This window comes from Cyprinus carpio, chromosome B21 (genome assembly GCF_018340385.1).
Source record: "Cyprinus carpio isolate SPL01 chromosome B21, ASM1834038v1, whole genome shotgun sequence".
NCBI lineage: Eukaryota > Metazoa > Chordata > Actinopteri > Cypriniformes > Cyprinidae > Cyprinus > Cyprinus carpio.
The window spans coordinates 6582930-6704825 of record NC_056617.1 but is presented as its reverse complement, the minus strand read 5'-3'; the positions used below and the strand labels follow the sequence as shown (position 1 = coordinate 6704825).

The following is a 121896-nucleotide window of genomic DNA, read 5'->3' as shown; positions in this document are numbered from 1 at the left end:
CACATGGTGGTCTCGAGCTATCAGAATCCTGGCTCATTCTTCTATATGTCATGCTGATCATTCCATCTGTCAGAATTGGTTCTGGCTCTGTGCACGGAATTCCCTGTGGAATCTGTTCATTAAACTGTTCAATAAAAGAAGATAGAATCTGATTTAAACATACCACCGTTGCACCTGTGTTCAACATCACTGGAGATTCACCACAAACTCTTTTGTTTCTGAGTCAAATGTTTTCTTTTTATCATGTGCTTGATTGTGAAGGTTATTTAGAGGTAACGGAATCATTTTGTCACTCTTTCAGAATCCCCATCAGGACCATCTGCCAGTGTTTGGACACATGTCAAAGGTGATATTAAAGCAGATGTTCAGCTTATTTATTGCCAGATCAGCAGTCTCAAGGTCAGAAGCTGCACTCAGAGGCGCTCTAAAAAAACTTGTCCCACTTCTAAAGTGTATGTGATTCGAAGCAACATCACAGACACTGCCTGAAGTTAAAAACCTCTTTTAAGTTGTGCAATGCACCTGAGATATCCTCATGTAGTCTATAAAGAAAGAAAAAGTGACATTGTATTACTGCTGGTCGGTTGTATGCGAAAACTCCCTGAGCTGTGCAGTCCAAAAAAAAAAAAAGCAAATTAATATGTATGAAACAGATCTGAGACCCAAACAAAGTAGTCTTGTATAGTTTATTGTAAAATCTATGAATATAAGATCTCTAGCTAATGCAATTATAAAAATAATGTGCATAATCAGTTCTCAGGAAACACATATCATGTCTGATTTACATTTCATTTGCCTAATGACTTCCAAATTGTCACTTTCAATTTTGGACATGGTATGATACAATATGCATTTTATTCATTCACATTCAGGAACTTCATATGCATTTTTTCACATGGTCAGGCTAATACAAACGAAAAGGCAATAAACAGTATATGTGTGTTTAAATTACAAGGTAGATATATATATATATATATATATCTATAATTTTTTTTCTGTTATGGCAAAGTTTTCAGCAGATATTACTTCAGTTTTCAGTGTCACATGATCCTTCAGAAATCATTCTAATAAACTATATTTTATATAAATAAATAAATATAAATATATTAGTAAATATATTTTATATAAGTAAAAGCTGTTGTAATTCAATAATTATATAATATATTCTGACATTATATAGCAGTGATTAATTTTTCCCTGAACCAAACAATGGTTATTTGATTCAATAAAAGAATTCTTCTACAATCATAGATCATCTCTTTCAGAGTGCCTAGGGCTGTCACAGGGTCTGTCATAATTTTCCTCCCCTTGTTTTGCACCAGCCAGCACAGAAAGACTCAGCAGAGGAACAGTCTGTACAACCGTTGCATGCTCTTTGAACACAGACACACAAAACACACAAGACACTGCAGGCGCGACAGGAGAGCTGTTCAGAAGGCTTAATTAACGAGGGTGAAACATCTGCACACCAGCATATGTTTAGGGCAATCACCCAGCATGATGATCGCTCCATCTCACTAGATGACAATCAGGATGTATTAACCGGGCAAGACCTAACATATGGTGTATGTCATATACACATCCTGTCAGCATGGTCAAACATATTCATTAATGCCACTTAGCGTTATAAGACAGACAGTGGATGGAAACAGATGAACTGCAATGGAACTGCACTGCACTGCAGCAGTGGCCCTTTTGAGAGGATAACTATCATTGATGGTAATTGATAGCAACATGTCCGGTAATTGCACTTGCATCTACTTGGCAGCTATTTGGTGGACACTAATTTCCACATTGTGTTTTGGTCTACTGGATAATGGCGGGCACCTTTATTAACAAGCTTGGAGAATAAACAATTAATCAGGGTGAAACCTGAAACCTGAAGAAGGGCTTTCAGCCAAGCCTTGTCACAGTACAAGAATCAAAGATCAATACTAATTGGATCAATAAATATTTTATTTAATTAAATGCATTTTTGTCTTATTGTAAGGAATATACAGCATATCATATTTTAGAATATATGTGTGTGTGTGTTCATGTGTAACATTTTTAGTACAATTTTAATTTTTGAAAAAGATAGAAAATCTAAAAAAATAGAATTGGTATGAAAAAACACCCCTATGCAATGCAAATATCTATAATAATCTCTGTTCCTCAGAATAAGATATGAAATTAAAACTATAATAAACTGTGTATATAAATAATGTTTTATTAAAGTTTTAATATACTTTTTAATTTTATGTAACATTTTAATATTTTTAACTTTTAAATGTAATTATTTAATTAAATGTTTTTTTTATTGTAAGGAATATATATATATATATATATATATATATATATATATATATTATATATATATATATATATATATATATATATACATATACATATATATTGTATTTTAGATTATGTATATGTGTGTTTGTATAACATTTTTAGTGTAATATCAATTTTAGAAAAGATGGATAAATAGAAATAGATAAAACAACCCCTATGCTATGTGAATAAGATGAAAATAATTAAAATGATATTAAATAAAATGTGTTTATATAAAAACATTAGATATTATTCCATTTTAGTATTAGAAACTTTTATTCATTCTAATGAACAAATCTATCTATATGAATTTCTATTTTATTTAAACATAGAAAATGAAAATTTAAAATAGATTAAAAACAAAACTATGCTGCCTCAAGTTAAAAGAGCCCTCATTGTAAGTCTGTGGGATGTTTTTTTTTGGTCAATTTATCATTCACCAGGCAAACATCCTAAGTGTACTTACATATGAAAGTAAAAGCACACCTCTTTTTTTCGGTATCCTGACTGTAGCACAGTGTGGGGTGAATTATGTGCCAAAGTTTAATATGAAAAGTTATATCTGTCTGAGGGTAGAACAACATGCTTGCATTATTTAAGGCACGTTGATAAATACATATTTTTTTGTACTTACATTCTAAATTTCATTCGTAGGACAAAATATAGAACCTTTTTTACACACTCTTGATAAATGAGGGCCCTGGAACTTCTGCAAGAACAAAGGCAGTTCTGGGCTTTGGCTTGTTCCTTGCTGAAGATTAGAGGACTCTCAGACAGTCCAATCCCAACTGCAGCAGACTGCAGTAGCTGTAGTGTGTTATTCTGCAATCAGTTCAGCAGCACACTAGATAGAAATGTACAACTGTTATTTACTGACAGATGATTGTCTGAAGCACTTAAACAAGGACAGACTGTTCTTAAAATGGAATAGAAAATAAGTCACCTACTTTTAAACTACTGTTTTGCAAACAAATAATATCCAGATTTTGACTTGTAATATCCAAATGCAAGTGCATGTTGTTTGTTGAAACAATGAACTGCTTAAGAAATGCATTGTGTTTATTTTTGCATAATAAGCATTTTTTTTTTGCATAATTATTCTTAAAAAAAATTCCAACAAAATATCAGCTTTGGTTAAAAAAATATCGATATTGGGCTTTAAGCAACCCATATGGGCTGAAGCATAGCTGATGTTCAGAAGTGTCGTGCTGGTAGCACAGTCGCGGCCTGTTCTTACTGTAGAACTGACTGAACCAGTGTCGGTGTTTCTGAATGGTTGAGTCTTCTTTCACAAGCATAGGTTTGGAGATGTATGTCTTGTTGTTCCAGATCATCACATCTTGTTCGAACTTTAACAGCAAACCCATCAGTTAAGATGTATTCACCTAGGATTCCTTTAGGGTAAGTAATCATGGGCTGGTTTTCACTTTTGGGTGAACTAACCCTTTAAGGAAAAGCAGTAGTGTATGGATGCAACATGTAACAAAGTTGCCAATTAATATAGAATTCCAAATGTCAACTCTGTTACCTGAATGCATTCTGCTCGAAGAATGAATTTTGGTACCAGGGGAGGGATGGTGCTCTGGTAGAAGATGGTGTGTGATACACACTGCAGTAGTGGCTCAACTGGGGTAACGCAGTGCATGATCACACCCTGACCCAGAAAACTGTGTTCAAAAAGCAGGAAAACCACACCTGGACCCACCTACAAACAAAAGATATCATTCATATCACCAGGGAGTAAAATCAAAGCCATTTATGCTGCATTCTACTGTGTGAGACTAAATAAAATAGATTAATTCACATAAATCATAACACAATTTAGATTCTGCCTCTCAAGGATAGATAGACATTTTTTTGCAAATTCATTAAAAAAGTGAAAAGCTAAGCATTTTTTTTTTTTTGCAGCACAGAATCCAACACACACACACACACACACACACACACACACACACACACACACACACACACACACACACACACACACACACACACACACACACACACACACACACACATTTAATTTACATAAAGCATGATCTGTATGCACTCGACTAGCTGCTTAAAATACAGCGAACAACCCTTAGAACACAGAGATCATGACACGCGGTTGTGTGCGATATCATTCTTGACTTGTTTTCCATTCTGCTGATCACAGTCAGTCTCCAGGCGTTTCTCTCAGTCTGCACGGCTCACTCACGCCCTCTAGCAGACGGTCCAGTCATTACCTGTCTGGCCAGGACGTCCAAATCAAGAAGAGGCCAGTGGCGTCCGAACACAGTGAGAGCGAACAGTGCTTGTTCGGCTCAGGCTCAGGCTTCCACTCCACCTGGAATCACATCAGGTCATATGGGTTTTGAACAACATAATGACAGAATTTAAATTTTTGGGTGAACTATCCTATTTAATAATAAACAGAATATTTTTTAAACACTTAAGTCCACTCTGACATTTACAGTACTTATTTCACATGCAAAAGTTTGCCAATCATAACAATTAATTTACATAATCATATTTTTTTCTTAAAGATACTGTGACAAAAGTGTTTTGGACCATTTTTGGAAGTAAATTAGGCCAGTTATTGATAAAAGAAATATTGAATAACAATATAAATGGTATATAAATTGCTACAAATATGTAGTTACGAGGCTCTAAAGCCAATTCAACACAAATAGACAGTCACATACGGAAGTGATATGTTTTTACAGTAGCTAATGCTAAATTTTTTATGATAGTGTTATCCATTTTAATTCTACTATGTATCCTAGTTTTCTGTGACATAAAGACATAAAATCTGTTGACCAGGATTATTAATGTTAACCGAAACTAAAATTAAAACCATTTTCTTTACTTGAAACAAAATAAACATGAACTGAATTAAAAAATAAATAAATAAATAAAAACAGAAAATTTTAGTTTCTTTTTTTTTTTTATTCCAGCTAATTGCCAAGACAACATTTTTCATTTTCATGAGGGCCTAACTGGATTTCTTCTTTATGAGCGTTTCCATAGAAATTATCATTTTCTGAGTCCATGATTGTGAACAGTGTAAACATAGCATAGGAAGTACTAAAATAACTAAAACTATGTAAACTAAAACTACTAAATACTATATAGAACTAAAAATTGAAAATAAAAATGACAAAAACAACAAAATTGCTAAAAGCTTAACAAAACTTAAAAATGAAAATGTAAAAATATAATCTAATTTAAAATATTACTAAAAACTATAATAATATGTCAGTAAAACACTGCTGTTGACATTTCTCTTTAATGAATGTCTGTGTGAGGAATCGAGCCTTCCAGTCATGCCGTATAAACTCCCAGGTCTTGCTGTTAGTATAGCGCAGATCAACTCCACTGACGATACCTGGAGTGTGCAAATGAGCCAAGTGTGCGATGTCTGCTGCGTTCTCTGGAATCTCCTGAGAAAAGACAGAGACAAAAGTGTGAATTAAAATGACTGCTAGATACCAACAACATATTCACTGAGAAATATAAAATGCATCGCTCACATACGAGCTGAGTTACAGATATTCTGTCTAAACTCCATGTGTGCATTAATGAAATGTTCGGTACGGCTGTGGTACACCCATTCCCCGTGGGTGATCTCTCTCTGTTCTGGAACCCTCCAGGTGGGCTCCGGCCCGTCACAGTGAAACCACACCAGAACCTGCCCGTTGATCTCACAGCTGGGCCAGCACCGCACCTTGGCAAACTCAGGCACTAAAAACATTTAAAAAAAAGTCATATACTTAAAATAATGATTAAAAATTTGAGGTCTTAGTGCTTGTCTGATCTCTCACTTTTATCTGCATATGGAATCTTGACACATTTCCCATCAGCCCCACGGAACTGCCACCCGTGGAAGGGGCATTCAATACATCCCCCTACAACTCGCCAACCCACAGCTAGGTTGGCGCCTAAGTGGGGGCAGTAAGCATCCACCACATAGGCCTTGCCATCCCGCCCACGGAACACTGCCACCTGCTGTCCTGGAGGAAAATACAAATAAGTTAAATTTTTTATTTCGCTTTAAAGGGGTCATCAGATACAAAAATCACTTTTACATGGTGTTTGAACATAAATATGTGTTGGCAATGTGTGTACACAACCTCCCTATAATGATAAAAATCCACGCAGTGCTTTTTTTAATCCCCAAAAATAATAACCCCTTTCTCAGATCAAGCCATTCACAGATTCTGGCCTGATGTACAACTTCACGCAGGTCAAGGCCACTCCCACGATCATTGACTAACACTGGCGTTTTAGCACAGACCCGCCCTGAGTGAGCTGTTAACAAAAGTTTTTAAAAGTAAAAGTTTTTTTTTTATGAATCTTTGCAAATTGCCGTTCTTAATAATGTGCTAGTTAACAAGTTCCGTGGCTAAAGTTTACAGTCTCTTGAGAACTGAGAGGGGCGGGGTGAGCAGAGCTCATTAGCATTTAAAGGTACATGCACCGAAATGGTTTGCTGTGAACAGAGCTGTTTTTGACAAGGTAAAAAGAGTTTTATTTTACACTACCATTGAGAGATTTTAACCAAGAATCATACCAACTTGTGGAAAATGGGCATCTGATGTCCCCTTTTACAATAAAATAACTCTAAAAAAAGTATGCCGCAATTGGTTACAATAACCTGAAAAAAAAACAAGGGACCCCTCAGGTTAATTAGGTAACTGCCACAGACTGTCATTCTGGATGAATTTTCTTTTAGAAAAAGCCTGGGATTGCTTATTCCCCAAATCCCCGAAGTTCCCACATCTGCTGTTATATCATATACTCTCGCTAGTAGTGTAGTTATATGTAGTGCATTGAAAATAATTGGTTTTCAATTCATATGCAGACATGAGGTAAGAGCTGAGAATGACGTTTTATGTCACATCATTGAGCATGCGTGACACTGTTTGCTATCACGTCTCAACCTATATCATCAGCCAAATTGAAAAGTTAATAATTATTTAAAAACAAACAGTAAAGTACTGTATGTCAGTTAATAATTAGGCTTATTGTATTATATAACTGGGAATAGGCGTAGCACATTCAAGACTGTAAAGTCCTGATTTGCACACTCATTCTCTCTCCCTCCCCTCGGGTCTACAGCTACAAACTACCTTTCTGTTATGCTGACCTGAGGGGGTTTATTTGCCTGCAAAGCAGAGCCCCTGGAAAAAAACTACTAGACTCAAATGACAGAGAAAAAGCAGTGGAATCCAACAAACATTAAGGCAATAGCGAACAGTATGAAAGTACTCTGTCATTTATTCGACACAACAAGTACAAACAACAAGAAATAGCCATGAAGTGGTCATATACAGTATATTTCAGATTATGTATAAATAGGGAAAGAGAGGAATGTGTTTCAGCTGCATAAGCATATCAGGTATCATGTCTGTTATCTGATATGATTCCTTTGAGGCATCTAGTCGATAGCCCATTTAACTTAGGGCTTTATGAAGTGCACATCAATACGCTGTAGCAGTAACTGCATGCAATTAAATACTGTGCTCTTTGAGATCACTAAAGAAAACTCCATTTAGCTGTCTCACTGCTTAAATATGCTGCTCTTTAGTCTCTGGGTTTGTGATGGAGAAGCGTCTAGATGACATCTAAGCAGATCTTTTGAACATGTATTATGGTTTAAATTTATGTTAAATGCAAATCGTTGAATTTAAGAGTCATTTTGACTAACTTAAGTAGGACTCAAGGATAGTTCACCCAAAAATACTGTCATAATTTTCTCAACCCCAAGCTGTTCCAAACCAGTATGAGTTTCTTTCTTCTGCTGAACTTAAATGAAGATATTTTTTTAAGAATGTATGTAGGTAACCAGATCCCCATTGAGATAATGGAAACTGTAAATAAAATTACATTAAAGATTTGTTTCAGCCTAAAATCAAATCAAATGTTTTTTTTTTTTTTCAATAGCAACCTAAAATTTGGAAAACAACTTGTTTAGATTTACATTATAAAATTTAAATAGTATTTTTTTTTCACATTAATAAACTGAAACTTTTATTATAGGCCTACTTAATTAATTTTTAAATTGTAAATTATTGTGTTTTTAAATTATACACTTAAAATTTTAAACTATAAGATATATTTTAAAAAATGCACTTGTAGATAATATAATATTAATAAAATAAATGACCACTTCAGTATACTTAAAAAGAGTACTCTTTCATGACTGACTCTGAGCACACCTCATAATTATTCAAGTTAAAAGTTTTCCTTTAAAATACATTTTAAAACATTATGTTTTAATAACATATGTAAAGTACTTTATTATCATTTATAAAATAACTGTAGTGTTATTTGATATTACATTTAAAGTTAATATATTTTAAACGTACTAAACTGTAACTTCATTTAAATGATACAGTTGCAAACAGTTGTTGGTCCCCATTGACTTCCAATGTCTGAAATCAATAAGAGCCTCGAGCATGTCTCAGAATAACTATGCTGATTTTCCATAACAAGCTGATCGAAGATATTAATATAGCTGCATATCTTGCAGCTGCATACGCAACATAGTGCCTGGGAGAAATCACCCAAATGAGTTCAAGCTGGTCTCAGCAACCTGTATTTTTGTCATAATGGTATTAATTATGTTAGCATAGATACTTATGGCATACATTTATGGCAAAAAAATAAAATAAAAAATGCTTACCATTACATCAGCTAATATTCAGTTAATATTTATATACATGTATAAGGCACATATTTTAGGTCCTGAGCTTTCATCTTTTAAATGACTTTTTCTCTTTTTAACAACTCATTTAAATAATCAGGCAGTGTGAAAATTAACTAAATTAAATTAAAAACTGCATGTTGTTTTTGATGAAGTATAGGCAAGTATTTACATTTATACTTGCAGTGCATGCAAAACACAGTTTATTATTATGTGTGTAATCAAATTTAATTTCAATTTACCCCTTTAGGAAAAATATTGGGTCATAAGCTCCTTCTCTGTAACAGACATGGGGATGTAACATATGCAACAAAAGATCTGCATTTTTGATTCCAAACTGGGAATGTCAGGATGTACAGAAGATTACGGTTTCTGTTCTTGAAATGACCTGAAAACCCATCTGGCTCCAAAACAGTCAATGAAAAGCTATTTCAGACTCAGATTTGTGTCTGCGCAGCACAGAAGGGACTGAAAATGTGCGGGGTCTCATAGGGAAATGTAACTCAATAATAATTTTAACTGTTAAGTGTCTAAGGGGTGGCATTCTTTCCTGCGTTCAAAACCGTTTATCGGGGTTTAGATTCATGCAGGAACGCAGTATACACACATGCGTATACACTCTGCTTCTAAACACGCGTCTCCGTTCGATCTCGCTCTTTTACGCATGCATACGTAAACCAATTTAAGCGTTCCGTGTTGCTTTATGATGTTCTTCCCCCAAATTCTGATTTGATCTTTTGTTTTATACACAGCTTCTGTGTTATTATTTGATCAATGAGGGATCCTATGACACTTTTGACTGCTGAAAAAATTATAAATAACTTACTTTTTTTTCTAGGAACATATGGTTTAGTTTTGTTATTATTCATTTTATTCTGCTGATGTAATTCTTTTTTGACTGATGCTAGCAGCCAACTATGCCAGGGGTCAAGAAGGTTAATTATGTGTCCACCAACACGTAATACACATAAGCATTTGTAACTTTTAAGGGTTAACAGCTGCGTGATCTACTTTAGATGTTCAATATCAGCTCAGGTTTGCTGTCCTTGTAGATGTATTATATATTCTACAGTATATCCATGTTTTGCTCTTTAAGGGGACCGATAGCACTAGGAGTTATTGTTTAGGGTTATGTGACCATGCCAAGGAACAGTCTCCACATTTATCCACAATATCGCTACATCTGTATTAATGCTGTGGAGTTATCTTAGCTTACAAGAATTATAGACTGATAAGTGATTACTGATAAGAAAATGTTATTTTCAGTAAACATTCTCTCAGCTTATTGGAGCACAAAACAGCATTGCATTTTTTTGATGTCATTGCAAGTTAATACAGAAAACAGGACAGCTTGTTTTGATCATTGTATATTTTGTTTATTGCATGAATCTTATCTCACTGCTAAAATGGCTACATCGTGTTGATAGTGCTCAGTTCTTCTTGACACCAGGGAAGCTGGCAAAGACATTGGTCCAGTAGTAAACCAAACGTGTTCTCAACATCTGCTTCACGCTGTCCCTGTTCATCTTGTTGTTGATAACCAGGTACTGATGGCCATTGCTGGCAAACTCGGGCCAGGTCACAGGAACACTGGACTCACCTTTGTTAGGGTCACTGTGAGGGAGAAAAGAAGACATAGAGTTAGAAATGACATATAGGGTCATTATAGTTACCTAAAACTAAAACTAAAAAAAAAGTGTTCCTTGCAATAAAATGAATGTTAAAGGAATAGTTCACCCAAAAACCATCCAAGATGTAGATGAGTTTGTTTCTTCATCAGAACAGATTTGGAGAAATTTAGCACCACATCACATGCTCACCAATGGATACTTCTGACCAACATACCAGTCAGCAATCTATAATAACACTTTCTCCAGTGAAAAAGGTATTGTCATTTTTTTATCGCTTATTTCTCTCCTCATTCAGACAAGCATTATGGATAGAGGACTTAGCCTGAAGCAACGATTTGAAGTTAAAAATGTCCTAATGATGAATTTGTTTCTTATAAACACGTAGCTTTTCTCTACAGAAGACATTAATTGATGGACTGGAGTCATATGGATTACTTCTGATATTTTTATCAGCCGTTTGGACTCTCATTCTGACGGCACCCATTCACTGCAGAGGATCCATTGGTGAGCAAGTGAAACAAACTCATCTACATATTGAATGGCCTGTGTGTGAGTAAATGTAAATTTTTGGGTTAACTATTCCTTTGATTGATATATATAGATATATATATATATATATATATATATATATATATATATATATATATATATATATATATATATATATATATATATATATATATATAAAAGCAAATATAAAATATAAAAGCAAATATAAAATATAAAAGCAATAACTAATAAAGATGACACAAATACACAACAAAATAACAAAAAACATGAACTGAAATTAAAATAAAAACAGAAAATAAAAAATAAACAACCTCAAAATATATATAAAAAACCCCCAAAAACAAATGTAATTGCACAAAAATAGAGGCCTAGTACCATGGTACTCTAATATATAATTTCATTATTACAGTTGTTCCTACACATTAAACTAGAATAGGGTGAAGCATTATAATATTGTAAGTATTTAAATTTTTTAATACCCAGTTTGAGCAAAATTGGTCCAGTAGGAAATCATGTATTTGGCAACATCACGATGGCGAGGAAAGTAGCCCAGAGGAGTGGTGAAAGGCTTCCCAAACACATACTGAAGGTCATCAGCGTGATCAGCACCCATCCAGAGTGGGAAGACAGGTATGCGAGAGGGCTCATTAAACAGGTAGGAGTAGGTTCGCCCAGATCTAATGGGGAAAGAAAGGTTGTTTTTAAGGTTTATACTATTCAGTTTCACTTTAGTGGTTAGTAAATAAGAAGATGAGGTCAGCTTACTTGGCATGGTCAGAGTGGAGGTACAGGGTCGCTTGGGTTGGCACCAGGAATATGTAGTCCGTCTCCATGTCCACAACCGTTTTCTTAATGTCCGTATCACTAGGTTTGCTTCCCCAGTTGGCTGTGTACTCCTCATAAGTTGCGATACCAGCATCTGTTCCTCTAGATTCAGACAGGGCAATCGAGAGCTTCTTGACCTCCTCCCTGTTGGAAATCAATAGCAGTTTTTTTTTAAATCATGACTATAAAGAACAAATACTGTTCTTTTGAACTCTCTATACTTTTATTCAGCAAGGATGCATTAATTATAATTTAACACTGAAAAAAAATGTATAATAAATTCCATAAAATATAAATCAATATTCAAATAAACAAAAAAAAAAGCACATCCATGTTTCCACAATAATAATACAAAAAATATTAATTTATTTGATCAAATATAGGCGGCCTTAGTGAGTATAAAAGACTTCTTTCAAAAACAAAAAAGTGATTTACCAATGACAAACGTTTGATTGTAGTGTATTTTAAAAAGATGTTTTGAAAAAATAGGCAAAAAAATGAAGGCCTTCTAAAGCAAAGATATGCATTTGTGTAAGACAAATATTCATATTTTTATACACTGTAATCTCTAGCTTCCACTAACTGTCACACAAACGTTCACTAGAGTCAGGCGTTTCAGCTTCAGAAGGCCTTTATTAATAACTCCTTGAGCTGTGTGGAGTGCTTTTAATGATGGATGGATGCACTTTTTTGATCTTCAGAATCCAGACCCTCATTCATTGCCATTATAAAGCTTGGAAGAGCCAGGACATTTTTTTTAATACTACTCTGATTGTATTCATCTGAAAGAAGAAAGTCATATGCACCTAGGATGGCTTGAGGGTGAGTAAATCATTGGGTTGTTTTCATTTTTGGGTGACTATCCCTTTAAATATTTTTTTCCCCTCATTAGAAAAATGAAAGTCGCTGTTTACAGACATAAAGCATATGTTTAAAAAAAATACTGAGTAAATATATTATGGCCAGAAAAAACTGTCTGTATAGGTCTGCTTAAACTTTTCATGTTAATAGTACACTAGCATATAGATTCTTCAATGCTAGCAGACATAAACAAAAGCCATAAAACCCTCTGGCTGATTAAATGGGGTCTTTAAAAATTCAGAAAATGATTCCAGATGACTCTTTTAATGTAGCACACTTACACAGGGGTGGACACCAGTGCGTTGTTGATAGAGGGGATGTCAAGGGTGGCAAAGATGTGGCCGTCCATGTCATTGACTCCAGCGATGTAATCAATGTCAGCAGCATTCCCGAAAAGGGTATCAGGCTCGGCAGGGAGGAAATCACCATCAATCACCGGGGACAGAGCCAGATTGTGTACAATTGGATCTGGGAAAAAATTTCGACTTTGCATTGCATTTACTGTAGTTTTGTGTCAGTTATTGTTGATAACTAAAGCAATAAAATGAGTTTCATTACTTGAAATAAAATAAACGTTAACTGAAATAAAATAATGTGATCAGACATTCAGCCATATTGAAGAGATAGTTCACCCAAAAATGAAAATTGTATCATCGTTTACTCATCTTCAGTGAGTAAATGAATTTTCATTTTCCTTGAACTATTGGTTTAAAAAGCATGTAATGGACAAAAAAGGCACATGCAGCCACTCTAAATCTTCTTACGAGAAGCAGATGTACTGAATTTAACATTCCCAGCAAGAGTTACAGCCTTTGGATCTGTCCTCCTCAAACAAGCCACCATCCCGCTATCAGTAGGACATCCTACCTTTCTTGCAATCTAAATGTGCACAAAAAAAAATTGATATAGTTTTAAAGAAATAATTGTATGAATTATAGATGCAAACCAAGTTGTGATACAGTATATATACATTAATTATTAATCAACAAAAAAGTTCAATTATAAGTCTGTATGTGAAACAGAACAGGTGACTTAGTGTAAACACTAGCAAGTGTACACTAAAGTATTTTGCAAAAGGCTGGGAATGAGAGTAAACAAATTCCACTTTATATGCTAGTACTGTACGCAATGTCTGTTTTTGTACTTGGCAGTGTGGGACATTCATGAAGGTGAAGCTCACCTCTTCAGCATACTGGCGTGGATTTCTATTGACAGCCCAGGGACAGAGAGCAACACCACTCTGTGAGATAGCTCTGCGGATCAGGCCCTTGTTTTTAGGGGAAAGAATCTGTGCAGGATGGGACACACACACAGAGATTAGAACTATATTACTGAGAACATGCTCACTCTGCAGCCATAACAACACACAAAGACTCAGTCATTAAAATGTAATACATAAGCATGCAAGTAAAAAAAAATCTTTCATGCAGAACCTGGAAGTTGACGCTGGCTGCCCCTGCTGACTCTCCAAAGATGGTGATGTTGCCTGGATTGCCACCAAAATTCCTGATGTTTCTGTGTACCCAAGCGATAGCGGTGTGCTGATCCCACAGACCATAATTTCCTATCAAGCAGGACATGCTCAGGTCATCATTTAAATAATACAGTCAATGAATTCAAACAGTAAATACAATGAATACAGCTGGGTCCAAAAGTTTGAGCTTCTATCCAGCTAACGGGGAACATTCTCAGAACTTCAGTCACATTCTGGCAAGGTTCTCTCAAAGTTGTGAATAAAAAAAGTTCTTCCAGTAAGGTTAATTCTTTCAAAACATTCATTTAAAGTTCTCTGATCTTTAATCATGTTCTCAAAATGTTAGCACAAATCATAATTTATAGATTCTTAAAAGTTAAATGGTTTTAAACTTGTTCCAGAATCTTCAGAAAACTTTCAAAAGTAATGTTCCCATGAATTTTTGTTTTTGTTTACACATTTAAAAAACTAGATGTTTTGAACATTCAGAGAACATTTTTATAATTTAATGGGAAGGTTAGCTTGTGTGATGGAATTCAGTGCTTTTGTTAAGATTTTCCGTAAAATGCAATTCCTGAAAAATTAGATTGGAGGAAAAATTGTATTTCAATGTTTTTGCATTCTCTAGCAAAACTATTGTGTTCCCTTGAGAAACTTAAGCTATATTATCAAGCATTTAAATATTTGCCATCACCATATGTGCCTTGTTTTACACCCTTTTTTTTTTTTTTTTTTGTATGTTGGGACGAAAAATTACTTTTTTTTCCTGAGTTCCCCTAGGAACTCGCAGAGTTCTTTGTGAGTCAATGCAAAGTTTCTCCTGTGAATGTAAAAGTTTTTAAGAGTAAGAGTGAATTAAAACATTTCAACTGTGTTCGCTCGCATAATGTTTGAGTTCTTTGTGAGCCAATGCAAAGTTTCTCCTGGAAATGTAATAGTTTTTAAGAGTAAGAGTGAATTCAAACGTTTCTTAGGGAACACAAAAGCATTAAAAAAAATTTCCCCCTTCATCTCATACTTTTCCCCAGTGTTATGTGTGCTTGGGGGCTGCTATTTTTCCCTCCTGTGATGCATTATATTCGTAGGACTCTTATTCAAATGAAATCTTTTACACAGTTTTTTACCAGGTGCTTCAGCATTTCCGCTGCTGAGGAATCCGAGAGATCCGACACGGTAGTTGAATGTCACCACGATGACATTTCCTCTGTCTGCGATCTCCTGTCCGTCATACAGGTAGTTGTCCAAGAAGTTTGCACCCTGTCCACCACCAAGCAAGAAGCCACCACCATAGATGAACACCATAACAGGCAGATTTGTAGACACTGCAAAGGAGAAGGTGTCAAGCCACAGGGTAATATTTGTAAATAAATTAGGCCTAGTTCACCCATCAAACTCCAAAATTCTCCCATCAAACACAACACTATCAAACAACATTGGACCCAATTGACTTTTTTGTTCCTCAGAAATTTGGAATGGCATAAACTTAAATAAATAATAACACAATTAAAATATACTATTTAACTACCCAACTAACTTACTTTTAATGTTGTCTTGTGATTTAGAACAAGTTTGGATTACCAGTGTTGCCCTGAGGAACCCAGATGTTCAGGTAGAGACAGTCCTCACTGCCCACGACATCAGTAGCGAGAAGATTGAGCTGCATGCACCTCATTCTGTAGTCGGTGGCTTTCAGAACACCTGTGCAGGTAGAGTCAGCAGCAAGGCACTGTCAATACACTACAAATACATGTATTTTAGACCCTAGTTGTGCCTGAAAACATCTTAACAGTCAGATGTACACACCGTCCCAGCCTGGGTGAGGAACGGGCTTCTCTAATCTGCCAGGTGGAGCGGCGAAGGGGATTCCCTTGAACACGTCCATATAGCGGAAGAGTCCAACACTGTGACTCTTTCCCTGTACCATCCCTCCCTCGGTGTACACAGATCCCAACTGCAACACGGTCACAGTTCAGTTTTGGTAGAAATTGCATTACAGCATGTTTAGCATTCTAGACACATTCTCCAAAAAACCCACATCTACACCTCTTTTTTACAATACAAAAAAAAATATTTATATCAAGTTAAAGTAAATATAATGGGGGGAAAAATTGACATGGGAGGAAAAATTATATTTCAGTGCTTTTACATTCTCTCCTAAAAATCCATAAGAAACCATATAAATAATAAAATCAATAATAAATAAAAAAAATAAAAAAAACATCTCTAATACATAAAAAATGTGAAAGTGAAAGTGAAAGTGAAAGTGACGTGACATCCACACAGAGCAGTGAACACACACACACACTGTGAACACACACCCACACACACAGAGCAGTGAACACACACACACACTGTGAACACACACCGGAGCAGTGGGCAAATTTTATGCCGGCGCCCGGGGATTTCGGTGCCTTGCTCAGGGGCACCTAAGTCATATTGAATGGAGAGAGCGCTTACATGCACTCCCCCACCCACATAATAATAACATCTCTAATACATAAATGTAATGAACTGTTAAGCATAATTACTATGTTATGCATTTACTTTGAACATTAAATAATGAACTGTTAAGCATAATTACTATGTTATGCATTTACTTTGAACTGTTAAGCGTAATATAACAAAGTGACATTATTAATTATTAAAAAATTTTAAAAATATATATTATAAATATAGGAAATACAATTGATAAAAGATTTATATCACAAACAAAAAACATTATCTAAAGGCCATTCTGTAATTACAATTTCCCAGTCAAATTTTTAGGTAAAATATGCTTAATACGCTTTAGGCTTTGGCTACATTACTTTACAGTGAGTGATATTTTACACTGATTCATAATATGTATATTATTGTACTGCATAGGATAAAAAAAATCCGATTTTTTAAAAGTCATGGATATGGAGTCTTTCCATCCCAAAGTCTTAATAATAAAACTTCATAAGATCATAATCGACTATGAAACTGTTAAATACAATGTTTTTTCCTCCCTACAAATACACATCCAAGTGGTTATTAAAAATCAATTTGAATGAATTCATATCATGACTTACAGAAGCTGCATTTGCTGTGCCCAGGATGAGGGCAACAGAAATAAAAACTCCCAGCATCGGCATCATCATCAGGCAGTTGCTGCAAGTGTGGCTCTGAAGGGAGTTCTGCCGCTTTTATAAAACTGGCCAGATCATATCTCTCTTTCAAGGTGCGCCAAAGCCGTATCTTAAAAGTACACAGTCCCGGTATTAATGTATTAACTGGGCAACATGTGTTAAACTCTCATGGAATATTTGTGTGGAGTTTATTAATAGTTTTTGTAATCTCAACATCACACATTTTTCCATTACAAAGACATATTTATGAATGCTAAAAATATTTGTGCTATCTTGCAGGATAATTCCACAAAGATTTTTGTTAACCAAAGCAATTTTGAAGAAATTAAGTCCATTTACCATCTGACTACATTTAAGTAAATAAATAAAATAAGATAATAAGATAAAATAAAAGGATGATGAATAGAAAGTTCATTAGAACAGAATTTATTTGAAATAAAAAAAAATTGTAAGTCTCTGCTGACACTGTTTTTACTGATCAATTTAATGCATCCTTGCTGAATAGAAGTAATAATTTCATAAAAAAACAACAACAAACAAATGTACTGATCCCTTTTTAACAGTAGTGAATATATAAACGCTTAAATACATACTATATACATATATATACATACATATATATACATATACATATACATATATATATATATATATATATATATATATATATATATATATATATATATATATATATATATATATATATATATATACACACACAAAGTCATAACATCTCTCTTATTACTGTACGTTGGGTGCCTTTTTTTTTTTTTTTTTTTTAAGAATTTACTCATTCAGTTCCTTAAAAAAAAATACATTTATTTTGCCAACAGGAAAAAACATTAAAAAATTAACTTCTATCAGTATACAAAGTAGCTTTTTACATGAACATAAAACTAAAGGCGAATTACATGTAATCTGCGATCTCAGTTTCCATTTCATTGTCGCTCCCATCAGAGGGCTTGTACTCTTCATCATCATCATCATCTTCATCATCATCATCTTCCTCCTCTCCGCTGTCAACAGTTTTGGATCTAGTTCTTACAGGCTTTTTGGTGGACGAAGCTGCAACAATAAAAATGTCACAATATAAAAAAAAAAAAACAATTGCAAGATTGCTATTATTAGATTTAGTAAATAACTATGCATTATTTATTGTGTTTTACCTGGCCGGTTGGCCTGGACTTGTTGTTGGATCATTCCAGAGATGATATTCCTGAGCTCGTCGGCTGTATGAGGCACACACCAGCCATCTCTCTCATCACACACTTCCTCTTTCCCATCATTCTTATGGATGATATTCTTTATTCTGAAAAGAGGGAAAAAGAAGTGCTGCAAAGTCAGGAGCAGTGGGATGATGGGTCTTGTAGTGAATGCATGAATATGACAAGACGAGTTCTTACTTTTCTACATTTAGATCACACAACTGGTAGAACATCTGGCGGTATGGAGGAAGCATTCCCTCCTGGAAGATGTAGACCGAGTCCTGGAGAGAACATCCCACAAAATTGGTTTAAAACTCTTCCAAGACATCAGCTGTTGCTCAAGGCAAAATCCACGGTGATAAAACACTTGAAATAACTGTGAATACCTTCAGTAAGTACTTGGCAGTGGCAGGTTTGGGTCCTGAAGATGAAGCACTTTCCTGGGTGATGTCAGACACACTAGCAGGTTGAGGAACTAAAGAAATCAAACATACGCTACCATGAACATCTTTTTGATTTTTTGCAATTAAATTGTTTCATTTATTATACAAGCATTCAACATTTTGGGGTTAGCTTTTAAGAAATGCATTCTTTTAATCATCAATGATGCATTAAATTGATCAAAACTGACACTTATGGACATTTATGATAGTAAGAAATGTTTCTTAAGCAGCGATTCAGCATATTAGAATGATTACTGAAGGATCACTGAAGACAAATTCAGCTTTGCCATCACAGGATTAACATATTTAAATATATTACAACAGAAAACACTTGTTTAAATATTGGAATAACATTTCACATTATTACGTTTTTTACTGTATTTTTGATTAAATAAATGCAGGCTTTGGGAGCATCCTTCAAAAACACTTTTTTAAATCGTACTGACCCCAAACCTTTGAAGGATGAAGTCCTATTGGATTCTAAAGGTCAGAGATTGGGCGGCAAATGTGAAAAACTAAATTAAAAAGATCTAATGAAGACTTTAAGGGAACATTTGCGTCTGTGTACCTGCCCTGTTGATAGTGGTTGGGTGGCTGTAATGGTAAGCACTTCTCTTGGGTTTCACTGGCATTTCATTGACACCAAATCCTAGTGAGACAGAAAAATCACTGGAATTAGTTGTATTGTCATTTATACACACTGCAGATTCTGTGCACTCATGGACAGTTCTTCACAGCATTCTGGGAATATTTGTGTCCAGGAATGAATCACTTTTGGGGTTTTTATGAATGTGTTTGTGTTGATCGCTCACCATGTTTCATTCCATAGCGGATCCTGAAGTCTAGAACCTGGTAGATTTTTGCCTCAGCAGTTTTTCGAGGATCGTATCCAAACCTGACCCACAAACTCCTCCATGGCCCTGTTAACTACACATAAAAATATATTTTCATGTAAGACTGTGAGATATCCCTTATGGACATTTTCGTCTTTTCATTGTTGTTTTTGTGATCTTTATTTATATTCATTTGCCATGTAAATGCAACCAGCAGGATTTTTGTATTTTTAAAATTTCACCCTCATTTACTTTCATAAATCTATTTTACACTAGGTACAAAAAATAATTAGGACAAAAATGTCCCCATGGAAACACATTCAAACTGTAATATTTAATCCCAGTGCCTTTTAGGCATAAAATCACGCATTCTTTGTTAATAGATTTTCATTCTACTGCCAAGGCCTCAACATTTTTACTGTTTTTAATTTTTTACAATGTTTCACCTTGATGGCACCATTTTCCTCAGGATTTGCCTATACAGCAAATACATGTTATTTCCGTTTTTCTGCTTCTTCAATTCAACTGAATTGAAATGATGGAATTATAATTGTGTGGGTATATTGTTGTGCATACTGTATAAGAGTATGATTTGTATGCATGTGGTAGTTTTTTTTTTTAATCTGATTAAATTGTTTTTCTAATCATTGACATATCCAAGACTGTAATAAAAAAAAGGATTACGTAGTATTTAGTATATGTAAAATAAGAAAAAAATCATAAAAATAAGTTATGAGGTAGTTATGATCAGGAGTGATGATGGTTAACAAAAAAAAAAAATCCCTGTCAGTAAAAGTGGAAAGAAAATTTTAATTCTATAATATTTTGACATGGATATGTTTGTCCATTTTTTGTCCATTGACGCACAAGGGATATACAGTATCCATATATTATACAGTATTGTATTTATAGTATATACACATTGGAAATCTAGGAATTAAAAATGAATTAAAGCTTAATAAACCTTTTAAAAGATTATAGGTCACTAATCAAATAAACTACTCTGTGAAGATTTTATGCCAACCATGGTATTAATGGCCATCAATGAAGTCGGACGCTTTTTGGCAACATAAAAGTGTAGTTACATAATCTACCAGCAGGGGTTAACCAGCCTATATTTAGCAGCCAAACCTTGACCTTTAGTCCAGACAAACAGGCAGTCCACGCTAATAGCACACCTTTGGTTGAGCCAATGTTACTACAACAGACCACACTAACAAACCCAGAAAAGCTGATACTAGTGTTTGCACCATTATGCAATAAGCTGGGATATGAGACCTCATATTTAAGTTTATGAAACTTTTAATCTACTCACCATGTAGTACGCCACATACGGGAGGAGGTGCTTCATTTTCTCAGGGTGAATGTTAATGTTGGCCTTGACTGCATTGCGAGACCATATGGGCCTTTTCTCGAAAAGCTGAAATCAAATTAATCAGTATTTCCAAATGAAATAGCTTTGGAACACAGGTGGGATTAGGATAAGATAAAGACATTTTCCCATAACATTACACCATGTTTGTCCAATAGTTGCTCAAGCTGATTGTGAGGTCACTAAGGCTTAAGGTCACTAGGGCTTAAGGTCACAAAGGCTGCATATATTTGTATGTGTAAACACTGTGAAATATTATTGCAGTTTAACATAACTCTTTTTTTATTATTTGAATTTATTTTCTAAAATATAATTTATCCATGTGATGCAAAGCTGAGTTTTCAGCAGCCATTATACTAGTTTTCAGTGTCACATGATCCTTCAGAAATCATTTTAATGTGCAGATTTGCTGCTTAAGAAACATTTCTTATTATTATCAATGTTGCAAACAGTCGTGCTGCTTAATAGTTTTGTGGAATATGAAATATAAAGTTCAAAAGAACAGATTTTATTTGAAATGGAAAACACGTATATCCATTTTACTGACCTGTCTGAGTTGCTGCTCTGCCTTTGCATCATTAGGATGGACGCAGAACTTCTTCCAGCTGGTCACTGCAGCTTCCAGAGGTCCTGATGGTATGGTCTTGTCATCGAAGTTGACAAAAATGGCATTGTTTGGCCGGCGAGCTCGATTCGGGGCAATAAGATGATCTTTTAGGAGAACAGATTGCATTGCAGTCTCCCTGCTGTTTATTGGGAAGCCAACAAATGTTATCAACAAATTAAACCACTAAAACACACAGGTCTTTCTGAATCATTTGAGATGACAGCCAGTCAGCTCATGTGAGAATTCAGGTCTTTGTCCAGCTTACCTGTGCAATACATCTGGACGGTAGTAATAATCCACAGCCGTGTCCAGACGAGAGAAAATAGGAGGAGGAAGGAAAAGAGGCACGGGATTGTCGTAGAATTCTTTCTTCTCGGGTTTGCGCAAAATGATCTTGTCGTACAAAGACATCTGGTTTCCATCTGGATCGTTGTGAGTCGCTAGGTACTGGAAGTCAGCCATTCCTGAAGGTGAGAATGTGTGAGAATGTGTAATTGTTAAAGAGACTGCCCACCAATAAATTGAAACCCTTATGTAATTCCAAACCTGAATGACTTTCTTTACAGAATTATCCATTTAAGACCCCATGAAACAGTAAAAACTGTATTCATGTAGCACATAATAAAATATGTTTTTCTGTTGTGGTACCCTGTAAAAATGATTCTTTAAAAGTTTTAAATAAAGATTATTGAAGAATGCTTCACAAAATAATAATCTTAAAAAAAGCAAATAAATAAAAATACTACTTCATGTTTAATCCATTGAGTTACTTCCTGTTTTTTTGTAATTATTTGTTAGATTTATCAGCATTTTCTGAGTGAAATGTTTTAAATCCTACACCAAAATGTAAAAATAGTACTAAAATTAGTTTAAAAATACTAGTAGGTGAACTTGGACTATCTATACCTTGAAATTTATACGTGGTCCCAATAAGTCCCACTATCTCCATGCTGATTTGGGTTTCTGCACTGTTTCCTTTGCGGGTTCTGCGGCGCACTCTGAGCAGCAGGTTGGTGGAGGAGAAGCGGTTCCCATAAGCAGGATGGCAGAACTGATCCTTCGGCCGAAAACGGAGTTCGAGTCTTTTAGAAGAATCTGCATAGGTCTGTTCAGGAAAATCTCAAGTTAAAATCACACACATACACATGTATACACACAAATTTACATTTCTGTTCAATAGTTTAAGGTCAGTGAGATTTTCTTTTAAAGAAACTATTTTTATTCAGCCAGGGAGCATTAAATTAATTCAATTAAAGACAATCTTACCAGACATTCATATAGAAAAGAAATGCTGTTCTTGTGAACTTCAAAGATTGATAAAAAAAAAGGGTTTCCACAAAAATGTTAAGCTATACAACTTTTTCTCAGCATTGATAATAATAAATGTGTCTTGAGCAGCGAATCAGCATATCATAATTTGTGTGAATAATTTGACTGAACTCATCTACAAATCTACATTGTAACTGTTAGATAACAACAGTCTAAATGAACACAGTATTAACCATGTATCTATTTAATTTAAAGTAGAATGTGATCACCTTGGATACTCCCTCTTCGCCTCCAATGCTTTCCAGCATTGTGTCCACATTGTTGACGACTGCTGGGTATTCAACACACACTAGACTAGTGTCAGACAGGGCCAGTGTTGCTGTGGTGCCTGACACTACAGCTGCATCCTGGCTTTCACCTTTGTTTCTCACATCTGTGCTTGACGAAGCCGGATTGCTTGCGATCACCGGATCCATATTTAAACGACTGTTGTTCTACGCCTATGCATAAGGAAAAAACACCTTTTGATTGGTGTATTTCTATGACAGAGTGCCTTGGTAAACAGCATGTACAGGAACGTGTCCGCTTGTGAAAAGCACCCGGGTGGAACTGCATTAGGTTAGAAGAAGAAACCTTTGTTCCGGGCCTCACCTCACAGTGCGCACTACGCATGCCCAGTAACAGACAGCAAGCATGGAGGACGTGAGCCGCTGAAGATTTTACTACAAAATCACCCTGGAATACCAAATAAAGTAAGTTTATGATATTTCCACAGCTTTATACTCATTTTAGTTTTGTAAAAAGCAACGTCGCTCTAATAAACCGTCCAGCATACGAGGATAATGGACATTGTTGGACAGGGCACTCTCAATGGACAGTCGAATGAAAAAAAAAACATTAAAAAATTTGACGAAAAGCGAAATACTTTTTTAAAAGAGCAATTTGTTGCGAGTAGCTGTAAACTAAATATTTGTGCTTTGAAGTGAGAAATGAAAATTCGATTGAAAGAGTTGATGCAATAAACAGAAATGTTGTAAACGTCACTGTAGTTGTCACGTGTTTCTGTTTTGTTATTGTTCATTTAAGAAACATATATATTTCTATATAGTCCCATATATACGAATTTGGGACTGGGACTAAGACTAAGGCCACCTAAGCTTGCTTGTTATTGCAAATTATATATATATATATATATATATATATATATATATATATATATATATATATATATATATATTTGCAATAACAAGCAAGCTTAGGTGGCTTATATGTGTGTGTGTGTGTGTGCGTGTGCATGCATGCATTTTTCCCTTTAAATATGTATATAGTCTATATATTTATCCTCTATGCTTTTCCCTCAGAGAAAGATGATACGCAGATCGAGAATTAGTGTTCGGCCCAATGTAAAGCCCACAGGCCGAGCTCAGACAACCTCTCGAGATGCGTCTGTAGAAAATATTCAGCCTCCCCAGGCTTCTGCCGACTCCGCTCCATCTGAGGGGTCAGAGGTCACGGTTGATGAGTTGAAGACTGACCAACCTATAGCAGCTTTGGAGAGGACCAATGAGGAAGCGTCTCAGAGCAGCTCCCTGAGTGACCAGTTGGAGGCCACTAAACATGGAGAGTGAGTCTGACACTTTCCATTTAATAAACATCTGACTTTGTGTGTTTATTATTTAGAATCATGCAATTTGAATAAAGACAACTTTTTTCATACATATATGCATATATAATATATAACATGTTATGTATTATTAAATTATATAAGTAATGAATACAAATTCATATTTCACCTTTTTTAATGACTTTGTTTACTTTTTTTCTTTTTTAATGGGTACTTCGGTGTGACAAATTCATTTTTAAAAGTTCAAATGTTCCATCAAGTTGTTAATATTAGTTTATAAAAATTGCATGTCTAATAATTACTGATTACAGAAGATGAATTTTAGTTGTTGCAAATTCTAGCATCTCACATCATAGGATAAAGCTGCTTGAAGTTTAACATAAATAAAAAAAAAAAAGTCAGGTGAAATATTATGTTATGCATGAGAGTATGGCCATTTTATCACTGATTCTTTGCTTCACAACAGGGACGCAGCATCTAAAAGTTCTGATGCCCAGGATTCAACAAGCACCTCTGCAACTTCTGGCCCTCAGAGGAGGAAACGCTTCACAGCTTTGCCCAACCTGGCCAAACCACGAGCCTCTCCAGCCTCTTCCAGGACTCCTAAATCCCCATCCAGGTCCCCTGTAAAACCAGTAACACCCAGTGAACCTGAAACCTCAACTCCCACTGAAGAGTCTTCCCTTCAGATACCTGCGCCTGTCCATAACCCCAGGCTTCCTGGAAGACGGAGACCTTCTGGAGGAGGCAGACAGGCCAAAGTTCAGCCCATCGCTGCAGCCCCACTACAGAATGACCAAGAGATGCAAAAAGATGGGGGATTGGAGGACACTCTTGTGCCGTTGACCATTCAGCAAGGGGAGTCCCAACATCCTCTAATAACTTCCCAACCTGATTCCGTTTTTGTCAGTGAAAACCCTCCGGCTCGTTCTGCTGTGGAAGATGTGGTTGTACAACAGGAGAGTGATTCTGGGCCGTCTCCGGGCCAGAGCCAAATGGATCTGTTAAGAGAAAGACTTCATAAACTTAAGACACCATCGAAGATTCTCAAGTCCTTGAAATCTCTGAACAACCCAGCAGACATGGTCAGGTTAGCTCAGGCACGGAAACTTCGGGAGCTTCTTAAAAAAGAAATTAACAAACAAAAGGTTTGTATGTGTTTTATATTAGTTTACTTTCTGATTTGTATTTCAGTATTTAGGGGTGCTCTAATTTTTTTTTTAACATCAGAAAAGCGGTATTTTGCTGCAAACATTGGCAGCTAGTTCCAAATATTTAAACCAAAAAATAAAATCTGGCTAAAGAATAAACAATAAAATCCTTCTCATAAATAATCAAGGCATGTTTGGGTCAAGTGTGGGGTTAGTAAGATGTAGTAAGTTATGTTTTTAAATAGCGGACCAAAGTCTCTTATGTTCACCAAGGCTGCATTTATTAAATCAAAAATACAGCAAAACAGTAATATTGTGAAATATTATTACAATTTAAAATAACCCTTTCTGTTTTATAAATATTTGAAAATGTAATTTATTTCTGTGATTATAAAGCTGAATTTTCAGCAGCCATTACTTTAGTCTTCAGTGTGGCATAATCCTCTTATAATTATCAATTTTAAAATCGGTTACTTAATATTTTTGTTGAAGCCATGATAGATTTTTTATCAGGATTCAATTAATAGAAAATACAACAGAACAGCATTTATTTGGAAAATAATTTTTAGTAACGTTATAAAATTCTCTACTGTCACCTTTGAGCAACTTAATGCTAAATAAAAGTATTATTATATATGTACTATTGTATGTATTATATGTATTATTATTATTATATGTACACACACACACACACACACACACACACACACATATATCTCTATATATATATATATATATATATATATATATATATATATATAGATATATAGATATATAGATAGATCTCTCTCTCTCTCTCTATATATATATATGTATAGGTAAATATTAGTTTAGTCCCAAATAGGATTTTCATTTAATCACAGTTTAATAAGTGCTGTTTGATCCTTACATATGTTAGGACACTTCATGGAGAATTTGTAAGGGAATTATTTAAATACTTTTAATATGAAACCCTGACCTCTTCATTGATGCATACATTTAGGAAGACAAGAAGAAACCCAAGATGGGAATCAAAGAACGCGAAGCACCCAAAGACCACACTAAAATGACCATGAGAGAGCTGATCTATTACCTGCCTGTTTCCAACCCAATGAAGTATGTGCCTTTCTTAATTTCTCTGTGTTTTTTAGAAGTGCATGTAGATGGAAATGCTGTAATTTTATTTGCAATGCTGTACAGCGATTACAACAATCCTCTAGTTGATAGTATTTTGTAGTTTCCTATGCCTCGATTTATATCAAACCCTGTCTTGTTTTTCTGGACAGGTCTTTCACAGAAGAGGAGCAGAAAGCATCAGAGACCGTATTAGATGATTCTCCTACACCAACGTAAGCCTGATCACTCTGTCTATCACCTTGATGCCACTATGAGATATTGTTTTCTCATTTATGATTTAGAATTGTGATTTTTCTCTTCAGGTCTTCTAAGACTCCAGCTGCTCCATCAGTTCAGGAGACAGTTGTAGAAGATGTTGATAATGAAGAAGATGAGGAAATAATGCAAGAAACGCAGCCAGAGGAGGAAGAGCCTCTTCTAGTGCCCAGGGTGAAGGTGGCAGAGGATGGCTCTCTGATTATAGATGAGGAGAGGTCAGTGACACTTTCCCCCCTGAGCTGCTGAGAAATGTATTCCAGAACCAGAATTGAAGGTAAACTTCCTACGTTTATTTTTGCTGTGTGTGTGTGTAGTTTAACAGTCCAGGTGTCAAGGGCAAAAGGACCCAATCCGGCAGAAGACAGAGATCCTATATTTGAACGTGGCTCTACCACCACCTACTCCAGCTTTAGGAAGGGCACCTACACCAAACCCTGGTCCAATGAAGGTCGGACGTCAGTCAAAATGCACCTCTTAATCCAACATGTGTTATACATTTCATTTATATAGGATCCTTTCTTTGACTATTCCAGAGACTGAAATGTTTTACTTGGCCATCGGCATGGTGGGGACAGACTTCTCCATGATTGCTCAGCTGTTTCCACACCGAGCTCGAATAGAGATTAAGGTGGTCACAATATCTTTGTTTTGTTCTCTAAACTACAGGTCCTTCTCAAAAAATTAGCATATTGTGATAAAAGTTCATTATTTTCCATAATGTAATGATAAAAATTAAACTTTCATATATTTTAGATTCATTGCACACCAACTGAAATATTTCAGGTCTTTTATTGTTTTAATACTGATGATTTTGGCATGCAGCTCATGAAAACCTAAAATCTCAAAAAAATTAGCATATTTCATCCGACCAATAAAAGAAAAGTGTTTTTAATACAAAAAAAAGTCAAACCTTCAAATAATTATGTTCAGTTATGCACTCAATACTTGGTCGGGAATCCTTTTGCAGAAATGACTGCTTCAATGCGGCATGGCATGGAGGCAATCAGCCTGTGGCACTGCTGAGGTGTTATGGAGGCCCAGGATGCTTCGATAGCGGCCTTAAGCTCATCCAGAGTGTTGGGTCTTGCGTCTCTCAACTTTCTCTTCACAATATCCCACAGATTCTCTATGGGGTTCAGGGTCAGGCGAGTTGGCAGGCCAGTTGAGCTCAGTAATACCATGGTCAGTAAACCATTTACCAGTGGTTTTGGCACTGTGAGCAGGTGCCAGGTCGTGCTGAAAAGACGAAATCTTCATCTCCATAAAGCTTTTCAGCAGATGGAAGCATGAAGTGCTCCAAAATCTCCTGATAGCTAGCTGCATTGACCCTGACATGGCACCCCAGACCATCACTGACTGTGGGTACTTGACACTGGACTTCAGGCATTTTGGCATTTCCTTCTCCCCAGTCTTCCTCCAGACTCTGGGACCTTGATTTCCGAATGACATGCAAAATTTGCTTTCATCCGAAAAAAAGTACTTTGGACCACTGAGCACAGTCCAGTGCTGCTTCTCTGTAGCCCAGGTCAGGCGCTTCTGCCGCTGTTTCTGGTTCAAAAGCACACGTCTGTGCACGGTGGCTCTGGATGTTTCTACTCCAGACTCAGTCCACTGCTTCCGCAGGTCCCCCAAGGTCTGGAATCGGTCCTTCTCCACAATCTTCCTCAGGGTCCGGTCACCTCTTCTCGTTGTGCAGCGTTTTTTGCCACACTTTTTCCTTCCCACAGACTTCCCACTGAGGTGCCTTGATACAGCACTCTGGGAACAGCCTATATCGTTCAGAAATTTCTTTCTGTGTCTTACCCTCTCGCTTGAGGGTGTCAATGTTGGCCTTCTGGACAGCAGTCAGGTTGGCAGTCTTACCCATGATTGCGGTTTTGAGTAATGAACCAGGCTGGGAGTTTTTGAAAGCCTCAGGAATCTTTTGCAGGTGTTTAGAGTTAATAAGTTGATTCAGATGATTAGGTTAATAGCTCGTTTAGAGAACCTTTTCATGATATGCTAATTTTTTGAGATAGGAATTTTGGGTTTTCATGAGCTGTATGCCAAAATCATCAGTATTAAAACAATAAAAGACCTGAAATATTTCAGTTGGTGTGCAATGAATCTAAAATATATGAAAGTTTAATTTTATCATTACATTATGGAAAATAATGAACTTTTATCACAATATGCTAATTTTTTGAGAAGGACCTGTATATATAGTACTTGATTTCACCATCTACACTATTGTTTAAAAATTTGGAGTTTGTATATTTTTTTAAATGTTTTTGAACTAAGTCTCTTATGCTCACCATGGCTGTACAGTAAATACAGTAATATTGTAAAATATTACAATTCAAAATTTTCTATCTTAATATGTTAGAATGAAATTAATTCCTGTAATGCAAAGCTGAATTTTCAGCATCATTACTCCAGTCTTCAGTGTCACATGATCCTTCAGAAATCATTCAAATATGCAGACTTGGTGGTGTAAAATACAAGCTCACTTTATTACCATCTTCTTTGCTGTTTTCTTATTCCTCTAGAACAAGTTCAAGAAAGAGGAGAGGAATAACTCATGGAGAATAGATAAAGCTTTCAGTAAGTGACCTTTTACTTCTTTAAATTAACTTTTAAAAATGAAATTGGTTCCTTATTAAATTGCGTTTTAAGACATTCGGTTGAAAATGAAGTAAACTGAAGTGCATTTTCAGAGGAGAAGAGGCGTTTGGATCTAGATTTCTTCAAAAAATTAATGGAGCAGATCCTAAAAAACGAGGAAATTAAGAAAAACAAAAACAAAGAGCTCATCAAGTTGGCTAAAGCACAGAGGAGAGTCCAAAGGAAAGCCAGAGGTCAGTTTTTTTTTTTTTTTTTTTTATGTCAAGTCTTTCCATTTGTTTATGATTCTCATAAACAAGTTATCATGCACAATTGCACTATTTTCTGATGCAGCAGCCAAAAGAAAGGAAATGGACACTTTATCGGATTCGGACAGTGATGTGGTGGCTGGAGAAAAGGAGAATGAGGACCTCTCAAATGATGGAGGAAGTGATACCACTCCAAAGAAACGCAGAGGAAGAGGGACGAATACTCCAGACAGGAGAATCAAGAGGACAAATGGAGAGGGTATGCAAGGAACAATTGAAAAAGAAAAAAACATTTTCATTGTCTTGTAAAAGTCCAGATGAATTGTAAGTAACATCCAATGCCTAATGAAACTTTAGTGTGTTTTTATTGTAATTTTTTTTTTTCCATTTTATTTTATTATTAATTTAAAAAAAAATGTTCATGTTTTGTAGCTGAAATAGATGAACCTGAGGACTGTGAAAATCTTACTTCTGATGTCCAGTCACAAGATGACAGGTAAGAATGAACCCAAATATATTATTAAAAGGTTACAGATATCTCACATTATTCAGTTTAAAGGTGCATTTACATGTACACTTCCATTCAAATTTAAAATAACTATTTTCTATTTGAATATATTTTAAAATGGCATATAGTCCTGTGATGGCAAAACTAAATTATTATTCAGTTTAAAGGTGCATTTACATGTACACTTCCATTCAAATTTAAAATAACTATTTTCTTTTTTAATATAATTTAAAATGACATATAGTCCTGTGATGGCAAAACTAAATTTTTATCAGCAAAAAGCACTCTTGAGCACTGTTGTGCTGCTCTTTTGTGAAAACCATGATAAATTTTCTTTCATTATTCTTTGTTGAATAAAAAAGATCAAAAGAACAGCATTTATTTAAAATATTTTTTCTTTGCCCATTAAAAGTAAGTATTAATTAACTTTTTTCAAACTTTTGAACTGTAATGTAATTTCTGCACTACTTGTGCAGTTATAATTTATAATGTAATCAGATGATTTGGCGACTGAAAATGTAACTTTTTCTAGTAGATACAAGAGTCCTGCTATTAAATCAGCTCAGCTCAAAGGTCGACTGCAGAGACCGATCCCAGACCTCAGCCGCAGATGGGGGAACAGGCACCCTGTGCCCAAAGGCAAAGAGAACGGGACCTCAGCCGGAGAGGAGAGTAACATGGACAAGTCCCCCAAGGTGATGTTTTCAGCTGTTTGATGTGATAGTTTTGTGTGTATTATTGTATTACTGTACAAAGTCATTTTTATCTGTCTGTTTATAATTTGCTCTCTTCTAGGTGCCTTCAGCCTCTGTAAAAGAGAAGAAGCAGTCTGTAGTTCTCCTTGAATTGGAAGATTTAGAGGAAGAACCTGACCTGAGTGCTGTACAAGAACAGATATTCAATAAACCAACCAGGTAAGTGTGAGAATCTTTAGATCACTTTAATAACCGTTTAAGGATCTCAATGCAACTGTGCATTTTTTAATATTATTTATATACTATTACAGTATTTATTAATAATTTGAGTTGACTTTTATATTTTATTTTTAAGGTTTATTTTTATTTAATGTTTGTTTTAGTTTTAGTAATTTTATGTGATTGTCTTTTTTTTTAAAACAATGCTATTTAGCTTTATATTTTATTTCAGATTAGTTTTTAGTAATTTTAGTACTTAAACTCTGCTTATTTCAGAATTTCTCATTTCATTTAAGTTGTTCTTTTAATCTCTATATTTTATTTTGTTGCAGCTTTACTTCTATTAATGCAAATTATTTTAAATAATTTTTTACATGCAATGCAGATGTAATTGTGTTTAGATCCGGAATCATGTGATAAATAAGTATGATTGATGTTTGAATCAATTTATTTGATTTTTGATGATCATTATATTTTTTGGCATTATTCTGTGGTGTTGTTTTCAGTTTTGGTTGTCATGCTAATTATTATTTCTCTTTTATTTAGGTCAGGAAGGATCCCTAAGCTCTCTCAGCATGTAATACAGGCAGCGGAAGATGAGGAAGAGCTCTCTGATCTTCCTGTGTCTTTCAAAGTTCGTGGTGAGGACATTAAGGCACCTGGCCGGAGAGCTAAATTAAAACCAGGTCCCAGATTGAAACAGGGCATGCCTAGGAGGGGGAAATCTAGACTGGTGACCTTACTGGCCTCTGGAACTGAGGAGGAAGAAGAGGAAGTAGAAGAATCTGTCCTGAGCCGGGAAGACTTTCCTTCAAATCCTGAAGAGGAAAACCAGGCGTTTGTGCCAATGAGTCTACGTCCTCAAGCGCCTGTTAATTCAGAGGTGGTAGAAACCATGGAAGAGGTATGTTTATGTATTATCATAAGAAAAAGGAACCCTAGTGGGACCATCTTTATCACATATTATTGCCATCAGTGTTTTTTTTTTTTTTTCATAAATTATGTTATGGTTTTCAAAAAGTGAGTTTATTTTTGTTTTTGACATTTTGTTCATATTAATTTCTGCATGTCATATCATAAACTCACAACCTTCCTACCTTTCATTGTCCTTCTCCCCCATTGTGATTGATTGCCATTGTCTCCCAGCTGGACATTTCTGTGAATGTGCCTGATATCCTGGGCACATCCCAGAATGCTTTGTACCCTGAGTTGTCATGTGATCAGGACACGGTGCCTGCTGGTCCTGTCCCTTGTGAACACCAGCTGGACCTGCTTGTTGTAAGTCTCACCAATACCATCTATGTCTCTGGTCACATCTGACACTTCCTCTGTTTACTCGTTTGTAATGTTGCAGTGTTCATCATAAATGCACATACATTTTCCTTTTTTTGTTATCTGCAGTGAAATTGAATTTAGTTTCTTCACTTTGGAATTGGAACGTTTTTGTAGTGTTTGATGAGATGGTACTAATTTGTGTTTGATTTGTTTTGGATGTCATGGAGTTTCTTGACCCAGACCACATGGAGGGTAAGACGAAACTCTCTCTCGTGGAAAAATTCTATGATGAACTGAAAGAACTGCCAAATGAATTGTTATTATATGGATTATAATACCATGCATTTGTGTCTAGTTATCATATGTAGTCAAAAAGGTCTCAGTATGCACTGTAATGTTATATCACAATATTTAATCGGGCAAAAATACACAGATCCAGAAGGCAGTTTTCGGAGAGAAAAAAAAAGGCAAAAACAATTTTTTTTAAAAATTTAATTTCCATGTACATCATTTGTTATACCAATAATAATATATGTTTGGATTTAAAAATATTTATGATCATTTTAATTTAAATTTACATCAATGTTCAATTGATGGAAAAAAAGCTTTTATGAAATAAAAATGGGCAAAAATGCATTGATAGAAGTCTAATGTTCTGATTCAATAAAACTGTTTATTCATAATTTTTTATTGCATTATAAATTATTTGTTTTATTTAATTTCAATTGACATCAATGTTCAGTTGATGAAAAAATAAGCTTTTATGAAATAAAAATGGGCAAAAATGCATTGATAGAAGTCTAATTTTCTGATCTATTTATTCATAATTTTTTTGTATTATATATTATTTGTTTTATTACAATGTACATGATTGTTTAAATAAAAAAGATATATATTTGTGTTGGTTCTACTATAAATTATATATAATTATTTATTTTTCCAGTCATTTTAAATTAATTTTCCATAAGAATATGTATATTATGTTATCATCCAGACTTTAAAAAATATTGTGTGATTTACCTTTTGCTTAAATTACCCAGCACTACATGCAATGCAATTATTTTACTCAAAAGCTTTGAAATTCTGGTAGTTAATTTTTATACATCTATCTTTCAGTATGTAATGAGATCAACAATGAAGCGGCCCAGACACTTCTCACCATTGGGAACTCAGCTCAGATGATCCACACATCAGAAATGCCCTGTACAAGTAAGAATAACTTAATAGTTCAACCCTCTTATTTCTTTCAGTCCAAATCAACTTTTTTCCTTTCAATCAAATCAAGATGATTGACTGAGCAAAATCTTTTTCAGGTGGAAATGATATTGTTGTCCATGAGGAAGATATGACAGAAACAGTTGTCTTGTCTGGTTCTTCTGTAAATTGCGAGTCACAGACCAAAGGTGATGTTGAATTTCCGAGCTGTGAAACTCCTATTCCAGAACCTTCTTCTGAAGAAACCTCCACCCAGAATGAAGAACCAATCAAATCGCAGACAACTGATGCTCATCCTGCTCCCATTCAACATGAGACACAGTTTCCACCAAGCAAAAGAGGTCGGTTCTCCAAACCCAAACCCAATATTGGTCAAGGTTTGAGAACCAGACGTGCGCCACAGCAGCAAATCTCTCCAGAACTTGTCACAGGTTCTTTGGGGACCTCTAAGGGTCCGTCTTCCACAGAACAGGATAAAAGTGCAATGCAAGAAGACTGTTTTCCTGTGAATCACCTGCCAGACTCCTTTACCATCCGCCCTGAGGGACTACAGCTGGATACATCATCTGAAACAAGAGAAGACAGTCCCAAAGTCATTCTTGAAAGAGTGACTAAAGAAGATAATGGATCTGTTTCATCTTTGAAGAGAAAGAATGATGATATAATCACAGAAGAAAATATAAACGAACAAGAAGGGGCAAGATCAGAACCACAGCTGACTAAAAGGTATTAAAAGTGTTATATATGGCCCATTTATTTAGTTTTTTAAATTATGTATTTATAAGTTTTTCACTGATAATGTTAGTCAGTGTTCTCTCTTTTGTGATGTAACTTTTTCAATTTGTTTAATTAATTTTTTTTAAATTGATCAATACAATAAATAGAATCATTTGCATATTAACATGGTTCCTTGAATATCTAAAACCAGATTCAGATTCCATAATACTGTATGAGACTGATATTTATATGCATTTGTCTAAAAAATGTCTGTATGTTGTTTCAGTGTGAACGAGTCTCAGAGCACATCACTTGAGTCCTCTAAACCTGTCAGGAGGTACCGCGGACTCAGACCTCAACCAAACCTGACTCAGACATCCAGACGCGGCAGCATGACATCAACCACAGCAGGTAACAGCCACAATTATGTTTTATTTATTATCTCTCTGTAACTTTTTTATATTTACATTTTGCATATATATTTTTTGTATTCATAATTTTTATATTCTCATTTTCATTACTGTGATATGATTGTAAAAAAACAAAAAAAAACAAGCAGAAATAAACATAATACCATGTATAAATTATTTTAACTTTTTAATAATATGTATTTTTTATGATTACAGCAGATTTTTATAAACAGTTAATTTTCTAAATGTGCTTAACTGTTGAAAATTTCATTAAAACCAGGTTCCATTTTATTATGAAACATAAGATTGAATAAAACTATTTATTTATTCATTCATTCATTTAATTATTGTAATATATATGATTTTTAAATGAGAATTTACATGATTGTTTAAATAATAACAATAATAATAAAAACTTTAAATCTGTGTTAGTCCTAATATAAATTATATTTAGTCCAGTATTTTAAAATTATTTATAAGAATGTTTGTTATCATCCAATCTTCTAAGAATATTGTGTAATATTGTGTGTAAATGTGCTTTGTTGTCGCAAAAATAATGATTGAAAATTGAATTAAAATCAAATCCAAATTATTATGCAACATATAAGTTATTAATTTATCAAAATCATTTAAAAACAAAAGCAAATATCTATTTTTATGTTTGCATATGATTTCTTGCAGTATTAAATGAGAAGCCATCTGCTGCTCAGCCTTCCATGAACACTTTCACTAAATGTCCTGAAGAGGGTGCTGTATTTTCCACAGAACTTGATGCATCCAAAAGTGCAGCTCAACAACAAGGAGCATCGAGCATTGAATCAGTAGAGGTAAAATATCTGTTAAAAACTATTAAACCTCATCAGGTAGAATTATTACAATAATAAATATCATGTTATGTGTCTGTAATTCAGACGGTCAAAGATGTCACCCTGCCAGTTGTTTCTGAAAACGAGTCCAGACAGAAAACTGTGGTCATGCTGGACGAGAACAATAGAACTAATCCTGCGGAAGTCAGCAAAGGCAGCATTGTGGAACATCCTGGATGTGAATCAGAAGACACATCTGCTGAGTCCACGCCTGGGGAACCTGTGTTTGTACTCTCTCTCATAGAAATCCCGCCTACTTTAGATGAGGGGGCGGGGTTTCGGACAGAGCTCCTCCCACCTGAGGCAGTGTCTGAGTCACATTCTCATGGTCAAAGGTACCTTATTTTAAAACTGTTATCTGATGCCATAAACACTTGGAGAGAGCTAAATAAACATTAGGAGGATGTTGAGAATCCTGGTTGAGAATTTGTTAGCCAAATGAATGTGGATTTAAGTCTTATTTGCAAATGTTTCCATGTTCTACCTATTGTGCTTTATTATTTTTTCCCATTCTTCTTATTTTCAGTGCTAGTGAGAGTAGGGAGGTATCTCACCTTCTGATCACAGACGCTTTAGTTCCTGTGTCAGAGGATGAGGAAAAGAAATGTGAACAGGGAGACATGGGCAAATCTAGGAAAGGAGAATTGAAACGCAAGACACCAGCCTCCACCTCTCAGGGGGTAAAGCATGCATCTTGACTTTTTTAAAACTATAAATGCTTGATAAATGCTGATTAAAACTGAGGCAATTTCCTTCCTAGAATACCAAAGGTGAGAGTCAGGCAGAACATCATGGTAAGAACATTTCCAGCCCATCTTTATACTCTAAAAATGAGCATATATGGTACAGATTTAACATCTGTTAATGCATTGCATTGCCCTATAACCCAGTTTCTTTATGTGTTAGTGGAAGGATTGGAAAGCTTTGTGGCAGAGGGGACTGATGATGAGAAGGAACATCTGGAAAAGAAAAGAAAAATTCCTGAGAGAACCAGGAGAGGTAAGGGAGCTTTCAAAAGTTTGTTATCTGGAAGATTTTTTCATGTTTTTGAAAGAAGTCTCATTATGCTTACCAAGGTTGCATTTATTTGATTAAAAAAATACAGTAAAAAACAAAATATTATTATCATTTAAAATAAATGTTTTCTATTTGAAATTATTTTAAAACGTAATTTATTCCTGTGATGCAAAGCTGAGTTTCCAGCATCTTTACTCCAGTCTTTATTGTTCTTCAGAAATCATTCTAATATGCTGATTTGCTGCTCAAGAAACATTTCTGATTATTATCGATGCTGAAAACAGTTGTCCAGTTGTGTGTGGAAACCATCATGCATTTTCTTTCAGGATTCTTTGATGAATTGGAGTTAAGAAAAACATTTTTTTAATAAGAGAATTTTTTGTAACTTAAAGCATGTCTTTAATTTAATGCACTTTCTTCTGTTTAGCAAAGCTGCAAGTTAAACCCATCCCAGTTTCGCGGAGAAACGCTCGAGGTGGTGATGCTAAAGAGGACACAGCAGCTCTCTCTTTTAAACAGACTACCTCATTACCTGTTTCAACACAAGAGACGAGATCAGTGCCAGAGCAAACTGTACCTGCTGTCATTTCATCAACGGATGACTCAATATCAACCACCATCTCTGACAGAGAAGCAACTACAGACCTTTCTGAGACTAGTGATAATACTCGATCACCTGTCTCTGAAGATTCTGTCCAGGAGGGTTCTTCCCAAGGCATCATGGGAAAAGTGGACCTCTCAGGCAAAGAGACCGTTGAGTTGGCTAGTAGATCAGACTCACAAAGTGTCAGTCAAATCACGCCTATTACCACAAGTGGGCCGCTTACAAGGTGGGTGGCTCTACATTTTGTTAGTTTTTAAAGCAAAATGGCTTTGATATTGCTCTAGATGTTATGATCCATTTTTGTTCATTTGGATGTCTTCCAGTAGACCAGGCAGAAGACCCAAAGGGTTCCTGTCCTTCATTTCATCAAAGAGTACACAAGGACCCCCAGCAGCCCATCGAGGGGCCAAACCAGGCCCCCAAAAACCAGCAGTCAACACCGCACGTCCTGAGAGAAAACGGACAGCAGTCGGGCCTGTTACCACTGCAACCAGCCCTGTAGTAAAGCGACCCCCACCGACCCCTGCATCTGTCATTGAGGTATCATATGTTCAGATATTTCAGTGCTTTTATGGTCACTTTGCATATTTGTATTAGTAAACCCAGATTTGATTTTTCTCTATCTATTCAGCAGAACTTAGATGAAGAACCCACAAGTGTCTCCAAGTACTTCTTCAGTGACATCTTTACTGAAGTTGATGAACTAGAAGACATGGATTAAGGCCAAAGCAGTCACAACTAACTAAACAATCAGGAATATAGTTTGACATAAGTCCGGTGTATGACGTGTGAATATTTGAAGTTTTCCCAGGACACTTTTACCAAGAGGAGCCGCAACTGAAGATGCAGCGAAAACATACCTCAGTAACAGCTGACATAATGTCTTTTATGTTATTATAATTTTATTTAAGGATAAATAAGTATTAATTCAGTTATGTTTTTGTTACTGTTGCACTCTTTTGTTATTTAAAGGTGTATTATAATTCATGTCTGATCTGAGCTTAACTTAATTTTTTTATTAATTTTTTGGTCTCGACTTGCATTTTATTTCCAGTTATGAGTAAGCAACACGTTCATTTCTCTCACAGTAATTTCTCTTACATCATTTGCTAATATATATTTATTTTAAATAAAAAAATGACATTTTGTATGTTTTTTTTTTATTTTTTGAAAGTGACTTTTCTTTCTTTATAATTTTTTTAAGAGCAGCTTTGAAACAAACCTCCATTATAAATAAGCACTGTCCTGTTTTCAGCTCCATGCTGTCTGTGTTGTATTTTAGCATTGCTCCACATTATTTGTAGCATTTTTATATTCAACTTTTACCTTTGTTCAGTTTTATGCTCTTCATATTTGTTTTTCATAGTTGTATGCAAATGTTCTCAACCAAATGTTTTACTTATATGTCTTTGTAAATATGTTAATAAAAATTGACAGTGTGTTTGTAAAGGTTGAATTTCACACAATTTTCCATCTGTCTGAATATATGAGAAATAATTTATATTTATAAATGACAAATCTGATGATTAGATTCATAAAATAACATATAATAATTTTAATACAGTCACTTATTTTTTATTTACCTTGTATGCATAAGTGAATGAATAACGTGTTTTAATTGCACAGAAATGTTACATAGGATAGCAATTAAAGGGATAGTTCACCCAAATTGAAAATTCTGTCATTAATTACTCACCCTTATGTTTACAAGCAGAGGAATGCACACTGATGGATTATTTACACACATGGACTATTTTAACTATGTCTTTACCTTTCTGGGCATTGAACGGGGTAGTTGCGTTTCTGTCTATGCAGGGTCAGAAAGCTCTCCGATTTCATCAAAAATACATTTATTTGTGTTTCGATGACTAACGATGATCTAACAGGTTTGGAACACCATGAGGGTGCTTGATTAATGACACTATTTTCATTTTTAGGTGAACTGTCCCTTTAAATGTAACAAAATGGGCGTTGTTTATCAACCGGACCTACTTTTTAGTAGTCTAAATAATTGTTTTGTATTTAGATTTGTAACTTTGTAGTTTAAAGACAATGTCCATGAAAGTTTCTCAATGTTTTTCAAGTGAAAAGTTTTGCAAGTAACCTGCTGTTAAGCCGCTGCTCGTTTACGTCATTCATGAACATGTGATGCCTGTTACTTTTGTCAGCGCAGATCAGAATAAACCAATCACGTTCATCTGTATTTACAGCGTGAGGATTTTTAAAAATGCTTTTATTGAGATTAGTGGTGCGAAGTTTGATTTGTAGAGTTCAGCTATTAATACTCAAAATGATTAGAATCAAAAGATTATACGGTTTAGGTTGCAGATGTTTCCAGTGACTTGAAAAATGTTCTGAAATTTGGATACGTCTGAAGGGAGGATTCGTTTTTTAAACCAATATACGCGCCCTGATGGAATCAAACCTTTTGTGCAATGGGAAAACATTTAACAGCCTACTGAGCCTACCAAAGTTATGTTAACTAAATCACAATAATGGTGTCGCTGTTTCAGCGAGTGTTCAAAACTTGAAGCGCCACCCATACCACGAACAGGGGGAAACACACCCTATATATCCATAGTTGTTGCAACATGTCCAGTAGGATTTTATACTAATGGCGCTTTTAAGATATATATTTAAGCATTTAGGACGGGGTTTATGTTTATTTTGATGCAGTAGTTATCCGCTTCGGTTGGTCGCTTGAGTTGGGATTTTCAACCTACAGCAATCATGTTCTGCAGAAACCAGACTTCCAGAGCCACTGTGGCCCGTGGATCCGCGATGGAGATGGAGGTGAAGAGAGGAAGGTTCCGCCTGAGCGTGCTGGAGGATTCCGCACAGGTGAGCAGCCGCAGCACCACACCTGCGCAGGCGCACATCCATCACAATCCCACCTCAACAAGACTATACTGAAACATATACATTCTATTGCTCACTGTGGCTCATTCATGTCCTAGGATACAGAATTGAGTTATTTCTTAGTTATGGTTTGTATATATGTGAACTCGTAAATTGCTTTAAAAGAAGACAAATTACATAAATGAGACTGTTTTCGTACAGTAGGCGTATAACGTGAACATGCATGGCCAAAGTTTCCATTAGATCTCCATCTCATTGATAAGATCTGAGTCCAGTGTCTGCTGAATAGTGTTCTTGAGTTTAGATTTATTGTCGTATTATGTAATCATTGATTGCATGAACTCACCTCTGTTGTGATCTGACTGCATTACATCAATTTGTTTGAAATAAATAATGTATTAACAGACATTATTCTACATTCAGTAAACTTCCTTTTGCAAAGCATACAGTTGAGTTTCAGTTAAAAAAAAGCACACTCATCCTGTAGCAAATTCTCTTATTTGTATGTTTTTATTTCTCCAAAGTAATTTGTATACAAATGATCCATAATAACTGAGCACACAGAGCAATAAAACTTTGCTTTGGGTTATGTTCTTAACATTACATCGAACATCTTTTATGACTAGACAATGGCAAAGACAGTTTTTTAGAGTTATAAAAATTAGCCAATTTGCCATCTTAATGTTAGAAACAGACAAAAGCCTGTTTGAAATCGTTCTCAGACATAGACATGACCCTGAGGGAATTTCAACTCAATACACAATGCTTGCTGTCATCAGAGGAAAAAGGCATTGAGCAAGCGCCATCACGCTTTAACCTACTATAATAGTTTAAGAGCGAATGTCTGCGTCCTATTCTCTGGAAGTGTGCCGAGATCAATCTTTAGAGAGAGCTTTTGTTTAACTGAACATTTATAGGGATAGTTCACCATTCATTTACTAGCTCTCATGTCACTCTAAACCTGTATGTAACCTTTCTTTATTCTGTGGAGCACAAAAGGAAAATTTCAAAATATTGTGGGCTCTTTTGTTAATATAATGAATGTGAAGTACTGCGCTGCTCTAAAATGACAAAAAGCATCATAAAAGCAGTCAATTATTAACTTATGCAATATCTTTCAAGCCTTCAAAAGCCTGCAGTAAAAAGAAGAAATTGTTTTATTTAGTCAAATCTCAGAATTTTCTTTTGTTTTCAGTATTGATGAACTCTTTCTTTAGTTGCACAATACGCCGATGTTCTGTCAAATGCATCATAAATTACACTGTAGGGAAAGACAGTTAAGAAATTAAACATAAACGATTCATTGTTCCCAAATCAAAATACACAATTGTATGAACTACTTATGAACCCAAAGCACAAACATTATCAGTCTACAGTCTGAATCAGCTTTTAAACTGTCCACATTATCTGTTCTTTTGGTTAGATTGATTCTTTGATATATTTAATTGCAGCTTGAGGACAGTGTAAATCGAGAAATACATTGGTAAATTCCTTTCATTCATTTGATTTTTATAAGTATTCCATTCGTATCTGATGGCTAAACCCTTAGATTGCTTATTTATTAACATCAGTGTGCACTTATTTGTGTTAATCTTCAAAATTACACTTAGATTACTCCCTCTTACATAACTGTGGTTGTTAACGTCACAGTTGAGAGGATGTAAACAGATTACAGAGATATTTTACTGACTGGATACATGCTGACAATAAATGGCGAATGAATTCAGAAATAGAAAACAAACAGAGGGTTTTGTTGTAGTGCTGTTTAGCTCTTTGTGTTCGACTTTGTTTCTCTTGCTGGCTAAATGTTATCAAAGCTCTCCTCTGCTTTTGCATGGTGTTTGGTTGTGTGAGACCAGACATGAGTCTGTGGTTTGTATGAATGCAAATTTTGTGGCATATTGGGATGAATCTCAAAAGAATATCATTTTTGTTAATGATACAACACTGCTATAGACAGTCAAATTGTCAATTTATTGAAATGCACATTTTTGCTCAATTCCATAAGCGAGTTAATTCAAGCCAGCTGAGCATGTGACAAAATTAACCCTATGTAACAGCACGTCTCATGTTAATATATACAAACGGCTTAACATACTTACAAAAAAAATATCCTGAATGATGTAGCACGTGCCGGAGCTAAACCTTTTTCTTACATGGAACAAAAGACATGCTTTTGAGGTTCAGGCCAGGGCTTATCCTGTACGCTTTTGACAAAGTCATAAGATGTGAGTCATGAACAAACTCTAACCCACTGAAAGCGTTGCTAGTATGTGTGTAGGTCAGGGAAGTGATTTTCTGGAGATAAAGAGAGTTCTTAAAGGGATAGTTCACCCAAAAAATAAAATTTGATGTTTATCTGCTTAACCCTAGGGCATCCAAGAGGTAGGTGACTTTGTTTCTTCAGAAGAACACAAACAAAGATTTTTTAACTCAAACCGTTGCAGTCTGTCAGTCATATAATGGAAGTGAATGGAAATCATGGCTTTGAGAGTCAAAAAAATATACACAAACAAAACCAAATGAAATCCTGCGGCTCATGACGATACATTGATGTGTAAAGACATTAAACGATCAGTCTGTGCAAGAAATTGAGCAGTATTTATATAGTTTTTTACCTCTTGATTCACTGCAATGTCCAAACTGTCCTGAGCGCGTTCACGTCTTCTTCGTCAGCTGGCGCGTGACGCTTCATCTTCTTCTTGCTTTATGGCAGATCACAGATTTATAAGTGCATTACCATCTCTCAAACTGACCATTGACACTCTATCTATAATCAAAATAAGGAGTGTCAATGGTCCATTTGAGAGATAGGTGATAGTAAATTATAACTTATAAGTCTGCGATCCGCCATAAAGCAAGAAGAAGAAGAAGACCCATCACGCGCTGGCTGTTGAGAACGCGCTCAGGACTATTCGGACATTGCAGTGAAACATCGGTAAAAAACAATATAAATGCTGTTCAGTTTCTTGTACAGACAGATTGTTTTGTATCTTTACACATTAATGTATAGTCACGAGCCGCAGGGTTTAAATTTGGTTTTGTTTGTGTATGTTTTTTTGACTCTCAAATCCGTGATTCCCATTCACTTCCATTATATGACTCACAGACTGCAACGGTTTGAGTTAAAAATCTTCATTTTTGTTCTACTGAAGAAACAAAGTCACCTACTGTACATCTTGAATGCCCTGGGGCTAAGCAGATAAATATACATTTTTTATTTTTGGGTGAACTATCCCTTTAAGTAGGTCATAAGTAGCTTTCTTAAGTAGGTCTTTTGTGTGTTTTTATATATATATATATATATAAAATATATTTTGTTTTAATATATATTGGATGGTCGGTGAATGGTTCTGGGTGTATCGTCTGAGGATATGACTGCTCTTTCTTCATCTCTCTGCAGGACTGTGAGGTTCAGAGACTGATCGAGAGAGAGGTGAGGATTAGAGAAGGGGCCTGTAAGCTTTTAGCTGCGTGTTCTCAGAGAGACCAGGCTCTGGAAGCTTCCAAGACTCTCCTCACATCCAACAGCCGCATACTGGCCCTCATGACCCAGCTGCAGCGCATGAAGGAAGCCCAGGCCATGCTGAGAGCAGGACGGAGGTAGATCATCGAGTCACTGGGTTGGGGTATAGATGTATAATGAAGTGGACTGAAAAGATAGCATAGAGTTCTGTAAAAAGCAACTTGGTGTCTCATTAAAACAAACTTTCTCAACTCACCAATGATTTCCATATTTTATGGTATTATTACTGAAGCTCATTTCCACCATGGGATTACATTTTTTTTAAATTCTGACTCTTTTTCTCTGAATTCCGAGTTTACATCTCACAATTAGGCCTAACTCTTAAAGTTGTTTTGTTGTAAGTGCACTTAAATGTTGCCTTTGTAGGCAGCTTACTCACTGTGTCTGGAACAAAAACCCCTGATCAATTGATTGAATGTTTTTAGATCATCTGATGGTGCGTCTGCTGATGAGCGATTACCTTGTGCTGGAAAAGTAGCCATTTCAGGTGAGGTTACACTCACAGAGACTAATGCAACAACTTACTATATCACTATACTGTATCTCATTTATTTGTTTTGATTTGTTACTGTTTTTATCCTCAGATATTCGCATTCCTCTCATGTGGAAAGATTCAGAGTATTTTAAAAACAAAGGAGGTGAGTTTGACTAATCTGTATGACCACAAAATCAGTCAGATTTTCATTGATTTTCTCCTTTTCTGTCCCTCTTTTCTCTGTTCAGAGCTGCACCAGTGTGCTGTGTTCTGTTTGCTGCAGCTGGGGACAGAGATTCACGATACGGATCTCGTAATAGTGGACAGGACACTCACAGACATCTGTTTCGATGAACCAGTGATATTGTAAGATATTCTTCATTTACTTTCTTTTATCCCTCTGATATTCATGGACAAAATGCAAATGGTCCTCTCCAAAATCGTCTTTATTACAAATTCAGGGCTTAAAGTTGTCCGGCACCGTGCCGGATCTCCAGCGTGCAGCATTTGGCTGCGAAAAAAAAAAAAAAAGGTTTCTGCATGTGGCCAAATATTAAAATTAAATGGATTTAAACATTGTTTAATCACGCTGTAAAGTTAAATGTCACCAGGCCGTTGGTGCCCTCTGCAGGTATTTGTTATAATACATAATGTACTTAAGTTGGTTATGTTCATATTATGTATAGGCATATTACATTATGTATTATAACAGTGTTGTTCAATACAGTTATGTAATTTCTTGGTTTTGATATTTTATTTGAGCCATTTATTATTGTTTCATCGTTAGTTTATATATAAATATTCATACTTAAGCCTGGTTTTTACTTAGGTCTGTTTGTTACTAAAAGATATCAGATTACTCAGTTGTCAAAATAATCAGTAAATTACTTGATTACCAAAATAATGATTAGTTACAGCCCTAGATTAGTTAAAATATTTCTAAATACAACTGCATTGTTTTACGTTTTGTAATTAAAAGACAAATATTTTGTCATTGAAAATTTCTTTTGAAACTCGTGAGCTACTCGTGAGCTAAGCTTATTGTCATACCCCTAATGTCGATAAGGGGTGATATAGCTCATTATTTTCTAAGTGTATGATACAACTTTCATTTTTTTAGGTCAACCATATACAGCTGCATCTCAATAAATTAGAATGTCGTGGTAAAGTTCATTTATTTCAGTAATTCAACTCAAATTGTGAAACTTGTGTATTAAATAAATTCAGTGCACACAGACTGAAGTAGTTGTAGTCTTTGGTTCTTTTAATTGTGATGATTCTGGCTCACATTTAAAAAAAAAACCCCACCAATTCACTATCACAACAAATAAGAATACTTAATACATAAGACCAATAAAAAATAAATTTTTAGTGTACTGTTGGCCTTCTGGAAAGTATGTTCATTTACTGTACATGTACTCAATACTTGGTAGGGGCTCCTTTTGCTTTAATTACTGGCTCAGTTCGGTGTGGCATGGAGGTGATCAGTTTGTGGCACTGCTCAGGTGGTATGGAAGCCCAGGTTTCTTTGACAGTGGCCTTCAGCTCATCTGCATTTTTTGTTCTCTTGTTTCTCATTTTCCTTTTGACAATACCCCATAGATTCTCTCTGGGTTTCAGGTCTGGTGAGTTTGCTGGCCAGTCAAGCACACATACTGTACACCATGGTCATTTAACCAACTTTTGGTGCTTTTGGCAGTGTGGGCAGGTGCCAGATCCTGCTGGAAAATGAAATCAGCGTCTTCAAAAAGCTGGTCAGCAGAAGGAAGCATGAAGTGCTCCAAAATTTCTTGGTAAACAGGTGCAGTGACTTTGGTTTTCCAAAAACACAATGGACCAACACCAGCAGATGACCAGCAGGAGTGGCTTAACAAGAGGAATACGACAACTGTAGCCAAATTCCTTGACACGTCTGTGTGTGGTGGCTCTTGTGAACTTGTGAAGTTCACTCAAATTCTTGAATCGATTTTTCTTGACAATCCTCATAAGGCTGCGGTTCTCTCAATTGGTTGCACATCTTTTTCTTCCACACTTTTTCCTTCCACTCAACTTTCTGTTAACATGCTTGGATACAGCACTCTGTGAACAGCCAGCTTCTTTGGCAATGAATGTTTGTGGCTTATTCTCCTTGTGAAGGGTGTCAGTGATTGTCTTGTGGACAACTGTCAGATCAGCAGTCTTCCCCATGATTGTGTAGCCTAGTGAACCAAACTGAGAGACCATTTTGAAGGCTCAGGAAACCTCTGCAGCTGTTTTGAGTTGATTAGCTGAGTGGCATGTCACCATATTCTAATTCGTTGAGATGGTGAATTGGTGGGTTTTTGTTAAATGTGAGCTAAAATCATCACAATTAAAAGAACCAAAGACTTAAACTACTTCAGTCTGTGTGCACTGAATTTATTTAATACACAGGTTTCACAATTTGAGTTGAATTACTGAAATAAATGAACTTTTCCATGACATTCTAATTTAATGAGATGCACCTGTATTCATGAGAAAAAATCTGCCACGCCCCCGGAAAAAGGTTCAGGCTCAGGATTTAGATTTTTTTTGCTTTAACCCCTGCAAATTAGACTTTTTAAAATTGACAATTTAAAATTTAGTCAATAAATTTTGATTTGATGAGATTTGATTTTAGTCAAATCTCATCGTGTCATATTCATTAGTTATAGTGGTTGATTACTTAAATTTTGTTTTAAATATTTTGTAAAATATACATTATCATTCAAAGGTTTGGGGTCATGAAGGTACAATACCTTTATTAAGCAAAAATGCATTAAAATGGACAAAAGTGACATAAAAGACTCTTACTATTTTTTTATTTGATTTCAAAGCTGAATTTTTTTGCATCGTTACTCCAGTCACATCATCCTTCAGAAATCATTCTGATATTCTTTTTTTTTTGCTGCTCAAAAACATTTATTATTATTATGTTGAAAACAGCAGAGTTGGATTTTTTTTAGGTTTCTTTAATGAATAGAAAGTTGAGAAGAACAGCATTTATCTGAAATAGAAATCTTTTGTAACGTTATAAATGTCCTTATTAATTAGTCAATTATAATTATAAATAATTGACTAAATGACATAATTATAAATGACTTTTGATCAATTTAAAGCATCCTTGCTAAATAATAATAAAAAATGTTTCTCGAACAGCAAATCAGCATATTAGAATGATTTCTGAAGGATCATGTGACACTGAAGGCTGGAGTAATGATGCTGAAAATGTAGCTTAGATCACAGGAATAAATTACATTTTAAAATATATTCAAATAGAAAGCAGTTATTTTAAATAGTAAAAATATTTCACAATATTACTGATTTTCTGTATTTTTAATAAAATAAATGCAAGGCTTGGTGAGCAAAAGAGCATTTAATGTTTAAAAAACAAAACAACTTACTGTTCAAAAACTTTTGACTGGTAGTGTGTGTCACACCCCTGGACTCATGTTGTGTTTTCCCTGCATGTGTTCCATTCCCCATGTTCTGTGTGACCCAGTTTCTGTCCCTCCTTAATTGATTAGTTCCCAGGTGTGTCTCCTTAGTCCCTTGTTAGCCTGTCTTTAAAACCCATGTCTGTTCAGTCTGTGTTTGTCGGGTCTACCGGTTACATACGTGTCTTCCTCCTGTGTTCCATGTTGGCTTTACCCCCTGTGTTGGATTAATAAAGACTCTCTCGATTACTCTCGACTCTGTGTTCCTTCCGGCAGCGTAGCGCGACTGTGTGTGTATATATATATATATATATATATATATATATATATATATATATATATATATATACACACACAGTGTACACACACAATATAGTTTTTTGATCAAATAAAGGCAGCCTTGATGAGCATGAGAGACCTTTTTTAGAAACATTAAAAAAACATACTTTTTAACAGTAGTGTATACATTTAAAATATTTTATTTGTAAAATCTCTGCAACTAATGTAAAATAATAAAGCTCTTTTTTAAGCCCACTTTCTATAAATCCTGTTTTCATAGCACTGACGTACCGCCAGGCTTTGACCTGCGGGTGGAGCTCTACAGCTCCTGTATGGAGGAGGAATTCAGCATGGGCTTCTCCACTCGGAGGCTGAGCCGGCTGGGAAGTGCCTCCAGTAAGAAGTTCATGGCAACATTAGAGACAGCAGCTTCCTGCAGTTCCCACAGCAGCGGAACTGGATCACCTGGAGGAGAATCACCGGTTCTACTGCCTGCTCTATCAGTACGGTGAGGGGGCAGTACATATGTCATTACATAAAATAATACTTTTTCACATACCAAAGAGGTGTACAAACAGATACATGACACTAGGAGAGTGTCATGTTGAAATGTTGAAATGGTCTCACACTTCGGCTATGTTTGCCGAAACTAGTTCACAAACAGGAACAAATGCATCCATAGTGACTGTCAGTACAGACAGACACACCTTGACTGTTTGTTTTCTTAACATTCGGTCCGTCTGAGAAAAGGGCCAGAAAAGCACATCAGAGAAAATTAAAGAGATGGATGGCGAAACAAATTACATATTTTTAGGGTGAATCTCATGAAGTCTGGGTCATTTTTCATAGTTAAAAACATGTTTCATATTTCAAGGGGATTTTTTCCCCCATTATTTATCTTTAAGAATTGTATGCTGTGTCATTATGTTCATGAGAATAAAGCACCATTTATAATAATTTATCTTTTCATTATTATTATTTAATTATTTTAAATTGTAAAGCAATTATACATCATTATAGTTTCATTAATTTTACTGCCTGTATTCTTTGTCGATTTGTTATTTGTTATTCACAAAACATCTATTGAGAGAGCATAGTTTTCACTATTACAGTACATTACAGAATCATTACTGACCATTAAATAAATTACAAACAAACATCTAAATCCAGTAAGAATTTAGGTGGACGGATGTGCTTAACCATCATAATTTTTTTTAAAAATATAGTATTTTCTTGTAAAATATTAGAATTTTGCGATGAAATATGACCTGAGCATTTTTTCTCCATTGTAAGTTTTCATTCTTGCCATTTTTTTATTATTTAATTTTTTTTGTACTTCAACTCAAAAAAAAAAAAAAGCATTAATGTAAAGTTCTATAAGCAGTATCATCAAAACTTTTTTGTACAATGTAAATGTGCTCACAGAGGCCCTCAATATCACCTCTTTTCCTTAGGGGCCCTAAATATCACCTCCTGGCCCACGCATCTCTGACCCTGTGCCACGCACAGAACTCTTTCCGAACACATGACCTGACAATATCAGACACAGGTAAGAAAACTCTTTATTCAGGACTTTTTCTGAATTTTTTTAAACAGAGCCTATTGCATGCAGTTTGTGTTTACATATTGAGTCCAAAGGTCTGAGAAAATGAAAATGGGAATAAACAACATTTTTTGGATTTTTAAAAATATGTTACCTCAAAAGCCACCATATTTCTATGCACATGATAGCATGTTTGTTTCTGATTCATTTCCACTTTGTTCTCATCTGTATTTTAGAGGGCTCTTCGTTCTGGTTGCCGCTCTATGGTAACATGTGTTGTCGCCTCGTGGCCCAACCTCTTTGTATGACTCAAGTAGTTATGTGTGGGAAACTCAGAATTCGGGTTTGTGAATATGATGAATTACTGAAATTAAAAATAAAATGATCGACGTTTCCCAAATACCTATTCAGTCATCTTCCACATATTTTTTTTTACCCGTCAGAGAGCAATCCTGAGGACTGGAGAGACGTCTACGGTGTTCTGAGTGGGTCAGATTTAAAATGTTATCAGCAGCAGGACGATTCAGATTCTTTAGAGACACCACTGTTCACTATTCCCATTAATAAGGTGAGGAGCATTGTCTTATAGAACAGCTGTAGTTGCATCTTGTAGTCAACAGAGGGCCAAGTTGTCTTTGATAATATTTGTGTAATGTGAGTTTTTTTCCAGTAAGAGGATATGTTGCATGTGGTTTTAAATCCAGTGTTACAGCATACTTGCTTTTTGGAAGTTTTATATTACATTAATCCCATGTGCTACAAACTATGAATTGTTGTGCAATTGTAATTGTTGTTTACACTTGGTCTTAAAACCAGTTGTTTGCATACTTGCTTTAGGACACCCGTGTGCGTGCCACAGAGAGAGATCCAGCTCTACATACTCACAGTATCACCATAACAAACCAGAGTGGCGATGAGACCACATACACAATTGTCACACACACATCTGAAGACACAAATAACTGGATGGAAGCCTTCTGGCAACATTTCTATGACATGAGTGAGTACCAGAGCTCCTCAAATGCACAAGATCACTTGTTTCCAGAATGCACAGTATCATAAATGCTTAAAAATCTATCTGTCTGTCTCTATATCTGATGTGTTATTTTTCAAGGTTTATTTGACAGCTCTAATACAGAATGGTTTGAACTACAATTTACCTAAAAACTTTAACACCATCATGCAACCACTGGTATGTCCACACGGAACAAAAAATAAAAATAAATCATACCACTGTCTTTCCTTATTGTAGGAATACCTCCATACCACAGATTTCCTTATTGTAGGGACCAAAAACCAAAATTCACTTTTATGGAAATGTGTGGTATGCAAATAACACTGTCTCTGATATGCTGTGTGTGTTTGCTGCAGTCATAGATGAACTTACTCTTAAAGATGCCAGTCCAGTACATACAAGCCTAATTCTAAAACAGAGATGGGATCCCAGACCAGTACTGTTCCCATAATAACATAATAAAAGTTGTGTTGGATTAAATATATTTTTTCAGATTCTGAGGGTGTGTACTTGGGTGTGTATGTATTTCTGTTGCTTTTTCCCCTTTGCTTCTTTCCTTCATAGTTGTGGTTATACTTGGAATGACAGAATGAATAGTTGCCTTGAAAATCTGCTTGTATTTTTTTTTATATGAACTGTATTACACAAATTAAAAAAGCTAACTTAAGTTAGCTAACTTAGCATCCATCCTATAATTCAGATGTATTATATTTAATAAGAAATAGATGGTCTCTTGATTCACAAAAAATCAGTTCACAGTTCACAATTTGATTTGAAAAATACATTCCTGAGCAAATAGGCCACTTGAAATATTGTGATCAGGAATGGGAGTGTTACTTATATAACATGAAATCAATAGAGTTATACAATATAAGCATTACCAGTCGTTCCATAGCAGTACATTTTGCAATCAAACTGTCCATCTTAATTGATTATTTAATGGAATTAAAAATAATGAAATCATATAAAGGTCATATTTTAAGATTATTGCTGTTGCGTTAGAAGGAATCAAATAAAATTTACACCCCTAGAGATTTACTTTTAAACAGTCAAAACCAAGTTACATTCTTGTACAAAAGAGAAACATTAACAAATATGGGTATCTTGGAAGATAATTTAGTGGCCCATACTAAAATGAGTGCAGGATATTATGACCTTCTGTTTCATTAGTACACATTATATATTGTCTTCTGTATTTGCTTAATATCGAGAAGCCATTGGAGATGTTTGAATTATAAAGTTTACCTCCATAGAAAGGCAGTTTTACTGTTTTCATAGTTTGCACTCTAGTACAAACACTTTCTAACACTGAACTGGTTTATATAGCTGGCAGAGCCAAAGAAACACAAATGAGAGAAGTCTATGACGGATTCAAATAAGTGGCAGTTTGAAGATATTGAAGATATAATTGCACAATTTTTACACGTGACCTTGAACTTTACAAGGAATCCAGCCTTGTTGTTTTAAAATCTGTTGTGTTGGCGACAGGTTCTGAGACCAGTTAGTCTTGATTTATTTACTGTTTCTATTGTGAAATCTGCTGTTATTGCTGGGAAGGCGAAAGCCTAAACTAGATTTATTTACTTTTTTCATAACCACTTTATTTTTTACTTAGTAAGCCGAGACTTTCTTTGTACGCGAGACGCTTATATTGGTATACAGTGACTGCGAGAAAGTGAAAAATGAATAAGGTTCAACAAGGTCATTCTGATGATCTTCTGATATGATAAAGAAGATAATTACCTAAAAGTAAACATGCATAATTGCACAGATTTACATGCATATTTGCATGTGCATGACCACTTTTTGGGGGGTATGAGGAACTGATATGCTTGAAGGACAGTGTTGTGTTCACTGACATAAAAAACCTTATCAAACTGGATTTTCCCCTAATAGCTTTTAAAAGCAGATGAACTGATGAAGAACATGAGAATAAAGTATAACAATTCAGTAGATTATGAGCCGAAGTAGGTTAGAGAGATTATAAAATATTGTTAATTAAAATAGTTTTCACCTACGTAAACCATTTCTGTAATGCATTCAAAAAAAAGTGCATTGAACTTAGTTTGAGAAAACCAGATTATAACGAAAGGAACAATTCATCCAAAAATTGTAATAGTTCTGTGGAGCAAGACAGTCATATAGATTTGTTCTAGTTATTATTTTGCAAACATTTGTTATGCCTACTTGATCACATAATGTATACCCTGCCAATATCCTTTATCATTTGTTACAAAAAAAAAAAAACTGTCCCAGTTGTCATGATGTGAAAATATTTTCTCTTTGTCAGTGTAGCATGAGGTTTTTGCAGTTGTCAAGGAATGTTACCGAAACTTGAGAATATTATGTCCCACCAGCTAATAAAATCAGCTGTCACTCAGCTATGTGAATTTTGACATTCCCCCAAAAATGTCTTTCACATATTGTCTTTAAAATATTTCAACAACGCTTGATTTGAAAGAGGAATTGTTGTTGTAGGTGACATCAACCTGACAATGTTCCAGCTCATAGTTTTCTTTTCTGGTGGTGTTAACTTGGCAGGGTTTTTTTCTTTGCTTTCCTTTACATGGTTGTTGATTTATGTACAGAAGTTGACAAGCCTTATTCTTCTGAGAGAATGATAGAATGATTAATTATCTTATAACTCTGCCTATTCCTCTTCAGATATTTATGTATGAACTAGACAAATAAGTAAGGCTAGGTTTTCAAATTCCCCGTTGCCAAGCAACCAAATATTAATCCATCCCATAACTGAGATTTATTATATTGGGAAACAGAAATAAATCTGGGTGTGACTCTTTTGGTTCACAGAAAATCAGTTTGTTCACTATCGTGTTATAGTTTGATTTTTTTTAAGTTCAAATGTAACTCAGGCAAAACAAAGAACAATGTCGGCCTGTTTCAATACAGCATTGCCTACATTCCTGCACAGGCCACTGAGATTCAACAAAGAGTGCAATACTAACAACAATGAGTAATCAGGAATGGGAGTGTTACTTATATATCACAAAATCAGTAAGGGTATATAATATAAGGGTTGCCAATCAATTAAGTTTTTCCTCAGCAATCCATTTTCACAGTTAAGCATAAATTCTTTGTAAAGTTATTGGTCAAAGAATGTCCAATTAATTATTTAATGGAATTGTTCATATTACAGTAGTATTTTAAGATTGTTGATTAAGATTTACTTTTGTACTTTCCTTTTGATTTCAAATGCCATTTGGTCCATATTTATGACTTCAGAAATGATGCATTTGACAAGATACAATCTATTGACAGTAAGCCAACCGTGGAAATTAACCCTTCGCTCAACAAGTTCTGGCATCTTTGAAACTAAGTTACTTTCTTAAACAAAACAGAAATACAGACAGATGTGGGTGGATGTGTTAAAATGAGTGATCTCTGGAGATAATTTATCATTAGATGCGGATAAACTGGTTTTAGTGGAAAATTTCTGAGTAAAGGAAATTGAGGCTTTATGTTAAGTGCTACAAGGAAGCAGTTCCCCCCACAAAATTTTTTTGGAATTAATCAAGACAGTAATATAATTATATTGATAAATAAAATACATCCACTAAATATTTCTATATTTGTACATATTTTTTACAATTTTCACTGCAAGTTATATATATATTCAGACTTTTCCTTTGAAAAACCCAACATATTCGAGTAATTTATCTGACATGCCATCACCTTTGAAAAACCCAACATATTCGAGTAATTTATCTGACATGCCATCACCTCAGTTTGACCTGTATTTTAAAACTCAATACATACATTGTATAAAAAAAATCAAACACAGAGTACAGTACTTTCTTTGTTCATGTTTGACAGCAGTTGATAGAAGAGGGTGGATTGGTTAACATACTTCAGTTTCAATAAAGATTCAAAATGAAGACAAGAATTCTTTCCCACTAGCAATATGCTGAATTCACAAAGCCTGCTTTTATTTTCAAGACAAGTAGCTTTTTAACTTTGAATTCATTAGCTTAAATTTTAATGAGTGTTTTAGTAGACACAGTGATTATTTTTAAAAGAATGAGGAAAGTAGAGATGGGTTTAAAATCACATTCATATCCTGTGAATTACCTGTTATGCACAGCGCAGTAACTGCAAAGTGTGGCACGCTTAATTTGTTGCCATTTGAAATTATTTATTTTATAGATTAGAAAATCAAATTTCAAAAATAAAAAAATCAGCTTTTACATTCCTATTACATTACATTCCTATTTCCATGGTGATGTCAGGTGACATTTCGAAGTCATGGCACTGTACGACTGACGTGCAAGTAATTTTTTTCTTATTCAAATTGTTCAGAAACTTGTTATTGAGATCGTAAATATCAGGGGCTATGTGTGTTGTGAATTTTTTATGAATCTAGTGCCTAATTTACACAGGCCTAAAGCTGCCTAAATGCCACTTCATAAGTTCTTCTATGCCATCTTTGCAATGTAAATGTTAAGGCTGCTTTGTGCCTGTTTAAAAGTCAGTGTAAAGACATAATGTTGCATAAAAGGCAAACTAAACTCACACACATCATCAACACATCTCTCCTCACAGGCACCTTCCCCACTGCATTCAAGCAGGCTCGGGTAACCCCACTACTCAAAAAACTTACATTAAATACTTCACTTAAAGATAGCTACAGACTTGTCTCTTTCCTTCCATCCATAGCAAAAACACTTGATCGAGTTGTTTTTACATTATTTCTTTAACAGAACAACCAACTGGATGCTAACCAATCAGGTTTCAGGAGTGGCCATTCAACTGAGACTTTGCTACTGTCAGTCACTGAAGCCTTGCGGATTGCAAAAGCTGTTTCCAAATCATCAGTTCTTATTCTGCTGGATCTGTCACTTTTGACACTGTGAATCATCAGATTCTCTTGTCCACCTTCTCATCAATAGGCATCACAGGGATTCCAGTTCGCTGGTTTGAATCATATTTCACTGGTAGGTCTTTGATGGTGGCCTGGGGTGGGGAGGTATCCAAAGCACATCAGCTGAACACTGGGATTCCTCAGGGATCAATTCTTGGACCCCTCCTCTTCTCCATATACACTACATCACTGGGACCCATCATGCAGGCACATGGGTTCTCCTACCATTGCTATGCTGATGACACAAAGCTCTATCTTTCATTTCAACCAGATGATCCAACGGTAGCTATACAGATCTCAGGCAGCCTGGTGGCCAACATCTCGACATGGATGATAGAACATCACCTACAGCTCAACCTGGCAAAGACTGAGCTCCTTGTCTTCCCTGCCACTCCAACTCTACAGCTTGACTTTACAATCCAGTTAGGTTCATCAATAATTACCCCATCAAGTTTGGTCAGAAATCTTGGTGTAATCATTGAAGACCAGCCTACTTTCAAAGACCACATTGCAAAAAAATTATTGATCTTGCAGGTTTGCATTGCACAACATCAGAAAGATCAGGCCCTTTCTAATGGAGCATGCTGCATAACCTCTTGTCCAGGCCCTTGTCATTTCTAGGCTAGACTACTGCAGTGCTCTTCTAGCTGGCTTCCATCATGCAGTCAAACTTCTACAAATGATTCAGAATGCAGTGGCATGACTGGTCTTCAACGAGCCCAAAAGATCCCACGTCACACCTCTCTTTATCTACCTGCACTAGCTGCCGTTTACAGCTCGCATCAAGTTCAAGACACTGATGCTTGCATATAGAAGAGCCACAGACTCAGCACCCGCCTACTTCCACTCACTCTTACGAATCTACATTCATTCCAGAAGTCTGAGATCCTCTAATGAGCAACGCCCTTACGGAGAGGCACAAAATCACCTTCAGCATCAGCTGAAAACTCAACACTTCATCCTAAAAAAAAACCTTTTTCTCTTTTCTTTAATCTTTCCCTGTCTAGCTTCTACTTATTTGAACAATGCTTGAAACTTGGTATTATGAGCAATTCCTGTGTCTGTTTGCCTCATTCATGTTCAGAAGAGTTGGTTTCCTCTGCACTGAATCACAACATGGAATATGATTTATTGTTTGTTTGGGCAACTGTACACTGTACAGCATACAGTGTATGTTCTGAAGTGTTAAGGTATGTTCTGTAGTATAGATGTTACGCAAGTGCCACATTTTGAAAAAATAACGACACATACGTTAAAGCAGTTGATCAAACTGGTTTCTGTGAAATGATGTCAGGACATTATTGTGTGTCAAAATAGGGTTTTTTTAGTACCTTTCAGCATTTTTTTCACCCAGTCTTATATCCTTGTTTCATGTCTTATGTGTCTCCATGAGTCAAAAAAGCATGTTGTCTGTTTGGTATGTTACAAGAAAAGTAACTGAGACAGGTGTTCTGATTTTCTTAGAAGTTTAACATACAGTGATAATGAAGGCTTGAAATTCGATACATATCTTACACAAATATGTAGACACGAGCACGTAGTGCCTCTCTAAAAAGCATCCTTGTTAATGGCTGTGTTTCAGGTATTTTCATGCTAGGTATTTATTACATGTCGTGCAAGAATGATGTTTTTTATGGCCTACACCCTTTAAATGTGAACACATGGGCCTGTCTGGTTTGTCTATTTTTCACATTTACCCTGAAACCTTTGTTCAAATCCTCAGTTGTTTAAAATTATGCACTCAAACAAAACAAAAAAGACCTCTCTTTTAATTGACGGCCTGTGCTTTTCTATGTAGGTCAGTGGAAACAATGCTGTAATGGGCTCATGAAGATTGAGGAACCTTCTCCAAAGAAAATGACGGTGACATTAAAACAAGGCTCCCTGTATCATGAAATGGGTAAGAGCATTGTGGCATTATAGGAAGTCAATAAGTAAGACACATTTGTGTTCCAGCAAGGTCTCTTGGAGGGTTATTACAGTAAAACTAAAACTTGTTACTTGAAATAAAATACACTTCAACCAAAAATAAGACATAAAAAACCTTTAACGTGTTTTATTTTGGCTATTTGCCAAGGCAACATTTCTCATTTTCATTTAGTTGACCTTGATGTACTAAAATAACAAAAACTAAAACTGAATGAAAATTCTATAGACATTTTAAAAAAAAAATAAAAACAGGAAAATGTAAAACTTTCAAATTAAAATGAACGCAGAAAATTAAAAAAAAAATCGTATTATTCAAAATAATAATAATAATAACTATAATAGTATCTCAAATTTTCAGTTCGGTACGCTTGTGTACTGAACAAATACAGCATTGTTTTAACTGCTGCACAATTGCAACTTCACTGGAACTTCCAGTTTTATATATTGTTAATTTTGATAAGAAACAACATTAATTTTTCAAATTATGTCAGTTTTTTTCAAGAAAATTCAAGCAATAAATGCCGATTTGGCGCTCTGTGATGTGGCGCGACAGATCGCTGTATAAACTTCTCAGAAATGTTATAATTTAGAAGTTAATGCACAACCACTGTTTGAACCACTGCTTTATGGAAAAAAGGCAATTTTATGTTCATAACGGTTCATACTGAACCGTGACATCAAAACCGAGGTACGTATCGAACCGTCATGTTTGTGTACCGTTACACCCCTACTATCTCAATTCTACTAAAATAACCCTGGTCTCTTATGCATATTTTGAGAATGACCCTTTTTTAATATAATAATTGAATATGTTTTATATAAATTATTAATATACATATTGTTTGCTTAGTGTAAACTATGAAATTGGCATACAGTAGGATTAGCGATAAACAAACCTAATCATTTTACATTTTTAATGTGTTTAAATATAAGGTTGCTCTTTTATCTTTATAGAGATTCTTTTTTTTGTTTTTTAGAGTTGAATGAACAAAATGTCAAGTGTTGACAGCAATGTTTTGTTTGGTGTAGCAGTGTGTATTAAGTAACTTTATTTAGCTCATTTATTTAATTGAAAAAAAAAAACTTTTATTTGCTTGATGACGTAAGAAAAATAAAAATGTTATCGTAACGGACAAAAAGTAAACCACAGGACCAGGATGATATGATCTATTTATATTTTTAACCTTTTTATAGAGAAGATGTTTAGTTAAGATGACCTTTTTAGCTCGAGTAGTCAGGTGTTGTCTGTTAAGATTAAATAAGAATCACCTGCACAATTTCAGAAATATGCAAACATATATTTTTTTTCAATGTAATATAATTTGCAGACCAGAGAACTAGAGTCAAAATTTGTGAAAAAGATCTTTTAACCAAACAGTTAAAGTAAATTTAATGATAAAAGTGCATTTTCAATTTTGCATTAATATTTATGCTCAGAATGAACATATTTTACATATTACTACCAGGTATCATACAAAAATATTCTGACTAATAGCACATTCAGAAACATTTATGTGGTTTTTCATACATATGGAAACAAACTAGGTACTAAGCTTGAAATTCAAGAAAGACATAACTATGCATTTTGATTCAATATACTTTGTCTTACATCAGATACATACTTAAAAATGCACATACTGACTTTCTCTTGAACATAACAGACATACTGTATAAGAGACATGCTATTTTAAGCATAGTGCACATTTCCACCTATCACCCCACCCTGTTGGGTGGGGACGTATTTCCTTTTCAGATGTATCAGTTGACAGACAGTTCAACCAAGTGCGGAGCCAGACGTGCCGTCAGGCTATTCATTTCTAACTGCTTTTGACAGCTAACTAAGATGCAATACATTATTGTACAGCATCTTTAGACATTTGTTCTTTGAAGATCATCTCTATTGAGCAGAACAGAAAGAGCCGAAAAAGAGACTGTTAAAAATATGCTTGTTGAACATGACGTGTTGATAGATGTGCCCAAATGCGCAACAATAAAAGAATTTACTTCATTCTTTATATTATATAGTTCACCCTGAACAAGAACAATCTTTCATCATTTATTAATTTATTCATGTTGCTTCACACCTGTACGACTTTCTTGTGCAGAAAGAAGACAAAATATTTTGAGTCTAAATGACTTTGGACTCTTGTTGAAGAAAACAGAATTTTTCAAAATATCTTCTTTTGTTTCTTTCCACAAAAGAAAATCCGGTTTGGAACGACATGAAGAGAATAAATAATGACTGAAAATTTTAGGGTGTATCTCTTCAATGCATTCACAGTATGCTTAATAAGCAAAGTGCATATTTTAAGGTATTTAAATGATAAAGATGTAATAATTAGGGCTGCCATTAAATGCAATTAAAATATCTGTTAGAACTGATTAGTTAAAAAGAAAATAACCTTGGTGACATTTTCAAGGTCTTTAATTACACGGTTTCTCAAACACGTTCTTTGTCTACCTTTTTTTTTTATACAGTTACGTCACCATCCACCAAGACCAGAAACCATCTGCAACCCCTGAACAGACCTGTCTCTTCTGAAATCCAAAGCCTGCTGTCCAACTATTATAATGACAGGTGATACAGATTCAGACCACTGTTACACAAGCACGTACTGTAAACACACACGCACACGAGAAACAACGCCTGGATGGCAAATGCTCTCTGAAATATGCTCTCTGAAGGCATGTGTGTTACAGAATGACATGTACTAGGACATGTAACAAATACCCTCAAAACAGGTGACACCTGAATAATTTTAATGCCCGGGAGTGGCTTTCCACCCTCTGACATCATCTGAATTGATTAACCTTTGCTTTGAAAGACATTCAGTTGAATTATAATTTCAATGGACGCAATATAGAGGCATGTTAGTGCATTTAATCGTGTTTACACATGCCATAATAATGTAGGTGTGGTGTCACTGTCACACGTGCCAAACTATGCCACATATCTGTCACTAAATTCTGATTCATTTGCATCTTGTTTAGACATAGTGATGAGACAAAACAGTTTTACTACTGTATCCTCATACTTGATAGGACAGAAGAAAGCAAATGAGTCCGACTTGGTAAAGCACATATAAGCTATGAATTCTAAGGTGTTCACTGATATTGAAAAGAAAGGAAACTTGCATGTTTGTCAATTTCTGTAGCCCAAAAATGTCCTGTTTGTTGACTTCAGCTTCACAGTCCTGGAGTCACTAGTGAAGAGCTTGGGATTATGTGCATTCTTGTAGCAGAGAAGTGCAGACTTTAAATCGCTCAATAACTACTACTTTATTTATTTATTATTTTTTTATTTGCTTGCTGGGGAGTACAAGCATATACTAAGAAAAATGACATCCATGTTCCCCATTAGAAAAAATATAGATTTTTAAAATGCATTTTTGGAAACCCTTTTATTTTATTTATTTATTTATTTTAATAACTTTATTTTAGTTAGTTTTATTTTTTTTAGCCCCAATGTGGGAGTGGTGGTGTGTTTATTGAAGGTCTTTATCAAAATACAAAATTAACATTGATGTAGAAACAAGTGTCAAGCGCTGCCTTTCGCTTTGTTTATTATTATTATTATTGGTGAGTAAAAATAACAAGACAGAATCTAAAATCACTTACCTAGTGTGCCACACCCAGTCTATTGTGAGGAAAATAATTCACAACTTGGTTATTTTGAGTTCTTATGTGATACTCAATATAACCTAAATTAAACAGGTAATTTAATATACGTATTTTATGATAATTTTATAAAATATAAAATATAAAATTATTTGTTAAAGATGGGATTTTTTTTTTTTTTTTTTTCTATTTCTGCATCATTTTGAAGATGGTTTTTGGTTAGTTAATATAGTCCTGGTTGGCTCTGCAGTGTCATAAAAGACACACAGTGGTGTCCACATTTGAATCTGGGATTCAAAATCATATTTTAAACCTGAAAAAACGAGTTTTAGGATTTTGGAAAGATTCAAGCGAAAAGTTTTGCCATAAAATGATTAGGACAAATCTAAAATTCATTATTTGCATTGTGCATAATTTCTAGTTTTCTAAAAAAAAAAAAGATTAGTAACCAAGAAAGATTGAACGAAAGAGGTTTGTTCTCAAATCATAACATGGATAACATGACTGTCTGGTTTTACATGTTCATGTTAGTGCTGCTAGTAAATCAAAAGAAGGACATACAAGATTCCAAGATTGAACTGATTTTTTTTTTTTAAATTAATTAGCAAAGAAAAAAAAGAAGGAAAAAAGCATTTCCCCTAATGATCATGGACTTGCATGTATTAGTTTCCTTTTTCACATCTGACACAAACACAACCTGATGAACAGAGTTCCATTGTGCCCACAGCAGTCTGTAGCTGCCTTGTGCCAGTTTGCTCCTGTCATACTATTGCCAGTCATTTTACTTTAAGGGTAGACCAAGAAGACTGGGGGCCCTATCATACACCCGGCGCAATGCGACGCAAGGCGCAGCGCAAGTGTGTTTGCTAGTTTCAGTCCGGCACTGTTCGCATTTTCCCGTCCAGTGCCACATCGTTTAATTAGCAAATGCATTTGCGCCCATTTGTGCGCCCATGGGCGTGCTGGTCTAAAAAAAGAGGTGTGTTCAGGCGCATTGCTGGCGCATTGCTATTTTAAGGAGCTGAAAATAGACTGCGCCATAGACCAACTCAAACCTGGTCTAAAGTCTGGCGCAATGTTTTTTCTTTGTTATTTAAAGAGCACGTTAGTATAGGCGGGTCCACAACGCGCGTACACGCTGCTTATTTAACACAGGGACGCACAGCAGCACACAAACATGCCAAATATTAAAAATTAAAGGATTGAAATGCATAAGAATTTTTTGTAGGCTAATTTGAGTTTAAATATAAAAATGCCTACATGTCATAATGGATAATCATCGCATGTATCAGAATTATGCTATCTATTTGCTCTTACACGAGCAGCTCTGTTTCATCTCGGAGACGCTTTCTGTCAAATTCCGCCGTGTAAATAGCAAATCCGTCATGGCACGAGCACAACTGGCTCTTAAAGGGAATGGAAGATGAGACTCTGATTGGTTTATTGCACGTTACACCCAAAAAACACCCATTACTCATTAAGAGAATAGGGACAACCCGTTTAGACCATGTGCCCGGGTGTGCCAACCGTTTTTCCGTCGTTAAAATAGCAAAAGTGGATTTGGACACGCCCTGAGTGCAACTAGCACCGTGCGCTTTACACTTTGTGTTTAGATCGTTAAAATAGGGCCCTGAGTGGAATTGGGGAATGTGAATTCTCAGCCGAGCATGACTGGCTGTGTCTGTATTGCGCCGGTATAGATGGATCACGTTCCTGCGCCCACCACCTACCAGTATATTAGTATGTTAATTACTATGTGCAACGTGTGGGTGTTTGTGGTTGTGTGTGGGTGTGGGTGTTTCTACACGTCAACATATGTGCCTCAGTCCACCCGGAAAAACTGTTTTAGCTTGCTTGTGCTGTAGTATGAGGAAGTTGCAGATAAATATAACATGACCTTGTATTTTAATTATGCTGACTTCAGTAATGCAAGTCTTACTTTTTTTTTTTTGGCCTGTACTGCAAATGGTCAACATGAACCAAACATGTAATCCAATTTACTTCCATAATATGATTTTTATTTCCCCTTAAGTGAAACAGGATATTAAACAAGAGAAAAATGCAGAGTGGGACTTTTATCCACCAAGAATTGGTTATTTAAAGCATGTTACATTACTGAACGGAACCAGGTTGAATATAAGTTTTCAAAAAATAGTGCTTAAATAACTATTTGGCTGGTGGTTAACTTGATCAATAAGTCGTTTGAGAGAAAGTTTTTACATTTAAATTAAAAATCGCAAAAACAAATTATTGCAATAAGTTGCACTAAAAAACATTCATAATGTCAGGAACTTTTATTAAGATTGTAAACAGGGTCAAGTTTGATTTAATCTTTACTTTAATGCTCTTTTATCCAAATTCCATAAGCTGTTAATCTGCAAAAACAATGAATTAGTCTTTCTCAGAGAATTTAATTGACTCAGTTTTGACTATGAAAGACAGCATGAAAAAAAATTGACTCCAGCAGTGCAAAAATAGTCATAAATTCCCTGTTGATTATATTGCTTAGGATGGGCCAAACCTGTTGATAACTGTGGTGTATTTTTTTGTGAGCAAACATTCATTCTCTGTACATTAACTTTAATTGCTCTGAGGAATCTGGCTTGAGGCTGATTCATTAATTAATTGCTTAAATCATGTTTTAATACTGCACTGTGTGTGATTCATCCTCAACTGACTTTATGTGCAGATTACAAAAGAGTTTTCTTTTTACAAAAGAAAAAAGTTGAATTATATATATTTTAAGACATATGCATTAGAATGTATTCATAGTTTTGGAGGCACGAACATGCACGTATACATGCGAATGCCATAGATTACATGCATTTTTTAAATATGATTATGGCTGCAATTCTGCAGTCTCATAGAGTCACTCTACCAGTTTAGACTTTCCCAGAATTAAAGACATAAAAAAGTGCCACACCAGAATAGAATCATAACATGTTAGTAAATAATTAGTTTGTTCACACTCCTCTCCCTCTCTTCTTCTTTGTTTCAGTTACTGAAGAATCCAACAAGAAAACTAAAGAAAAAACCTGTTTTGTGCACAGCTAACACGCACAGTATATACAGCACACACACATTTTTTTGGGGAAAAACGAAATTTAAATTTGTTTTTTTTTTTCATATTTGTTTACTAAATCCAAAATACACACCCAAGTACAAAATACTATTTTGGCTTGAAACTCTGACTGTCATTATCAAACAGTTAACCCTAATATTACAAGACTATACAGTTTCCCACTTTTTAGCTTCTTACTATATAAATAACTATAATAATAAAGAAACTTTGACTTAAAATCATGTGAGAATTAAGAGTGTTACAAGAGACAATAAACCAGCACACCTGCATAGGAATTTGTTTGCCAGGAACAACAGCTAATTATACAGTTTAGTGTCATTATGGAAAGATAATCTATTTCACTTTCAGTTGTTAAGGACTGAAAAACATGTATCAAAATCTATTAAAAAGTATATCAGCTTGTCAGTACAGCATATGCATGTACAGCATGGTGTTTTCTCTCTTTTTTTAGGGCAAATTTCTTTTTCAGTGTTCAGTAAAGGTTTGGCTCCTTATGTTTGATTCAACAAGCCTGATTTGGCAGTGTAACTTGATCCTGTGGAAGATCAGGACTTGGTATCGCTGGATTTAAATCACTCACTTTTAAAATTGACTGGAACATTTTTACTTGCTACAAGCTACGGAAATCCTGCAAAAGAAGAGTTTGACAGTTTGTTTTTATTGTTTATTCAGTCATTGTAATTATTGTACCACCCAGTGCCGTTCAAGATAATTGAGCAACTCAAGTTTCATGCCAAACCTTTAAATGATTTAAAACGGATATTAAATTCAAATGATCTTTATCTTTTCTTAAGAAAAATCAGTCAAACAGCCAACCAAGCAACACTGTTTTAAATCATTAATTGTTATGAATATAACCGTCATCTCTAAACCTTACTTGAATATTAAGTTTAGATCAATGTCAAGCTGTCAGTGATAGCTGGATAGGCCCTACAGCAACTTGACTTACTGTAATTTGTATTACATAAGAATTGTTATTCATTGATCAAATATGTTCCTTTCTGAGAACATTTTTTGAATAGCAAGCTAAAATTGTTGACTGATTTGTCTTACTGTAGGATTTGTAACCCTTTTAGCAATTGACTTAGAAGTTAAGGCTGTTTATATTAATAAAATCGGCAGTACTAACAAACGTATTATTAATTTATGTAATACGAGGTGATGTGACTCGTTGGTTGATAATTTGGCTGGTGGTAACCAAAAGGTTGTAGGTTCAAATCCCAGGAGAAGCCACCTGCCACCACTGTGTCCATGAAAAAGATGTCACATTGCTTCATGGAATCTTTGTTCCTGCTCTCTCTGAACAGACTGTTGTTGGAATATAGGTACAGATCTGTTGTTTCATTTTTTATATGACAATTATGTGTTAATAGTTCCGTGATAATAAAATGAACAATTGGAAATCCCCATCACTTCTTGTTTATGGGTGTGTGTTTGCATGCGTGTACATGCTGTGTGTTTGTTTTATTGCTTATGTGTTCGCAGTATGAATGAACAAATTTTAACCAAAGCATTTTTTTCATATTTCATTGCAGCGTCTTGAAGTCTGGTAAATATAAAGAGTAGATCTTAACATGATATTCCAGTAGGTTCCTGTGCAGCCATAAAACAATGTGCATGAGATATCTAACATATTCTTATAAATTCAAAGGTACTGTATGTCAAGGCTTCATATTCAGTACAAAAGAAGGAAAAACCACAAATTTGTATATGATATATATTGATATATTTGTTATGGAGACAGAAAGAATCAAAACATTAATGTAAATGTTTTAAAGTCGTGAGTTTGCAAATGTAAATTAAGAACTATTGTGCAAAAAAATTTGAAATATGAAAAATTGTAAAATAATATAACAAAATAATCATGCTTATATAGCTGTTTTACATGTGTACATTTTAATAAAAAATAATTACAAGAAAGGTCTATGCTTTGTTGCCAAAATCTGTTAACAAAATCGTACAATTGCTTATTTAAAGTCTGACAATTCAATTGGATTTACAGACTAGAAATCAAACAAATGTGTTTTTCCTGAGCTGACCAGGAAATGGTTTTAAAATGATATACATATTATACAAAAGGTTCATCAGTGAAAAGCATCTGTCATGTCTAATTTAACATGTTGACTGAGAGTGGACAGTGCTTTCATGCTACAGTTGCGTATCCTCAACATTTCTCTTTGCAGTTCATCTTTTCAGAAATCCTTCAGTAATGCAACGCAAGAGGCTGATTTGGCAAGATTACAACATTGACTGAGGTGATGAGTTTGTCAGATGTGCAAATTCTCAAAATATCTCTCCTTCTCCAGTCTATAGGGCAGGCTTGCCAGAAGGAGTTTGAGGTTGTCTGACGTCACCTGCATTAAAGGTGAGGAAGTCGAGATTTCCTTTGCCACACTGTTAGATGTACCCATCACTTTCTCTGACTTCCTTCCAGGCTTCATTGTCAAAGAGAGTGGAGTGCCTTCACTGTAACTGGGGGGTCTGGGAATCATGCTCTCTTGGTTCTTTGTTGTAGGAACTTGTGCCTGTTTAGGTTGAAAGGATCTTGGTGCATTACTATCCAGGGAGAACTTAAGAGAGTTGTTTACTGGAAAAGAATGGATCATCTGAAGCTTTGATTCTGCTGGGATGCCATTGCCACCGAAGAGTCGGAGCTTCCTCAAACCATATTCTTGAGGGTTAGATTCAGAAAGGTTTCTTTTCAAACTCAAATTGGTCGGTTCCTCGCCTGTGGTGGAGCTCTCGGATGTTTCTGAATGTGATCGAATGTGGAGCTTGTGCTGGGGTTGTGCTTCAGCTTTGATTGGGTCTTGAGACAAGGGGCTGTTTGCCGTAAATGCCGGATTTGAGAGCAGTCCCCTCCTAATCAGCTCCGGTAGAAGCTTTAGAGGAATCTCAATCTCCATATTGCCGTTCGGATCTATGAGGGGGTGTCCAAGAGGATTGCTTCGGTTTAGGATCCCTACCTTAGGTGAAGGTGCACCGGAATCTTCCTTCAACCAGTCCGCATGCAGTTCTCGCTCCCGTGCTTTCATTGCGAATGCTTCGGAGTAGTTCAATCTACGGTTGAAGAGGTTCACTGAAGGAGGGCTTGCCCTACGTGGGACTGGATTGGCTGTGGAGGACGAAGTGAGATCAATGATGTCAGCTGTCACTGGACTTGGTCCTGCTCGGACAGATCCTGCACCTCCTCCTCCCATGGAAGTTCTGTCCACTCTTTCCCCCTTTTCTGCACCTTCTTCTGTCATCAAATCCTTTGGAGGGTAAAGAGGTGAGGCTTCATTGAGGAACTTGGGCTTTTTTGAAGGTGGGCTGAAAGATGACGGCGTGTCAATCAACGTATCATCTCTTTTTTCTTTCCGACTGAGGTTGAGCGGTTCCTCCCAACCGGCTGATGACTTGTACTCTTTAGCCAGGTGGCGTAGCCTACCAAGTGACTGGTTGCAGCTCTGAACCTCCACAGAGGATGTGCCCAAATACGAAGCAGGTGGTTGGGGAAGGTCTTGAGAAGGTTCTCGAAGAGCCATATAATTGGGTAGAGGTGTACTGTCGTGTGGGAAGTATGGAGTAATGTTCAAAGGCATGCTAAACATCTGTCTCTGAAGCTCTGTAAACATGTTCTGAGAGGGTTGGGAGGGAAGGAGGAGTAGAATTCAATTAATTCAATACTCTGGTAAAACTTTGTAGTTTGAATTTCTACTATGCTCTCAAAAAAAAAAAAAAGATACAAAAGATGTCACTGGGGTGGTAACCCTTTCTAAAGGTACAACTTTTTAACCCCTAAAAAGTGCATAGAAGTACCTTAAAGGTGCATATTAGGACGAGTGCATATTTGTACCTTTCGAAAAGGTACCACCCTAATGATAGCTTTTGTACCTTTTTTTCCGAGAGTTTATGTCTTTGAGAGTATTTGTTCTGTTTTTAAGATGCCATACCTGAGGGAATGCCGAGAGGTGTCGGAAATCTGCATGTTTACCATTCCTGGGATATTCATGCTCAAAGTCACTGTAATTGGGGTGGAAGCGTTTTTGCGATCGAGGGGTCCTGAAGACAATATCATCCCTGTATCCATTTTGTTGACACTCGTAAGGAAGAAGCAGCCTGGTTGGACAAAAAGAAATTTGTGACTAAAATGTATTTAAATAATTTGTCATGTTTGTTTTTATTATATGTGAGCAGCTGCTGTTTATGGTTACACATGCTTACTTTTCATAATGTCTGCGAGTGCAGGTGGCTGCGCTAGTGCTGCGCGGGTTTCCTCCAAGTATGTTGTAAACTTTTTTCCATAACTGCTGTGCAGTAACCTGGAAATAACACACAAGATGTGCAGTGATAACATGAAAAGATTTATGAAATTGTTATGAAATTGGAGTCATTCTATTTTAATGCTGTTGTCAGTGCGCAGTAAATATCTTTTTACCTGTTGATAGCCTCCTAGCTCCTTTACTGTCTTGTACATTAGGAACATATCGACTGAAAAGGAAAAGGAAAAAGTATATGTTAATACTCTGAAATCATTTCTTTCAGACAGACATTCACTCGTCTTTCTCACTCACTCTGTTTGAAGCCTAGATGAGGTATTCTCTCGATCGGAGTGTCTCTTTGTTTCATAAAGAGGTAGAGGTCTTTGAGGAAGCTCTCTTCTGTCATCTCTTCTCTCTGTTCTGATCTCTTCTCCTGCGGGCCGTCCTGCTCCATCGTACTGACCTGGAAATACAGTATCAGCATGTTCAAGATTGCATTGTGAATGAATGCTACCATAAGACCATGTTTTGTGTTCAGTATCCTATTAAGAGACAATTATATAATATCTTTGTTCTTCACTTCATGCATTTTCTATTATTTTTTTAATGCCTCTTTTCATTTATTCATTCCTTATTGCCATTCTAATCCATTTGACATAACTCACAAATTGTTCTTGTACAGAGTAAACGATGCATAAACATTATCTTTAACCCTACTAGCTTTATCATCAACCCATCCTTAACCTGTTAACTTCACAAAGCTCTGGGTTGTTGTTAGATAAAGAAACTAATGTTCTTGTTTTATCATCAGATCAAACCTTCACCTGGCCTAAGATTTGTGTGGGCAGATTAATATCCTAATCATGACAGATCAAGAACATTTCAAACACATCAGTGGGCCATGACTTGACGTAAATCATCTAAACGTGCCTCACGCACATGATGCTTATCCGGCACGAGTAGAAAATGTGGCTTGACAGCAATATTGAATCTCTCATTGTTAACTGCCCTTATGACACCTGTTCTCATATTTCCTTCCTCTTTGATTTTCACTTGTTTTTACAGGTGCATATTCATGAATACAGTTTAGTTGTTTCCTTATTTCTCGAGGTATGTTAAGATGCAATGATGCATTGAAAGCTAGGAAAGTTAAGCTGCATCACCAAAATACAGCTTTCTTTCTTGCTATCTGTCCTTCCTTCTTTCTTGCTTTCTCATGTAAAAAAAAAAACAACAACAACAAAAAAAAAAAAAAAACAGTAGTGGACTCACAAATCCGCTTCAGTGTGATGCATGAGCATATCAGTTTCAGGCCTTTAAATGATATGCATGAACCCAGTGATTTATAAACAATAATCAATGCTTTAAATAAACTGTTGTAGCAATTGCCACAATTAGTTTGTCTCATTGATGACAACTCATTAATCCTGCACTGATGATGACTGATGATCATTCACTCCAAGCACATGCATTCTTACTATTCATCTTAAGTCATGATGTAAACAATTGAACACAACCATGTGGGATTCTGTTTACTATATTACCAATACATATCATCATTTCTGAGATGAAATGTTAAAAAGTTAGCATTTGTTATACAATGAAAGCCTATGCTGTCTAAAACACTGCTGCACCCTACTGGCTTTCATTGTATGGTAAATACAAAAAATATATTATTTTGAAAAAAGAAAGTCATTCAGGTTTGGAACGGCAAGGGTGAGTAAAATTTCATTTTCGACAGTACTAGCCTTTAATTGACCACTACATTTGACCCAAAATCTTACCTGTGTCTCTTTAGATTTATGTCAGTGAGATGCTGGACAGATCCTGTTTGGAGAAGAATGTAATCCAGAGAAAGCTAAGCTAAATATCCAACCCTTAGCGGTTTGTTTCACAGAAGCGTTTTGTGATGCCTACACACCGTTTCTCAACACCTAAATGAAATCATGACTGCTTAGCGCTTAAATGTCTATTCGACTGTCTTCCTGTTTGGAATGTTAAGTTGGACTGGTTCTTCCTGTTCTGAAGACAAATGCCAAAACCTCAGAGCATAAAAATCAGTGATAACTACTCAGATTTTTTTTTACGTTAAAATTTAGTCATCAAGGTTTGTTCTTCCCAGGAGAACCTTGTCATTGTGTTTTTTGTTAATGCCTTTTAACACTATATCTCTTCCCCACCCAAGTTTAAATAGCATTGCATTCCACAGCAATGTGCTGTTTTCGATCAATAAAATTAACACTCATTCTTGGTCAGAATTACACACTGTAGTTGACCTGACAGAAGAATTTATTAGAGAGAAATGCATGAATGTATTTTGAGATCTCTAACTTTTGAAGTGAGTGAAAGTGACATACAGCCAAGTATGGTGACCCATACTCAGAATTTGTGCTCTGCATTTAACCCATCCAAAGTGCACACACAGCAGTGAACACACACACACACACACACCGTGAACACAAACCCGGAGCAGTGGGCAGCCATTTATGCTGTGGCCCCTGGGGAGCAGATGGGGGTTCGGTGCCTTGCTAAAGGGCACCTCAGTCGGGGTATTTTTTTAAAAGAGGTCAACTGTATTTTATGACCCCATTTTTCCTCAAAATATAGATAGGCTATACATTTGTGTGTGTGTGTGTGTGTGTGTGTGTGTCTTGCTGAAAATAAACAAAAGTCAATAATGACTTTTAAAAAAATCAGTGAACTTTCCCTTTAAGATCTTGTGTTAGATTGCTTGGACATTTTTCTCAGAAGAAACCCAAGTAAACATCTCATTTTTATCTCCATTTAATCTAATTGCAGTCTGGATAAATGGTTGTTTTTACGTTAAGTGGGCAGATGAGGTTTAAAGACTTACTCATTGTCTGTTGTCTAGTCCTGCGGTTTCAACCTAAGTTGGTACTTTGGATTGTTTTACTCATTTGCAAACAATGAGGAAAAAATAACAACAAATAGAACCGGTTCTCCTGTTTCCCTCATTAATAGTAACCTGAGCAGAAAATATGTCACTATACAAATAGAAACAGAGATGACGTGGAATGAAATTATGTAAGAGTCTTGGCTATTATGGTATGGTTTACGTTCTTAGGAGAAGTTGTTAACTAGCTCTCAAAATGACATGCTGAAAACAGTGTTAAAATCAGTCTATCCATCATGCTTACAAGCATTCATTTGTAGTGGCGCTTGACAGACTGAAGAGGTGAAGTGAGACAGTGTTGACATGTTTGTTTGACGGGGCTTTGGCAGCAGGACAGACTACTTGTGTTGTCTTCCTTTTTCACTGTCCACACTTATCCAACCATATATTTAAAGTCACACTCTGCAATAACAGCATCATTTTGTTGCTTTGAAAATCCTGTTTTTCTTATAAAAAACAAAGTGGCTACACCAAACTGCAGGAAATATTTTGACACTTAACGCACACTTAAAAAGGTATGACATTTTTTTTCAACAGAAGCAAAATATCAAACCAACTAGCCCTAAAAAAGCGATATATTTAAAATATATTTATTACATATACTAAGTACAGTTCTAAATGTATTAACATATTTACTGACATATCGTTCGAGGCTTACTGATATAAAAACAAAGTTGGAGTACTACTTTACATATTACACATTTTATACGGATATGTATTTTATGATCTTTGAATAATATCTTTAAATGCAAGATTTTTTAAGTGTAACTGGTATACTTGCAATAGTTCCACTTTAGCACAATCAAATATACTTCAGTATATCTTTAGTTGGACTTCAGCTCTAATTAAAGTGCATTAAGTACAAATGAGTCATTTAAATTTAGCAGACTTTAGGTATACCACTTTAGTATACTAAAAGCACAATTGCAGGGTATTTTTGTTAAGTACATAAATATGTACATGTGTTTGTAGGATACTTAGCATGAAATAAATGTATTTTGAATACATTTTAGTATATTTCTTTTTCACTAAAAAATGATAGCTTTTTTTGTATGGAAATAAAGCAACATTTTCATTTTTTTGGACACATAAAACATTTCATAGAAATTAGCTTGTTATATCTTTTATATATATATATATATATATATATATATCTATATATTTATATATATATATATATATATATATATATATATAGTTTAAAAGGAAGACAAAACTACTTCTAAAATCACCATGAGAGCATTTAGTTAAAAGTTTTTTTTTTCTTTCAGAAAACAGCTTGAAAAAGAAATTTGGATTTTTTTGAAAATTACTATTTGTTTAAAATATTGTTATTATTTCAGAATAAAAAAAAACAAAGTAGAATTAAGAGTATTTCTTAAAAATGTATCTAGAAAGGATTCCATCTGGGTTAATTGCAGCAAACATATTTACAATTAAGGAACATAAATGGACATACAATTTTTAGACCCCTGCATGTTAGAGTTGCAATTTATTTGGTTGCACAAGCTTCTGATATTTAAAATTTGTGTTTAATCATGTAACTTTTTAGTAAATGATATTTACATTGACTATATATTCATTATACTATATATATTTTTTATTATTTCAGAAGCTAATAAAAGAAGTCAAATGTTTTTAAAGATTAAAGATCTTAGATTAGAATCCAGCTGATATACATTGCAGCAAACCTGTTTTCATTAAGGAACAAAGGCACATTGAGAAAAAATCCCCTTGAAAAGGAATACGTGTTGAATTTCCTCATTTTTGTCTCAGATCCTGATTAACAACTAGATGTGAGCTGATTAGATGATTGCCAGTAAATCTTTAACTGTTTCCCGCAAACACATACTTGAAATGCATCTTTGCATCCTTTTCATTTTTTGCAATGTTGCACTTTTTGTCCCCACACCGGCATGTATGCGAGGTTCTAAAATAAAAGAGGGGTTTTGCGGTGATGCCATAGAAGAACCGCTTTGGGTTCCCAAAGAACCTTTCAGTGAACAGTTCTTAAAAAGATACTTTTGTGGAATGGAAAAGTTCCATGAATGTTAAAGTTCTTCATAGAACCATCAATGCAAATTAAGTACCTTTATTTTTTAAGAGAGAAGCGTGTTCTAGTGAAGCCACAAAACAATTATGTCCCTAATATACAGTACATCCAGCTAAACTTTTGGTTAATAAAAGCAGCGCTTTATGTGGCTTGAAATTGTTTTTATTTTTTTCATTTGCTATCATTTATATGTCAGTATTGATATTTTTGATCTGTGATTAGTACATCATATTTACTATTTTCAAAACCACAAAGATATTATTATATAATTTTTGCATAATCCGATTAATATTCATGATGCAAACATGTGCCGCCTCGCCTTCCCTGAACCAGTCACAAGATTCAAATAATTGCCAGAAAATGATGTAAACATGCAAAGCATTTCAAATATGCTATCAACAGGTTTTCATGATTACTATTATCACATGAACAAAATTGCAGCAGGATCTCAGTTTTTAAAGCACACATAACAGTGAATCTTAGAATGCCAATAACAGCAGTGAAAGAATTATTTTATTCTCTGAAGTATAAGCTTATAAAATACAATACCTGTGTGAACTTTGTAATGTTTGCACTGACTATCACTCTGTGTTAACTGATGTGATTTCATTCTCAAATCAGTCGTATGGACAAAATGACTCAGCAAACGGATTCATTTGGCATATTCTTTCAAGATGAGATATCCATCTAAAATTGTAAATACAGTCAAATAAGTCACATGAATAGCCTGCAATACCATACTTACTATTTTGTCAGATGGTTGCAGAGAAACCTTTATTGGAAAGTAAGAACCATTATACAGATACAACATTTCTAGCAAGTTAATTTTGCTTGAAAGGAAAAATGAATAATAAATATGCTCTGTAACTATACATAACCAACAGTGGAGTCCACTTGTGAAAATGCTTCTTTTATAATATAGTGCCTTTTTTGGTTAAATATAACAGTTTAAGTGGAAAGCTGAACAGAAAAAAATGAACTTGAATTTAGGATGTCTCAGTATTTGGTATGTCATGATGATTATGTTTTCCAGCATGACTTTGAGAAATACAGCTTCTTAATATTACACCATAATATTTTTCTCTTTTATATTCTTAAGAATTCTTTGAAAATATTCCCAATTTTCAGTGTGGTCTCAAATATTTGGAGCCCTTTGTATATTGAGTGCATTTGTGGACACAGTCATGAACGTGTGCTAGATACATATATTGCATTATTGGGAACATTTAAGAATAATCTGAAGAAAATCACTGAAAGACCCTCAGTGTTTGCTTAAGAGAAACATCTTTTGGTCATATTTCTCCAAACGGGCTCCTCTATGATTGCTGCAGAGTTCCCATGATGGCTCCTGCATGAAAGTGATGGAGAGAATCATACAGAAGTAATGCATGATTAGGTGGATATAGAAGCATGTGAAAAAAATGCAATGTATTCATTTTTTCTTTTCCACAGTGAATTAAACTCAAGGAAACTCAAGTGAAAGGCTATGCTGGAGATGCAAAGAATTTATAAGGAAGAATGAAAGAGGAAATACTGCACATATATATATATATATATATATATATATATACGTATACGTATACGTATACCACATACATATACACAAAAACAAATCTGTATGTTTATTTTTTAAAACATGTCTATCTTTTACATTTACTTATATAGTATATATATATATATATATACAATATATATATATCTCAACTTTAGATGTGATTTATGCAAATTCTTTTATGAATACTTTTTTAATGAACATATACTTTATATTATTTGTGAACAGTGATTTTGAATTCAGTAAAAATTAACAATGAACACTGTATTTTTGAAAGAATTGCTTTGTGGTATTTTGTGTAAGTTTTTGTTTAAAATGAGTTTGAGCTTTGAGCTCTTTAAAATATTTTTTGGGCTAATGTTTGTGAAAACTGTGTGGGGTTGGTAAGATTTTTATGTTTCTGAAAGAAGTTTCTTATGCTCACCAAGTCTACATTTTACTGTAAAAACAGAAGTTCTGTGAAATATTATTCCTATTTAAAACAACTGTTTTCAATTTGAATGTATTTTAAAATGTAATTTATTCCTGTGATGCAAAGCTGAATTTTCAGCATCATAACTCCAGTCTTCAGTGTCACATGATCCTTCAGAAATCATTCTAATATGCTGATATGGTGCCCATTATTACCTTTATTGAAAACCGTGCTGCTTAATATTTGTGGAAACTGTAATGTTTTTTTTTTTTTTTTTTCAGGATTCTTTGTTGAATAGAAGGTTCAAAAGAACAGCGTTTATTTGATTTTTTTTATTTTTTTGTACCATTATAAATGTTTTTACTGTCACTTTTGTTTCTTAATGCATCCATGCTAAAGAAAAAAAAATGATTTTTTGACGGGGAACTGTCTGCTTTAGTATATCTGCTAATATATCTAATATGTACATCCTGTATATGCTCCATGCTAAGCTAAATTGTAGGAATTAAATTTCCTTGTTCACTCAAAGGACTAGCTGTTTAATAATGCCATTTCATTCACACATTTGAGAATGCCAGTAACTGCCATTTTTTGGAATGTTACAGTTCAAGTTAAGGGCTTAAGTTAGAGCTATTAATTATCATTAATCTTTGATGTGTGCCAGAACCTGCCATAAAGTTTTCATCTCTTTCGGATCTCAACTTTAGATGTGATTTATGCAAATTCTTTTATGAATACTTTTTTAATGAACATATACTTTATATTATTTGTGATCAGTGATTTTGAATTCAGTAAAAATTAACAATGAACACTGTATTTTTGAAAGAGTGATTGAACACAATAGGAATAATTTACCCGTGAACTTGAATGAATTAATGTATCCTTGATGAATGAGTGTGTTTATATATATATATATATATATATATATATATATATATATATATATGTATTTTTACTTTTAGAATTTTTTTTTTATTTTATTTCAGTTATTGTTTATTACTGCAATTGTTTTAAAAAATGAAAAATAATTTCTTTATGGTTTTAGTTTTCAATTGTGATTATAAGCCTGCTTGTATTGCAGATTTGGCAACAGTGTCACATTGTTGCAACAATTTCATTTGTCATTGCTAACCGATACCAGTCATTAACTAACTCTTCAGTGTAACAGTGACAGTCTGTCATGAATGTCAAGCAGGAGAGCCACGGGGTTAACTTAGCTTACTTGTTATTGCTTGTTTGTACTAAACATTGTTGTCTGCTTATAAAATGGCAGCATTTGTCCTTGATGGGAATGCAAATTTGGATCTGGTCCAGGTCTCATTAAAGGTGTGGCCATCCCCACATGACACAACCGTAACGTCTCTTTCCACTCTGAGATTGCTTAGGTAAACATGGTACTGTATGAATAACCCTAATAGTTATGATTGGCTTTTTGGTATGCAATCCATCAATGTACACAGAAAACAAAACAAACAACGAAAAGGTTTTTGCCAACTTCCTGTGTTTTTTTTTATTATTATTTGCATATTTGTCACACTTAAAGGATTCAGATCATCAAACAAATTTTAATATTACACAAAGATAATGCAAGTAAATACAAAATGCAGTTTTTAAATGACGATTTCATTTATTAAGGGAAAACAGCTGTCCAAACCTACCTGGTCCTACTTAAAAAATTAATTTCAGTTATTGTTTATTTTATTTTAAGTAATGAAAATGTTTTAGTTATAGTTAACAGAAATAACCCTGATTTGCACTGTAGCAACATGTACACTGTATCCACATGACTCCAGTCCATCAATTATTAATCTTGTAAGATGAATAGCTGTGAAAAAGGTGTCTCATCTGAATCAGGAGAGAAACATGCACAGATCAAGCACATTTTACGAGCAAAAACAGTGGATTTTGATGTGAGAGGACAAAACTGTAGGAAATTTATTATGGATTATGGACTCATATTTTGAGTCCATAAAGTTAAAACACCTTTTTTTTTTTTTTTTTACAAACATGCAACTTTTCACTTCACAATATGTTAGTTGATGGACTGGGGCCTTCTGGATTACTAGTGGATTATTGTGATGTTTTTTATCAGCTGTTTGGACTCTCATTCTGACGGCACCCATTCACTGCAGAGGATCCATTGATGAGCAAGTGATGCAATGCTACAGGGTGAGTATATTTTCAGCAAATTTTCATTTTTGGGTGAACTATTCCTTTAAAGTAACTTTTTTTCTAGCTCTGCATAGCACTAAACGACAACGGCAGAAATCTGGTCCGTCTTTGCACGTGCTGAAGCTTATCCGATATTTCTGTCAGAGGAATGTACAATGTGAAGAGAGATAAGGATACTGATGTTACAGTTAACACCATTTGCACTCAGTGTACCTGATAAACATGTCTCCTGTCTGTCTGGCTGTTTCTGATTGATGGCTTATCTAACCCATAATCCTTTGCTGTGCATGGGACACTGCACAAGTTTACATTTTCTGTATGGTTAATATGAGATAATTAATATTAGATCAAATTTGGTAGAAAATCACAGTGTAATATTTCCTTCCAGCAAAAGCACTTTTGAGATTTACTAATATAATTATCATGGTGAGATTTTCTCTAAATCTCTAAATTGGGGTAATTATGTATAGCAGTTATATTGCACTGTAAGATTTCGCAGAAAGGGTGAAAAGGACAACAAATGTGTGATTAGCCCTGAATAACCCTTCCACTCCTTACAGTTCTTTTTATAATTAATGGGAATCAAAACCAGAAGCATTGCATTCTTTAATGGAATTATCTGTACTGAGATAAGAGTTCACACCTACCAATTATGTTCTTTATTTTTCATCGGCTGTCTTATCATTCCTCCTGTCGTTGGGTGTTTCCGAGATGGTTTCGCAGTTCTGCAGAATTTCACGTTTAACGTCTTTATTCACTTGATCGGGGTCAGTATCGCATTTTAGGTTTTGCTCCACATCTGTGTCACTGGCCAGGAGTGATATAGCCGTTTCTCCCTCTTTAACATCACGTATGTCATTGGTCGGATCCAGCTGATGAGTAATACAATATTTTAGGTCCACTGCAGAATCTGTTACAAAAAAAGAGAGATTTTTATCACTCAGTAGCAATCACACGGCTTAATTGAAAAATCATTTTTGATCAAACATATTTCTAATCCAGTGTGACAGTATTTTATCTTTTTTATTTAAATATATATATTTTTTGTCTTTTTATGCATTATTGATTTTTTTCACTTGTAGCATTATATTAGTAACTTTAAGAAAACCACATTTTGAGCTTTCTCAGCTTTCTAATAAAATACAATTAATAAAAATTCTATTTTATAATATAAAAAAATAATCAAACTATTAGAATAATAAAATTATCTTTCTAATAATCATTTAAATGTTGCCTGTCAAAAAACATTTTTATTGAGAGAAAAAAAGTAATTCTAGAAATTATTTCACTGAACTAGAGTATTTATTCAAACATACATTTATTAAAACATCATTCAAACATTTGGAGTCAGTAAGATTTTTAAAATGTTTTTAAAATAAGTCTCTTATGGTCACCAAAGCTGCATTTATTTGCTTAAAAATACAGTGAAACTGCATTATTGTGAAATAATAATAGTGTTTTCTATTGTAATATAATAAAAAATGTAGTTTATTATTATGATGGACAATGGTATTTAAAATAAATAGAATTGGCATTTATTCTTGCTGAATAAAAATATAATTACTGACCCCAAACTTTTGAGTGCATTAAATATGACATCATTAATAGTTTAATTTTTTTTTAAAACATTTATATTCTTTGTGTTCAGTCTGTGCATTGTTTGACTGATACTTTGATTTCTTTTGAAGCTAATTTTTATTTGTCTGTAATGTAACTAGCTTGATATTGAGATGTTGCTTAAAGAACTGTCTATCAGTGACACCGTTATCATTACCTGTGTCTTCTGGGAAATGACTGACAGGTACAAGCCCCTCCCCCTCATCTGATTGTCCAGTCCTGGCTTGATTCTCAGATAAAGGTGATGTCTTGGACTCAGCATCAATCCCCTCAGCCGAATCATTGCTGCCGTCCACAATCTTATCCTCTTGAAGCCTTTCTGCATCTGTCTGTTGTTCATCCCTCACTTCAGGAGTCTGTTCTGCTGATGTGGCGTCTGGGCTGTTTTTGGAGATCTCGGAGGAAGCTTGAGAATCAATAGATTCAGTCTTCCCTTTTATGTCTGAATCGCTTTGATTGCTCAAACTAGAAAGATCTGACTCGAACTGAATGGCTGGTAAGTTTATTTGGGATGAAGTATGGGTTGAGCACATCTGTGGCTCATTTTTATCTTGAGTGTTTGAAATACTTTCAGGAATACATGCGTCATTGATTGGAGATGGCGATTCTGGGAACAGTGGTGCATGCTGGGAAAAAACTGTGTCAGCCTCCTCAGTCTGGATTAAAGGTTCCTTCTCATTTTCGAAACCTACTTCTGTTGTCCCATCCCTCTTTAAAATCTCTGTGTATGATTCCTCCTTCCTGAGCACAGTCACGTTCACTGCTTTATCTACATCCACATGTGACATTCCTTCCTTATCTTGGTTCTGTATGTCCTGTTGGTTTTCAATCATCCCATCTTGTTTGTTTTCACTTTCGTGTTCCTCCAGGATGTTCCCATATTGTATTTTTTCACTCTCACAGTTTTCTGTCATTTTCCAACCCTGTTCTTTTTCTCCCTCTTGTTCTTTCCCATTTTCATTTCTTTCCCCAATTTTACAGTCTTGCCCCTTTTCGCTCTTAAACATTTCCAGGGTTTTCCAGTCTTTTTCTTCACCATCATCCTCTTTTTCAATCTCATGTTCTTCCTCACATTTTTCTACGTTTATTTTGTCTTGCTCACATGCTTTTATAGTTTCATGTTTTTCTACAGTTTTCCCATCTTGCTCGTTTTCTTGCCCACATTCTTCCATCATTTTTACATATTGTATGTTTTCAGTCTCAAACACTTCCACAACTTTCCAACCTTCATTTTCACTTTCATGTTCTTCCTCACATTTTTCTATGTTTATTTTGTCTTGCTCACATGCTTTCATAGTTTCATGTTTTTCTACAGTTTTCCCATCTTGCTCGTTTTCTTGCCCACATTCTTCCATCATTTTTACATATTGCATTTTTTCAGTCTCAAACACTTCCACAACTTTCCAACCTTCATTTTCACTTTCATGTTCTTCCTCACATTTTTCTATGTTTATTTTGTCTTGCTCACATGCTTTCATAGTTTCATGTTTTTCCACAGTTTTCCCATCTTGCTCATTTTCTTGCCCACATTCTTCCATCCTTGTCGGATATTGTAATTTTTCAGTCTCAAATACTTCCATGCTTGTCTCATCTTGTTCTTTTTCACTGTCAAATGCATCCATCATTTTCTCATCTCGTTTTTCTTTGCTTCCATGTTCTTCCATCATTTTTCCATCAATTTCATTTGCACTCTTATATTCCTCTTCACATTTTTCTACAGTTTTCCCATCTTCCTCATTTTCTTGGCTTTCATTTTCATGTTCTTCCATGATGTTCCCATCTTGTTCTTTATCACTGTCAAATGCATCCATCATTTTCTTATCTCGTTGTTCTTTGCTTCCATGTTCTTCCATCATTTTCCCATCAATTTCTTTAGGACTCTTATATTCTTCAGATTTTTCAACATTTTCCCCATCTTCCTCATTTTCTTGCCTTTCATTTTCATGTTCTTCCATGATGTTCCCATCGTGTTCTTCATCACTGTCAAATGCATCCATAATTTTCTCATCTTGTTGTTCTTTGCTTCCATGTTCTTCCATCATTTTTCCATCAATTTCATTTGCACTCTTATATTCCTCTTTACATTTTTCAACAGTTTCCCCATCTTCCTCATTTTCTTGCCTTTCACTTTCATGTTCTTCCGTGATGTTCCCATCTTGTATTTTGTCAACCTCCTGTTCTTTCATAATTTCCCCTGCTTGTTTCTTTTCACTGTCATGTTCTCCCTCTTGCTCATTTTCTTGCTCACATTCTTCAATCATTTTTGCATATTGTGTTTTATCAGTTTCAGATACTTCCAGGCTTTTCTTCTCTTGTTCTTTTTCATTGTCTAATGCATCCACAATTTTCGCATCTTGCTCATCTTTTCTCATATACTGTAACATCACTTTTGCATTTTGTATTTTTTCAACCGCAAGTTCTTCCATACATTTCTCCTGTTTTTCCTTTTCACTGTCATGTTCTTCCTCACATTTTTCTATGATTTTCCCATCTTGCCCACATTCATCCATAATTTTCCCACATTGTGTTTTTTCAGTCACAAATACTTCCATGTTTTTCTTGTCTTGTTCCTTTTTACTGTCGAATGCTTCCACAACATTCCCATATTCTTCCATCTTTTTTTCATTTTCCTGTTCTTCCACATATTTTCGATCTTCCTCATGCTTTTCTGTAATTTCCCTATCCTGCTCTTTTTCTAGCACACATTCTAACCTTATTTTTTCACTCTCCTGTTCCTCCATAATTTTCCCACTCTCAAATTCTTCCACAGTTTTCCCAACTTTATCTTCTTCACTCTCATGTTCTTTCATAATGTTTGCAGCTTGTTTTTCTTCGCTCTCGCATTCTTCCAACATTTTCCCATCTTTTCCACTCTCATATCTCTCCATCATTTTACCATTTGATTCTTTTTCACTTTCATGTTTTTCCAAAGTCATCCCATCATGTTCCTCTTGTCCTCTGTTCTTCTTCTCTTCAGTTTCAACTCTCTGTTCTCCACCTCCCTTCCCTTCTTCTTCTTCAGTTGCATCTTTCCCCTCGTATTTCATCTCTTTTTCTCCATTCCCTTCATCCTCCTCCTCCTCAACCGTAGATATAACCAATGCCCGAGCAGTAAAATCCCTCTCCGCTTCCAGATCTTTCATCATTTGTGGAGCAACAGGCAGAGCAGGAAGTGGCCTGCTGGGTGGCTCAGGTACCAAAACACACGAAGGAGGAAGAAGAGGGCCTAAGGGGTGGTCAGGTGTCTCAGGCTGGTTCACAGATGGTTCAGGTGAATTCTCAAAACCAGGGGGAGGTGGAGGAAACTCATCCACTATCTCTGACTCATCTGGTTGGAGCTGTTCAGGGGTCGGTGGAGGTGGATAAAAGACCAGACTATCTAGTATATCAGATTCAGTTGCATTGGTTGTAGGTGATGGTTGAGTTTGGAGCCGTGGCTCCATCGTCTTAGGTGAAGATAGCTGGATCTGGCTTTTGGTAGATACCATTGCACCATTCTGAAGCGAGGGAGCCATAGTGCTAGTGAAAAGGATTGGGCTCCGGGATGTGGGAGTCGACGGAAAATAAGGTGACACCACTGATGATCTGTATGGAGATGTAGGTCTAGAAGAAGGGGATTCATTGAAACTGAAGATACTGTCTGTCTGACTGCGATGCAGTCGTCTATAGGGACTCCTGACTACAAAAAAAGAGAAAGAGATTTTGAAACAAACTGCTACTAAAATATGTAAAGTGCAGTTACAAAACAAAACTAGTCTACTGTTATTATAATCAACAAATCTGTCTACAGGTTATGTGGCAGTAATCTGCATCACATTACTGCCACTTGATGTGTAGACAGATTTATTGAACCACCCTGTTTATTTTTTTGATGTTCAACATATGAAAACATTTTTTTTTTTTTGATGTTCAATTTTATTCACTAACTGACAACAGTTCCCAATAAGTTTTAGTTGCTAACTTTTACTTAATGCATTAATTATGAACTAAACATGTAATTTTTTTACAGCATTATTCTAGGTTAATGTTCATTTGTTCAAAAGTCTGGGTTAAGTATGATTTTTTTATATTTATTTTACTATTTAAAAAATTCACCAAGGCTGTATTTATTTGATCAAAAAAGAACAGTAAAACAGTAATATTCCGAAATATTATTACAATTGAAAATAACTGTTTTCTATTTGAATATAATTTAAAATTATTCCTGTTATGCAAAGCTGATTTTTTTTTTTTTTTTGTAGCATTATCAATCCAGGCTTCAGTGTCACAAGATCCTACTGAAACGTTAACCTAAATAATGCTGTAAATGTAGCCTATTTTTCATTGTCATTTTATAATAGCTAATACAGCAACTGTTGTTGAAATTGAATTGAAAATGTATGGCTTTTACATGGATGCCATAAAAATGCAAAAATAAATTACTTTGGATTTTAAAATAAGTTCTCAAATGTAACACAAAAAATATTTGTTTGTGGGAAGATTATGTGGCTGTTTCAGTCAATGGAAACACGCTGGTTCTCAGTGTGTTACACTTTACCTGGAGATGGGGAGCTGGGACTGGAATCTGTGTGGACACTTGAGAAGGACATTTGTCTGAAAAACTCTCTTGGGTTTAAAGCACGCTGAGACACCAGAGCTGCTGCCTCCTGATGGTCATAAACAGTATTACATCACAACATGAAGATCACAGGGCACATATTTAAGGGATGGATTTAGTGCAGGTTTGATTGACAGAACTAACCGCAGCTTTTTCCTCTGATTGAGAGCGTGAATATCTAGCTCTAATTTCCTCTTCTTCACGCTCCCTTTCCTCGTGCTCCTGTGATATAATATAGATTAAGAATATATACGTGCAAACACACATGCACACATATAGAAACTATTTAATCGTACCCATTTTATTTTCTCCCGTTTCTTGGCCTCTGCCTCCATTTGCGCCTGTATTCTCCTATAAAAAAAAAAAGTTCACCTTTGACCCTTGGGAACTATTTGCATGCATGCATAAAAATGTTTGACTGACCTCTGCTCCTTTATTTTCTGTTCTTTTTCATTCATCCTCCTCTCTCTCTCTATTGCATCTCTCCTTTCCTGAAGCATTCGTTCTTTCTCTCTCTGCCTCCTGTCCTCTGCTGCCCTCCGCTGTTCCTCCTTTTTCCTTTCCTCCTCTTCTCTCTGGAAAATACAATAAGAAACTAACCTCTATCTGTTTTTGTATTGTCTTACAAAATATCTTCATGGAACATGATCTTTACTTAATATCCTAATGATTTTTGGCATTACAAAAAATCAGTAATTTTCACCCATACAATGTATTGTTGACTAAATATACCTGTGCAACTTAAGACTGGTTTTGTGGTCCAGGGTCAAAAATATACCGTAACATTCATACTTGATAACATCAACTCTTAAAAAATAAAATAAAAGACAACAACAACAAAGCAAACATAAAAAGTCACTCTGTACCTCCGCTTGTGCCCAAAAAGAATCTCTCTGAATTCTCTGGATCTCTGCAGCTGCGATTGTTCGCTTGTAATTAGTGCCCTGGAAATAGTAAGGAGACAGTTTGATTTGTTTACCATTTTCCTGATTTTTATAGAGTTTAATTGCCTGACTGGCTTTACTGTACTTCTCAAAACAACTTTATCATTTAGTATTAATAAAGCCTTCTAGTAAGAAATGGTCATGATCTCATACCACGATGGCCTGTCCGTCTCCTGTCCGGCGGCCAGGTCTCCCTCTCTGCCCCTGCGTCACCACTGCAGCATTATGAGCCAGCGTACAGATCCTCTCCTCTGTGATTTCATCCAAAGTGTGGGCAGGAAGAAAGATGTGAACTTCCTGAAGCATCAGAAAGACAAAGATAGCAACAGAAAAAATATGTTTTTTTCTTGTTTAATGTCTTTATATTTTTATTTGATTTAACAAGAATCACTATTATGTTGCCTAAATGAATTTACTCAAAAAAGAAAAGTTTTGAGGTTATCAGAATACAGTTAAAGCCATCCCATAATCCCTGTCCTCTTTTACCTTAAAGAAGGCCCTGATTGCTGGTAAATGACTGGCACACTCAGCTCTGCGGTACTCATCCACTTCATTTCCTACCTGAGAGACCACAAACACTAGTTAAAGGGGAATAATCAGAGTGTTTTACATTAAGCTGTGTGGAGGATGAACTAACCCATAATATCATCGCGATGCGGGGTTGAGCTTTGCCCACCCTACACATCCCATAAAGCGGCAGTCTAGGGTGAAGTTTAGCCATCAACTCTTTCAATCCACCTACTGTAAGACACATGCATATAAACGAACCCACAAAACACCAAACACTATTTATAAAGCTTTTTGTGCTCTTACCTCCAGAATCAGCCAGTTTGAGTCTGTTCATTATTCCATCATAGGTAAATAGAGCCCTGTATACAGTGATAGAAGGAAACAGTCAGAGGGAATATTAAAGTTTCACTTTATTTCATTAAGATGGATAACTCAATTTAGGCAAGTTCTCTGACATTTTAGTAACAGGCATTTGAATGCTTCTGTACTGATGTTTGAGTTTTGGTTCTTTTTGTGTATGGGTGTATGATTAATTGATAGATTTATTTTAATGTTTAATGCATACAAAATGTAATTCAGTATATCAGCATATCACAAAAAAAAAAAAATCGTATTTCAGTATAGACTTTTTTTTAACAACAACAACAAAAAATACTTTATCATTATTTGAATTCATATATTATACATACAATAGACAGCCTAAAGTGGGAAAAAAAGGATGCATTGAAAGTTCAGTATAGTGTAAATTAAACAGGGAAAATAAAAACTAATTTTAGGCACAAATGGCACCATTTCCTGTGAACGTTGCCCATATAAAGGACCCTTCTTGGATCCCTAGGGTCTTCTGTAATCTGCTCACACCCAAAACCAAAAGGGCAGTTTTCCCACATTCTCATGACAACAATGCCAGCACATACAACAGTAAATGAGCTCTTAATTTAGAAACATTACAAACAAAAAATCTATGAATTCGGTTATTTGGACACTGGAGCCTTTATGTCTGTCATTCCTGGAAATCACTATGAGTATGTCAGTCATTCTTGAAAGCCTAGAAGGATAATCGTATAGGATAATCGATAATCGCATAAATGTTAATCCAAACATTTTTCAACTTTCAGGCTTTGAGCTATATTAAAAGAAGCAGCTTACAGCTTGAAGCTGTTGACTGCATACTAGACGCTGTCATGCATGTTACATCTAACTTGCGTAAGACACACATTTAAGCTGCTTGGGTGTTATTATGTTAGGTTACTAGTGATGCATGTGACTTTTCGTAAGTTGCTTAATAATGCAAGACACTACAGGCAGCAGTGTTTTTCATAAAGTGGTCCGTTTTGAGATTTTTGGCTATTTTGCTTCTATAACGACTTTTTTAGTGAAAGAAAACATCGAAAATACACATTTAATGTATTTTATTATTACAATATGGCCATATGTAGATTTCACTTATAATATATATCCTTATTTTTAAGGTTTTTATCAAAGTGGCTTGTTCACATATTGTTTGACCTGATTTATAAAACATTTTATTCTTAATTTTTAATTTATTTTTCTGGCTATTGAATATTTTCTTATTTATGGAGTGATCAAAAGAGAGATCTAAATCCTCTAGCTCTAAAATAGGAACAGGAATCCAATGTTCAGATTTCTGTCCTGGAAACTGATACAAATTAGATTGTAATATTTAAACACAGGGTATCAGAAAAAAAGATTGTCTTGTACTGTAATAATCTGGGGAAAGTACAGTGATAATTATTTTTATTTTTTACGGTATTATTATTTTTACCGTATTCACCTCTTAAATTTACTATAGAACATAAAACATTATGCTTTATTATAGATACACATACTATTACATACTATAGTATATATAAAAATAAATAAACAAATAAAAAATGGAGGAAATGACAGAGACAGGAAGGAAGATGCAGAATCCGGCTTTTTCAGACTTCCGTGTTTAGACTAGCACCTTCATAAGGCATCTGGCACTTTCTATCTCTGTTTAATATGTGCTTGAATCCATTATTAAAATTAAAATTGAAATATCTGAGTGGATAAAGCTAAATAATGTAGGCTAATACAGATCTGAACTACACATGATGAAATTAGGAGATGGTTTGAATAATTTAATGAGGCCTTGGTTTAAAAACAGCTTAGAGTTTACCATCAAATCAAATGAAATGCAGTTTGAATGTCAGGAAAGAAATCCAAATGGTTTCTCTTATCAGGAACACACTGACTGAATAAAGTTCAGAATCATACAATCTTTTTTTCAGCTCATAAACAACCAACATTCTTTCTTTTGAAAAGTCCTTCCAGCGGCGACATTCTCCCTTTTAAAACGTTTCCTGTGACAACAGTGGCCAGAACAACAGGAACTGCTCTGCCTGTGGGCATGTCTGCATGGTCAAAACAGTCACTGACACATTTATGTCTCAAGTACCGTGTTCAACAGATGCTTGACCCACACACACCTCCTTGCTTTAGGTTTATCATCTCAGATTGTGGGACAGTTTGTCATACAGGCTGATTTTGCAGATAAACATGGTAATTTAGATAAGCAGGGGTATTTACAGAGGAAATTGGTCTGGGAGGGGGTTGTTTGTTCATTAAGATAAGACAGACATTCTGAAATGTAATTAATCAGATCAAGACACTGCAGCATTTAAGTCTCCACTGGGATAAGTAAGTAAGTTTGCATGAAGTGACGAAAAAAAAAAAAAAAAAAAAACTTCATAACTTCAAGTCATAATGTAACTTTTTTTGTGCAATTCGACCTAATTCTTTTAAATGTTAATTTTTTGTCCTATTAATTTAAGCGGAGTTGTTGAGGAACACTGAACATCTTCCTAACAAACACACATTTAAGCAAAACCATACGTGTAGTGGAATAGCTGCACAGTATTTATTTTCTTTCCAAGGAATTTCAGCATGAGCATAGTGTTTTATGTGGCTGTCGGTGTTTATGAATAATTAATAGCTCAAAGCAGTTAAATAAGAGCAATGGAAAATTGTATTTTTTTCAAGACCACAAAACGCGACTTTGAAGTCCCGTCTAGCAGAGTGGCGCAGCGGAAGCGTGCTGGGCCCATAACCCAGAGGTCGATGGATCGAAACCATCCTCTGCTAACACTTTTTCACTTTTACAAAATTGTATATTATGTATAGGTTCTATCATATTTGGATGCAAATACACATGTATTATTATTATTATTTTTGTAATTAATTATTTATTATTGCAGTGTAAAAACATTTGCTATATTATTGCTATTTCATTAAAAGTTATGTACTATGGTCAGACACATTTCTTGGTAAAAAAAAAAAGCGAACAAACAAAAAACAATATTTTTTTTACATTTTTATTGTAAGTATTAATTACGTATGGAATTTAAAAATAAGAGTAAAAATAAATAAATAAATAAATAAATAAATAAATAAATAAATAAATAAATAAATAAATGATAATAAAAAAAACAAAAATAAAAATAAAAAACACCGTCATCATACCAGTTTGTTGACGAGCGTGGATTCAGGATGTCTTCTTTTGCCGTAAGTAAAGACAAACTGTATGTATCCAGATTAACTTCCCTCATAGATTTCATGATGCTACTTTAGAAGGTATAATATCCAGACCTTAAATGCAGAACAAACGTGACTATAATAACATGCAGTCATACAGCAGATCTCGTTATGACAGCAGCTATATGTCCCCCTGAAAGATTAAAATAGCCAGCATTTGACAATTGTATGCAAACTCTTAGGAAGCTTAGAAAAAAACCATAAGCCACTCCTGCTCGGAATAAATAGCGGTTTGCATTGTTCCAAAGGTTAGTCACTGATAAATCCCACCCATTCGATTTAAATTTATAGAACAATACTGAGTTAATGCTTCATTTTAAATGAACAATAAATAACACATATGACCTACGCTGTTGGCTTTCTAAGACATTTTAGTGTAATGTTTATATAAGCCTTTACAGTCATTTTATTAATAGTTTATATCTGTTATGTAGGTTATATCGCAAATGTTTATGCTTACAAACATATTGGTTATTAAATAAAAACATACGATTATTGCGAGCTAGGAAAGATAGCTATATGGAATACATTCAGAAATATTATTTTATTAAAAAAAATTCAAGCGCTACTATATTTTAATGCACACACAAATGAAATATCAGATAAGTAAATAAAAAAATAATATTTTTTGAATCTATTTTATATAGAAGTGCATACTCATAAGCTTCATCTCTCAGCCAATAGCAGCGTGCTTCGTGTGTGACATCACATTCATGCGCCGCGGCTGCACTCACACACACGACGCCGGCTTCGTGCGATTCTTTTATCGAGTGAAAATGTCAACTGTTCAAGAAGTTGATGAATAAACGCGATTATTTGCTTAATTATAGTATTGTATGCATTCTATTTAGTGTAGTATTAGGTTAGCGCTGTTGTAGTTTAAGTTTTGTGATCCACGTGGGCACATTGATGACATTTCGTGTGTAACGTTACTGTAGTTAATGACAGTCGTTATCAAAACACAGTCTTTTCAGTGTTAGTAGGATCTCCATCAAGCCCAGACCAGGATGAAGTGTCACTACGAGGTGCTGGGCGTTAAAAGAGACGCATCGGACGACGACCTGAAAAAGGCTTATAGGAAATTAGCCTTGAAATGGCATCCAGGTATTTGATTTCATCTGATCTCTTTGATAATTCATAGAGGTTATTGTCCAATATTAATAAATAAAGCTGTTGGTGTCGCCTGTTTTCTAACAATTCCTCATTGATGATCTGTCAGTTGCTGTTGATTATAGGGCTAACATTAGTTTAATTATGTATAATGCAGCTCATATTTTTTATTTTGATTTTAGACAAGAACTTGGATAACGCCGAGGAGGCTGCAGAGGAGTTTAAACTTATCCAGGCTGCGTATGATGTTCTGAGTGATCCACAGGAGAGAGCCTGGTAAGATCTCCAGTTAACAACAACTACATTCACCATACCTGGAAATATATCTAGCTTAGTCCAAAATTAATGAGATTTCACTTCAGGCTTTATTTAAGTTACCTGCCCTGTGTGAAGGTGCTTAAAAATGATGGTTTCTTTCCAAAAATGAATATTCTATTCACCGCTGTGATGTTGCAAACCTATATTTTCTTCCACAACATGATAAATATTTTGCAAAACATGTAAACCATTGTTATTGATATAGCCTCAAAGTGGATGGTGATTTTTCATGCCAAGCTTTAAATTGAAGACGTGGGCTATACTCAGATTTTTATGAAGTCATAGTTTTATGAAACTGATCAAAATTCGAGTTATTCAGTGTACTCAAATCTCATTCACATATTCAGAGAACCTTTATAGTATCAAAACTTAACATTAAAGAAATAAACACTAAAAGAACAATAATAATAATTCTGTTTCTTGCCCTCCAGAGTCATGATCCAGAATACAAATTGGTTTAGTATAGCGCAATTATATTGTCTGGGACTGAGAAATCGAAAGGCCTGTTTGTAGTAATTAAACTTAAGTAGATAAATAATAACAAAATATTGTGAATTATGAAATGAAGGTTATTTTGGTATGCAATGCATAGTATAGGTTTTAATTATATGGACTTCTTACTTGATTATCAGGTGTCATTTTTGTAAGGACACCTAAAATTCCCATGAAAAAAAAATTTGCACTTTGCAGAAATTCAGTTCTATGAAAATCAACCAAGCTTATGGGAGTGCTGGTTAAATGGTTAAATTAGTAGTTTGCCATTTTTTTCTCATGCTCAGGTCATTCCAAACTGATATTGCAGTTATTTTTTCCATTTAAAAGAAGAAGGTGAATTTAGCTATTCCCCATATGGTGGTATGGGTACCTTTGTGGTGTTTTTTTTTGGAGCGTGACAGAAGTGGCCACTGTTGTTGTACAAAAGAGCTTCTTCAAAATTCTTCTTTTGTGTTCAGTGGAAAAAACAGCATATGGGCTTGGAATGACAGAGATGTATTGAATGTTGTTGTTAGGGTTAGCAAAATCTACTGACCTACATGTTCTAGCCTTGTAACAAAAATGAGGATTTGCCAAAACTGTGGACTTGTATTAGTATTGGATGCATCAGGAATGGGTTGAAAATGGTAAACAAATCAGTCATAGTAATGCAAATAATATTATTATATTAATATAAATTTCAAAGTGTATACTTAGCAGCGAATGTCAGTGTTTTCCAGTTAAAGTTATTTTATATTCATTTTTTTCTATACGAATCTCAGCTTTAATTGCAAATGAACAATAATTATTTCTGTAGTTATTATTCATTAACAAAAAAGACTTAGACTTTAACACTTACACACAACATTTATTGTTTTAAAAATACCAATAATACTAATCAGTATTTGGCCTTTTTTAGATTAAATGACTATTACAGCCTTTGATATAATTCTATTAATATTTATTTATATTAATATGGCTGTTACTTTTGTTTTAGTATGATAACCACCGAGAGGCGCTGCTGAAAGGGGGTGTCAGCGGAGAGTACCAGGATGACAGCACTGATCTCTTGCAGTTCTTCACTGTCACCTGCTACTCGGGTTACGGAGATGACGAAAAGGTGAATATTTAAAAGTCATTTTTCGTCAGCCAGTAGCCACACATGCACGTGTCCGCTCATATCAGACATGTTCTTGTTTTTCATCTGCGTTCACTTTTAAATGTGTGAAATATGTCAGACAGATGTCTTTTACCATTGCATTTTATCTGTGTTCAACAACAAAAAAAAGGTGCATATTGAGACTACTGCTTTCTGTATGATGCTGAACTAAATGAGAGATTATATATATATTTTTGATTTAATGTTGATTTATTATTTCTTGTATTACTGTATTGTATTGATCTGTTTATAATGCATAGCTCATTTGTCTGCTATACCATCCTATACAGCTGGAGGGCAGTAGTTTGTTGAAAATGCTTTCAGTTTGGAAAGCTTCAGACAGTTTATTGTGGAAATGCATGTGTTCTGTGTTTTAATAGTGCAAACTCTTTCTCTGTAGGGCTTTTACACTGTATACAGGAATGTGTTTGAGACCATCGTAAAGGAGGAGATGGAGCACAGTAAAGATGAGGAAGAGGAGGAGGATGTGTTTCCCTCATTTGGAGACTCTCAGAGCGACTATGACACTGTATGTAGACACTGACACATAAAGTACAGTTTTCCACAAAAATAGTAAAGCACAACTGTTGTCAGTATTGAAGAAAAATCAAAAAACTGAAGACTGGAGTAATGGCTGCTTAAAATTCATATTATTCTTTTACTGTCATTTTCATCAAATAGATTTAAGTTTTGGTCAGATTCCAGATTTCTTTTAAAATATCTTGTATAAAAAAATCTTACAGGCTTCTGAACTGTTCTTTTTAGTGAACCAAAATCATAAAATTCCCAAATCTTTAGACAGAATAAATGTATGGACTGTAAGAGCTGGTTGATGAACCAAAAAAAAATCAGTCTCTGTATTTATCAATTTGTTACTGATGTTGAGATGATAGGAGAGTATGCATTGTGTTTGTTAAAGAGATACTGTATGTATTTATACCATGAAGGTGAAATACTTGTGTTAAAACATGGCATCAGAGTTCTAGTGCATCTTAGACCTTACAGCCAAATCAGACTTTGGGTAGTTAGCTTGTTAGATAAATGGAACATAAAAGTATTTCATCTATGAATACTTCTCTCAGATACTAAAGGCAGCAGAATGGCACGCTTTCATTTCTGAAAACATTTTTCAGATCGTTAGCTGGTTGGTTCAAGTGACACATCAACACATTCAGATTCTAAAAGCCTCCTAAAATCTCTTAATATTGACCTTGCACTTTACCTAATGGATGTTTTGGAGTGTTTGCAAGAAGCAGATGAACAGAGGATGAGTGTATAAGCCTCCAAAAATCTCTTCATCTTGTTAAATGGAAGAAGCATCCAATAAGTCTATACATAAAATCTAGTTGTATAGTATTATTACATTTGTCTTTGCATTTATCTGTTTTCCCTATATAATTATATTTATTTGTCTGTCAGGTGGTGCATTTATTCTATGGCTACTGGCAGAGCTTCTGTACACGCAAAAACTTTGCATGGAAAGAGGAGTACGACACGCGGCAGGCCTCCAACCGCTGGGAGAAGAGAGCCATGGAGAAAGAGAACAAGAAAACCAGGGACAAGGCCAGGAAAGAGCATAGTGAACTGGTGCGCCAACTAGTGGCCTTCATCCGAAAACGCGACAAGCGGGTTCAGGCTCATAAGAAGCTGGTGGATGAGCAGAACGCAGAGAAGGCCAAAAAAGTTGAAGAACTGAGGAGAAAACAGAAGCTCCATCAGGCAAAGTGAGTAAGATTAGCCCATTTTATACAACTGGCTGATATATATATATTTTTTTTCATGCAACAGTTAAAATTTTATTTTTATTTTTTATTTTTATATATAGATAGATTATTTTATTTAAATAGAAACCTGGAAATATCAAAGAGTTTTTAAAATTTTAATATATAAAAGAAATAAATATATTCATAATATATAAATAATAAATCATAATTAATAGTGTTAATAGATAAAAAAATATAATTCCACTTTATTTAATCAGGGTTATTTTTAAAATAATAAATAAAAATAATAAATATTATGTTATAAAAAGATCATTAAATAAAAATACAACTATTTTGTAGTATGCCTAAAATACAATGCTAATATAAAAACAATACTAATATTAAATAAATATTTATTTTACTATCTTACCAAACCCAAAATCATCAAACTTTTAATTTTAAATATTAATTTTCAAATTTTTCCAAACCTAAAATCAGCAAACTATTAATAAATCAAACAAACATTATCAAAAAATTTGGAGAAATCATGGCAATTCTTTGGATAAACTTGTATAGTTAAACTTATATATTTATTTATACTTAGTACTATTTATTAAATATAAAAAATGTGAGATATACACACACACTTCTATTGTTTTGTTAATGCGTTTTAATGATGTATTAAATGCATGTAAATCATTTCATAAAAAATTTAATACATAAATGTTGTTAATATAAAATATTTAATATTTAATATTTAAAAAATATATAATTATATACATTGTTGCTGTAATAAAATATATCACAGTTATTTAAATGTTGATTGTGTGCCGTTAGGCTGGCGGAAGACTATAAGGAACAGAGTTGGGCTGCCATGTCAGAGCTGGAGAAAGAACTTCAGCAGATGGAAGCACAGTACGGTCAAGAGTTCGGTGATGCATCAGAGAGTGAAGAGGACGAGGAGGAGGTGGAAAATGGGCAGGAGAGAGCAAATGTGGACAGGGGAGGTTAGTTTGATGTCACGTACACATACTTGAGTGGATTCTGGGTAGAGGAGGTCAGAGGTTCAGTGCACATTAGATGATTTTGAGACTGAAAAATGTTCAGAAGGGTTAGAACTAAAACCTATAATTACGACATTGCAAGCAGTTTTTTAAGGAGAGTATGTCACAAAAGGAAAGTTTTTATTTTTATATCTATACAGTGACATTCAGATATTTTACGCATGACATCAGTGTACAAACACTTCACTATAAATATTGAGGACGAGTCAAAGCAATCATCTGTGATACATACGTAAATGCAGTGACTCACAGTGTGTCACCAAGTCATGAAAAATTCCTCAATTAGACTGTAAACATTTATGAGTAATTACACAAATATACAAACCCCAAATCACTATTACCATATTCAGATCAGGCACATGGCACATGGTTCCACGGAAATGAACGACTATTATGATGACCTGTACTGCCCTGCCTGTGACAAATCTTTCAAATCCGATAAAGCGTGAGTGAATAGAGCACCCACATACACCGCACTGACACTTTCCATGCTCACCCTCCATCACTTCACAAATAAATATTTAATTTCATTTTTTAGATTTCAAATTTTTAGGTAATTGAAAAACATTTTAAGTTATATAGCGCTTCGATTCAGATCCGGATATGCTTTACATTTCTAAAGTATATATACAGTATTTACACTAACGTTTTACAGTTTGGGGTCAGGGTTTTAAAGGATCACCAAGGCTGCATTTTTTTTTCAAATAAAAAATGAAGTACAAACCGTAATATTGTGAAATAATAATATTATAATTTCCAATAACTTTTCGATTTTAATATATTTTAAAATGTAATTAATTCTTGTGACGTAAAGCTGAATTTTCATTATCATTACTCCAGTCCTCTGTCACATTGTTTGATCCTTCAGAAATTATTCTAATATGCTGATTTGCTGCTCAAGAATCTTTTCTATGGAAGCTCGTTTCCACCACTGAATAAAAAATAAAGTAATTGCGACTTATCTCACAATTTGGACTCATAATTGCGAGTTGACATTGCGTAATACAAACGTGCAATAGTCAGAACTGCAAAAAAAAAAAGTCTGAATTGCGAAACTCACAACTGCGAGACATAAAATTGCAATTCTGTGAATTTTCAGAATTGTGAGTTTTTTTTCATGTAATACTAACTTGATACCTCACAAACTCGAGTTTATATCATGCAGTTCTGAGAAAAACGTCAGAATTACGAGATGTAAATTCACAATTGCAGGAAAAAATTCAGAATTGTTAGATAAAAAGTCGTATTTACATTTAAAAAATGTATTTTTTTTTTTTTCCAGTGGCAGAAAAAGGCTTTCATGCTTTTCACGTTAAAAACCATGATACATTTTTTCTGTACTATTTGATGAATAGGAAGTTCAGAAGAACAGTATTTTATTTAAAATAAAAAATCTTTTGTGATCAGTTTAGGCATTCTTGCTAAATAAAACTATTAATTTCTTCCACACACACAAAAAAATCTTGCTGACCCCAAACTTTTGAACAGTAGTGTATATAATACTAATCATCACACTAGATGACTTGCATGTCATTACATGTATTTAATGCAGCAGGATAATATTTTTTCTCACACATCAGTATGAAAAACCATGAGAAGTCTAAGAAACACAGAGAGATGGTGGCACTGCTACGGGAACAGCTGGAGGAGGAAGACAAGTCGCTGAGTCACAACTCTGCCGAGAGAGAGGAGGAAGATGATGATGATGATGATGAACTCAATGACACACCAAGACAAAAGTAACATATCACTACCACCAATTTCAACTTCCACTTTAATTTGATTGCTTTGAAATATTTTACATTAAAACACAACACAACATCAATAAACATCATGATTAGTGTGAGCATTATTAGAATATGATTATAAAAAAAAAAGATGATAATGTCATTGCTTAATAATATTTCAAACATTTTAATTATTTAAATTAAACTTTGCAAGTTTTTCCATAATGACTTTAATACATAAGGATAAGAGCATCTAGAGGGATTGTTAGCGCATTGTTGGCTAATCCAGTCCACCGATTGGTTCTTTTGATTACAGATTATCTAAAAGGCAGAAGAAAAAGAAACGGCAGCAGAAAAACATAAATGTAAGTAAATGAAATCTAACCTCCAAACCCCTGATGTATTTTAATTTAAATCGATCTTTTATCCAATATAATTAGATTTTCTAATGTGTATAATGTTCATAGAATCTTCCAGAAGATCCGGAGATTGACAGCACAGTCCCACAGTCCACAGAAGAGTGTCCTGCACCTGCCCCTGACTCGGGCAACAACGAGGACGCCCCTGTCCCCTCTGAGGACCCAGATGAGAAACTAAAACCAGAGGAATGTGAACCCACAAACCAAAAAAGGTATCTTTTAAATGCCTTTTTAACAATCCACTGGTTTGAAACTCTTGTAAAGTGTTTAAACTCTTGCATTGTGGTTGATATGAACTGAGATGAACTCTTAATGTCACCTTTTACAGCTCTGCAAAGACAAAAGGGAAGAAAGGTGGAAAAGACTCTAAGAACAGCAAACCACACGGAGGTGTGGAAGTTGCACAAGAGGTGTGTACTTTACTTTTGTTACCATGTGAGCAAACAGCCACTCCTTTATGATGTTACAACTCTTTTAAAATCTTCATCCAGACGTAACTTAATAATGTGATTTCCTTTAATGGCTATAATTGAGTAATATGCGTTATACAACAGCTCTATTAATTCTGATTGGTGTAATGAAGTAGTTTAAACATTATATATTGAAATAAACATGTAAACTGTAGTAGTATAATTGAAAATCCAGACTGTTGATTTTAAAAAGGCACTGTGCATTTCTTTTTAGTAAATACATAATTTGGAGTAGGGCTGTATGATTAATCAAAATATATCAAAAATATCAATATATATAAAAACATGTAAAGTCTGCGATTTAACTCCATCTCTGCTCTATAGTTTGGGTCGCTTTTTTACCGTGCAAATGTCTGATGGTTTAATATTTGAAAATGAAGAAAGTAAGACAGCCATAAATAGTAGTATTGTTTTGTTGTTTTTTCTAACGGTTTAATGTAAAATAAATTATATTTTTCTATTTTATTATTTTTTAATTTACAGTGAAATATTATAATAGTAATTTTCCTGTTGTAGTAATTTTTATATTTAATATAATTTTTATAATAATAATTTTAAGCCCTATAAATTCAAAAACATTAGACAAATTGTGCAGTCCTACAAGCAGTTTTTTTAACAGTTTAATGTAAAATAAATTATATTTTATTACAGTGTAATATTATAATAGAAAATATTCCTAATTCAATAAAATAAATATTTAATATAATATTTATAATAAGCCATATTTATATAAAAATTAAAAATACCAAACAAAACATACAAAAAACTAAAAAAAACCACAAAAAGAAATTCAATCCTACAAAAAAGCACAAGAGGAAAGTTTATTTTTTAAATAATATTTTATTGTGTAATACTACTACTACTTCTTATTATTACTATATTATAGTTATATTGATTTTAAGTATGATCACAAAATGTTGTCCAAATTCTGGAAAATCACATTTAAATTGGAGCCAAAATTTTTGCAATTCAGTGGCCCCCCCAAATCCTGCAGTTTTACTTCAGAGTCAGTTTTCGCTCTCTAAAATGACACGTGTCAGCAAATTTGTGGTAGCTAAGTTAAATGTAACTTTTACTTTTTATTTTTTTGGTCTGCTCTTTATAGAAGGAAGTCAGCCTGCGCTGTGTGACCTGTCAGTATGAATTCACCACCAGGAACAAACTTTTCGATCACCTGAAGACCACGGGCCACGCCACGGCCCTCTCCTCCAGTAACACTACCCAAACGTGCAAGAAAAAGAAGGAAGCCAGGAAGAACAGATAACTGAGAGGCAGACTGAAGACTGCCCCTCTGAATGTACATTTGTCCAAGAAAACAAAACCTCTGCTGTTTTTTAAAGATTGATATGCAGTTGTGCAAGCATCGGGAAGCGTGTGTATTTCTGTCCCTCGAAGAATGAATTTGTGCCCCATGGGCTGACATTTCTTTTGTAACGCGCCATATGCCAAAAGATTTCCCTAGAACTGCCATTTAATCCCATCATCATTGATGTGTAATCTGGTGCCTCCGAGCTCTTCTGTAGGCAAATGAGATTTGGTTATTTGAGTAGGGCTTGCATGTTTTGTTTTGTTTTGTTTTTAGGAGATTAAAAATAATGATCTTGCTACTAAAGATGGCACATTTTATGTCAGGTTTAGTTGCGTTTTCATAGTCACCATTCCAGACTGGTGACCTGTAAAAGGCTACACGAGGAATAAAACTCCACTGGATGTTTTGAACTTGCTTTTGACAATTTTTCAAAGAGCTTCCAATTTTTTGGAAATGTTTTGGTACATGGAACGCTTCATTAGGAGAAATGCGCTATGAACCGCAACATTTCACAACAGTGTTATTTTTAGTAATAATGGGTTTAGGATTGTGAAAAGGGTAAAAGCTAAACATTCAAATATTTTTATTGCACCACGCGTAATGGGTCAGCTGCGGTATAAAAAGGCTTAGTGTTATGCAAAACAATACCATGGGATTTCCAGGAAAGGATCTCAGAAAGAACCAGGAAAAACACTGGATGCTTATTTAATATACAGTTGCTTTCTTTACAGGACAAAAATATCCACATCTTCACATGACGTTTTTAAGGATCAACAGATTTATTTATTATAAAAGTGACCTTGCTTGACTTAATCGTATAGACTATGAATACCTCTCCAAACACATCAATTTATAAATTAAACCCCCTCCAAAAACACAAATAAAAATACAAAATTACAATTTTACTGTAAATGCAGCCTGCTGTTGAAATACATTTAAAAGCCACAATTACAATGTAAATTCTACAGATGTGCTTTAGTCTTTATTTAGCATTGCAAGAAACAATATTTGTTATATTTTTCAGCACTGAAGACAATTACCAAATTTAAATGAGGTTTTTTTTTTTTTTTTTTTTTTTTTTTCTTGCACAAGGGAATCCGTCAAGTTTTATTTTTAATGTATACAATCAATGTATGTAGCTGTACCTGTAAAACAACACAAACCTGTTATAGCAGGTATATTATGTAGTATTGTTAGAAGATACTAACAATAATTTTGTATCAACTAATTTTGTTTGACTTTATTACATGACAGTAACATGACTAGTATTATTCATGTTTTTCTACAACACTTCTTTTAATTAAAGTGTTTGATAAGTCAGTCTCCTAAATGATTAGAGAGTAAAACTGGTCCCAGTAAAAGATATGGTCTTAGATGGTCAGCTAGGCCACAATTGCTTATAAATACCTTGTGAAGGTGCTAGGTTTCTGAAATATAGAAGTGAAATGAGAAGTGAGAGGAGGCTCAATAAGAAGCACTCTTGACATCGCTCTCATACATTAAGGAATGTGAGTGTGAAATTGTGTTAGTTGCCTTTGGTGGTTTTTAGATGAACTGCCCAGACCTGTTATGTAATGTATAAATGTTCTCAATATCAACTAGTTGCTTATAAGCATGCCAACTTAACATATTGGCTGTTTATTAGTGCTTATAAAGCACATATTCTACATGACCATATTCTCTATCCCTAATCCTACTTGATACCTAAACTTAACAAATACATTACTAACTATTAATGAGCAGCAACTTAGAAGTTTATTGTGGCAAAAGTCACAGTTAATGGTTTTTAAATTAATCGTGTTATACATATAATATAATCTCTCCATACAGTATAAATTCTCCAGATGAAATATGAGCCAGTGTGTCTTCATCATGTTCTGCATGTCTTATCTTCTCTCCATGTAGTTTTGCACTGCCTGGTTGAACACAGCAAGGAAGAAGTCTGCGTCGTTTTTAGTTATGCACATAGGAGGCTTGATCCTGAAAGTCTGAAAAAGAACAGGTGAGATAGGGAAAAAACATTTGAGGAAAAAGTAGAAACACCAATGACTTGTACAAGAAGTACTGAGACACCCCTTCTTTAGAACAGATAAAGGCACTTCCAAAACTGTGACAACAATAATTCATGTATTTAAAAATTGTTTTTCCTCATCTGTTGCAACAGTTTTGGAAATGTCTAAAATGACGGTATTTGTACAAGTGACTGGTGTTTGGTGATGAGTTTTTGGCTCAAGGTCTGCATTTAAAGTCACACCAGAGGTGTTCAGCTGGGATTACTGTAGGTCTTGGCTTTCTGCAGACCAGCAAAGTTCTTCCACACTGACTGAATCAATCATTTCTTTTTGAATTTTACACCCAGAGGCATTTTCATGTTCGAATAAAAAAAGGTTTCTGTCCAAACTGTTGCTATAAAATTAGAAGCACACAATTCCCTAGAATATCATTATATGCTTAAATATTAAGATTTGTACTGATAGAAATTACTAAAGTAGTCAAGCCTGCTCATTAGAAGGGGGTGTCCCAATAATTTTGGCAATATAGTGTATATAAAATGTTCCCACTTTGACCTAAAAAAGCATTTAGTACAATTCTGCACAATACTGCATTTTATTTTACTAACATATAACAAAAAAGTAAATCAAAATATATTAAGTTTTTTTTTTTCAAATAAATTAAAAACGCATTTTATAAATATACAATTTGTGTGTGTGTGTGTATATATATTATATATATATATATATATTGTGTGTGTGTGTGATTTATGATTATGATCTTTAATTTTTTTTTTTCAATTAAAGGTTTTGTTTATCCTTTTTTAAACCAATATGAATTTAATGTAAAAATATAAAATGTTAATGTTAACAAAGTAAATAAAAAAAACAATAAAATAAATTATATATAATAAATGTATTTTTTGATACCTTTAGCATATATTTTACTGTAGTAATTTTTTTTTACTTAAACTTAAATATAAATTGAAGCTTAAAGTATATTCTGTACAGTTTTATATATACACATCTAATTGTTAATGTTAAAATACATTATAAAAAAAAAACTGAAAGGAACGGTTCCTTTAAGTGTACATTCAGTGTTTATTATGACTATTTCCATAAGTTCAGACAAGCAGAATACCTGAGGCATTGAGCGTCCATGCCACTACAAGACTGAAGTGAATCTCTGAAATACCTTTTCCATTGCACAACATCCCCACACCCCATACATTCGTATTCCACCTTTGCAAGAATCGCTTTACACGTGGCCTTCAAGATTCCCTCGCCTACCTGTCCATACAGCCCCCCTTTTCCAATCAGTACGCCCATGTCTTTAGTGTCCTCAAAGATCTCAGCCATGGCCTCAGGAGGGAGCGGGTCCCTGCTGGCCTACACATGGGTTTGAGAGAGACGGTCAGTGGGTTTTAAGAGAACAATTTCAGGTATGCTGTTGTGACAAACAAGCTTTGATTGAAAAATCAAGGGTTTTCAGTTCAGCCGAACTTATCCACACAGTGAAATGTGACTGAAGTTAGATTTTTGTGTCTGTCTCATTTTTCCAGAAACATCCTCAAAGAGTTTTCAGTATAAATAGCCACAGGCAAGTGAGGTTCAGTGGGTGTTTTTAGCTCAGGCAGAGAGTGGAGTGTGTTCTGGGAATGTTTGAACACGCTGTCTCATTGCTCTCTGCTCTAGTTAATGGCTAACAAGTCTTCTAGCTCATTTCCTGTGAGGAAAATGACATACACTCAACAACAAACACTCTTAACTAGTCCAGCTGGAGCTAAAGTATCTCCTACTCATGACTCCTCTCATACCTCAAGGTCAAGAAACGATGATTGCTCTGCAAATAAAGTTTAATGAGGTGGATGCACAATCACAAAGCTTGAGGATTTTCACAATGATTTCTGAACCGTGCAAAAGCCTGAGGTGTCATTGGACTTAATCTTCACAAAACAAGATGTATTTAGACGTTTAAAACTGAAGTGCATTTTTTTATGTTAAAATACTTTTATGCCAAGACTATTGGTTTTCCTGAAGTTGTGCTTTTTCCAGAAGAAAAGCTGCTGTGCTCCTTTATTGAAAAGATATAAGCAAGGTTACTGCACCTGATGAGAGGCAGTTTCCATCATTAAAGCTCTGCGCAGATGAACACGTGCACCGCCAGATGTCTTTGTGTATTCAAGGCATTAGTTTAGGTGAATCGAAATGTCATTACTCAGAGTGACACAATCCTTCAGCTGACAACTGAGTACACTTTGTTGCTTTTGTAAGGTGGAAAGATTGTACTTAAGGATTCTTACTGACATTTGGCAAAAATATAGGTTAGTTTCTATGGCAAATAAAATATTTATAGACTCATTTCAGTCAATGCTATTTAAGACCTTAAGATGTCATATCAAGATATGAATAAATGGTTTGTATTCTTACAAATAATTAATCCAAATTATGTTCAGCAGGTCATTATTTCCAGCATGGGATAAAAAAATAATTAGATATAGTTAGATATAGTAATACAGTATAGTCTAAACTTTATCTCACAATTCAGATTCCTTTTGCCTTTAATTTAAAAAAAAGTCAAAATTGCTAGATATAAACTAAATATTGCAAGATATAAACTCGCATTTGCAAAAAAAAGTCGTAATTTTTATTTCAAAAAAGTAAATATTGTGAGATGTAGACTCAGAATTGCAAGAAAAAAAGTAAAAAATGTGAGATGTAAAATCAGAATTGCAAAATAAGACATCGCACTTACCTTTTCTATTTTGAAGTGCAAACAAAAAAAATACAATTGTGAGATGCAAACTCAGAGTTTAGAGAAAAATGTTATAACTGTGAGCTGTAGATTTAAAATTATGAGAAAATGTCTGAATTGTGTGATCAAATTTCACAATTACCTTTTTAAATGTTTTTAACCTGTGACAGAAACAGGCTTCCATAGATCCTTAAAACACATATTTGTTGTGTTGGCTAATAATATCAATAGTATAATATGAATGAAAGTTACATACATTTAATGTATTTGAATGTTTGCTGCTTTCACCTTGTCTTTGACCATCTCCACCCCGATTTGAAGACCTTTTCCTCTCACGTCACCAATGATCTCGTACTTGTCCCTGAACTTGGCCAGTTCGGTCAAAAGGTACGTCCCCACTTCAGCACTGTCCTCCATCATCTCCTCCTCTATTGTCTTCTGAGGGCAATATACAACAACCATTTACAAACATAATTACAATTACTATTTATAAACAAATTATATATTATACTAGTATATATTATACTTTAAACTATATTAATAAACTAGCTAATATTAAGAGATAACACTCATCAACATTTTATTTATTCACTGTTGTTGATACCAGATATTCTTCTCATTTTATGTAGCACTGATCTTTTTATTTTAGTTACATTGTATGCTATTTTTTAATATTATTTATATTTTTAAACTAGTTTATGATGTATCTCACTTAGAGCAACATTTTATGTACCAATACTGATAGCAGATGTTTTATATTATTTTTTAACCATTGATCTTTTTATTTTTAATTAGATTTAATATTATTATTTAGATATTTTTAGTAGTTTATCATGTATTATCTTACAGTAACATTTTATTTACTATTGCTGGCATCACATATTTTATGTATATTTTTGTACAATTTTATTATCTCACAAACATATACTACTTTTGAATGTTATTGTTTATTTTTCTACTACTTTATAAATAATCACACTCAAAATGACAATTTATGCATTCACTATTGCTTATACTAAAGTAACTGCAGAACTGACAAGTAAAATGATCTTTACTTACATCTAACACTGATGAGGCGACTGCACAGGCTAATGGGTTTCCTCCAAATGTGTTGAAATGAACTCCCTTCCCAAATGACCTGGCAATCTCTGCAAAATACACACCTCTCATGATATCAGTGCAATCAATATGCATGCAACCCACTCACAAGGTGTTTTTTAGTGTGGTTTTATTTATTTGGCACACCTTTAAGCATTAGGTATGCTCATAATTTTAGACAAATGAATATACTCTGGTTTTACACTTTCTATTCACGCTTTGTGTCTCAGCTTCTCACAGGATGAAGAGCAAACAGCGAGAGCCAGAGGAACATAATTAGAGTGAAGGAAAAAAGCATTGGCAGTAAGTAGTGGCACTCCAGTATGCTTTCAGAGTTCAAGTATGTTCAATTCAATTAAATTCTAATTCAATACTTTGCCTAATGAACTGGCAAATTACAGACCCATTTCAAATCTTCCGTTTATGTCTAAAATTTTTGAAAAAGTTGTGTATGTTCAATTTTGCTCCTTCTTACAAAAAAAGAGAAGAGTACTCTATGGAGAATTTCAGGCCCCACCATAGCACAGAATCTGCACATGTTAAAATGACAAATGACTTGCTTCTTGCGCGTCAGACCAAGGCTGCATCTCATTGCTAGTTTTCCTGAATCTTAGTGCTGCGTTCGACACCATAAATCATGACATACTCATACATTGATTACAAATCTATACAGGTATTCAAGGGCAGGGTTTAAGATGGTTAAGATCCTACGTGTCCGATCGCTACCACTTTGTTTATTTAAACAGGGAGTCATCTCAACTATCACCAGTAAAGTATAGTGTGCCACAAGGATCTGTCCTTGGTCCTCTGCTATTTTCAGTATACATATTGCCCCTTGGTAATATTATTAGAAAATACGGGATTAGTTTCCACTGTTATGCTGATGATACTCAACTACATGTCTCAACAAGACCAGATGGAAATTTTAAATTATCTAAGATAACAGAGTGTGTTAAAAATGTAAAAGATTGAATGACCAATAATTATCTACTATTAAATTCGGATAAGAAAGATATATTACTTATTGGACCAAAACAGTACACAGAATCTATTGGATTACAATTTGCAACTAGATGGATGTACTGTTACTTCCTCTACAGTCAAAAATCTGGGTGTTATATTAGACAGCAACCTTGTCTTTTGAAAATCATATTTCCCATGTTACAAAAACAGCATTCTTCCATCCAAGAAACAATGCCAAGCTACGAAACATGTTACCTGTTTCTGATGCAGAAAAGCTAGTTCATGCATTCATGACCTCTAGACTGGACTATTGTAATGCACTGCTAGGTGGTTGTCCTGCATCAACAGAGCACTAGAGCTTTTCAATATGGAACACAAAATCACAAAGCACTGAGGTGAACACAACGGTAAGCCTATTAAAAGCAACATGAGAGAGATTTAAATTAAGATTTGTTGTTTATTTTGTTCTAAGAATATTGCATTTGAGTGCAATGCTGAAACTTGGATTCAAGCTCACCACTGGGTTCAGAGTGCTGATTAATTCCACTTCCCATTTGACCATTGTCTTCCTGCACAATCCCTCATTAAACTTTGAAGAGTAACACTCCGTGTGTGTACCACATTTAAAACAACTCCTAATCTAAGAATACACACTTATTCAGAAACTGAAAAAATATATTACAGAAACTGAAAAAATATATTACAAATCCACAGACAGCTTGAATAAGCAAGTCACACAATAAGTTCATCTGAGTTTGCCGGAATTTCACTCTAGCCTCACCTGCTGTGGTGACTACAGCCCCCATCGGGAAACCGTTCGCTATGCCCTTTGCCATGGTAACCATGTCTGGAAGGACATTATGTCCTTGGAAACCCCAAAAGTGGCTCCCTGTGCGGCCGAAACCAGTCTGGACCTAAAAGAACCAAAATTACCAACAAATTTGCAATAAATAATAACGTTATTCAGTAATCAAGCAAGTATTTGTATATAACAAAGCCTTAAATCAAACAAACAAACAAATAAACAAACAAAAATATTACCTCTATTTTTAAAAAAAAAATAAAAACATAAAATTACTAAAAATAACAAAGTTTTTAAAATCTCAACGTTAAAAAACATTATCTGAAAAAAAATAACTTTTTTTTTTAATAATAAAAATGTTAAATAACCACAAAAATTTCTTAAAATACAATTGGATACTCACTCATAATTATTTAAAAATTTTTTTAAATAAATCAGCAAGCATAAATTTACTATTAAATAATGCAGCAAGCCCAGTGTCATCACATGATCACAAAGGAACACAATGCGAATACATAATACACATGAAGTCACTGTTTTCACAAATTTGCGTTTTTAGTAGTTTACACAGAAATGATAACTGTACTATTTTCAAAAACACTTTAAAACCCCTCATTTACCTGCAACTGGGGCGGGGTTAAGCACAGGTGTTTCTGTTTACTTCACTAGAGTGATACACACTGTTTGTTTTTGAAAATTTGGGACTATCTGAAGCACCAACCCTGTGTTTTTGGCTTCACTGATGTACAGAATGGGATTTACAAGCAAATTCTTCAGACCTCATCTGCTATACAGATTCCTCCTTTCTCCCGAACAAGCTGGTAAGTGTCTTTCAGGTAGTTTTTTGGAAACTGAACAGCCCCACCAACACCCTGTAGAAAGATACAAATGATAATCATGATATACCTTGCCACATGTTAATATTTGAGAGCAATGAGTTTGTGTTTGTGGAATTTCTAGTCAGTGCTTGATATACAGTGCCTTGCGAAAGTATTCAAACCCCTTCATTTTTTTTTAATGTTTTATTATTTTGCAGCCTTATGTTAAACTGCTTTAAATTTTCACATCAATCTACACTCCATACACCATTATGACATAACAAATAACTTTTAAATAACTTAAATATCTTTGCAAATTTATTAAAGATAACAACAAATGATTCCATTACATAAGTATTCATACCCTTATCTGGGACAGTTGAAATTTAGCTTAGGAGCATTCATTTTGCTTGTAAATGTTACCACACTTTGAGTGAAGTTAACTTGTGGCAAATTCAATTGAATGGATATGATTTGGAAAGGCATGTATTAATAAAAGCTCTAACAGCTGAAAATGCATATTAGAGCAAAGACCAAGCCCTAAGGTAAAAAAAACTGCCTGTAGACCCCAGAGACAGGATTGCATCAAACCACACATCTGGGGAAGAGTTCAGAAAAAAATCTGCTGCATTGAAGGTTCACAGAAGCATGTAGTCTCCATTATACATAATGGAAGATGTCTGGAACATCCAGGACTCTTCCTAGAGCTGGCCTCCTGGCAAAACTGAGCAATTGATGGAGAATTAGTTTGAGTGGTGACCAAGAATCTGATGGTCACTCTAGTTGAGCTCCATGATCATATGTGGAGATAGGAGAAATCTACAGAAGGACAAACATCACTGCAACACTCTACCAATCTGTGCTTTATGCTGGTGTGGCCAGACTCAATCCTCTCCTCTGTGTAGACACATGAAAACACACTTGGAATTTGCAAAAAAACACCTAAAGGACTCTCAGACTCTGAGAAACAAAATTCTCTTGTCTGATGAACTTCAATTCCAAGCATTATGTTTGAAGGAAACCAGGCACTGCTCATCACTTGAAGAGTACCATCCCAAAAATAAAGTGTGCTGGAAACAGCCTCATGCTGTGGGGCTGTTTTTATGGTGTATAGAGTATAGATTGATATGGGGAAAAAAGTAATTTAAAGCAGTTTAACATAAGGCTGCAATATAAAACGTAAAAAAAATGAAAGGGGTTTGAATACTTTCGCAAGCACTGTAGATATATATATATATATATATATATATATATATATATATATATATATATATATATAATTCTGTATTCTGTATGACTCCCATTAACTGGACTGTGCTGGAATATACAATATAGAGCAATGTACTGACATTCTGCTGTGAAAATGGAAGTTATTTTCATTGATGTCCTTTTAGTAACTTCTGCCATCTATTAGCAAAGTTCTGGGTAATGGCTCTGATTGTGTTTGTCAGTGTTTGTTTCTATGACAACTGAAATCTACTCTAATCTCTTAGAAATATAAGTTCCAAAAAGGGTTTTCACAGTGATGCCATAAAATAGCCATTATAGGTTCCCCAAATAACCTTTCAGTGAACAGTTTTTAAAATAGCCAATTTTCTTTGTGTGAAGAACTTTCAGATCAATGGAAAAGTTCTTCATGGAACCTTAGAAAAAATAACTTTTATTTGTAAGAGTATATGGAGAACAATGCAGATCACTGTCAGACCCACTTTTGCGACAAAAAACAGTTTGAAGCATCTTAACTACAGCAGATTTAGTCCTGATCTTTTAGGGCACTCAGTTCATATTTTTTAATAGGATTTATGTTTAATCTATTTACATTCATACTTGAGTTTCAATGTCAGGTGTGGTATAATCAAACCTGGATGGGTTCTGCAAAGAAAGCAGCGATACGACTGGGAACGGTTGTTGCGAACATCTCATTGAGCTCTCTAATATACATGTCATTGGCCTGACAGTGACCTGAAAACAGAAAGAAACAGATTGATCTGTGATACCTAACATTTGTGCTAACAAGTAGATTTTTACATTTTCGGAAGAAAATGCTAGTGGTGCTTGTTTGTGCAAAAACTTGTGGGTGCCTGCTAAGATGTTAGAAGTGGATGTTCTTAGTAATGCAGCTCTACAAGAATCACTAATTATAGTGCAGAGTTAACAAGTTCTGATCATGTATTGTGTGGGTCTTTTTTAATATAGTTGCTGCTGTCAATGTTTGACCTGATGAGACAATCAGATCTTGTACTTTAAACACATTGCTCTGAGCTATTTTACTGGGAATAATTGATTATATGTGTATAATTTTCAAGAAGAAACAATTATTTTTTTCCCAGATTTTGGTACAGGTAGGCAAGGCAATTGTTTAAACATTTTTCCATGTGTTTAATATTTTTAACCCATGAAATTTCAAAAAGTTTGGGTTGGGCTGTATAATTTATAATAGAGTATTACCTTTATATAAAAACAGTAGAAGTCTATGGTATGCCCTCATTAAGCTTTGATAGTATGTGTGTGTGTGTGTGTGTGTGTGTGTGTTTGTACCTGGGGAGCAGCTGCATTCTCGGATGGTTTGAACTGGGGAGTCTCTACAGTGGCTTCCTCCCCAGAGGCCCCGGAACACATCCGGACACATGGTCTACAATGAACACAATCCACATAGGAAAAAAAATTACAAAAAATGAAAAAATTTATTAAAGCTGTGCAAGACAGATCCCACAACTCAAATGCATACAGTTATAAGACATGCTTTTCAAATATGAAAACACACTGTATTCCCAATGTAACATGCAAAATCTGTTTTATAATCAAAGATTATTTTTTTTTATTATTCTTTCATCATAAAATGTTAAAATGTTACGCTTAAACCTGGAAAAACTATTTGCAATTAAGAACAATAAACTTAATTCAAGATGCTTTTTTCATGCATAAGTACTAATATTGGTTCTTTTTAAAAAATATAATATAGTCTTTTTTGTTTTGGTGGGACAGGTGTTGTCTTACATATAAAGTTTAGGGTTGTTATTCATGCTTATGAGGACTGACAGTAATTTTGTTACTTTTGCATTAAACAACAAGATAGACATAGGTTATGATGTTTCCTCTTCTAATGCGATTTGTAGACTTGACCCTGAGGGATATTACATTATAAAGCAGGTAGCTGACAGAAGGAGAAATGTGTGGGTGTGAGACGTACATTATGGCAGCCCATAGAAGAGGGGATGGGATATTTGTAATCTGCGTTGGACGTCAGGCCTGTCGCCTGTGGACTGCCACCATGATACGAACCCCTGAGCACACAGACACAGATGATGTAGTGACAATCTATTACTGTTCAGGGATTCTTGATCTTTCAGCTTTCCCTAGAACTCGCCATATTCCATTTGTTCAAAAATTAGCAAATAAGGTCAATCACCTCAGTGTGATGACATCAAAGTTTCCTGTATAAAGCCGGGCCATTAGTACTGCGAGGTCATTAGCCTCCGAGCCACTGTTGGTAAAATAGACAACCTAGAACAGAAGACCATCATGATATTAATGCTACACCACAAAAGGCTATGTGCACAGTATTCAAATTTTCTGTATGCATAAAATTACCACTTGTTTGGGGTTGGTAATTTTTATTTTAATCTCTTGTGCTGCATTTATTTGATCTAAAATACAGCAAAACCATAATATTGTATTGTAAAATGTAAAATGTATTTTATTCCTTTGATGACAAAGCTGAATTTTCAGCATCATTCCTTCAGTCTTCAGTGTCACATGATCCTTCAGAAATCATTCTAATATTCAGATTTATTATCAATGTTTGTGCTGCTTCATGTTTTTTTTTTTTTTTTTTTTTTGGAAACTGATACTTTTTTCTGAATTCTTTTCTGAATAAAAAGTTAAAAAGAAAAACATTTATTTAAAATGAACATCTTTTCTAACAATATTAGTCTTTACTATCACTTTTTATCCATTTAACACATCCTTGCTGAATAAACGTATTCATTACTTTCAAAAAAAGAAAGAAAAAATGTACTGACCCCAAACTTTTGAACGGTAGTGTATATTGCAACACAATGAATAAATGCTGTTTTTTTATTTATATATTTTATATTCATAAAAGAATCCTGAAAAAAGTATCACAGGTTCCAAAAAAACATGAAGCAGCACAACTGTTTCCAACACTGATAATAAATCAGAATATTAGAATGATTTCTGAAGGATCATGTGACACTGAAGACTGGAGTAATGATGCTGAAAATTCAGCTTTGCATCACAGGAATAAATTACATTTTAAAGTATATTAAAATAGAAACTGTTATTTTACTGTTAGTTTTTTTCTGTATTTTTGATCAAATAAATACAGCTTTGATGAGCACAAGAAATGTTGGTAAAAAAAAATATAAAAAATCTTACTGATCCCAAACTTTTGAATGGTAGTGTATATACAGTATATGAATTATTTGGAAAATATTGAATTCATAATAATTTTCTTTTTTGTATCTTCTGTAACAGTCTCTTAATTTTGTGGCAATCTAATGAATTCCAACATTAGAAAGCACAATGAAATGTAATCATGTTAAATTCTGTATGACTACTTCTTACGATTAGGATTTTAATTATGATTTTATTTTTATATATAATTTTTTTTGTATATATCAGTAATTTTATATTTTAGCAATTGATATTTAACTTAGATTGTACTATACATAAACAAAACTATTTTTTAATACTTTTTTGCAGACAAAACGGCACCACCAGACCCCAGTTTGTAAGCCCCTGCAGTAGGCAAGAGTATGTTGTAATAAAATATATTCACAATGCATTACGCTCAACCTTCCCCTTTCAGCAATGGCAGTGGCTCCATCAATCATACAGTACCTTCAGCGGGTCTGGCAAAAGAGAGGCCAGTTTCTCTGCATACTCCTGCATTTGTGGATACACATAGATTGCTGTCGTGTGCCATAGACGCCTCAGTTGTTTCTCGGCTGTCTCTGTCACTTTCCTGCAACCATATTCAAACTTCTAATTAGATTTTAGAAATATTTAAATTTTGTAAACAAAAACAAACACAGCAGCACATGTAAGAGCTCTGGACAATAAAATGCTGGAACAAGTCCATAAGCATTAGTCTAATTACAGCTTAATCATTTACTGCAGTCCAAACTAACTGTAATGCACACATTCACAAAATAAACAAAAATGTTGCATGGTAACAAACTGAACCTTACGGGTTACAATGTCCTACACTAACAGTGGCGACCCCCGCAAACAAGTCCAGATAGCGTCTTCCATCCACATCCCACAGCCACTGCATGTAACCCTGGTTTATGAAGACTGGCTTCTTGTAGTATGTTACCTTCATAGTCATAGGGTTGCAGTTGTTTTTCCTTATGTGTAGTAAATGTTCTTTAGACATGCCCTAAAGGAAAAAATCATGCATGCTTAAAAATGATTTGATTTCTCTCTGATTATTATTATTATTATGAATGCCCTCAGATATAAACCTCTTACCTGATACGGCTCAGGTTTAAAGTCACATGGGGGAATCTGGGGCAGCACAGGTGGTGGGTGTTTCACGGCTGATTTTTGGCAAAGCACACCTGGGCAGAGGTACATTTAGTGCTTAGTAATCCATGGGTCACAATATTTCCTGCCAGCTCATATGCAAAGGGGATATTTTTATCTTTTAAGCTGCAGGAAAGCCCGGCTAACCTCCCAGTAGTAACCTTGCATGCCTTGGCACAGAAGATTTACAGTGCTGAAATAGGATAGGCATATTGAATCCATCCATCCATCATTATCATCATATTATTTGTATAGTATTAAGTAGTATGAGTATATTGTATAATATTTTTTACTATTATTTTTAAGTATTTAATGATAAATAGATAGATACTGATATGTATTCTATCTATCTATCTATCTATCTATGTAACAACTTTAAGCAGTAAGAATTTTATGATGTATCCAACTTCTAGATAGATAGATAGATAGATAGATAGATGGAATTGTTATAATATTGACAGGGCAGTCATTCGTCATTAAATACCATAGTATTGCTATGGTAATGTCCAAACATATTTATTTACATTTTTGTTATGATGAGAGGGCCGTTATGTGTTCGTCATTCGATGCTCAGGAGTCCGGACTACAGATTCGTTCGAGCCGAAATACGCAAACGCAATTCATATACTATATATTAAAAACTTTATATGTTCCGGTCACTTTAAAAGTGAGACAAACATTGCATTCTTACCGCAACCTTTGTGGAATTTCACACACGCATTCACTGAATTCCACAGGTCCGTTTTCCCGAGAAGAGACGGACCGTGTAGCCGAGAACAAACTTTCTGCATTGCTGATCTTGTAAGACAAATACTTCTGCAGCAAATCCAAAAAAATAAAGTGTGGAAAGCGGTGAATTCTACCCCAAAAGTGCTCGGGGAGGGGCCAGTTCAGCCAATGGTATGTAAGGGTAAAGTCTGTCTTGAGGCCAGCCTATGCTTGAGGCCTTTTACTGAAAAGTAATGTGCTTCACAGAGAGCAGAGCTATTAATTTGGGTTTTATTCACATCTTTATAAATGCTTATTGCTTTCTAAACTGCCAAATGTTCGAGCCACCTAGTGTATGAAATCTAGTCCATGATAAATGAAACAATGTTCAGTATATAATATATACTGTAGTGTATACAATGATAATAATAACAGTGATAAAATTAATAATAACAATAATAATACAACTAACAGGTTTTTGTTTTATCAGTTGGAAAACTTATGCCTTCATATTTTTTTTCCCTATTTTAATATTTTATATGTCATTTTTAATTGAATTACCATTGTATTTTTATATTTGAACTTAAAATATTTTACAAATATATTTATATAAAATATAAAAATCCATTATAACAAGATTAATTAGATTTGATAAACTATGATCATTTAAAATAGTCAAGTAATCAATTACAAATCTCTGAAGATACATTATAAACAATATTTTTTGACAAATTAGTAAAATAATAATGATAGGCCTAATAATAATAATTCAAGAACATAAAAGCTGAATTAAAATAAATGTTGTGGTCTTTGTATTACAGTATTTTCTAGTACACAGTACTTTCTGTTAACAATTCTATTGTGTATATGCATTGCCTGAATGTTTTTGGTTAAAATTTTACCGGCAAAATAAAAAGCTATTCTCAGAATAACCACCCCCAACACATCTCAAACAATCTGAGCATATGTTTTAATGGTTTGCTATGCAATTTCACAAATAATGTTTACGGAAAAGCAGAACACAGTAGAACACACTAGATACAGTATATTTCTTACATAGGTTACCATCGCAAATTTAATTTCAGCACCTCCACTGACTTGACAGTAAAGACAAAAGACAGTAAAGAAAATAGCAACATAATTCTATAAATAGTAATAGTATTCTTAGTGTATAAAACATTTTTGTGATTTGAACAATTCTTTAAAGTCAGATGGTTTTGGGTTTGGTAGAATAAAGTCAAAAATGTGATTTCAGTTAGAAAGATGTAATCCCTAAATGAGAAAATCTGCATATGCATTTTCTGTACTGTAAGATATCTTACTCTCTGATAATAAGACTTATAAATATTATTTCACACTGTTGCCCCGAGGCTTCTGTACTGTACTGTATACTGTAACAAACACACATTTTGTAGATTTGACATTGCCATTGAGTTAGAAATCTATTAAAAGAAATTGTGCTTTCCCATGCAGATTTATTATGCATGAAACTGAGAATATTTGACTGTTGAGCAAAGACTATTTATCAGTATACGAATTACCTGTAGGTTACATATAAATGCATTTCTACATCATATATAACAAATGAATAATAATTGTAATTGTATTTACATGTATGCGTAATGCAACTTTAGACATAAAAATATATTTAGTAAATGACCCTTTCCAAAAAAAAAAAAAAAAAAAAGTACACCTCAGTAAGCTTTTCAGAGATTTATGCATAAAATAAGGCAACATGTGGAGGTTGACTCTTGCATTGTCAAGGGCTAAAATCTTTCTTGTCTCCATGTAACTGGTTTAATGGTTTGTATATGCACAAGATAACAACTGTTTGGTTGGATTAAATGCATATATGCCGATCTCTATAATTAAAAGAATATATATATAAATATATATATATATATATATATATATATATATATATATATATATATATATATATATATATATATATATATATATATATACATATTTTATATCAAACATAAAAATTTGCAGGGCTGAATTAATGGCTACCTATGATTTAAGGATATACAGACTTAGAAAAATATATTCTCACAAGGTTAACATTCACAGAAACAGAAATTCTTACAGTGAACAACTCACTGTTATATAGTTGGAAAAATATTTAAATGCTGGCAGTTTGCAATTTTTCATTTTACACTGGTTTTGCTTTTGTGTTTGAAATCAGTGCCAATAACATTTATGATACATACATTCAGCAGGAGTGTTTAAGTAAGCTTTCCTCCACCTGAGACTTGTAAATACCAAAGGCAAATTCTTTAAAATTATAAGAGTTTACAATCAGTTCAAATCCCTTTTCATTTATTTACTTTTGCATTAGTGTACCATTAAAAAGCAAAGACATTTTGAATTGAGATTATGCTGTTTCCAGCAGGATTACAGTAGGTATAAACTGACTCTGACTGCAAATAATGCTCTTGTGTTTATATAATATGCAGCACACTGCCATTATATTTAAAATTCATTTAAAAGTGTAGTGAAATGCATCAAGCAAAAGTTTTGAATTGGGTGAACGCTTTGACAATACTTAAGATCAGTTCATAAAACATAGTCCATGTACATTATAGCAACAGACAACGTCATGTAGTTTAGGAGTGAATAGCGGCATAAAAAAGTAGTGGCTTTAAACACTGCCATGATAATAATACATACAACAACATAATGCATAGTGGATTGCTGGGGGTAACTATGCTAAGTGCTAAGTTTTCAAATCTCATCAATCTCAAATCATGACAAGTCATTCAAAGTTAACAAGAAATGGCATTAACAACCAATTTTACTTTCAAAATACCATATATTTTTGAGTAAAACAGCATAAAAGTATTAGAGAATTGCAATGGTGGTTGCTGGATCTTGAAAAGTAGAATTTCCAGTGGAATCCCAATGTATAAATGTCTATGGGGCTATTGACTAACATACATATAGATAGCAGAAAATACAGAATTTAAGTGCATTTTGCAGTAAATGGGATCTCATGTTAACGTTAAAGGCTTGATTTAAGTTTTTGGTGTTTATAAGTGTCACCTCATCAAAGTACACAATCTTTCAAAGAAAGAAAATGCTCTTAAATAATAAAGGTTCCAAAAGATGGAGGGAGAGTGGGTGTTAAAACCCCTTATTTTCCTTAGTGTGAAGAACATTTTAATAATCTAATGAACCTTGTACCGTTTGTGCCATGGAAAGGTTCCATGGATGTTAAAGGGTTCTTCATGGAACCTTCAAAGCCAATGAAGAACATTTATTTTCAAGACTCCAGACTCTTTACAGTGCTTACATAAAAGTTCAGACCTCAGCTCTGAAACAAGACCCTCTTGCTAATACAATATAATTAAAACGAACTATTTTTATAAATATAAATTCTCTCTTCATTAAATCACTGTAGCAATATCTGAGAGGGAAAAAATCACTTCTTTCAGGGCTTGGCATGAGCTCTTAAAATGTAGTGGTTTTATGTTCAGCTTATTGTTTTTGCTGCATTGCAGTGGACCATGTGTGCTAGTAGGATGGCATTAAGACTGTTGAGTCCACATAACCATTTCCCATCACCCTCATGCCTTCCTGTGGCATCCCACTGTTCGATTGGTAGATGACAGGTTTGCAGGGATGAGGTGGTTGCTGGGTTGTGCATTGACTAGCCTGGCTGTAATCGTCCACACAGTGATGGGACGTATCCCTCCGCAGAAGCAGAATATTGTTTGATGTTACTTCTTTGACCTTGCTGTAGTCCTCCCCAGCATAATCGGACCCCTCAGGTTCCCGGTTTGGGTCCGAAAGTGGCCTAAGCAGTAGCATATTCTCTGGGTTGACCCTTTGCACCTCCACGTATTCTAGAGAACGCGACGGAGATACGCCAGGAGCAGGAGTGTCGAGGCCGTCCAGGTTAAAGTGGTTGTAGCTTTGGGAATGTCGGCAGGCTGGTTTACCGAGGCGGCCCTCCTGTTGTGGGATGTCCTGATGGTGTAGGTGGTGGTAGTTGGTTGGCATTATGTGTGGCGATGAATGGTTGAGGATCTCTGGGACGCTGTGGTAGACCGGTTTCACAGTTTCTGCTTGGTAATGGTGGTGAGGTTGCGGAGACGAAAACACAACAGGCCAGGTCTTCACACGTCCATCAGAGGATTCTGGAGAACCAGGTTCGAGACCCTGGCATTCACTGCTTTCAGTAGAAGCCCAGCTCGTTTCTCCATGCTGGCTGTACTGATGTTGATCGCTTCCACTCCCTTTCCGTCCCACCATGCACTTCTCCAAAAGCAGAGTGCGACTGTCGCAGCTTCCCCGGCCCGAGTCGCAGTCTGATGGGCTTTTGGACTTTATGCAGTCCTCTGATAGATCTTTACCATCCAGAACCAATTCTTGCTCCTCATTGTCATACACCTCAAGGTACTCCACCAGTAAGTCATCATAATCGATGGTTGGAGGGAAACCTTGGATCACCAGAGAATTGAAAACTTCCTCTGTCTTTCCGCTCTGTAAAAAAGCAAGTAAAGCAAGTGAGATAACTTTCTCAAAAATGCAATTAAAAATGTGGCATGAGGGAAGATATCAAAACCTTTACAAAACTGAAAACTGTCAACATTTACTAACCCTCAAGTTGTTCGAAACCTATATGAGTTTCTTTCTTCTGTTGAACACCAAAGAAGATATATTAAATAAATTAATAACTCCCTAAAAAAAATACCATCAACAACATAATAAAAAAAAAACTCATTCAGGTTTGGAACAAGTGTGGGGAAAGTAAATCTATGAATCTCTCCCTCACAACTTGAGGGCAAGTAAATGATGACAGAATTTTCATTTTTGGGTGAACTATCCCTTAAGGCAGGGGTGTTTATTACTGTGAAGCTGCTTTGATGCAATCTGTATTGAATAAATACTGTATAAATAAATGGTAGCATAACACAATACTTAATAGCATTACAAAATACGTGCCATCAGCTGTTTGAAGGTAAAACAACCACACAAAAGCTAAGATTCCATTTACCATGCTGATAAAAACCACCAAAAATGTTGAAATTATGCAGTCTACCTTAAAGCTAAGTTTATTTGTACACATGCCTTTTTCGAGGCGCATGGGTGATTTTTCTATTACCTTGAGCAATTGTTTGTCGAATCCTTTGATTTTTGGTCCAGGAACAGGAGGCAGCAAACAAAGCTTCACACTGAATACAAATATAAAAATCAGAATAAGACTGAAAAAGTTGATACAGAACTGTATTTTCAAAAGTTAAACCCTTTAATACTTTAAGTATACAAAATGTGCTTAATTTGAATTTAGGTCTTTTTTATGATATTTTCTTGAGGTGTTTGGGAGTTAATTAGTAATTTGTCTTCAATTCTATGTCAATGCACAGTTAAGATTAATGTCTTTCAACATGTTATCCTGTTTGATCATAATATAAGCACTATGGATACTGAAAAGGGACTTATCTAGAATACGGAACAAAAGCTTCCACGTGTCCCGACAGGATTAAGAGATTAATTTTGGATACTGTTCGTCCTTGTAATGTTGAAAATGCCTCTCATTATTTGACAATGTAATTAGTCTATCTTTGTCTAATTAAATCTGTGCTGAGAGAAACTGGTCTAAAAACTACATTTGAGAGTAAAGTGTGGTTCTGCAAGATCTGGATCAATCCTCTAATGGCAGTTTAATCCTACATAATGAGTATTCGTCAGCAAAAGCAAAGAGGCAATTATAGCCTATATAGAAATGGTCAGAGCAAATCTGATTTCAATCACACTAACAGGCATGACTTTTACATTTGCCAATGATGGTATAAGATGGTAAGATGATGTAGAATAAAATGCGAAATGCATCAAATGAGATACCAACCAATAAAATAATGTTAAAATATATATGAAACCCAAAACATTTAAAATAAAAAGTAAAATACGATCAATAAGAAATGTAAAAATAAATCATTTTAGGAAAAATTTCAGGCTCAAAGACGCACCTGTTTCGTTTCACATTTAGAGTCCAGGTGAGGATGAGGACGATGAAGACAGAGAATATCGTGATTATGATCCACAGCGAACGCTGTCTGGGTATATCTACATATCACAAACACAAAATCAGGAAATGGTGATGAACAGAGTACTGTACAGTACATCTCTACTGCAATTTGTTTTTCCACTTACGACAAATCATAATGAAAAAAAAAATAGCAGGATAAACAGTAGGTAAAATTGGGTCACTGCATTTAAAAATGACAAACTCTCAAAATAAACAAGTTGGGACATTGTGTTTTTTTTTTTAAATGCTGTGAGCTGGAAACAGGCTGATCTCTGACTCATTTTGCTCTATTTCATTTTAGCCGCCATCAGGTGCGACTCCCACCGGGCCTGGCTTTCCATGGAAGCTCCCGGGCAACTGAGGCCAAGCCAGAGCTGCGGCTCAAAAAACGCGCTGCTGAGGTTGTGCTAGCAGGGTGAAGATGAGTTCATAACTCCCTGGAGAAACTGAAGGCCTGTTAGTATTCCCTCTAGAATTGTCTGTGCTGCTAGATACATATGTCTAGAGCAGATTTGTTCTCAGGCTCAGCGGAAGACCATGGAGACACAGACTGTGGTCCTAAAACGGCTCTCTGGCGGTGCTATATGATAATTTAATAGGCTTCATGCATGCCTCAACCTGCCAGACCAGAAATGTTTCGGCTGTCTTACATGTGTCTGAGCACATATTTTCAGATATGACCATTTTTTGGATCACTCCTGGTGCACATTTTATACGTTTGGGGGTTGGCATTTTCAATGTCTTACATCTTTTATATTTAAGGTTCAAAAGTCTGACAATTGAAATTTTGCGATTACAAATGTAAGTTAAACCAGAAAATAATAATAAACTCAAACTGTTATGCTGGTAATATAATTTAATAATAATTCAATTATGTCAACTCAGTAATAATAAATGGTTTTACTATATTAAATATAAATACATTTATATAAATATAAAAACAAATATTATATATTGTACTGTTTTTTTTAATTTTCAGCCATTTTAAAATATTATTACAAATATTATAAAAAAAAATTATTTTGGAAATTCCCCCGAAAACATTGATAATAACCAAGTTTGTTTTAACTACTAAAGAAAAATAAAGACTTACAGTCAGGCATTTTGATGTAGGTGGTTTGGGTCCACTCACTCCAGAACCCATGATCAGGTTTACATCGAACCTGCACCATGAACTCTGTATCAGGGTGTAGACTGAACACATTGTAGTACTTTTGCATGCCAGCATTATATTCCTACATAGAGATAAATAGAGCATAAGCTTCCACTAAAACACTTTTTATAAATCTCATTGTTTAATATGAAAATAGACAAATAGACACATAGATAGATAGATAGATAGATAGATAGATAGATAGATAGATAGATAGATAGATAGATAGATAGATAGATAGATAGATAGATAGATAGTAAGAAATAAAAATACAAATATCAAATAATTTATTTGTTGCATTGCAAAATATACACTTACATTTGTGTGAAATCAGATCAAGGTAGATTTTACTTAAATATCTATCTAGTTAGTATTTAAACTGAAGACAAATACATCATCAGCAATAATCATCAGTTATATATGTTGTCTCAGTTCATGAGCCAATACTATTGCTCTCAGGTTACTCTGTTACTAGGCAATCATTATTGGTCATGCCTCTGTGTTACTGAAGCACAGCCTTTAGGGTGAAAAATCTGGTTTGATCTAGTCAATGTTGTTCTGCACATCTAGCCTCCCTCAGGTTTCTGCAGACTAATGAAGACATAAACCCAGACTGGGACAGTCAATGATTAAACTGCTCAGTGTAACAGCTGACTTCATGTCGGCCCACTTGTCCTTTACGTTCCATTCATTTAAGATCTTGGATAAAGCCACAAACAAACAACAGCTACTTTGAACTATTTTTGAACTTGTTGGCTCACATTTAACAAGTCGGTTGGCAATACTAATCCATAATACCAAGCATGTGAAATATGTATATTGTGAAGATGTCCAACTGTATTGTAAATGTCTAAACAGTCTGATAACAGGGTAGCAAAAGTCCATCTCAATATTATCTAGACTTAAATCTAGTTAAATTGCTACAAACGTAACTGATAATCAAACATTTTCTAAAGACACAAAGATTAGTTTTTTTAAACCCACCTCCCATTCTTTATCTTTTTCTTGTTTAACTCGTAGCTGGTAGAGTAGCGTGATCCACCCTGAGCGAGTGTCTGCAGTTCGGGGTTTCTCCCAGGACACTCTCACGAACGGACCCTGGTCTTCATCGACCACAACTGCTGTCACATTCTCTGGAGTGTTTGGTTGAACTGTGGGTGAAAAGGAGAGGACAGGAAGTCTATTATGAAAATATACAACAGTTAAACCTACTGCTATGATCACTCACTTTAACACAACTATTCAGATTTGTACTAATATTTTTATCAGTAAATTTGAATTTGAGCGTGTAAAAAATCCTGAAATGGGACACATACACTAAAGTTTGGGGGCTAACATTTTTTGGAAGGTGTTTAGGCTGC

The 121896-nt window shown here is 34.6% G+C and overlaps 10 protein-coding genes and 1 non-coding gene across 21 annotated transcripts in view; 4 read left to right on the top strand and 7 right to left on the bottom strand.

The window, feature by feature from the left end:
* Positions 1-5599: 5599 nt before the first annotated feature.
* zgc:92275 (cholesterol 7-desaturase nvd) lies at positions 5600-6567 on the bottom strand. Its single transcript, XM_042747852.1, has 4 exons — positions 6507-6567; positions 6123-6311; positions 5836-6042; positions 5600-5741 (listed from the first exon to the last, which is right to left on the bottom strand). The coding sequence occupies exons 1-4, from the start codon at positions 6565-6567 to the stop codon at positions 5668-5670; spliced, it is 531 nt and encodes a 176-aa protein (XP_042603786.1). The 3' UTR covers positions 5600-5667.
* A 3794-nt stretch (positions 6568-10361) lies between these two features.
* LOC109045527 (bile salt-activated lipase-like) lies at positions 10362-17501 on the bottom strand. The gene is made up of 11 exons (XM_042748173.1): positions 17362-17501; positions 16112-16259; positions 15887-16006; positions 15433-15630; positions 14268-14398; positions 14015-14122; positions 13599-13713; positions 13116-13302; positions 11914-12117; positions 11628-11825; positions 10362-10621 (listed from the first exon to the last, which is right to left on the bottom strand). The coding sequence occupies exons 1-11, from the start codon at positions 17428-17430 to the stop codon at positions 10438-10440; spliced, it is 1662 nt and encodes a 553-aa protein (XP_042604107.1). The 5' UTR covers positions 17431-17501; the 3' UTR covers positions 10362-10437.
* On the bottom strand, positions 17399-23759 carry gtf3c5 (general transcription factor IIIC, polypeptide 5). Of its 2 annotated transcripts, XM_042748174.1 has the most exons (12): positions 23417-23759; positions 22785-22983; positions 22144-22342; positions 21819-22017; positions 21215-21319; positions 19879-19993; positions 19635-19715; positions 19010-19098; positions 18822-18904; positions 18585-18727; positions 18330-18483; positions 17399-17527 (listed from the first exon to the last, which is right to left on the bottom strand). In XM_042748174.1, the coding sequence occupies exons 1-12, from the start codon at positions 23621-23623 to the stop codon at positions 17506-17508; spliced, it is 1596 nt and encodes a 531-aa protein (XP_042604108.1). In that variant the 5' UTR covers positions 23624-23759; the 3' UTR covers positions 17399-17505. The 2 variants fall into 2 exon arrangements, with proteins under 2 accessions (XP_042604108.1, XP_042604109.1); XM_042748175.1 differs by lacking the exon at positions 17399-17527 and having other exon boundaries at positions 18161-18483.
* Positions 23760-23773: 14 nt separating this feature from the next.
* LOC109045528 (transcription factor TFIIIB component B'' homolog) lies at positions 23774-39135 on the top strand. Of its 6 annotated transcripts, none has more exons than XM_042748169.1 (28): positions 23774-23899; positions 24509-24771; positions 25238-25919; positions 26905-27017; positions 27188-27250; positions 27341-27511; positions 27611-27744; positions 27830-27924; positions 29825-29879; positions 29993-30133; positions 30237-30407; positions 30581-30644; positions 31189-31351; positions 31452-31570; positions 32117-32474; positions 32717-32848; positions 33061-33097; positions 33962-34054; positions 34159-34786; positions 35064-35188; positions 35869-36014; positions 36099-36388; positions 36580-36733; positions 36814-36847; positions 36960-37052; positions 37498-37900; positions 37998-38214; positions 38306-39135. In XM_042748169.1, the coding sequence occupies exons 2-28, from the start codon at positions 24515-24517 to the stop codon at positions 38393-38395; spliced, it is 5028 nt and encodes a 1675-aa protein (XP_042604103.1). In that variant the 5' UTR covers positions 23774-23899; positions 24509-24514; the 3' UTR covers positions 38396-39135. The 6 variants fall into 6 exon arrangements, with proteins under 6 accessions (XP_042604103.1, XP_042604104.1, XP_042604105.1 ...); XM_042748170.1 differs by having other exon boundaries at positions 30234-30407; positions 31192-31351; XM_042748167.1 differs by having other exon boundaries at positions 23775-23899; positions 30234-30407; positions 38001-38214.
* Positions 39136-39924: 789 nt separating this feature from the next.
* On the top strand, positions 39925-68295 carry rtknb (rhotekin b). 4 transcript variants are annotated; one of them, XR_006157656.1, is made up of 14 exons: positions 39926-40515; positions 43937-44136; positions 44485-44546; positions 44644-44697; positions 44783-44900; positions 48528-48755; positions 49702-49796; positions 50027-50132; positions 50229-50358; positions 50628-50790; positions 57483-57584; positions 60092-60191; positions 66620-66678; positions 68240-68295. XR_006157656.1 is itself a non-coding variant. In XM_042748176.1 (13 exons), the coding sequence occupies exons 1-13, from the start codon at positions 40405-40407 to the stop codon at positions 64234-64236; spliced, it is 1476 nt and encodes a 491-aa protein (XP_042604110.1). In that variant the 5' UTR covers positions 39925-40404; the 3' UTR covers positions 64237-65720. The 4 variants fall into 4 exon arrangements, 3 of the variants coding, with proteins under 3 accessions (XP_042604110.1, XP_042604111.1, XP_042604112.1); XM_042748176.1 differs by lacking the exons at positions 66620-66678; positions 68240-68295 and adding an exon at positions 64230-65720 and having other exon boundaries at positions 39925-40515; positions 50027-50133; positions 50230-50358; XM_042748177.1 differs by lacking the exon at positions 68240-68295 and having other exon boundaries at positions 66620-66721.
* arid6 (AT-rich interaction domain 6) lies at positions 66023-70514 on the bottom strand. The gene is made up of 6 exons (XM_042748172.1): positions 70342-70514; positions 68870-69020; positions 68734-68786; positions 68520-68617; positions 68249-68414; positions 66023-67942 (listed from the first exon to the last, which is right to left on the bottom strand). Exons 2-6 carry the CDS (start codon positions 69009-69011, stop codon positions 66581-66583), a joined length of 1821 nt encoding a protein of 606 aa, XP_042604106.1. The 5' UTR covers positions 69012-69020; positions 70342-70514; the 3' UTR covers positions 66023-66580.
* A 3724-nt stretch (positions 70515-74238) lies between these two features.
* LOC109045135 (myb-like protein X) lies at positions 74239-89105 on the bottom strand. Of its 2 annotated transcripts, XM_042748514.1 has the most exons (14): positions 88836-89105; positions 85632-85687; positions 85456-85559; positions 85305-85379; positions 84972-85115; positions 84741-84818; positions 84298-84449; positions 84171-84225; positions 84019-84096; positions 83815-83923; positions 80521-82956; positions 79435-80337; positions 78308-78570; positions 74239-74872 (listed from the first exon to the last, which is right to left on the bottom strand). In XM_042748514.1, the coding sequence occupies exons 1-13, from the start codon at positions 88928-88930 to the stop codon at positions 78320-78322; spliced, it is 4536 nt and encodes a 1511-aa protein (XP_042604448.1). In that variant the 5' UTR covers positions 88931-89105; the 3' UTR covers positions 74239-74872; positions 78308-78319. The 2 variants fall into 2 exon arrangements, with proteins under 2 accessions (XP_042604448.1, XP_042604447.1); XM_042748513.1 differs by having other exon boundaries at positions 79435-82956; positions 88836-89104.
* trnam-cau lies at positions 88386-88457 on the top strand. The gene has a single exon. It is a non-coding gene; the product is annotated as a tRNA-Met (tRNA).
* A 490-nt stretch (positions 89106-89595) lies between the features above and the next one.
* Positions 89596-99070, top strand: dnajc21 (DnaJ heat shock protein family (Hsp40) member C21). The gene is given in 12 exon segments (XM_042748515.1): positions 89596-90011; positions 90200-90293; positions 91806-91929; positions 92369-92497; positions 93388-93692; positions 94509-94682; positions 95091-95180; positions 96316-96474; positions 96779-96827; positions 96930-97093; positions 97210-97291; positions 98457-99070. Coding segments are annotated over 12 exon segments (1626 nt in total). The 5' UTR covers positions 89596-89914; the 3' UTR covers positions 98616-99070.
* Positions 99071-100492: 1422 nt separating this feature from the next.
* Positions 100493-113531, bottom strand: agxt2 (alanine--glyoxylate aminotransferase 2). Its single transcript, XM_042748516.1, has 14 exons — positions 113329-113531; positions 112584-112672; positions 112301-112491; positions 111951-112074; positions 110497-110591; positions 110278-110371; positions 109626-109719; positions 108949-109049; positions 107049-107141; positions 106249-106381; positions 104466-104554; positions 103695-103841; positions 101942-102040; positions 100493-100648 (listed from the first exon to the last, which is right to left on the bottom strand). The coding sequence occupies exons 1-14, from the start codon at positions 113426-113428 to the stop codon at positions 100547-100549; spliced, it is 1551 nt and encodes a 516-aa protein (XP_042604450.1). The 5' UTR covers positions 113429-113531; the 3' UTR covers positions 100493-100546.
* A 765-nt stretch (positions 113532-114296) lies between these two features.
* The window catches only part of prlra (prolactin receptor a), a 23525-nt gene continuing 15925 nt past the window's right edge, over positions 114297-121896 (bottom strand). Inside the window, exons 5-9 of the mRNA XM_019086425.2 lie at positions 121520-121686; positions 120476-120617; positions 119324-119420; positions 118459-118528; positions 114297-117836 (exon numbers count right to left, since the gene is read on the bottom strand). Of these exons, the coding sequence (XP_018941970.1) occupies positions 116865-117836; positions 118459-118528; positions 119324-119420; positions 120476-120617; positions 121520-121686 (1448 nt within the window). The 3' untranslated portion in view covers positions 114297-116864. The remainder of the gene's footprint in view (positions 117837-118458; positions 118529-119323; positions 119421-120475; positions 120618-121519; positions 121687-121896) is intronic.

Coding starts and splice junctions, on each gene's coding strand:
- zgc:92275 (XM_042747852.1), bottom strand. CDS start 6,567: ATGATCGTGGGAGTGGCCTTGACCTGCGTGAAGTTGTACATCAGGCCA. Junction 6,312..6,506: donor CAGGCCAGAATCTGTGAATG/GCTTGATCTGAG, acceptor ATTTTCCTCCAG/GACAGCAGGTGGCAGTGTTC. Junction 6,043..6,122: donor GATTCCATATGCAGATAAAA/GTGAGAGATCAG, acceptor AAATGTTTTTAG/TGCCTGAGTTTGCCAAGGTG.
- rtknb (XM_042748177.1), top strand. CDS start 40,405: ATGTTCTGCAGAAACCAGACTTCCAGAGCCACTGTGGCCCGTGGATCC. Junction 44,698..44,782: donor GTATTTTAAAAACAAAGGAG/GTGAGTTTGACT, acceptor TTCTCTGTTCAG/AGCTGCACCAGTGTGCTGTG. Junction 50,359..50,627: donor TCACTATTCCCATTAATAAG/GTGAGGAGCATT, acceptor TACTTGCTTTAG/GACACCCGTGTGCGTGCCAC.
- gtf3c5 (XM_042748174.1), bottom strand. CDS start 23,623: ATGGATCCGGTGATCGCAAGCAATCCGGCTTCGTCAAGCACAGATGTG. Junction 22,343..22,784: donor GACCACGTATAAATTTCAAG/GTATAGATAGTC, acceptor TCTCACCTTCAG/GAATGGCTGACTTCCAGTAC. Junction 17,528..18,329: donor ACTGAGATCGCAGATTACAT/GTAATTCGCCTT, acceptor TGTACTTTTAAG/ATACGGCTTTGGCGCACCTT.
- LOC109045528 (XM_042748166.1), top strand. CDS start 24,515: ATGATACGCAGATCGAGAATTAGTGTTCGGCCCAATGTAAAGCCCACA. Junction 25,920..26,904: donor AAGAAATTAACAAACAAAAG/GTTTGTATGTGT, acceptor GCATACATTTAG/GAAGACAAGAAGAAACCCAA. Junction 27,512..27,610: donor CTGATTATAGATGAGGAGAG/GTCAGTGACACT, acceptor GTGTGTGTGTAG/TTTAACAGTCCAGGTGTCAA.
- arid6 (XM_042748172.1), bottom strand. CDS start 69,011: ATGGAGCAGGACGGCCCGCAGGAGAAGAGATCAGAACAGAGAGAAGAG. Junction 68,618..68,733: donor AGCTAGGAGGCTATCAACAG/GTAAAAAGATAT, acceptor TGTTATTTCCAG/GTTACTGCACAGCAGTTATG. Junction 68,415..68,519: donor ACTCGCAGACATTATGAAAA/GTAAGCATGTGT, acceptor TTGTCCAACCAG/GCTGCTTCTTCCTTACGAGT.
- agxt2 (XM_042748516.1), bottom strand. CDS start 113,428: ATGCAGAAAGTTTGTTCTCGGCTACACGGTCCGTCTCTTCTCGGGAAA. Junction 104,555..106,248: donor GGCTGTAGTCACCACAGCAG/GTGAGGCTAGAG, acceptor TGTATTTTGCAG/AGATTGCCAGGTCATTTGGG. Junction 103,842..104,465: donor TCGCCTCATCAGTGTTAGAT/GTAAGTAAAGAT, acceptor TGCCCTCAGAAG/ACAATAGAGGAGGAGATGAT.
- LOC109045527 (XM_042748173.1), bottom strand. CDS start 17,430: ATGATGATGCCGATGCTGGGAGTTTTTATTTCTGTTGCCCTCATCCTG. Junction 13,303..13,598: donor ATTCAGTACATCTGCTTCTC/GTAAGAAGATTT, acceptor ATTTTTTCCCAG/ATCCAATTGTACACAATCTG. Junction 10,622..11,627: donor ACCAATTTTGCTCAAACTGG/GTATTAAAAAAT, acceptor TCTCCCTCACAG/TGACCCTAACAAAGGTGAGT.
- LOC109045135 (XM_042748513.1), bottom strand. CDS start 88,930: ATGAAATCTATGAGGGAAGTTAATCTGGATACATACAGTTTGTCTTTA. Junction 84,450..84,740: donor CTTTTTGGGCACAAGCGGAG/GTACAGAGTGAC, acceptor TGTATTTTCCAG/AGAGAAGAGGAGGAAAGGAA. Junction 83,924..84,018: donor AATCAGAGGAAAAAGCTGCG/GTTAGTTCTGTC, acceptor TATGACCATCAG/GAGGCAGCAGCTCTGGTGTC.